A 144,179-nucleotide genomic window follows, 5' to 3' on the forward strand; every position below is an offset into this window, starting at 1 on the left:
TATAATGTAGTTTTACGTACTTGTGGAAAAAAATTCTAGATTAAAATGATTGTGTAGTTTATGTTTATGTTTTAATTATGGGACCTTATGCTCACTGGTAGACAAAGGAAGAACTTTTGAATATTTTTGAGCAGACCTTTACTGTCTTCCTGAGTTCAGACTAAGTGATGCCATCCTTCACAGAGATTTCTTGTAAAATTAGGTAAGAAACTATTTCTAGTTGAAGTTGGGTCAGCTGTTTATTTAAGACTGACCTACCCAAAATGAACAATGAATCTGATCTGCAAGACTTCACAAAGCATTTCACCTAGTGAAACCTTTTTAGTAAACACCTCGTGAAGTGAGCACTTACAGAAAAATGTTGGCTTGCTTAGCACTATGTGTAAGAAAAATGCCCCAACAAGCTTGCTTCAACAGAAAGTACAATCAAGCATCAAAGAATCACAGCTATGTTATTAAAATGGGTAGACTACTAGTCATATTTAAGATAGTGATTTATAAAAGTATATCTCCTGCTTACTAAATCAGGACAATTTCCATCACTAATTGGGTTACCTAACCACTAAAGCACATGCTTCACTTTGTGCTTTGTCCCTTGGTGGCTTCTCAGAAAGTTGCAGCTTTATGGCAATACTTTGAAATACTCCAGAATCATTGGTGTTCCTTTTGTAGTCAATCAACTTCTTTCTCTTCTGTTTTTTTTTTCCCCACTTTAGCCCAGCTTTTGTTTTCATATGCTACTATTTTTATGAAATTTTACATGTTTCATCTTGGGGTTTTTTCTTTTTTTTTTTTACAATCCCTTTTTCTGTAACTTTACAAAATTTTTTGTTTCTGTTGATTCTTGCTTATTTCTCTTCTATGTTTTATATAGCTTTTCTGAGAAAGCTATGCACACATGGCAATTTCTTCACTCATATCCTCAATTCTTTACAAGTTCAAATACTCCTTTTCCCCTCTTCTTTTATACATCAGGTTTGGGTTCCCACTGTCCTTTTCTGATTCATTTAACCCAATTCCACTTGCTTTCATCATTATGAGAAATTAGAGACTTTGAAACTAAAATACCATAAAATATTCAGTGTTGACAGCTCATTTATGAAATGCATTTGAGAAATATGGTGAGATGATGTCAGATGTTAAATGTCAAATTCCTGCTTTTATAGAAAATGGAATACAATGTTTAGGAGAGTCTTTTAAGGTTTAACAACCTACAGTACTGAATATTTCAGCCTTTACTGAACACGCTTCATTGCTTGGTGGCTGTTCGTGCTGAGCAGGCAGAACAAGTCTGCAGAACAATAGGACCCTTCAGTCTAGGAAGAAAAGTGGGCATTTCCTGTATTTACTTTACTACTCAACAATCAACACTACTATTGAGAGAGGGAAACTTCTCTCCTTGGCTGTCCGTGCCCATCCCACAGCTGGCAAGTGGACATCAGTAATCAATCTGCATGAGTGCACAGGGGACTACACCTGGGCCAGAGGGAAAGGAGTGGAGGAAAGGAGTACGTGGTGTGTCTCAAAGACGAGGTTGAGGGATGTGGCTATGCAGTAGGAGACCTGGGGCAGACTGGGCACGGAGCCTAAGACTTAGAAGTGAACTAACTCCTGTTAAGGTTAGATCAGGAGCAAGTGGTTCATACTCCAGTGAGCAGTTTGAAGGAATAACAGAAAACAGCGAAAGGGGGTAGGAAAGAGAACCTGATAAAGAGAAGAAATTTTTGAAAGACAGAGGTTGTCTAAACAGGGAGACAGGTATTAGCCACTTTTGTAGGAAGAAAGAAACAATGTAGGGAGAGTTTGACAGGGAGTGGGAGACGAGTAAATGTATTTAAGAACTAGAGAAGAGGAAGCTGGAAACAGGTGAGAATACAGAGAGGGTGTGTTGAAGGTGTTGTTTGAAGGAGGAGGTTACTGGAGAGACTGGGAATGATAGCCAGTGGGAAGGAGCTCATGGACTAGCTGTACTATGGGAGCCTCCAAAAACAGGGAGACTGAAGGCACCTACTTTGGAGGATGAGGGAATGAGATTATATATGGAAGTAGACAATGATCTGGGTTAGAAGTCAAAGAAAACAGAGACTATGACAAGAAACTCCATCTCACAAGACTGAGGAAGTATGCCAAAAGGTGGCAGATAAATTTCATGTAGATAAATGTAAGGTTATATAGAGAGAGATAAAAATAATCTAGCCCATGCTTACACAATTCTGAACATAGAACTGGCATTTATAACTCAAGGAAGAAATTGTGGACTAATGTGATGAATGCATTTTTTGCTCTTTATAGCTTCTGACAACACTGACAAAGAAAAGAAGGGCATACCGTGAATGTGCCAGTAAAACTTGGTTTACATATTTCAGGTATCTTAGCATAAGGAGAGCTATTATCAATTAAACAATAAAAATTATGAAAGGCCAAGCAAAGGTGAGATGCATGAAACGCAGGTAGTACAGGTTGCTTCGATCTCTTCAGAATGGGGGATGATTGAGAAATATGATTTTAGGAATGAAAAGGAGCATCTGCCCATGGGTCCCAGCTGCTAGTCCTCACACAGGTCACATTCATTTTGCATATGTGGACCCAGAGTTGAGCATAGATGTGAACTAACTTTTATCTATTGCACACAATCAGGGAATTAGCATCCTGTTTGACCCAGACTGACAAATACTTTCAAATATCTAAAAATGTGGGACTGAAAAAAAATTGATAAAATTAAATCACTTCTTTAATAGAAAACAAACTTGCAATATCTGCAAGTGCTGATGATACTTTTATTGTTTATGACCATAACAGTTCTTCCCTTATTGAGCGTTACAGGGAGAGGAAGGAAGCCTGGCCAAACACAGAGGTATAAGCACAGTGTGCTGGCACCTTTTGAGTAATGTTCCAGTTGCAGTCTAAACTGCTTTAGTGCTGCACTGATTGCTACTATGCCCTACATTTGATGTAGTAGACATGACTGCCTTTGTGTAACTCTACTTGTGGCTGAAAACCTCTTGAATGAGAAATTCAAAGAGTGTTCTAGTGATCTCCATGCAAAATTACTCTTACAGCGAGGAGCTGTTTTAGTCTGCTTTTTTCAAGGTTTCCAAAAAATATTTATAAACAATAAAATGGTGGGTTTAGTCTAGTTTTTCTAACAATGTTTTTCAAAGACTGTTTTTCAAGCAGCCACTGCAATGAAAACATATGGAAAAGCCCATCAATCTTTCATATGCAACTGATTTGTAAACAGTGTGTTTTGGCCAATTTTATTTTAATGTGTTATAACTGGCTGGCATTAGGCTTCAGAAGGGGAGTTACAATAACAAGAATAATTAATACATAGTACCATGAATGGGGTTGATAAAAACTCTGTAAGAGTCATCTCTTTTTAATATTGTTTAAATTATTCCTTTGGACAGATATTTTCTATGTTCCATAATCATCTAAGTTTATTTTTTAAAAAGGAAAGTTACCCGAATCCATTCAAAAATTTCTAAAATTATGCTAAAGAAGAAAAACACTGTGTCTTCATGCTTTAAAGCCTGGAACAGAAACACAGTCAGGGATGTGTAGCTTGCATTTCTCTGAAGTGGTGTGTGGATTTGGACAGCTTATAAATCATTGCATATTTCGTCTCACACGTGCTCATATTTTCTGAGTTCCCAGCTAAGCCTTTTGAATATTTTTTTTAAAGATATTTTGTCTGATTTCTGTCTATGCTCTGTGAGCTTGCTTTCTGTGCCAGGAGAGAGGAAAGAGTTATTGCAACATCCTCTCCATAAGTCATTGATGCCATCCCTTTCCAGAAAACCTAGAAAATTATGGATCTCAACTGCTGTAGATAACAGTGCAAGGAAGGTGAGGAGACAGCCTGCAATTGCTCTGCAGAAGGCCAGTTGGGGCCTTGGGCTAGTTTCTCCCCCATGTTTGGGTGCCTCTGAAAGCTGCCCTAAACAGTAGCTCCTTCGTAGCCGTCTATCAATGCCACCATACAACTGCTTCACTTACACTTTTTCTTTTCCCTTCTTTTCTGCTGTGGCTTTCCTGATGACCCCTAAGCCTAAGGGTCACAGGAGGTCCAGGGGAGGAACCTACTGGGCACAGAACTCCCTGGAGGGGCAGGAGACCTCCTGTGAGTGGGGCACAGCCTGCTAACCATGCTCCTTCCCCTCCTTGTTGCTTGCATTTGAACACCTCACCCAGTTGGTGTAAAAATATGTCAAATTTGTAATGTTTTCAGTAAACTGAAACACGGCCTTGAAAATCTGCTCTTGAACAAAGCAAAACAAGCTTTGATAAGCTTCTGCTAGGTAAAAAAACAAAGGAAAACAAAAGTTTTGCAACTTGTAAAATCTGTGCACTTTCTAAAAAAGGAGATAAGGTCTGTTCTATGATGAGATCTATGTTGGAGACAGTTTATCTAAAGTACATATTTGGCTTCTTTCCTTTATCTCTGTCCTTTCATTTGCAGTCATTTATATCTTTTGCCTTATTTGCTCCTCCTCCCAAGTATGCTGTCATTCTGCAACTGTTCCCTGCAATGCTGCTGAGCAACACAGCACAAATAACACACTAATGAAGGGTGGGGAAATAAAGAGAGCACTTGCGGTTGAATCACGTGAACAAAAACCACTGTTTCCAGTTTGCCTACATATAATATGAAATTCTACCCTTGGTGTGTCCTTGTTTAAGACAAGAAAAACAACAAAGTGCTGTAGTCTGACTCCTCTTCCCCCCCTTCAGGCTGAAGCTCAAGAAATTGAAATCAGGAGGACATGAAGGTTGCTCCTTCTCTGGTGGCATAAGGGAAGCTGGGAGCATTCAGAACTCAAGAACTGCTTCTTCCATTTGCTCCAAGGTGGAAGAGATGTTTCCTCACATGGTATCACCTTCCCAGTTCTGCAAAGAATGGCCACTCTTTGACCTGGAGAGGCCACTTTGTATGTGTGAGGGAGACTGGTCATTACAGTAAGATGAACTTTTTAATGCATCTTAAAAAAGCACTGAAAAAGCACAGCTGCTTTGTCAATTTTAATTCACTTTCTAACTCCATGTTAGCACTAATGAGAGGTTTATATTACCAGTTTAATAGCTTACATTGCGATCAGCTCAAACTACTGGTGTGATACCAGTTAAATGCTGGTCCCTGATCCAGATTTTTTGCCTCCTCTTGAATCAGGCATTCTGGTCATCCACTTTGTTTAAGCTAACACACTCTCAGACAGTGATTTAGTACCAGTTTCAGGGAATGTCCCAGTGGAGAAAGCTTTGATCTGACTGGCATGTTCTCTTAAACTGATGATATTGCTCAATCTCACAGGCATTGACCTTCGTCATCTCAGTGTGCTTGCTTTGAGCTGGGGAAACATCAAGGCTGTTCTGAGCAATGGTGACTGAGGTGGCTCTGAATTCATTACAGAATATTGCAAAAAGTGTAAAGTCAGCAAAAGTTGATTTCGTAAAAGCAGTAAAATATAGCAATTATTATGGAATGAAAGAAAGCAGCCAGTTGACTGGAGGTTATGAGGTTACTGTCACAAGATTTCTTTGCAACAAGAAAGGAAAAAACCTCCCAACAAATCCGCATAATTGATGATCTTTTAATTGTTTTGAACCCTGTAAATAAGGTCAGAACTCCTCAAACAATATTTGCTCCCACTTGGTCCTCCTGATTATTTAGCAGCTTTTTGATACTCCATGTAGACAAATAATATCATCCTACCCTCCAAATCCAGGGAGTTCTGTTGAAATGAACAAAAAATGGAAAGAGCAATTAAGCTCAGTGACACATTTCTCTCACTCCAGCTACACTCACTTGTAAAATAGTGATTAACCTCTGAGTCAAAGCTGTGGCTGCTGTTCATACTGCTCTGCCCCTCTGCCACAGAGGCATGATCATATTTGAATGACAGATTTGAATTAGGATTCCAGTTCAAACATTTGTCACAAACATGTTCTTAAAACTCTAGGTTGCTCTTTTGCAGGGGATCATGAAGAAACCTTTCTCTACTTGCAAGCACAGCCTTGCTATACCTTGTAATGATATTTCACTTCATTTTTCTTAATCTTTCTTTTAGATGTGGCCTCAGAAATCTGACCCATCTTCCTTCCTTCCTACTAATACAAACTCTCTTCTCACCATCCACTCAGCACCAAATACCACCATATTTTTCAGAAGGTTGTTTCTGACTGTCCATGTAGGTCCTGCTCAAATTTTCCCTTTCTTTATACAAGTTTGGCTGATCTGATAAGCTTTTAAGGTCTAAGACAAAGGTTGAGACAGTAATAATTCCTATAAAATTAAAATTATCTAAACATAAGCAGCTTTATCTCGGAACAGGGAGTTTGGAATAAACTGCATTGTCTCCCTTGGGAGACCATAGCAAGTGTTCTCATTTATTGGTATTACCATCTTTTTCTTCCTATATAAATTTCTTGGTAGTATCCTTTAATTTTACATGTATTCCATGCTCCTTTGGGCAAAAATGTACATCACAGCAGTTTAACCACTGCTTTGCATAATGGGACAAGACATGACTGAGGTGCAAGATTATAAAAACGATGATCCTAAATAATACGTATAAGGGTAAAGCTCTGTTAAAAAGGCAAGTGGCACTAGAATCAGAAAGGTGTATAATTGAGGGGACTCCAACACCTGAATCTCCAAACATTACTTTCTACAATGTTAACTTAAGCTCTACACTTTGCGGCAGAAAAGTCTGGGTGCTTCAGAGGAAGCTGTTTCTTTGGTAGTATGCTGGGATGCAGGAAGACTTCAACCCTCTTACACTATCACCTGCTATTGTGCCTGACATCTCAAGAAAAAAAGGCTTCAGCTGCACTGGAGACAAGTCAAATTATTTGAATGGTTTTCACCTGTTGTCACTATGAAATATCTGAATATAGGATACATATGGCAGGTATGTTTGCTTCTGTTTCTAAAGCTTGAACAATATAGGAAGCTGGTACTTGGGGTGTGAAGTGACTTGGTACACCATGAAGAGATGAAGAAAACAGGTAAGGATAAGATAAGTTCTTAAGTTCAACCTTAACCCTCTAAATTCACCAACATTAAACGTGATGCTGGTTAGTTGTTTTACTGTCTTGAAAACCAGGGCATAGGAATAAACCCATAGATTTTGTATTTAGCCTGATTTACTGTAAAGATGTAAGAAGCCTCTGCCTGTATCGTTGAAAGAAAAGCCTGGCATTAACAACATAGGCTTCTTCTGGCTCAGGATATTTCTTAGGGACTGTGCCTTTTTAAAATATATAACAACAAAATCAAAGCCAGAACTTCTTGGGAAACCACAGCCTAAGACAGCCCCAAATGGTTCCCACTTTCCTTAGCTCTTTGTTGAACTGAATCATCTTCAGCATTTTTTTAGCCAAAGACTATTTATCACATTAAGTTTCCTCCTAACAGCACTATCAGAAGATATCCATTATGCATAATTTACTCCCATCGTACAATGGCTTGTTTAAACTGGGTATAGGAGCTGCTGAAAATTGTAAAACTACTCTTCATCTGTGTGTACCATGCTAGTTTGGAACATATTTTGGGAGCAAGGTAGCATGGACACCCCCTTTCATTGTACCCAGCTCTCAGCTGCCACCACAGCCATCCAGAAGATTTTGGAAAGTCACTTATCATGGGAAATGACTGAGAAACATAATGGGACTGTATGCTGTTGTTGGTATTCACAATAGCACACCACCAGTTTAGGCTGAATTGTCTCTGACTAGTTATTAAATGCTCTTGAAAAAGAGTCTAATCATTGCTGGCTGGTTGCAAATGACACTTAGGAAGTGTACTAGCAAAGAGGGTATATTTAGAAAGTGCTGGAAGAGTGGTATTGAAAAAGGCCATGAGCACAGCACACTCTTTCAATTCATTTTTCCATCATTCTGTCATTCTGGACAGCCCCTAGATATTCCTCTGCGTTTACCTAGGTACAGTGTATGCTTGGTCTGGTGTGCTCTGGATGATGTCCTCCATCTGTGCAATACACCATGCTTGACATGGTTATGGTCTCCACAGACTGGTAAGCTGGTCTGAAGGATGGTTCTGGCAGGAGTCATAAGATGTACGTTAAATGTATTCAAAGAAATCTTCTAATCTTCTTGCTGGGGAGGCTTTATAAGTGGCTTCATCTCCCTAGTGCAGACTAAGTGCCACCTTGTCACAGGTGAATTGTTAAGAGAAGTCCTCATTGTGGGTTTAACTAAAATGGGCTTATTAATCATTAAACCATGATGAAATGATAATTAGTTGATGACGGAATGAAAATTAAATTTCAGTCAAATGGTGATTAAGCAACAATTGAATGGTAATTAAACAATGATGTAACAATGCTTTGATGATGACTTCACAATTATTTAAATTATGGTTAAAATGATAATTTAGACAGCTGTCAAACACTCTACTACTTACCACACTTCTAATAATTAAGCTATAGCTGGATATATAAATGCTGCTAGCATACAGTAAACTCTTAGGCCTAATGCAAAATATTGCTTATCTTGTTCTAGATATGAGATACTGAGTCAGGGATTTCTCAGACTTGAAAAGTTACCTTGAGAGGTGTCTCTCCCCAAGAAGAGGTCACTGCTGAGCAGCCTGTTGCTGTACAGGATTGCTCAGTAGGCTCAGGGAGGCTACAGGTATTTATAGCATCAAGTGGCTGACTTGTAATCAATCCCCCCATTTGGTGCATGTACTGGAGTGAAGCAGTCGCAATTTTACTTTTGTCCAGTCCCAGCTCAGGCTGGTACCATTAATTCCTGATAAGACATGGCCTAGACTCCTTAGTCCCTGAGAAAGCCTTGCAGAGTTCTCCTGGCTTGCAGAACAAGGCTGATTTCATTTCAAATTCTGACCACCGAGACACCTGACCACAGCCCCCACAAAGACAATCCAGTAAACATACCAGCAAAGAAGGTGTCTCAGTCAGAGTTCCAAGACATCCCTGATAAACTCAGACCCTGATAAACTCAGTCGAAACTTCCTTGATGGGGAGTAGTGAGCAGAACAAAGAAACCTTGATGGGTGCAGGACAAAGAAACTGTGACCTTCCAGGAAAACAGGAGTCAAACAACAAGTGTCCTAGGAACAGATGTCCTACACACAGATATTTATGCCATAAAGGTGTAAAAAGTAACTTGCTGCCTACCCAAAATGAGCTTCTCTGCAAGAGAGCTCCCGGACAGACTGGACACTTGCTGGGGATGCAGCATGGAGCCTGGACCTGACTCCAGACTTCACAATGTGGATAATCTTTATTTGATTAGACCCACTCTTGAGAGCAGTTTGGTCAGTGTCATACTGGTAACACCTTGCATAATATATTTATAGGTATGCACACAGGTAAAGGTTTGTAAGTATGTATTTGTTTCACTCACTGGAATACGGCAGTAGCTTCTAATATATCTATATTTGCTTTAGTCTTGTAATATATATACTTGTTTTCATATTAGTAATTTTGCAATGACTTGTAGCATATACTTATATGTTTTTACTAGTAGTAGCTTTTGTAGTAATTCATAATAAAGAAATTCACAGACCTCTGTGTCCTTGTGTACTCCAGAATTCTGAGAACCTCACAGTCACCATCTTTCACACCCATGAGTCAGGTAATCCCCACAGGTTGTGTCCATGACTGCTGCAGTACCATCTCTGTGGGTACTCACATGGAATCTAGAGAAAAGACAGAGGACAAAAAGAGCACATGGAAATCCAGAGAGGGAAAGCATTTGAATTAAAGAATTTCAAAATTAACTTCACTCATTTTGGAACATAGCAGCTTCCTATGCCATCTGCAGCTGTATTAACTGTGGGTGGAGAGCTGGCTTTGATTACCAAAATCCAGGCAAAATATTATCTGTGCCCAATAACTTGATAAATGCAGCACCAGTATTTTACCGTAACTTTCATACCACAGGTCAGGTGCTAACACAGTAAAGCAAGGACCATGGGAACAAAGGTGACTAGCTGGGTAAAAGAACACACATAACATTCCTTCCTCTTCTCCTATAGCAAGACAGTCCTTGAGTGACTGCCAACAGGAAAAATGAAGGAATTTTAATGAAATTCAGCAGAAAATCTCCGGTGGTTGTTGAAAATAACAATATTGGAGCTTTCTTTCCTGTTCTTTAATTTTTTCTGTTTCTTGATTTTTTTTCTCCCTATCTTCAAAATGCCAATTTATAGCTGTAGTCCATTTGTGTTTTATAGCAATAAAACCACACCTAATGAATATCTCCAGGATCTGGGATTGCTTAACACCACTGTCAGCATCTGCCAACTCATTTTTAAAGGTTCCACTCACAGAAAACCAGCTCATGAACTGCTTCTGTATTCCACATTACTGTTTGCTTTCCTTAGGCTGAGGAGAACCCAGCACTTCAGGCAATGGAAAGTTTCATAGGGGAATAAAAAAAGCACCTGAGGGTATTTCTGGAAGCAACATGAAATTACTATCTCAAAACATAATGCAACCTATGAGGGAAATTGTTTTCCTTCTCTTCTGTAACATATTCCAATAAAAGGAATTATCACAAAACAAATGATTAATTAAAACGCATAAAATGTATTAGAGATGCTGCAGGCTGTTCAGACAGGTCTGAAGACTGGGTTCATCTTCTCCAGTGTAGACATCCAGAGTACAGATAAATTTCTATGGCTGAGATAATTTTGAAGCAGACAGAAGGGAGCAGGTCAGAGGACTGCTCCCCACAACTCCTGCTGACCACAGATGGATTGTCTGCTGAGATGAACCCTGTCCTAAGTGCTTAAGTCAGGCTTTGGGAAAGCCTGACAGACCTGGGAGCTGAAAGTCCTGAAGAGCTTGCCATGAAAGGAAGGTTATAAGGAGGAATGTGACATGTACACACAGGGAATGGGAAGAAGGAAGATATAAGGAGAGGAGTGTGGCAGGGGGACACTGACATCTTGGCAGAAGGAAAGCTGAAAACTGTTCTAATTTCTGCTGGGGGCTGTAGGGTGAGAATAGGATTAAGGAGAAGCTGTTGTGCTGTAAGGAGTTGGTCTCCTTGGGGTAAGATGAGAGAATTGCAAATTACTCTTAAAAAAGTTTAAGCTAATGTTTGTGTTTGAGGTACATGTGGAAGGAAAAGGAAAGAAGCAAAACCATCTGGGTTTTGCTGAAAAAACAGTTGTTGGCCATCAGTGTGCTACAATGAATGACAGTAATGCCACAGGGAGGGGACTGTCACAGGTAAAATTTTTTTTGTTTATATGCAGGAATGGCAATGAAAGTCTGCCTCATAGGCTTTAAATATATCCATTTTTAAGGCTGATAAATCCTAATTAGAGCTAATATATTGGCACTGAGCAAAAGCTGTGTCATGACACAGCCATAGCAGTTTTCTATTTAAAGTGGTTTTGCTCATTTCCCTCCAGTTTCCCACCAGTTTCTACTTCTTATTTCAAATTGGACTCTTTCTATTGTCCTTCCTGTTTGCACATGGCTCCTCTTTTTGCAACCTAGGTTTATGGTAAGGTAGGTACACAGTGGCTGCAAAGAAAAATCATTGTGCCAAGAAATGTGTTTTAGACTTTACAACACATAATCATATAATTGTGGAATGGTTTGGATTGGAAGGGTCCTTAAATATCATGTACTAAAGAATAGTGGATAGGTGTTATTAATAGAGAAATAACAAACTAGTAATAAGCATTACTAATTTTTGAGTTACTGGTAGTAACTATGACACTACAGTTCCAGATGTGTTGACCACTCCAAATTACTTGGGCTTTTCCTAAGACTTCCTTGCAATTAGGTTAGCATCAGATCCCTATTTAGGTTGTGTGCAAAGCTTCTGATGACTAATCAATTAAAAACGATTAACAATGGCTGTACTGTTTATTTATTACAACATCTTAGCAAAAACAAGGCTTCTGCAAGAGCACAGTGACAATACCAGTACAAGACCCTGAAACATGCATCCAGCAGACAAAAAAATTGACTGCTTGGCAAAATATTAATTGAAGTATTCTGCCTAGTATCTGAAAGCATTTGAGGCAGCACTTAGCACAGTGATTTATGTTCAGCCTTGGAAAGTCAGTAAATTACCTTCCAAAGGCAAAGGGTACATGCTCCAGTCATGGGAAATCAATTGCCATAGATAATTAATTATTTTATCATGAGCATTATCTTCTAAACACCTGCTACTTCAATTTTCTTGCTTTTTAGGTGAAGGGGATGTCAAAGGTGAGGCAAAAATAGTTTTGAATTTTGAATTTCCTATGTCTTATGCTGTTCTGAGCTTTTACAATGGTTGAAGAAAGCAGCAGTACAATAATTTCTACGTGCTTCTAAGGCAACTAATCCTTCCTGCTAATCTAGGGTGAAATCACCAACATACCCTAGTTTCTCCTGAGATAGGAGTTCTATTTTTCAAAGCTTAATCCTCTACAAGTTACTGCTTCTAAAGATTCTTTCTTTTTCAATTACCATATTTCAGGGTCTTCTGCAATTGTGTGCATCCTTTTTGTATTCTTCTAGCAATTTGAAGAATAGTCTTATATGGGTTTCCTTGGGCCATTTTGTTACTCTGGTTTACTTGTTGCTTTTGTTCATGTAATGACAGGACAAGGGGGAATGGTTTCAAACTGAAAGATGGTAGGTTTAGATTAGATATTAGGGCAAAAATCTTCACTGTGAGGGTGGTGAGGCACTGGAACAGGTTACCCAGAGAGGTTGTGGATGCCCCATCCCTGAAGTGTTCAAGGCCAGGTTGGATGGGGCTCTGAGCAACCTGGTCTAGTGGAAGGTGTCTCTGCCTATGGCAGGGGGGTGGAACTAGATGATCTTTAAGGTCCCTTCCAATACAAACCATTCAATGATTCTATGAATTTAGAGGTATTCCAGCAAGACACTGGATTATCTGATTAGAGATGCAGCCATTGTACAGTTTGTCCAGATTTTATTGTGTGTGGTCCCTTTCTGGCTGAGTGAGAAGGCTAAATCTAGAAATCCTTTGCTCACAGTTCCAGGTTTTTTTGATGCATGTTGGCCCTTACTGTACAGTATTTAAGAATAATTTCTGAGCACACACTGTACAAATTAATGAGCAAATTGCAAAAGCATATGTTAGAGAGCTGGTCTATGATAACAGTGGACAGATCTTGGTTATAACAGATGAGGACGTTTTTAAACTCTATCTATCTATCTATCTATCATCTATTTATTTATTTATTTATATATGAGGGATAAACTACTGTATCCATCTTACAGACCTCCCTGCAAATTAATTACAGCCATTTCAGCTGCACTTCTGCTGACTCCAACAGCTCTAACCCACAGAACAGGATAAGATCTTGAGGTGGATGTGTGTCAGGCAGAGATCGAAGTTGTGAAACCTGATTTTCACTTCAATGACTCAACTACTTGCTAGTGAAGGTGTCACTTGCTTTGGCTCTGATGTGTATTGTTAGTGTTAACATACTGTCTCCACCTCAAGGAAGTTCTAAGGAAACAGATATCCCTGAAGCCATTCCAGGATCTGCCTTGAGAACTGTTTTGGTTCAAACCAGAACTACTCAGGTTATGTCAGTAATACAAGCATGGCTGATTTAGTGAAGCAGCAATGTGGTAAAGCTGAGAAAGTGGGGCTTTGAACCTGCTTAGTCACAGTGGAAATCAACAAAGCTATATAGCTTCTTTGTGCTGAAAGCAAAACGGATAAGTTAACTATTCTCAGGAGGCATGGAAAGGAGTCACAGAAAATACAGAAGAGAAGCATTCTGTAAAGAAATCCACAGTGATCTTGGGTGGGCCAGGAGGAGAAAGGTGCTCCGAGCATGCATTCCTGGTTGTGTTGCAGTGACAGTCTCCTAACTGCCAAGAACTCCTCTGCTTTAGCAGCAGCTGCATTTGGAAATGTGAAGAAGTGATTTTGATGTAGAACTTAAGAAATATTTTCTAGCCTTTTCAAAAATAAAAATTAAACATTGATTTTTATTTTAAACTAGATTCCAAATGCTGTCTGTTGAGTTAACTGGTATATTCATGTTTCTCACTTACTTAAAATGTCAATTTGAGATCAGTTGTTCTATCTAGTATAAATTTGCTTTAAGTGCAGATGGATACACTGATGAAACATGAACTATGAACTCCCTCTCTTTTCTGTGGAAATGCCAAGCAGTATAACTGAAAAAATCTCAGTACACAAGAACCTGTTCCAGGTTACTGTGACGTGTACTAAATGGGTCTGACATGCAGGAGTAACACTAAAAGCAGTGTTATGAGTACGATGTAACGTGTGTGTCCTTATGTTTCTGTTGCTACCCTGTTCTCCCTAAGAAGAGAGAGTTTTGTACAAGAGGGCATTAAGGCGTGGGATCTAGTAGGATATGTAGCTACTCATTGTTGATTTGGACTTTGGACTTGGGTGACCAGAAAATCAACCACCCCAAGATTTAGGATTTTCTGGAATAAGGATCTTGGTGGCCACAACCCCTGTTGGTGTGCTAAAATAGGTGTGTTCAGACTGTAGGATAGTTAGAACTGGTGCATGTTTTCAATGATTTGTAGCTTATGGTGCTGCAGTAAGCTGTAGCAAGATTTAACTAAGTATAAATAGTCTCTCTGACAAAAATTAGTGTTTCTTTCTTGCCTTCCACATTAACCCATATTAAACTATAAGTCAAAAGAGTCCTGTGCAGAACCTCAGTGCAATTACCAAACAGCCTTTGAATTAACTACTGTGACATAGTCACCACTTACAACATCGCTGATTGCCGTGTGGGGAGAGGAGCCATACCTTTCAGGGCCAACTGGAACAACGCACTCTGCTGTTCTGAAGTTCAGCCAGGCCAGTTACTCCTGGATATTAAAGGACACAGACCCCTGTCTGGCTTCTTGGTGCTGACTGATTCCTGAACAATGCAGTCTCACTAGCAGCCTAGGCACCGGTCCAGAGGTCTGAGGCCTGAAACATGCCTCAGAGGCCTGCAGTTGGGAGCAATGACAGGCTTTTCCCAATTATGTATTTACTCGGTGCTTAGGTACACTCAGACAGTTGACTGAGTAATTGACATAACAGGTTGGGTTGTAAAACTCACTCGGGAAAACAGCTCTACGGTGGAAAAACAGAAATTTGCAAAATTACTGCTTTCTAACTGGACTCTTACTAATGTTTCATGATCAATTCATTCACATCACTCTTAGTAAACTCTAGGAAACATCCTCTGCTCTGCGAAAAATGCATACTTTGCTCCTGAGTCACAATTTGGCAGCGCTGACAGTTGCGTGCATTCTTTTGGAAGTGTACTTTCAGTTCGTAGGGATTAGTTTCTCTAAAATGAGTGCCAGAGAGTACTTTAGGGGGGTTACTTTAAAAGTGTGGTCATGATAGATATAGGATATCAGAATTATGCACATAGTCATGTGCACCACATTCTACAAATGACCGTTTTTTCTTCAACATTTACCAAGCATTCTATACATCAAATATATAAGTCATTACACTTCCTTGAGACTACTGATTTCTGGCATGCTCCCTATTCTCTTACTACATGATGGAGAGCTTTCCTGATCATTGCTAGCTACTGGGAGACACTTCTTTCTCTCAACCCTCCTGGGTCACCAACTTTGTGCAGCTTCATTTGAAGCTATGCAAAGTATTGGGCAGATAAACTCTTAGAAAACTCTATTATCTTTGTTCTTAAGATTGCTATGGCCTATGAAATTTCCCCAATTTAGCCAGTCACCTTAATACCCCTTGACTCAAAAACAGTGAAGGCAAAAGCAGGTAAAAACCATTTTGCACAGCTAAAATCCAGTTTGCAATGGCTTATAATCACACACAAAAACAGGAATAGAAATTTCCCTGTCTGGCTTAAAAAGGGTTTTCTCCCCATTTATATTATCAGATAAGCTGGTAAACATTTCACAGTTTTCCTCTCTGAGAGGTCCATGGCTCAAGCCAGCTCTTCATCTTGATACTGACAACATGGAAGAAGTCAGTATGAGAATCCCTTATTTCCTTTAATTAGTGTTAATGAAACCAAGAAGGAAGAAAACTAACCCTTCCATCCCAAAAAATCCCAAGCTTCCCACTTGGAAAAGGGTTCTGTAAGTCTGGATTGGACATCTTGTCTACCATTTAATAAGTTAAAACATGCCTTCCCACATTTTTCCAAACCCTTAGCCAAGCTGACAATTTGGAAATTTTTCAAACCTCAAATGAAGCTTCTTTTTACATTTCATTTTTATAATTCCTATTAAAATGTATGTCTACTTCAACTGGAATACAAATAAAATTAATGAATGTGGATCTTGAATAAAAGCAGAGATGGGGATAAGCAATTACTGAGTAGCCTATAGTCATCTCTTTGAGAAGCGACTAAAAGTAAGCTTACGGGAACCAAAGTGAAAGAGGTGAAGACAAGCAAAGGGCAAAAAGGCTCTGAATTTAAAACTGTGGACAAGGAAACAATTCCAGGGAAACTTCTCCCTGGAAAATTTGCATTTCTATGTTTGAATAAGTTTAGTTTTACCATCAGACTGAACAGTGAGAACTGTATAGAGTTTCTACATAAACCTGAAGGAACTATTGTTTGAATCAAAAAAGTGGTACCCTGGCATAAGGGAAGGGATAGCTGATCAAACCAGGAAAAAAGTAAACACTTAGAATCATAGAACCATAGGATGGTTTAGCTCAGAAGGGGTCTTAAAGATCATTGCTACTTCCAACTGGAGCTTACATGATGGCGAGCAAACAGAGCTCTGCTCCAAAAAGAGGCTGAGCAACTTCAGGTGCTGGAATACGGGAATGGTGTCAGCAGGCACTGACATTGCCTGTTCTGGTAAATACCAGACAGAAGTGAGTCCCTGCACTCAACTCGTGTATGGGGTGACGGATTTGTCAAGGACTGGTTTCGCTTGTGCGACAATTTCCTGGAGCAGACAGAGTTAAGTCGGTCATGCCCTGGATGCACTGCGGTGGACGGGTAGATCTCTCTCTTTGAAGACATGAAATGTCTCTGTTCCCACCGGGTTGCCAAATGGGCATTAGCTCCACTCTGCAGCAAAGCGCACCGCTGAGCTGGCCAAAGGCCAGCTTTCCTACGTCAGCTCGGTCAAGGCTTGCCATGAGTCCCGAGGGCAGCCTAAAGGAAAACTGGTGTCCACATTGCGCTGAAGTCAGCTTGGCCGCCCCGGGGTCACAGCCTGAAGGGGAACTAAACCCAGGCTTGAGAGCTAAAGGATGTGGGTTGATGCCAAGGAAAACAGGGTTAGCCGAAACCTCGTGGAGATGCCTCGCAGGATGTCACAGGGGAGGCCACCATGAGGACCCAGCTCGCCCTGTGCCAGGTGCTTCACGTCCCCGAGGTTCAGCGGCGCTGCCCGGACTCCCACCGCCGCTCAGCCCACCGTGGCTCGGGCAGCGGGCGGTGCAGGCGGCGAAGCGGACCGGGGGCCGCCCCGGGGCGGGGCGAGGCGGTGGCCGCGGCTCCCCGGGCGAGGCGGGGTGTGCTTCCCGCCCGCCCGCCCGCTATGTGGAGCGGGCCGGGGCGACCGGCGGGGCGCGGGGAGCAGCCGGAGGTGAGGAGGGGCGGTGGGCGCCGTGGGGGCAGCGCCTCGCTCCCTGCCGAGGCTCGGCTTCGGAGTGACGGGGAGGGCAGCGGGGTGTGGGCTGCCCGGAGGCGGCTGGGCTTTCCTTTCCCCGCGTGTGTCCCGTCGCGCCGTGGCCCGTTTGCCGTCCTTTGGTACCGTGGGGAGCGGGCGGCGGCGGGAGGGTCCCCCCGGGCCGGCGCCCCCAGGGCGGTCGGGGGTCCGCGAGCAGCGGGGAGCGGCTCCTCGGCGGGTTTAGGCTGCAGTGGCTGATGGCTTCCAAAAAAACCAACCCCAGCCCCTGGGTTTGTGTTACTTTTAGCCGTGTTTTGAGGCCGTGCGTGTTGCTGCGAGGTGTGTTGGCACAGTCTCCCTACCTTTGTTTGTGGCTGCTGCTGTCCCATCTTTTACAGCACTAAAAAGCATCCTTAGAAGTAACTTTTTTATTTTACCTTTGTGTCTGCTTCCTCGTTGTGTGTCGCATTGTACAAGCCCAGGTACGAGTGCAGTGTATAAATAAAGGCTGTAGGAGTGCTAACGCTGCCACATTTTTTAAAGTACTTGTAACAGGAAGCGGGATAATGTTTGGCGTAAATCTTCTTGACCTAGTAGAACACTGCAGAAACTATTTCTGTATTTATTTATTGCATAAGGATGATCAAGCAAAGGCTCCTTTTTTTAACTGTTCTTATGACAAGAGCAAGGTTTTGGGTGATGCCTGCAGAAATACCTGTATCAAACCCAGCAAGGAGTTGCTGCTCTAACAGTCCCAGACCTGTTCTGGCCGCTTCCTAGATAGCTCTTGGCAGCAGCCTGTGGAGCCATAGCTTGGTAGGAGCGAGCTATCCATTAAAAACTACTATGCTGAATCAAGGTTCTGGTTTATTTCCAGCAGCAGCTCTTAAGTTTGGAGAGTTTCTTCAGGGACTCAAGCAAGCTGCTGGATGTGTTTTGTTTTTCTTCTTGAGAAATTCAGCACCATGCACTTATTTGACTTGGACGATTTGTATGTGCTTGGATCCTCAAAAAACAGGCTAAAAGGTCATGAACAAAAGTTATTTTAGAATGCAGAATCTTTAATTGAGATATTTTAATTCACGTTTTAAATTAATCCTTAAATGAGAAATACCTATTACTTTTTTTTTTTGTAAAAAATATTACTGATTTTCTCTCTCCCTCTGAGAGTAATACTTTTTTTTTTTTGTTAACACTTTGCATAACTATTTTTGATACATACAGTTTTATCTGCATGAGCCGTTTAGGTCCTTTTAAATGCTTCTTAACAGTACTTTGAAATGATAATGGAAAATGAATCACTTACTTTGGATTTAAATAAAAAATGGGTGACCTTAAAATTCTTATTACTTTATAATGACAGGTATCAGGAGTTGAAATGACATAGAAAAGTCCTCAAAGAACAGACTGCGAAATTAACTCCTTCCACTTGATACTGAAAGAAGGTACTGTTTTTAATTTATTTGAATATTGATAAGATCTACTCCTTTCAAGGTGGTTTGGATACTGTTGTTGCCTCCAGTTTGACGTAGAAGAAGATGGATAGGTAGCACTTCACTGTACTAGAGTCAACCAGTAGTGGCCAGTTATGTACAGCTACAGAGAGTATTTTTGTTTCCTTCCTCCTGTTCGTTGGTGAAAGTTGGGGCAGTACCTGAATTTGAAGAAATACACTTTCTTCAAATTCAGATTTAGAACAGTTAGTACTTTGTCTCAAGGCTGAACTGGAATTTAGCTTGCAAAGACTGAACTGTTGCAGGCTTCTTTGTGAACATTGTTTGACTGCATTTTGATGTAGCTTTAACATAATGCCCTGGATAATGGGTTTTCCTTAAAGGTACAACTTTTCTGTAGTTCTGCAACTTGCAGGATTGTTGGGAAGGAAGACATTTGAGGTCAGAAGTTACTGGTCATCACGTCAGTGTCAGAATACCCCAGTGGATAACCAACTTGACTGGTCTGATAACTGTGATATTTATAATTGATCACAGCCAGTTATAGATTCTGCGAGCTTCTTGAGAGTGCTTTGTGCATCATGTTGTGTGACACAGTGTTTGTGCATGCCTCTGTAAAATGATCAACTGTATTCTGTTTATATATTGAGTATGTTAGACAGGAAATTTGTAATCTCAGGAAAGTGGTAGACTTGAAACAAGTCTGTTAGAAATTTTAGCATGCTTTGCTGTCATGCTTTAACTGTTTTTGGTAACTTCAGCCACAAACGTTATAGGTGGTGTGGGATTTTGTTTATTGTTGGCTTTTTTCCCCTTTATTTCTTAAAAGATTTCATGTGCATTTTTCCTTCAAGGCCAGAAAGCTTTGAGCTGAAAACAGTTTTCCAGACTATGTAGACAGTGTCATCAGTGAAACTGGAATTCTCTATACATGGAATTTTTGAGCTTCTGTCGTTTTATCCTGGGGGCATTTCATAGTGCTGAGACTGGGATAGGAGGCACTACCAGGCTAAAGTTGTTGAGTATGTGATCAAACATCTGCTTTCTAAGCAAAGTTTGTTGTTTCACATTTGTGGTTTTTGGGTAGTGTTTCTCTTTGTATTCTGTTTAAGAAAAAATGTAGAAACTTTGTGTGGTCACTTGAAACCTTAGTGACCAGGATAAATATGCTCTGCATACTGTGAGGCATTGCAACTACAAAGTTAGAGGCTTCTTCCTATTTTTACTGCTGCAATAAAAGTTGCACTTTGGCATACAGTATTGGAAAGACATCTGCTCTTGGTACTGGAGGCAAATAATGAGTGCAAAATGTAAAGCTTAACTTGTTGGATTGCTTAGTTGTTATTATCTTGCCCAATGTTTAAGTATGCTTTGTTTCCTTTTAGTGGTTAAATCAGTCTTATGAAGTTGCTTGCCACCTGTGTAATATTATGTTGTTTTTGAGAGAAACTTCATTGTCCAAAGATCTTTGCTAGAATTCTTGGTCAATCTCTACTGCAAGTTTTGTTGTTGCTCTATTAAGTCATCTCTCTAGTGTAGGGAGAGGGATGTTCTTGCTTTTACATTTTGGATGTCTGTAGAAAATTTGGTTTTGTATAAGTATGCTGCTGTCCAAATGATGGGTTTTGTAAACTCCTTTTTCTCCCCTTCCCTGCTTTTTACAGATAAACTGAAACTTCAGGAATGATGATCTGCTCATTGGCAAGTTACAGGAAAAGCATGTATAAGGCAACTAAATAAAGTCTGTGGTATGAGGACTTTGTCAGATAAACTGTCCAAAAGAAGTACACACTCAGAGGCTGTTATGTTAAAGTGTTGAACTCTGCTTTGTGTGTCCCTCCCTACTACCCCAACACTTCTACATGTGAAATGTTTCAGAAGAAGGAACTGGTGTGGCTTATTTGTCACTGAACTACATTGCATATAAAAGTAAGTCAAGGCTTACTTTTTCAGGGAATATCTTTTCTTCCTGCCATTTCTAGTTAGGTAGAAAGCAATATTAACTAGGACCTTTGCAATGAATGTTTTGCAATGGACTGCTTCATTTGAAACCAGTTTGCTTTAGAGTGAGAGGCAGCAGCACACAGTCAGAAGCTGAGGAAAGACACGACAGCTAAATGCAGACCTTAACTTACAAGGAGCTGTCAGAAGAAAAAGGATTTCAGTGTTTTCCAGCTGGCTGACAGTAGAAGGCTTGGGGAGATCTCTGATGACACCTTGCCAAAAAAATGCAGGTGCATCTGAGAGGGGAGTAGGACTTGATTAAGGTTTAGAGGTTTCATGGAAGCCACTTGCAGGCCATGAGGGCAGTGTGTGTCTGTTTAGTCATGTCTTTGTTGGAGAAAACTGAAAACAAGACCTGAGGTGTGAAGTGAAACTACAATTATGGACACTTTTCTTTTGTGTCTGACCACAGCAATTCATATTAGCTGCGGTTTCTACACATTTGACTTTAGATGCCAATTTAAGTGCCAGGTCACACTAAAGTTAGTGTGCTTATAAAGAATTGCCTGTTATCTGCTCTTAGAAGCAGTGATGCTTCAGTCATACAAAAACAGTTCAAGAATGAAACCTCATACATCTCTCTGATTGTGTCACTTGTAAGCATGTGGAAAGACAATCAAGCTTAGTTTTTAATTATGTGGTATAGCTGAAATCACTATGCTAGCATAATTCTTCTGTGCTTCAGGGTTGTGTGGGTTTTTTTTAGTTAACTGTGCTGGTAAAAGATAATTATACTTTATGCAAGAATTATTCCAGTAGAATAGTTCTAGTTCAGGAAAAGTTCTAGTAGAAAGCTGAAGACTAAGCAGCTTACCAAATCCATTTTTTCCTCTGCAAGATGACTAATGCTTCTTCTGATTTTTTTTTTTAGAAGTAATGTAGGGTGCAGAGGACAGTGCAGCTTGAACAGTCTTACCCCAGCATTTGAAAAAGCTTCTGTTTTGCAGCAAAATATGACACCTGTAGTTTTGCTCATTGGTCATCTCATTCTACTGATACCTCTGTTCAGTGCTGGTAGGTTACATACTTCATTGAAATTACTATTTTAAAAAAGAAAATCTGCAAGAGATAAGTTGTGTATATTTAGTAGGAAAGAGATACCAAGAGAAAGTAGCGGATCTGGGGTTTGTTTCTGCTTCAGCATATTAAAAATAGCTGAGTGCCTCTTCTGGGATTGAAATTGCATGAGGGATGGCATGGACAAATGGACATATTAGTTTTTAAATCTAGCCACATAAACTTAGGGTACTGAGGCTTTCATTAGCATCTCCCTGTTTCTTAGGAAGAAAGTCCAAAGTGATTGGCTTCCTTGACTGTAAGTTAGCTGTTGAATGCCTTAAGAAACATGCTGTATCTCTAGTCTTGAAAGCAGTAGGGCTGAGTTTCCTTTGCAATTAATTAGTAATATTTTTAAGATAGGCCTAATTTTTCAGTAAAGTTCAGAACTACATAAATTAATGATGCTTGTCTTGCTACTCTTGGCATAAGCAGTCTAATATTAGTCTCTGAATTAGTTTAAGCTACATAAAGACCTGCTTGGAAATCTTTAAATTAGGTGATAGTAAGATACTGAAAGGATTACTGAAGACTTTTTTTTATTTTGAAATGGAATCTGTTGACTTTGTATTTATACAGTCATTCAGCAAGATTTTTAAAATCAGTTCAGCCAGATGTTTTGCAGTTTCATAGGAATTTTCCTGTTGCATACAGAATCACAGAATGGTTTGGGTTGGAAAGGTCCTTAAAGATCATCCAGTTCAAGCCCCCTGCCATGGGTAGAGACACCTTTCACTAGACCAGTTTGCTCAAAGCCCCATCCAACCTGGCCTTGAATACTTCCAGGGATGGGGCATCTGCTTCTCTGGGCAGATGTATGCAGAAGTTAGAAAGTTTTACAATCTACTTTATAGCCCAGTGGCTAGCTCTGTGTTAAAATGGTATTCTCCAGTAAGTTTTTGCTTGCAGATTTGGGTTCTTGATAACTTTTTGCAGTATCTGTCCTACTTTCTCTGATATTTTTGGCTGATGTTTAAAGAAATGCTTGCTAGGCTGCATGATTGTGTCATATCAACTTGTTACACAGACATAATTATAAAAATTCAGTTTATGCTGACCTTTTATATGATGTTCAGAATAATGGGCCTTCTGGATAAAGGTGCAAATATAGTAAGGAAACAATACATTATAGTCAAGACTTCTTAATCTAAATACTGTGCCTTTCCAGATTTTTCTTTTATTGTAACATGTTGGTTTACAGACTTCTTGGATATGTTGAGGTCTTGATATCATTCCATACTGTCTTTGGCTTCGGGTTAAGAAACACCTGGTTTTTTAACCCTTGATTTGTTTTTGGCCCCACAGTCATAATGGCCAGAGTAGTGTCAGGAGCTCTACACTGCTACTGTTTGCACTGTGCTTTACATAGGTAGTATTCACATTAAGAATCTGGAAATTCTGCAGAAGTACTAACATGCTCAAATAACAAGGACACGACAGGTGAGTTGGGAAGCTTGGAGTTGCCTGGTGAATCCCATGGATCTAATACTCTGGTTTGTGCTGAGGGTATTGGACTTGCATGTGCTTGTTACCGAATACCTTAATAGAGGGAAGTTGTGGCATAAGTTTGTAAAATGTGTGTTTATGTCTTCAACCAGAAGGTGCTAAACAAACAAAAAATAATAGCCTTGTGATGTTTTAATGGTAAATTGTTACAGAAGGTTTATTTTCTAATTCTGTGTCACTTGGGATGGATATTGATACTTCTAAAACATATAAGTGTACAGATTAAAAGCATTGATAATTTTTATCTTTTTTTAATAGAGGAATGTGTTCTTTGTGATTACTTTGTGCTTGTTGGAGAGCCTACAGCTATTACTTGCCCCATTATTACACTGCCAGTGCTTCAGTATAATTACAATCTGACGTGGTATAAAAGTGGTAGTGCTACACCAGTAACTACAGAGACAAATGCCAGGATCCACCAGCGAGAGAGCTTGCTTTGGTTTGTTCCTGCAATGCTGGAAGATTCTGGACTTTATGAATGCGGTGTAAGGTAAGGAAGGAAGGATGGAAACAATTGGGTTGCTAATGCTTGCAAGTTTGATAATGTATTTGTGGAACTTGAGCATACAAAACTTTTTTTGTTTTAGATAGAATGCTTCAACAGTTATAAAGCACTATTTTGACCATGCTTTATGTTTCTGCATGATGCCTTTCTCTTCCACCTATTTACCATTGCAAAAGTGGTTCATACAGAAGATTCTTTATCTTGAAGCATGATAACACTAACAATGTGGAGATTGCTTTTTTGTTCGTTTTGGATGAAGCATAAGGTCACAAGAAAACATCTTCACTGCTTCAGCTTTTCCTGTGTTCAAATTGCTGTTTGATACTGACAGATCAGAAGAATATTTTGTTTTCTTCATAGAACATGGCTAAATGGAGCTAAGAGTTTGCTAAAAGGAGCAAACTCTGCATTTTGTGCAGTATCACCACACACAGATTTTCTGGAGAGCTTAGCAACTTCTTGCAAATCTTATTAGAAATTTGCAAATTAAAAGGCAGAAAAGCTTTCTTATGATTTATTTTAAAATATTACCAGATGTTACTGGTCAAAAATGAGAATGCAAATCAAGAGCAAAGCAATGTGCTGGACAGCTTTAGAGACAGTGAAAATGATGTGTCAGTAATACTACTCAAACAATCTGAGTGCACAGAGAAGAAATAAAGGGAATAGATTCTTTGTAAAGAACCTTTATCTAGTTTTTTTTGGTACTTTAAAGCTCTTGCTATATCTACAGCTCAGATTAGTGCACTGGGCTTAGCTACTTCAGGTCGTCAAATCTTTTTATATAATGGTTGAAATTCACTGTGTGCTGAACAGGAAATTAATTTTGGGAAGACAGACAGAAACTGCTCCTTTCCTCGTGGTCTTGCCACAACACACTGAGAACAGCCAATACAGGCTTTTCAGGTGGCCCAGAATTTGTTTTAGTAGTGTGTAGTTATGTGTAGTGGTGTGCATACAGTACACCAGTTATCCTGGAGGGGTTTGGGTTGTGAATGTAGTAACAGTGATCAGCAGAAACTTCCAGTGTCATGGGCCTTTGCACGTTCCTTCTCCAGAGCTGACAAATGAAGCTGAAATTTGAAGTCAGAAGACATGTAATCCTCTCAAAGCTACCTAGTTATATAATTTTAATTTAGTCTTTCCTGCTGTGCTTCTAGTCGCTTGAGCTATGAGATGTGTTCCTGTGGGCACCTCACATCCCTGGCTTGCATAATGTCAGCAGGACACAAAACTTGCTAATGTTCAGTTGTGTTAACTGTAGGCAGCGTTTTGTGCATCAGTCACTTAAACCTTAACTGGAGTTCTGAGAAGTCCTGACATCCCCTCTGATGCTTCCAGAGCAGACCCCACTTCTGCTCACAACACAAAATCAGAGCTTATTCCCATCTCTTGATCTGGAATGGGGGTGAGGGGCTGAGGATGGTATTTATGAACTAGGAGGATACAGCAGGCGTGTTTGAGACAAGGCTGGTGAAGATGCTGAAGTCCCTCTCTGTAAACTCCTTGACTTGCTGGAAAGCAGGAACCTTTCTGTTAATGACCTGACTTGTCTGCTGTTCTAATTACAGGAGCCTTAACCACTCTAACAAAAAAACTATAAATTTAACAGTTTTTAAGAATGATAATGGCTTGTGTTTTAATGGAAAAATGAAGTTTGAACAAAAAGTGATGAGCACAAATACTGGAAAGATTATATGTCCTGATCTAGAACAATTTAAAGATGAAGACAATAATCAGCCTGAAGTACATTGGTATAAGGTATTTTGCATGTGTATTTCATATATACAAGATACAGTATGTATTATTTAAAACGTCTTGTGGAGTACCTGGGAAAAGCTGCTTTTGGAAGGGAAGGTTTATTTTCTCTACAGTTTGAGCAAGGCATGAGTGTGAATAAGATTTGTGAAAATCTGGTTCATTCGATTATTTCATGTAGATAATAAGTTTTAAAACTTGTATGTTTCTGTAAATACAAGGCTTTGGATAATTATTTCAGTTTCTCAGAATATTAGGCATGTCCTATCTGTTGACCATGCTGTGGTATTCTTATGCTGCTTGCTTTGGTTCTATGAAAATACTCTGTAGACTGTGCAAGCTTAGAAGCACGTATTTTGTCTATGTTAAGGTAAAATTATGAAGTAGTTCAACTCTTAATTCTGCTGCTGGTATTAAAGCAGCTACATGGGCCATATATGTAAAATAACCTTGGTGCTGCACCTATACATCTTTTGAGATGAAGGGTTTCTCCACTGCTTGTAGGTCAAGGAAGAGAAGGAAGTTTTTTGCTGTATTCACATTGCCACAGAAACCCAACCAGCACAAGGCACTGCATCACAGTGAAGCAGGGATGCAGGCATGTATTCTCATAAACTCTGCTACATGCATAATAACTTCTGTTAGACCTGAGATGGATAACTGCCATGCTATTAATGAAGGCAGTGAATTAAAGCACAGCATTTGAAAACTGAAAGGATTGGCTGCAGGGATTTTTTAAAAAAGTGCAAATGGAGCAAGATGTCATCAGGCTTCATATTAGATGGTAGTGGTGCTTGAATAAGAACCCACATAATGGCTTTCAAAAAAGTCAGTATTTGGCAAGTATTTTAATAATCAGTAGAGTTAAGTAACTTATTCAATTGTCAGGTTTTTAGTTCCCTTAAGTCACAAGTACTTTTGATGTATTTAGGAGTGTAAGTCTGGATTTCTTGAAGACAAGCGACTTCTTTTGGCAGAGGGTGAAAATGCTGTCTTGATTCGTAACGTGACTGTGCAAGATAGAGGAAACTACACGTGCCGTATGGTGTACACCTACATGGGAAAACAATATAATGTTTCAAGAACCATAAGTCTGGAAGTTAAAGGTGAGTGCATGAGGTTATTCTCTTTTTGGCTCTGCTGTAAATATTTGTATGCAGGCATAAGATACCTGGCATATTACCTTTCAGCTCTGTGAAATTAGAGTTGCAAATCTTCTTTAATTAATTTATTCCTGAATATAAAATTAAAATACAGTGAGGGATGTTGCTATCCTTAAGGATTGCTTTTGGGGAAGAATTGTCATGAGGAAATGAGTATTGCGGGCTTAGGAATGAGAATTAGAGGAAAGGGGTGGTTACTGAGGTGTGAGGACATTCTTTTTGCTGAAACAAATAATGGACCATTAAATTAAATACATTTTAAAATAGAGTATTTTTTCTGAGACTATCACAGCAAACCACCTTCTTGCATCCCTGCTGGTGAATTTGCTTACAGAGTTCACTAGAATCTCGGTTGGTGGGAAAGGAGATGTGACAAGCTGTATAAATACTATAAAGTTAAATCTTGCTGTAGAAAGGATTGGCTTACTGTTGCCACTTAGTTGTGCTTTTCTGCACACAGGATGTGGAACTGGCTGTCTCACTCTCCCAGTAGTGTCATTTATTGCTGTTATCATTGTGATTGTGTCTTTGTGGGCAGTACTGCTGGTGACCTGACTAGTAACATGGTAGTCGTCCTATCAGAATAGTTGGCTGGAAAGAGCATGTCCATCTTTTTAGATTAAATCAAAATTCTGACTCAGGTAGATGATATAAGAGCACTGGGTTGTTAGCAGCCAGTCTAAACATCATGCAGAATGATACAATTCCAGCCCAGTTTAAGCATGTGTTTATTTAAACTTGTACTTAAATAAATATTCACTTAAATAAATTATCCAGGAGGTCATTGATACAATCCCTCTTTTTCTTCCTTATCCATCTCTCTGAAAAAGTTAATTGCATTTTTTGGTTTTGTCTTTTTCTGGTTGTGTTACTGGGAGTTGATATAAAACTAAATTTGAGAATTTATTTTTTTAAGTATTTTTAAGGTAAGCTAAAGCCTTTTGTTAACTTGGGAGCTAAAAGAGAATAATTTGGAGAGAGTACAGCAAATGTCTTATGAGATATTTCTGTTGTAAATTTGAAACTGGTAGTAAGTATGACACTACAATAGTACCAAGCAATAAAACCAAAACCACTGTAAAAGTGTCAGTTGAAGTGAGTTGTGGAACTCTTCCTGCCTGAAGTTTTTGTTTTTTCTTTGTTTTGATTAGAAAAACCACCGCAGATAAAACCAGAGTTTATTTATCCGAAGAACAATACAATTGAAATAGAACTTGGTAAGTACTGACTATTTAAGAGGTTATTAAGTGAAACAAAGCTCCTGGTCTTTGTGAAATAACCTGTGAACAGTTCCATGGACTTCAGCAAGTCTGGGAGATTAACATGTGGATTGAGGATATCTGAAAGACAGATGAGAGATGATAGAACATGATTCCCACAAGTAGTTTGTAGGGGGAAATAACTGTGTGCCTAAGATTGGAGTCTCTTGACCAGCAGTGTTGTGCGGGATGAATTTATTTATCTATTTATTTATTTATTTATTGTTATTGTCATCTGTCCTTTTTACCGCTTCTCAGTGTCCCTGTCTTGATGTATCTTCAGTATCTGTGGAAATATTGCCCCCCTATTACATGGGGACTAGGTGAGACACTTTAAAGGAATTTAAGGAAATTGGTTTGTCCAGTACCTTTAATGGGATACTGGAAGAAAAAAAATAAATCTTTGCTCCTATTAGATGTCTGGCTGTAGTGCAGACTATTTAAACACCTGCATGAACGTGGAAACAACTGTATGATTTTTGAATGAGAAATGGCATGAGAAGGCTGTGCAGAAACTTAACAGTAAATTTATGAATGCATGGAAATGGAGAGCATGGAACATGCATTTGAGGGTTTTTTTTCCTTTTGAAGAACTGTGCAACACACTAAACCACATCTTTAGAAAAATTCATTATCATGATGGAAGGACAGGAGGGAAGAAATTGGGGAGCATCTCTGATTTCTATGCAAACTCTTGTTCAAGTAACTGCTTTGCATGTGAGCTAAAGGTTTATTCCATACTTTTGTTAGAGATTATTCCTTGGTAGAAGCATCTAGATCTGATGCGGTTCTAGGAAATGAAACACTAAGATCTTTACATAGGTGAACTGAGACAGCCCACCTTCTGCTATCAAATCATAACTTCCATGGGTAAAATACAGAAGGAAAGGAATCCAAGAAAGCTGCTTACCTTCCTGTATGTGGAACTCTCTGAGGTACATTGGAAACAAATGTTTTGCAACTTGATTTGCATAATACTGAGGCATTCTGTAAGATCTGGACTCTTGGTGGCAAAGGACCTGAGTGACAGGTGAGCTTGCTCTGGGAGTAGAATGTGTCAATATTCAGAAACCATCCCAGTGGACAGTGTTGGCCAAAAGACTCTGATGTGGAGTAAAGATACACACGGTCCCTAAGAATGGGGTTCAGCTCCAGGGTGTAGTTGTCTGCACGTGGGTATCTGCACATGATCTAGCATCCTTACCCCATGCTGTTATTAATGGGGGCTCAACTCAGTTACCTACACATGGAGTGCTGTTTTGAGCAGTCTGGCTACTCTAGCAGTGCAGATTTCTTGAAGATCTGGAGTCCTGTCTGACAATTCCATATAGATACCTTGGATGTTGCCATAGTGTGTACATGCAACTGATTTGAGCCCTGGAGATCTTTCAGTGGAGTCGGGAGAGCGATTCAGTTAAGGTATCTACTTCAGTGCGTGGACTTCAGCAGAGCTGAACTCTGTTTCTAGCTTAGACGTCTAGCTTACATGTAGATGTGAACATTTAGACACCTGCATTTAGGGTGGAATTTATATCCAGGCACCAAAACTTAGATTACAAATGGATGAGTTTTAGGACTCTGCTTTTCTTAAGGTATTTTTTTTTATATCCCTCCTTTCCCCAACTGTTCCTTAATCACTTGATCCTGCTTCTATTACAAGACCTTCAGTTGCTATGTTTAAATGTTTTTTCGTAGGCTCTCATGTCGTTATGGAGTGTAATATATCAAGTGGCATAAATGGCTTAATTCCATTCTGGCAAGTTAATGATGAGGATGTTGATATCTTTGATAAAACCTACAGGGAACAGTTTTATGAGTAAGTATCCTTATACATTGAATTATAAGTGCATTTGCAAAGCTGACCTCCAGTCAAATATCAGTAGTCATTGAAAGACTGATTAGAAGTCTGCATCAAACACAGTATATTCTTTTTGCTTGGTTTATAAAAAATGACATTGACATTTTATTATAAATACTGATGTATTTGATACAAATGTAATGAAGCAATCATATGTAGATTTTTATAATCCTGTTGTGAAATATAATTTTGTAATACTTGCTTATGCATTTGTTCTTAGGTGATTTTTTTTTTATAATAGATTAAAGCCCTCTATCCTTAATATGGAAAGGATAGATTGTTCCAAAACAAAAAAAATCACCAAACTTAGTTTTTTTTGTGAAGTTGGTCCTTTTCTGAGTACAGACACAGTTGCTAATCCTCAAGAACACAAAGCAGAAGCTCTTGTTGCAGGACATTTAAATTTGGATTTTCTATGTTCAGGAAAATAAAATTAAGCTGGTAAAACCAGCAATTCTTTAGGGAGAGCAGGACTTTTCACTCAGTAACTGGTCTATGCTGTAACAAAATGTGGATGTACTCTTTGCTTTCTCATTGTATCAATCATTGCTGTTAAACATAACCCTTAAAATCTAGTGCAAAGAAGAAAAAAAATCTCAGCTGATTAGTTCACATTCATGGAGAAGCATTGTCTTCTCCACCAAGTGCTGTCATCAGTGCAGATTATGGAGAGTTAGGCAGCAGACTGCTTTTAAAATTACCTACTTCATTCATCTGTATCTGGCCTCTACTTTGTCCTCAGGTTCTTTAAGGGGGAATTACTACTTTCGTTATAGATCTGTATACTTGTTGTTTGTCTATAAATGTCAGGGCCCCAGCTTATGGTCTATAAGGCACAACTAAGTCCATTATTCTTCAGGACATGAAATTTCTTACCTTTACCAGTGTAGCTGTGTGTAACTGTTTATAGGGGTAGTATCTTCAGCTTCTTCTGAAACCTTATTCTGCTCTTAAACACATCTTCCTGAAAAGCATTTAAGTTAAAGCACTTCTCTCTTAAGATTTGTGGCTTGCTTGGAAGTGATCTCCATTTCTAATCACTACCCTGCCAGATAATTTTCCCATGCCAGAGATGGAGATGTGCAAAATACATCCTATGCAAGTTCAAAGCAAGTTATCCAATATCAGAAAAATTAATTGCAATATTAATGTTTTATTTCATAAAATAGTAGCAGTTCCTGAGCGGTTAAATTTGTGAAGCATTCTCTGTAGCAAACTACACTGTAGCCATGGCCAACAAAATGGACTTGAGGCTTACACCTAGGAGGTAACTCCTGTGCTGGGAGGAAAGTTAGAACTGACTTGAACAAATCCAAACGTGTTGCAAAATGATGACGTTTGTATTGGCATCCTGTGACAGAATTTGCTGGCAATTATTTATGTAATAGAAACTGTTTCTTCACGGTGTCCTGCAAAATGAGTTCTCTTCCTTGAGTACATCAGGTAATAATATTACTTTGATATATAGAGTAGAATGCCAGTTTGTATGTACCTTCCCATTGTGGCCTCTCTCACCTTATTCTTGTAAATCTATCATAGAGCAGGATGGTTTTAGCAGGATATCATACTGTATCTTCAAGCTTTTTGTGGCAATAGCTATCAGACATAAAGGTATTATCACCATGTTTGTTGTCATTTCACACAAGGGTGAATTTTGTTCATCACCATTTTCCAAGGTGGTTGTCACCATTGACTGTGAGCAATGTGGGCTCTGGGAGTCTGTTAGAGTGCTTAAAAAGGTCTCTGCTTCATCATCTGTGTAAAAAATCCTGGAGGGAGATTTTTCTCTTGCCACTTTTATTACTAGGTATTACTGGTTTACACAGTCTTTCATTCACAGAATCATTCAGGTTGGAAGGGACCTGTTGAGATTGTCTAGTCCAACTCCCTTGCCTGAGCAGGGCCAGATAGAACAGGGTGCTCAGGGACGTGTCCAGTTGATTTTGAATATCTCCAGAGGTGGAGAGTTCACAATTCTGGGAAACCTGTTCCTGTGCTTGACTATCCTGATAGTAAAAAAGTGTTCAGATGGAATTTGAGATGGAAAAGTGTTTCAATTTGTGCTCATTGGCTCTTGTCCTGTCAGTGGGCACTACTGAAAGGAGCCTGGCTCCCTCTTATCCTCTCCTCCCTCCCATTGAGTATTTACACACATTCATGAGATCCACCCCCTGCCCGTGAGCCTTCTCTTTTCTAGGCTGAGCTCCCTGCTCTCTCATATGACAGATACTCCAATTTCTTAACATTTTCACTTCCTGCACAGGACTTGCTCAGCAAATCCATACATCTTGTATTGGGGAGCCCAGAACTGGCCTCACTGCTTCAGGTGTGACCTCACCAATGTGGAACAGAGGGGGAGGATCGTTTCCATTAACCTGCTGGGAGTGTTTTTCTTAGTGCAGTCCAGGATGCCTGGGGTCTGGTTATCCCTCCTCAGATGCATTTTACTTTGAACTTTATGAGGTGTTCTGTCAGCCCATTTCTTCAGCCTCAAGGTTCCTCAAGATGGCAGCTCTTGTATCAGCATCCCTTTGAGTTTTGTATCACCTGCAAAACTGCTAATGGTGCACTCTGTCCAACTTAGAAAAAACAAAACAAAACAAAAGCCCCAAAACCCCAAACCAATCAAGAACCCAAGATCTTCTCTGTTCATGAAGCTGTTTGTTAAAGGGGTCTATTTACTGTGCTTCACTGGCTTCTAAGGTTTATAAAGTTAAAAAACGAATGTTCTTTTATTAGTGGATAGATGAATCTATCTCATACTAAGTACAGATACTCGGTTTCCATACAGATGTTTCTTTTTTACCCCTTTTTGATGACAGAGAGGGGTTGCCTCATGGACTTGCAGTATCTGGAACAAAATTTAACATTTCAAAAGTGAAAGCAAAGGATTATGCTCACAAATTTTTCTGTCACTTCATATATGGTTCTCAGCAATTTACAGCCTACATCAAATTGGAACGCCCAGGTAAGAGATCTCTTCTTGATAAAATGATGACCAGTATACTTCTCAATTAGTTTGACAACACCCTACTTAAAACTAAAGCTGTGTGATAAAGGGGGCAGTGCAGCTCAGTACCTTTTGTGAATTTTTTGTCATATTCTTAGCAAAATGAAAGAAGATAGCACTTTGATTTGCTTTGTCCTCTCACATTCAGTACTTTAGAAAACAATAACGAAAGACTCCAATTTATTTGAAGCAAGTAGGAGACTTCGATGGAATACTTTGCTTCATTTGACATACTTGTACCTAAAGAAGCATGTGGATCAGAGGATATTGTTGTCTAGAAGAGCAGTGGATACGGTCACTTCTTTAAAAGAGCTGGGTAGAAGACATAGCTTAGTATGGAACAGACTGTCAAAAGAACATGAGTGTGTATGTGGACCTGGTTGTCCTATTCTGCAGTAACAAATAATGGGGTGAGATTGCTAGGAGAAAGAAAAAGAACCTGTATGGTAGGGAAAAAAATGTAACAATGGTAGTAATAAAGAAATTAAATAGATGGCTTGGAAAGGTTATGGACTTTTCATTACTGACTGATACATGTGCTGTGTTAACCACCTTCTAGATAGGCTTATGCATGTAGATTGAGAGCATCCTGCCACTTGGAGACCTCAGTTTGGTGCTCAGAGACCAGGATAAGTTTGACTTATTCCTAGCAAGCATAAATTTTTCTTTTTAGTAGCTGAACTGAAAGATAAAGTACACATTTTTTTTTTAAATCTAGCTGCAGAAGGGCCTCTGGTGAGCTTGTTTTGATTTGACTTTGTCAATTGTGAGCGAATCCCCTGACAAATGTTCCTCCCAAACTTACCTCTAAGGGGCCGCATTGTAAATAAATTATTGACTGAAAGTGGATCTGAGCTCTAACTTACTACATAACTATAATTTCTTCATGAAGATTATCAGGGTAGGATTTAAACTCAGAAATTCCTTAATATGCATTAACTAAAAAATGCATTTTGTGGAGGGTGTTTGTATGAGGACAGTAAATAAGAAGGGTTAATGACAGGTCATTGAAGAGGCTACAGACAACTAGTTGGTCTGGGGAGAATAGCATGGTCAGGAAAACACCTCCCCACCTCTGACTTCCTTGCTTTCTGACAGATAACATTTTGCACAAGAATTCTCACTCTACCGCTGTGCTGGGACATACATCAATATTTTATTTTGGTGTTTATTTTGGTGTTTGGTGAAAAATAGCCTCATTCGTCACATTGTTAAGGTATTTTTTTCTCTGAAAGATAAAAATAGGCTTGACAAATAACAGTATTTGAAGAAAGCACACGTGAAAAAGATTCACCTATTTATTCTTTCTTTTTTTAAAAAATATTTTAAAGACTAAACAGTTTTGCCCATTTCTTGTCTTTCCCTGATTCTAGTTTATAACTGTACTTCGTTTATTTGTTTTCTTTTATTCCACTCTACTGCAGCGCAAAACATTCAGGGTTACTTAATTGGAGGAGGAGTTTCCTTGGTATTTTTAGTATGTTTTACTCTCTTTATCTACAAGATCTTCAAAATTGATATTGTGCTTTGGTATCGGGACTCCTGCCATCCTTTCCTGGGGAAAAAAGGTATGTTTGTGTAACAATGCTGAGTGTTGTATTGAGCTTCCATCTTCCTTTGCAAAGCAGTGAGTTAACCTCATGGAATGTGATTGGTCTTCCTTGGAAGTTTTGAAAGGATAATATGTTTTTAAGATGTTTAGAATTAGTTCAGATAACAAAAGCATGATAAACAATGATTCAAGTGGGGCAAAAACCCCCAAAGTTTAGAGATTTTTGTTTGTTGGTTTGCTTGCTTGCTTTCGTACCTTTAGAATTCATTTTTATATGTCCTATTGCTCATTCCTTAGTTTCAGATGAGAAGATCTATGATGCTTATGTTCTGTATCCAAAGAATAGAGAGAGCTGCTTGTACTCATCAGATATTTTTGCTCTGAAAATACTGCCAGAGGTCTTAGAAAGACAGTGTGGATATAACCTCTTCATATTTGGGAGGGATGATTTACCAGGAGAAGGTAAGATATCTGAAGAGAAACTGGACTTGAGTTTTCTTTTTGACCTGCAAATACAATTGAGAAATAGGCAATAAGATGGGATTCTAAATATCTCTCACCATCAGATGAAATATGATTCTCTTACTCACTTTGATGGAGAATGAGAGATAGAGCACTAGGTGCTTCCACAACATCTCTTTATCTCAGCCTAGACATCTAGAGATGGAACAATGCTAAAGGGAAGAGAAGTTGAAATTTTGGTTGTGAATGATGACTAATGGCAGGAAACATGGAAAAGTAGGTCTTGTGAGCAGTGTGAAAAAAGCCTATTGCTTTGAGGTGCCATTTAAAAGGATGATGTCTCTATTGTTTCATTTTTATTTGCTCTGAGATTTGCTGTAAAACCAGCAGGATGCAATAAAGGATATAATGGATGCTTAGACAGTGCAGATAGAAAAAAACCAAAACTACACCAAGTTACCAGGAACAATCAGCTGTATCAAAGACTATTTGTCCCTTGTAAAAGTTCGTAGAAAGCCTTCCCTTCCTTACAAGACTTAAAAATCCTTGTGGATTAAAAATCCTCGGGGTGTATATGTGCATCAAATTTGGTATCCGGGACTGAAAATTACAAAGCCTATCCCACTGACTGCTTCCATGAGGTGAAATGATTAAAGGCTTCTGAATCCTTCGGGTCTTATGACTTTAAAAAGATAATACTGAGACTGAATAAATTTGAAGAGTAGGCCAAAACCAGAAGGTTTTGTTTAAAAAACAATTGTGTACAAACCTACTTACATGAGGTGGTCCGTGGATCCCTTCTTTTTTTTTATATTTGAAGGATTTTGGTAGTGGTTTGAGGAGGAAGGGTTGCCTGAGAAGTAGAATTTAAAGTGCTGCTTAATTTTTCCAGCTTGAAAAAATGGAATAATCTGTTTTCAGGGTTGAGCCATATGGCTTTTGTGTGGTATTTACCATATTTTACTGTGTGAGACTTAATTGACTGGCATGACACTGAAGGGAGGATTGTTTTCTTTCTCTTCTACTTACATCTAACAAAAGCAGATGAGCATATCAGAACAGGCTGTTTAAGGTAAAAGGTCCTGTGGTTCTGGAACTTGTTTTTTTGCATTTGTACCTATGATGGCAATAAAATGGCATTAGCAAGATAAGTAGTAGATAGTTGGCAGCTCTCCTTTGTTTATGCAAAACAAGAAAATAGACATGCAGTCTGATGGGGTCACATTGTTGCATTGGCCAGATCTCTAGGGTTGGCTAACCCAAGGTAACTGCTTGCATGCTCATATCCTGTCCCTATTTGTGATGTAAAGTGTGTTGGCTTAAATATCAAACAGTGAATGAGCCAGCTGCAAAATGTTGGTAACATAACGTAGAAAGGTACAATCTTATTTTTGCACAACCTTTTTTTTTTTTTTACAGCTGTGATCAGTGTTGCTGATGAAAAAATCCGTCAAAGTAGAAGAGTGATAATTGTTTTAGTACCAGAGCCCTCCTGTTACAGCATTCTAGAAGATGTGTCTGAAAAGCAGCTAGCCATGTATAATGCTCTTATCCAAGATGGCATTAAAGTAATTCTCATTGAACTTGAAAAAATACAGGATTATGCAATCATGCCAGAATCCATCAAATATATTAAGCAAAAGCATGGAGCTATCCTATGGAAAGGGGACTTCTCAGAAAGGTCTCACTCAGCAGGTACCAGATTCTGGAAGAAAGTGCGCTACCACATGCCATCCAGAAAAAGTGAATCTCCGTCAGGTTTGCATTTGTTACCAAAAGACTTGAATTCGCCTTAAATAACAAAAGGGAAATGACACTTACTGACCAATTCAGTTCACATAGTTGGTGATGGACTGACTGAAGGTCACACGTATCTGTTTTGTGCAATCTTATCCAGATTTTCTTAAGTGAAGGTACTACAGCTTTATCTACAGATGTGAATCTTTTTTTCTTCTGGCTGGATCAACAGAACAACTTGAAATATCATCAGCAGCACATGTAGGAAGCACACAAGTACTTTTCCAAGAATTGCACTGTGATTTGGTGGAATTCTCATAGTCTTGAAAATAGAACGGCAAAGAGACTATTAAAAAACCCCCAGAAAACTTGGTTTTTTACAAGTAAAGTCTGAATATGAAGAGAATTATATTAATTATAATCATGATATTATGGAATGGGCATGGTTGATGCCAGTAAATATTTGTTTCATCTTTTTTAATGACACAAAACTTTTCTTTGTTGCAAGTTTGTTATTTGCCTTGTTCAGTTTACTGAAAGATGAGTTCCCCTGTGGTACTGCCTCAGTGTGCTATCATCCAAGAGAAAAGGTAAGAGACAATCCCAGCCCCCCCCAAGTGCTGTTGAACCTGAAAAAGCATACTCTTTTCTGGTCTTTTTTACATTTTAAAGAACGGTGCCATTTTTAGTCACTTGTCGCATACAGACATTGGAAAAATACCTTTGTAATGCTTTATTGAGTCAAAAAATTAATCTCCACTGGACTTTTTTTTTTCCAATTTAGTGGCTTAATGTATTTTTTTACCCAAGTGGAACAATTGGCTAATGACACAAGAGTCTCTCATGAGGCTACGGGATGATTGACTTTGCCTTACCTTAAGGACCACATCAAGGGGCTTCAGGGCACCCATTTCTTGTGGGTTGCTGGTGCTGAAGAAGAGCAGATCTTTCCTCCTGTTCCTGGCCAGAGGGCGGGCTCTAGCATTTGTCAGCTCTGAAAGCTGAAGCTGGCTGAACAGACTAATTTGTCCTTTTCCTTGAGTTAATGTTCTCCCAGATTAGTGTTTTCCTGGCTCCCAAAGAGTTCAGAGTGCAGTCAGAGAAGACGTGTGATGAGACCATGCTTTTCAGCTCCAGGTATTCTTACAAAACAGAGCTAAAATAGCATTGCTGCTCAAGTACTCCTTGAAATGAGAGAGAGAGAGAAATGCCCTGTGTTACCCCCTGCAGCTGCTTGCTTTTGTCCTTTCTCTCTGCCCTGATGATGTAAAGAATCAGCAGTGACTGTGTACTGGAGGCTGCAGTCACAGTTTTCCAAACAGCTGTTTGGGAAATGAAGTTGTTAAAACTTAGTGTGTATGTTGAATCCTTTATCTTCCATTTTAAAGTTTTTTTTACAGTATTACGTATGCCACAGCTTTTAACTCTGAAGTTATGTTTGACTTGTGTGTAGGCAGTGACATAGTTTGCAACGTTCAGTTCTTTTTTCAGGGCAGGGAATTGACTTGATTGATTAAAAAAATTAATTATCAGACCTCTTTCATGCTATATTTATAGCTATGAATTTTATAGAAAGAGGAGATGAAAGCCAAATTGCCTGTGCTTTCAGTCTGTCCTTGAAAGTTACATTTTTAAGCAATGAAATTTTGTTATATGGAAGCTTCAGGATTTGACTGTTACTGCCTCTAACTGCTGCTTGCAACTCTGAATTCCTATCTGTGTCCCTTGCAGTACTTTTTGCTCTCCTCCCATTTAAACTCCAGCCTATCTTTTCCCATGCTGTTCCCTTATCTTGAAACAAGCAACTTATTGCTATATCGAACTCCATCACTTTCCAAACTCTCCTTGAAGGTTGTTGCTAATACAGTATTAGGCAGAAATTTTTCCTTTGGTATCTCCACTTGGTCATCTGAAAGAAATCAATGTTCTGCATCCTTCAGAAGTCATCTATTCATTTGGACACTGCAGTATTGGCTTTTTCTTCTTTCACAGCTCAAGCATTTTTCTTTTGCCTCCATCCTCAACCAAACAAAACTGATCCTTATGTTCTGCCTGATAAGTGACAAAACCAGTGAAAATGGATTCCTCTCCCACCTAAATTGCTTTGCTTGCTGGAAACTTGAAACTCTGACTCTACAGACAGTACCTTCTGAGCTTTGAGTTGTGTATGTGTTTGGCCAGAATAGAATAAAAATCTCTTCATTTCAGGATAGGAGGGGAAAAAAGTGCATTTGAAACATAGACTATTTCAAATTGTCATGGTACTGAAGTGCCATATCTGTATAGACCAATGCAAAGGCTTATAGTCTCTTCTCATTCTTGTTTTAGTCATGAGAGAAGTGTCAAGGGAGGATCAGTCCTAGTCATAAGTACCACATTCACTTAGCTGCTGCACACAGTCTGCTTTCAAATATGCTATGTGTTCATTGGCAGCCTGTTGTAGGGTAAAAGAGCCTTAAGGTCCATCTGAAGTTACTGAGAACCATCTGAGCAAGGCTGATTGTTATGGTTCACATCAATAGAAGAGTTATATAGGACTGAAGCCATATGGTTTGGTCACAGAACTCTTCTGTAAGAAGATCCCTGTATCAAATTTGAAGACCAGACACTGGCAGTATGGTATTCGTACTCTGAGGACTAGGGTGTAATACTGACATTGTGCTTCCACCTTGACAGCTCACGGTATGCAGTCCAGCCAATAGAGTTCCAGCAACCTCAAGCCTCCTGAATTACTTCTGCTGACTGGAATAGATTGAATGGAAAACTGCTACTTGTTATCCCTACCTTTAGGGACAGGAAAGTTATTTTACTGAGCCAAAACACTGTTTTTTGAAAAATATTTGTTCCTTTTGATATACTTACACAAATGATGCTAAAGTTTTCATGTGTGTTATGTAAAGGCACTTTGAAGAAAGGTGCATTTTTAAATTCAATAAAGGCACTACATAGTTTTTTCATACGGCACTGTTGTTTTTCCCCCCTCATTCCTCCACTGAAACATGCTGAGAAAAACAGCAAGCAGCAGTTGGGACTCAAAGTCTTAACAAGACTGCTGCAGTAATCTTCATTCAGGCTGCTGAACCATTGGCTTTATCTGGTCGTGGCATAACATTAGCACTAACCACCTTGCCCTGTCTGGGCAAACAGGAGCTGTGAGCTTGGCTCCGTTATGTCCCGTGCTCTCCTTGCAGCAAGGTGAAGGTAAAGCAGCTCCAAGGTGCCGCGTCGCTCTCTGGGACCAGCATGGTTCCCAGCAGTGTCCCAGTGAGCAGTCTTCTGCTGCAGCTCCTCCAGAGCTGGGGAGAAATGCAGGAGACCTCAAATGGAGGAAATGTGTGAGAGGCACCCTTCTCTGCTTGACTCCTGGGGCAAGTGCTGACTCTCATCTGCTGGGGGAAAGCCACAGCCTTTGCAGTGGGGCTGTAGGGACTGGTCTGGAATAAGACTGCATGTTGATTTCATAGGGGCTAATGTGCTTACCATAGGGTGTAAAGTATCATTTCCAGTCCTAATAGATAAAATGATCTATACTTTTTGTGCTCTGATTGTTTTGAACTCCTTGAAAGCTGTTACTTGATACCTTCTTCTAGTACAAGTAATGCCAGCTCTGTTTACTTGCTCATTTAATACTGGACTTGTTTTTTCATGCAAGATAGATAAAAAGATAAGAAAGCCATTAGAGAAGTTTTTCTGAAATGAATTTTTATATACCTGTATAACTCTCACAGTGGGGAGGTTGGGGTCTTTTTTGAGTCCAGGAACTTCCTTTAACTTCTGTCTAACCAGCAGCAGTAAGTCTAATTCTGTGTTTGCATTGTCATGTGAAGTTTCCCAAATGAAGTGTTTTCAAGACCTGTATTGATAATGATTTTGCTTCTTTTCAGGCCTAATCTGTATTATACATCTGTCTAACCCAGGCAAGGGATCAGGCTGTAAATTAATGTATGTTTGAAGGTTCCGTGCGTTTGTTGCTTCACCTTAGGAAGGGGATCACTGTAAGAATCACTTCCATGCTGGCAGCAGCATGGCATAAATTCTTTTTAAACAGGAGCTGGTAGATGACTTGCTGTTCATTCCCCACCTCTTCCAAGATGCAGCACCTTTGAACTAAGTCTGCCTACTTAGAGATTAAAAGATTGGGGTGGGAAGGATCAAGTCAAAGAAAATCACTGTTCCCTGGTAATTGCACTCAGCATGGTAATGCACTCAGCAAGAGCTGAAGCCAGCCTGACCAGCAAATTTCCTGCCTGGACTAGAGGAACACTAGGAAAGTGGCCAGTACTGTGACAAAGCCCTCCCATGTGAGCTTTTCAAGTCTTACACATTAGCTTAGTCCCATCCTCCTCAAAACCATTGCAAGCAAAACTTTCCATTCAGTAAGGAGAATAAAGATCTCCATGTGAGGTGAGTAAAGCTAATGTAATTCATGGATGTCTTCTGGGTAATGAACTTAAAGGGAAGCAAATCAACCAAACCCAAGTCCCTGAATGAAGCAAGAGACAGAAAGTGGGTTGGGGAAAAAAAAGCCAGTGACTTCAGGAGGACACTAAAACAGACGTCCAGAGAACCAGTCCAATTTCTGCATGTAAAATGAACTCAGGAATAAGATTTTAATGGAAGGTTATGATGCTTATGATGTAAAATTTGCAAGTTTTCTTTATTAAATTTTTGTGTTGTGTGTGTTCCGCGTTTGAATGTTTGTCTTGCAAGAGCTTTAAAGAGACTGTTCAGCACCTACACACTTTTTTCTGTAGTTTTGTGCTTGCTCTTTTTTGAAATTCTGGTTTCATTTTGTTCTAATAAAATGGAAACTTCCCCTTTCTAAAAATATAGAGATGATTTTAACAAGGCATTTTATAAGTCTTGTCTAGTATTTGCAGAGAATGGGTGGTCTCTTCTTACTGATGGTTTATAAATATCAGGGCCCCTAGGGCAGAAATAAACCTTAATTGCCCTCCTTAGGGCACAAGAGTCCCACTTATCCCTGTGTTGTATTTTTAAGCCTAGCTGGAACTAAAGCACTATGTAGTCACTTGCTCAACCCCCCTCTCTGTCCCCTCAACCCCACTGGAATTGGGAGGAGAATCGAAAGTAAGACTTGTAGTTTGATATAAGAACAATTTAATAGTTGAAAATAAAGTAAAATACATTAATAATGGTAAGTAATAATAATAATAAAAAAGGAAAGGGGAAGAAACCAAACATCCACCCCCGCCCCCTTCTAGGTAACTTCCACACTTTCTTTATATATTTGGCATGATGTTCTACGGTGTGGAATATCCCTTCGGCCAGTTGGGGTCATCTGTCCTGGCTCAGCTCCCTCCCAGTTTTCTTTTGTTAGCAAAACCCAAAACATCACTATGTTTTGTACTGACATACTCTCATTCTGAATCAGAACTACAACACTGTACCAACTACTGAGAAGAAATAGCTCTATCCCAGCAGAAACTAAGACACCTTGCTTCCTTCCTGGGGCCACTGGGATGGAGCTGCCAGCCCTTTTGGTGTCCTGACAGACAGTGAAGTGTCTATCAAACAAACTTTAGCTTGACTTGGTGCAGAAGTGATGAGAAATGCCTGTGATGAGAAGGAGCTATCCAGAGCACATCCCTGTGAGAAGGTGTTATGGTTTGTTCTTGCAGGTGAAGACTAGGGAACCTGAGCAAGTATCACACAGGAGGAGATGTCTCTTTCCCTCTCATTTTGTTCCCAGATGCAAGGAAACAAAACAAACAAACCAAATTAAAACCCAAACTCAAAAAAACCAACAAAAGCAATTCTTCACAAAACTGAAATGGATATTGTGGTAGAAATTCAAGAATACTTTTGTGTTTCTGTTCCCAATCACCGATGGGGCCTTCCGTTCTGATTTTGACAAGGTTGACTTTGCTGTGACTGGCATTTGTCAGGGATGAGCATCTCTTAAAACCTAAAGAATTATGCTAACTCCATAGTGAGAGGTGTTTGAGCTAAGTTATAGTTCCAGCAAAGCTTTTTAAATTAAAGGTGATTTTATTTATTTTTTTTCTTGGTAAGTTCTCTATTGTTCTCCTGCTTTTTGTAGAAAGCCAAGAAGAGATGGTGACTGTGCTATGAGCATACAGGAGGTTTGTGTCCCATTTTATGAGCATGCATCTTCCTGGAGATGCCTTGGGAGCTGGAACTCTCTTAACCCCCAGTCCGTCATTTGATAGATGTACATGGTAATCTTCAAACGAGTGCGATGGATGACTACCAGACTTATCCAAAACACCTTCCAATCATCATCAGCCCTGAGAGAATAACCCTGGTATGAAGAACATTGCTCTACTGATGCAGAGGACCCTAGGCTCTGACTGACAGACCAGCAGGGACAAGTAAACTGAGTGGCTTGCCCTTGCCCCCTCCCAGCTCAAATCTCACACCCGCTCACACAGTTTGCACACTGGCTCCAGTGCAGTGCAAAGGGGAGTGCTGTGCTGCTGCACCTGCCTGCTCTGCTCAGTGGTTTTACTGCAGGATTCAGTTTTTCAGTGGGTGTGAGTGGTTTGTCCCAAGTTATACCTGATTGTGTTTTTCTCCTTTTGTCTGAAGTTTCTTACATGATTAAAAAAAACAATAAATAGTGAAGCCAGACAAATGAGAGAAGGGAGGACAGCAGCAGCAGTAATTACTTTTTTTTTTATAAGATTGTTTGTTTTGCGTAGGTACATCAGACAGCAGAGAATTTGCTTTTGAATGCAATAATACTTCCCTAATGTGGTGTACTGGTTTCATTAGGAGTTAATGATGAAATAGTATTTAGGAAAAGGATGAAATAATATAAATGTGACATACCAAAATGTTTACTCAATGGCTTAGGTTTTTTTTCATTACATGACAAGCTGTAAAAAAATATGTTTAAATGTCTTAGTACTTAAAAATACTGCTGGCTTCTGTTATAATGGTTTTTGTAATGATCAAGTGATAACAACACTGACAAGACTGAATACTGTGTGTCCTAATCAGTAGTGTTTCAGAGAGGAGAAAGAATACTTTGTCCATTCACATTACTCTGACTGCCTCTACTGAATTTTTAATTATGAGATTTATTTTATGTTTAGACATAACGGAAAATGAATAGTCATATGATCTTTTTTTATAAACAGTGTAGCTGAAATATTTTAAATTATTTAAATGCATTGTGATTAGATGGAAACAATAACCATTTTCTTGAAAATGGTTTTCAGAAAAAAGTAAAGGTGTTGAAAGCTCTTTGGCTTTCCTCAGAAGAGAATCCAGTCTGCAGCCAGGAGGGAGTCCTGAACATGCTCTGCCTAGGTCTTCAGCAGAGCCCCAGGGTCCCAGCAGAGAAGAGCCCAGCAGAGCCCATCCAGGTGACAAATGGTCAGTGCTTTGATAGGCTGAAATGCTATGAGAAGTTCCAGTGCAAACACTCGATTAACATTGAGTTAAAGTTGCCAGCCCCCATTTCCCACTGACCCCAAAGGAATAAACAGCAAAGACCCATTCTGTCAGATGCTGGTGCTTCTTTTTTCAGTCCCTCTTTCCAGACTCAACTATTGCTTTATTTACCCAGGAGCCCTTGATGTTGTTCATTCCCTGAACAATCTCTGTTCTGCCTAGGCTACCAGTGTAAATATAAATATTGTTACAGTTCCAGTGTTATGGATTTTTTCCAACAAACTACTGCTATGACTACAAACTTTGAACAATTCATAACAGAAACCAGCTGTTTTCAAAAGTCTTCCTTAATGTTAGAGAAATGTTTTCAGTTGGATTATTTACATGGATCTGAAAAAAACAACAGGGAGTTACAGAAGCCTGGAAGCTGTATCAGTACCATGCTGGTCTTAAAACCAGATGATTAATCAAACAGTATAGGATGCTTGTAATGGTGCTTGCTTGTTTCTGGCTTAAAAAGAAAATAATGGAAAGGTAGTAGCTGGACTGAGATAACGAGCTGATGAGAGATGAGGTACTAACCAGCCAAAAGTGCACTTTTTATTTTTTTCCTTTTTTATTAACAGAATAATTTGAATATTTGTCTACTACATAGGGTAGGAATTTCACAAGAAAGCTTTATTTAATCTGAAAAAATATTATTCAGGTGTTTCTAGTCACAACAATGCTTCCTCCTCTTCTTTCCTCATCTGTAATAATTTTGTTAGATCTCTTAGGGATTTTTTTGGTCAATACTACATTCAAACAAAGCAGCTCAAACAAATAAAAAGATATTATAGGCACAAAGAACAATAATTCAGGTGCAGGCCTATTTTTTTACAGTCCATTTGCAAAACAGATTGTCACTCTATTATCTGCTAGTGAAATTTCTAGACTAATGCTATCCCACTTCTTTTGTAGATATTTTTAGGGTAGTGCCTTTTTTCAGATAGCATTTTGTATTTGGATCTTGAGGAAGAAAATGAGCTTATTTTTCCAAAAATTCATATGATTGAAATTAAATTTGGTAACTATTTAATGTATCTCTTCCATCTACAGGTTACAGTGTTACATTTTTCTATTTCATGATGCATTTATTGTGATTACTCAGACTTGTTCTTATTAGAAAACCTTTTCCATACTCTCCACAAATTCTTAGGTTTGCCTTTGTGTTCACAGATTAAAAAAAGGGTTCTTTGATTATATGTTTTATGATATACATGCAGAGATAGGGGTTTGTGTAGGTCTCCTGCACAGCAGAAGGACTTTCTAAGTTTTGCCTCTGTGGAATACTGAGAAACTTGCAGTAGAAGAGCATAAGGGAGAACACCAGAGAGGAGACATGTCTGATGGGGAACATACAAAAATATTTCTGTTAGAGGAAAATTAGTACAGGCTGGCATCTGGTAGAAACTTGCTTTAATGATCTACAGTGAAGTTTTTACAAAGATGCTGGAGTAATTTCTTGACTAGTTTTAAATAATAAAAAAACCACCATAAGTGGGAGATTTGGCTCTATGAATTGCCCAGAGAGCTCCTTTTAGGAAGTTAGAGATCTACATTTCTGTAGGTCCTACATTTGCTTGAAAGTTGCAGTGACTAATGCAATACTTTCATTATGTCTTTCTTTTCCTTTGCTGGTGTAGCTCAAAATTCTTGCAGTTTTTTGGTTGTAGGACTCCTTGCACCAGCATTTTTAACTGTTGCAAGATGCAAGTATTACTCTACACGTTTTAAGACCAGTGTTGTGCCTTGGCATTGAATCCTGTCATCTGCCTGCAGAAAGGGGCTATGCTTGTATAATCACACAGATTAAAATGCAGTATGCAATTCCTGGACTGCTAAGAACTTTTTAACAAAGTAATTGTGAAGACTTGCAGGAGATGATCTCATAAAGAATTTTGTTTGGTTATTTCCATGTAATCTAAACTGTAAGCCCCTGCTCTGCCCTCCAGTTTTTAGAGGACTTCATTTCTGATCCCCTAAGCACAATTTTCTGACAGTTTCATATGTATTTGATTATAAATGCTTTTTTTCCCTTGTCTGTGACCAAAACTTGGCTGTGGATACCTGTGCAATGTGTATATATGGCACCTAGAAAGCCTGAGCTTGGGAAACACAGGATAGGAAGGGGCTTTCTCTGCCCTTTGGCTAGTTCATTACCATCTCAGGTGTCAGTTATATTGTTCTCTCTGTGACTTATCATGCTTAATCCTAACAAAGTAGTTCATTGGTATCTACTGGATGTATTGTTTATAGGCAGTAATTGTAGTCTGTCTTCAATTTAACCTAGACAAGCCAAATTAACTTAAACCTTTCCTGAAAAGTAAGCTTCTCATTTTCCCTAGTATACCCCTAGTATATAGTAGTTATGTGGAATCTCTTTGAATTTGTTAATATATTGGCAGGACAGTACACAACATTCAGCTGAAGGTGGGCCAGTTCCCTGATCAGTGGTGTCAGAGTCCTAAACAGATGTGTGTCCATGCAGAAGATAGTGACTCACGTGAGAGCTGATGCAATTAGGTGCAGGCCTGAGCTGTGCTGCATGCACCACGTGGCTGCAGGTACACCTGGAGCCAGCTCACCTGAATGGAAAAGCCTTTAGGCAGCTCCCACTGCTCTAAACTCTTCAGTGCTTGCAAAACTTGCCACAGATGGTATTTGCATGGTGTGGCATGCCCTGACTAGAGATCTGGCTGATGCAGCTCTGTGTTCCCAGCATCTGAAGATACATAAGATTTATCTGTGCTATTTCTTTTTACTTTCTCAGGTTATCTCCAACAAACCAAATTTTAATCAATATCCCATGGAGTCTGAGTGCCTTTCTCACTGTATATATAATGAACACTTGAATCAGTGCACTACAGGTGCCTTTGGTACTTCTCTAACTCTTTTGAAAACAGTTAACCTGATTTAAGGCAGGATTTGCTATTTCTTTTTTTTATTTAAAAGAGATAATATACTGAAGAGTCATAGGAATCTTGACACACAACTCTTTTCCTTACTCTGTGACTGTGGATGGCAAGTGGTTATTTTTGTTTTTAAAATTAAAAACAGTAACACAGTGGTGTAAATTCTTAGTGCAGGAGGAGTTCATGGGTAAACATCATTATGAGCCATACTGCAGGGTCGCATACTTCTCTTCCATCTGTTGTGCCACTGGTAAATTATATAGGAAAACTCTCATTTTTTTTGTGCTGACAGGACTAATGAAAATATCAATATGAAGGCAGTGGCTAATCCCCATGGCAAGTTCCCTCCATGACAGTAACTACTGCCTCATCTTGGTCTTTCCCTTTTCAAGCGTCTGCTGTCATCATTTGTTAGCTGGCTTCCCAGTCAACCTTTCACTTCTGGTCTTGCCATGATAATTAGTTACCATGATGAAGGCAATAAGGATATTGAAATAAAACAACAGACTAATGTGATGCAACCAAACACTGCAACATTACTTTTGTATTTTCAATTTCCAATTTTCCACTCCTATTTTGATCTTTCTGAATCAAAAGGTTTTGCATACCCTGCTGATACTGTGTTTTTGAATATTTCTTCCTCAATAGATTTTCTGTTCTCAAATTGTATAATACGTAATTTTTATGCAGTTTTAACTGTGCTTAAGTAATTACCTGCAATTATATTTCTTGATAATTTTTTTTGTACCTTTAAAAATGTGTACATACAATGATAATCTCAATGATTTCATCAAAATTATCTTGTGCAACAAAGCTTAAGGTAAAAATGGTAGAAAAATATACATAAAGGACTTTAAAACTCTGTTAGGTTTTTATTTGCCCTGTTTAGTTTCAGATGAGAAAGATAAATGATAAAACATTCTGATAACCAAAAAATAAAATCGCGGCTTATTTCTGTTTACCCCAAATATACTTCCAGATGTCTTAGACACATGGTGTCTTAGTCTCTTTTCACATAGAAGGGATGATTTCCCAGGAGCAGGCAAAACCCAAGACTACTGAATTCTATAATTTCCTTAAAAAACCTAGCAATTACATTTGCTACTCATTGTCACTTGTCTTAAAAAAAATCAGGGCAAGCATTGCCCTGAGTTTTGCAGGTTATGTCAGTTGGTGTGGAGAACGTGGTGTCCACACAAGGCATGTTTCAAGAGACTTTATTTCAAACTAACTGCTGTCAGGCACTGTTGACAGATTGCCCAAGTAGCTGGAGCTCATCTTCAAGTTTTGCCTCATCTGAAAGGAATTTGTTTCATAGGCTCCGGGATTGTTTTGCGGTACAAACACTCTCTTGATTCAAACAAAAAAGCTTATGCAGCCACACGCCCAAACGAGATGAATATATGGTGAAAAGAGAAAGTTGTCAGTATTGTAAATTGGGGAAGTAATCTTGAACGCTGGAACAAAACTACTGGATGATGTATGAAAAAAAGAGGTTTGTGGTAATGAAAAGCAATGGTCTGAATTCATTTCAGGCAACTTCCATCCTATCCCTACCTAAGAGAATGCTATCACTCTGATTTTCTAAGCATGACTCAAAAGGATTGAATTATTTTTCACAGGTAATGTGCTCCCTTCATTGGCTGTATAGCATTTATCAAATAAATAAAGCAGATGCATGCCACAGTCCAATGGCAAAAGGACTTCACAGTGATACCTTATTTAGCAAATACATTTTGGAAAAATGCCATATACCAAATGCTACTCCCAAGTTCAGTCTCTTAATTTGCACAGAAGCAGTCTTCTTTGAACATCTCCTCAGTTGCAGAAAGATAAGGCACATCATGATCATTGCTCTGCTGCAAGCTGTGTTCAAAGATGGCACTGATGAACTGTAGAGACCTACCTGTGCTTACTACAGCAGCTCATTCTGTCTTAGAGCTTTATGAGACAAAATACTTCTGACTGTTTGTGTAGATGAAAAGCTTCTTGGTTTACTGTCACGTCTCCCTGGTGACCACATCTAATGTTCACGTAGACTAGTGTCAATGTCCATTTTCCTTGGACACTTCTCTGCTCTTCCCTGCAATTTTTGTCCTATAACTGCCATGTTCTCTGTATTTTTGCTGTCTCATGAAATCCAGCCATTTCAGTTGATATTCCTTCAGCTTTACTGTATGCATTTTTTTCTGAATTCTGATTCACATCAATCAGTGAATAGCTAAATGATTGAATAGTTCTCATTTTACCTATTCATTTTGGTAATGTTTAAAGTTTTTCATACCAGCAACATTTTTACTGGAAACATTTTTTCACTATTAGTAGTATTATAATGAAAATTGGAGAAAGAAACAAAAAAAGTCCAAATGACCACAACTGCATACAGCAGAATCTTTAGCATGTCTCAAAAAGAAGTCTTCAAAAGTTACTCTTTTATTTTGTAAATCAGTGCTTCTAAAACAATGTAGTAGAACACATTATGGAACATCTCACTTGTCTTTATGATAATCAGATTTAACTCATAGGTGTTTGATGGTGGTGCAAAATAACACAGAAACTAAAAATCTTGCATAAAATTGTTTGCCCTAATGCAAGGAGGTCACGAGAAACATTTCCAAAATGAAATATGGATGTAAGTGGTGACTGAAGAAAGACTAGCTGACTGCATAAATCCTGCTGACTTTTCTGAACCACCAATGAATTAATTCTCTGTGTACCAACAGCTTAGTGTCTGGAAGTGTTGCAATGTGCCTCCAGCCAAAACTACTTTGATGGAGGAGAGTAGATGCAGGCATAGCAGGGTGTAATCTCTCATCTTTGCTTATCTGTGGCCACCACAAAGTAGGCAGGATGTTTGAACATGTTTCCGTTTGGCAAATATAACAGCACCAGACTGTGGAATGAAAGAAGTACCAGGAGTAGAATGAAAAAAAACAGGTGGAAGGGGCAGGCCATGTCCGGATTATTCTCCACAGTTTTTGCAGAATACTTTTAATTTGCCTAGCAAATGTGTTTATTATGTGTTTTTAACAATAATTAGAACTTCTTCCTTGATAATTCTAAAATGTCTGATTCCTGCCTATTTTGGGAGGAACATAAGAATGAACTTTATCTTACCATCTATTTCAGTAATCAGTAAACAACTAAGTGTCAGTGCAGGCTTAGAAATGCCTATATCCTATTCTATGTTTAACAAACTACATTTGAGGAACTTGTGCTTTGAAAAGCTCTGGCTCTAGCTGTGGTGTGCAAGTAAAACAAGAGGAATAAGAAACACCAGAACCTGGCCAATATACTGTTCTGAGAACAGCCACAAGTTAAGTAACCTCTATAAAATGTAAGGACTACTTAGTAGCTCTCAAGTTTGTAGAGAATAATTCAGGGGCTAAATGAGACTAAACCTGTAAGTTCAAGCTTCAGAGCTAAATATCTCAGTGACAGGTGGCAGTCTGGGTAACTCAGACCAAGCTGCCAAAACAGCCTATTGAATAAGCAAATAAATCAGCTGATGTCCTTGAGATGCTCCCACCAACAGCCTCCATAGTCTCGAGGGGCCCTTTCTCTTCCAGGAATACGGTGTCTTCGACTAGGGAGGTTTGCAGCTGTCGGTCCTACCCCCCAAAAAACCCACAAAAAACCCAAAACCAACAAAAAACCAAACCAACGAAACAAACAGCCAGTCACCTCAAATCTCGCAATCTTTACTTGGAGGATTTCCTGGGGCGGAGGCTGAGCCCAGCCCGCGGCAGCGAAGGGCTGGGGAGGAGGGCTGAGGCTTGTCTCTGCCAGTCGTGTAACAGGGCGGATGGCGTCAGCCAGCCTGGGATAATCCGAGGAGGAGATTCGTGGAGCTGCGCCGGTGTTCCTACTTTGCTCTGACGACCCGCATTTGGCGTTGGGAAGTGGCTCAGACCCAGATGGTGCCATCTGGGGGAACTGAGGGCTGGGGACAGTTTAGGAGTGGGAGTGAAACCTGTTGTAAAAGGTCAGCGCTTTCCGTGGCTCGCTTCCAGACAGAAAGCGTGAAAGAGCCTCTTCTCCGCAGCTGGATCTCGGCCCCTGACTGCGAGCCCACCGGCGTCCCGCACCCTGCCGGGACCGGCGGCTCCCGCACCGTCCAGGAGCTACAGCCCCTTCCAACGTTTCCAGGAATACGTCAAAATTTAAACGAAGGGTATTGAAAAATGATTTCCTGCCGTACCTGCTGAGGGATGCCAGCGTTTCACTGAAAACCAGCTACCGCGACAATCGCAATGCTGTAACTACATCCCGGAGTGAGGTGGGGGGGAGGCTAACCCAGGTCTTCTGCACCGGCTAGGTATGTCCAACGAAATATTTGTAATCGTTTTCTCCAGATCAAAAGTGAGACATTTGATTAATATCTCTTGAAGAGGCATAGCATACCTTGCAGTTAATAGAAGCGTTTACGGTAATATGAATATATAGTGTTTTTTTATATAATTTAAAATGCTCATGGGCTTATGTAGCAGAAATAGTGTGATACTCTGACTTGCTGTTAGTTCTCTCAATTCTGAGGACAGGACTGTTGCATATTTTAATACGTCTATGCTTTTGAATAAGATATTCAAAGAAAAACTGCCACAAGTTTGCCAAAAACAGTGAAATCCATGGTACTTTGAAATTCTGAGAATACTTTTTTTTTTCTTAATTGAGTAGATCAACTTCGAAAGGACTAGAGAGCAGAGGAAAAGATGGCTATACCAATTTAATGACAGATTTTAATGAGAATTGTACCTTACTGTGTGCTCTCGTGGATGTTGTAATTATAATTCAGGTGCATATATCATTAAAAACATCTTTCAGACTTTTCTTTTGGTTGGTTGGTTATGGTATGTTTTGGTTTTTTTTCACTTAAATTGATAAAAATATTTTCTTTCAGGGTGAGATGTTATGGACATGGCTTCAGATACCTGGAATTTTTTTTTCCCTCCAGAAAATTTGGGCAAAGATAACTCTAGCTGAATTTTGTTGTGAGTGGGCAAACTCCACAAGCTGGTTGCAAGCTCAAGATGTGGACAAAATGACTGGAAAAAGGGAAAAATTTACCTGTTTATCATGGTGGAATGTGGTAGGAAAAACATTTACTCTTGACTCTGCAGTCATACATTTGTTATTTTCATCATTAATTATGTGAATGCATGGACAGACCAGAGCCTAATTTTGCTGTTGTGTCTACCTTCCACAGAAAGGGAAGTTTCTCACTGTGAAAAGTATGAGACAAGAAGGAGTCTCCTCAAAGCAGTTTGTTTGCATGGTTTTAAACAAGGCTATATATATTTGCAAGTCCTCCATGTTGACAAAAGGGCAAGTTATAAATTTAAATGGATAGAAAGGACATAGAGAAGCAGGATGCTGGAACTTTCTTTCTGAATGTGGCAAAATACTACTGCTGAATCTACTGCTAGGGCAAAAAGCTGCTTCAGAGAGCTCATGTGAGACAGAACAGTAGAGTAAGGTAATGTTGTAAGAGAACAGAATTTATGAAAAAACAGTGTTTCAGAGAAGTCATAAAGGAATTACCTGGTCATCTTTAAATTATTTCCATTATAATATTTTCATCTTTTGAAAAATAAAAACTGTAGATTTTTCAGAGTTACTGTCTGTCACAATTAGTGAAGAAAGTTGTAGGTTTTGTACAAATATACATAACCTGCCTTCAGTGATTTTAATGTTTCATGTATTTCTATGCTCAGCATTTTTATGGGACTCATTCCTTTTAACAGCTAGGCAAGAAAAGACATGCCTGGTAATCTGAATGGAAATTTGCAATGAGGGAGGAGGAAAGAGAAAGGAAAGACAGAAGAAAGCATGCAGGCACTGCAAGAAGCAGTGTGGATGACTCAATGTATGGCACGCTTCTGAGTCAGCTTGGTGAAGTAAGACACAACAGCTGGAAGTGTCATCTTTTAGTATTGGAGAAAATGGTGATCAGCTAAAGATGCTTCACAACAGGATGGGGTTCTCCTGCTCATCCTTTAGTTTGAACAGTTGCATTTGTCCTCTCACAGTGCTGTAAAACACTGCGGTAGGCTGAATAGAAAAAAAGCAGTAAGGCAGGTCAAGTTAAGGAACAGCTTGACACAGGCATGCAACTAACAGTTCCTTCTCCAATCGCAGTATGGATCAGAAGACTACTAAAGTCCTGATAATCATTCTCAAACGTATAAATAAGCAGGTAAAACATAAATGCTTAGATTTTCAGGTGAAGGAAGATCACCACTGGAGTCCCAAACACATCTTCTGCTCAGCATGTATTTTTAATGATCCAGACAGAGGGAAACTGTTGTAGTGGCAGAATTTGCCAACAATACAAAGCTATTCAGGCTAGAACATGGAGGTGTAAATTGCAAAGAGTGGCAGAAAGATGTCACGATAGTGAATGACTGGGTAATAATGGCATAAGAAATTTTTTTAGATAAATATAAAGAAAATTTAAAATGAAAACATATGGCCAAAATCCTAACATCACGTGCTCAGCAGCTGACTGGGTTTACCTGATTCTCAGCACTCAGTGACGAGGTCTTGGAATTTTACTTCATAGGCCCATGGAAATATCAGGTCAATAGTCAGTAGTCCTCAAAGAACAATGACGTGGTTAGAAATTATTAGGAAAAAATCCAAAAAAGCCCAATAATTGTTTTAGCTTATAAATCCATAGTGCACCTATGTTTTGAAGACTGTATGCAAGTTCTGTCCTCTCCTTCCCATTTCAGACAGGCTGTAGCATAACTGGAGGCAGTACAGTAGTGGGTGACAAAGATATTCAGAAATATGAAATCAGATTCTGTCTCAGGGACAGTTAGAGAATCTAACACTGTAGCTTGGGAAAGCAAGAAGTGGGAAGGAGTGTGCTAGAGATGTAAAAAACCCCGAGTGCTTAACAAGCTGAATAGGAAATATTTACTCACTTTTTTTCTTCTCGTGCAATAATTAGGAGATGTCAGGTAAAACAAGCAGGTAAGAGGCTCAAAACAAGTCAAAGACAATTCCTGTATTTCATGTGTCCTGAATTAACTATGTAATTCCTGTATTAACTGTATTAAATTTGATTTTAAATTGTGGAAGTTTATATTGGAAGCCACTAATTGAAAGTTTTCTTTCCATTTCTGTAGGGAAACATGACAGCAAAAACACTCTTTTCATGTAATATTGCCACAGCATTTCTGTCTTTAATTATTGCAAGTAAGTTTATTGGCTATGGAAGGTTTTGTTCTGAAACTTATTTTTTTTCACTCAAGTAATAAACTTTCTGTGAAAATGGCTGTATAAGTAAAATCTACATGCATGCCAGTGAGTTCTTTTTAACAGTCCTAAGAGTGGGGATCTCTAAAACATATGTGTTATTTCATGTAGTATCTTATCACAGAATCATTTAGGTTGGAAAGGAACTCTTGAGATCATGTAGTCCAACCTCACTGACATACCCCAAGGTCAGCTAGGGCAGGTTGCCCAGTACTGTGTCCAGCTAGATTTTGAATATCTCTGCAAATGGAGACTCCATGACCTCTTTGGGCAACTTGTTCCAGTGTTTGATCACCCTTACAATAAAAAAGTCTTTTCTTGTGTTCAGATTGAATGTTTTGTGTTTCAGTTTGTGCTCGTTGCCTCTTGTCCTCTCAGTGGGCAATGCTGGCAAAGTCTGTCTCTTTGTTCTTCCTTCCCTCCCATCAGGTATTTACACACATTGATAAGATCCATTCACACACTCTTCAAGCCTTCTCTTCTCTAGGCTGAAGAGTCCCTGCACTTTCATTCTCTCCTCAAGTGAGAGATACTCCTTTCCCTTAATCACTTTTGTGGCTATGTGCTGGACTCTCTCCAGTAAGTTCAAATCTAGCAGGTCCTAATGCACCCCAGGACACTGTTAGCCTTTTTTGCCATGAAGGAGCGTTGGTGGCTCATGGTCAGTTGTGGTCCACCAAGACCCAAATGTTCTCTGAAGATCTGCTTTCCAGCTGTATGGTCTCTAGCATGTGCTGGGGCCTATTACATTATTCCAGATTATTAGCATTTAGTGGCAGAAAAGTGTTATCAGTTCTTGTGGCCACGGCATTTCATAACCATCACAGTTATTGTGGGGCATTTAATACAGATATCTGAGTAATTCAAGGTTTGGATAAGTAATTTGGAAAAGATTTATGGTGAGGTGATGCGAACTGTGGATGACACAAAATTATCCTTTGATGGTTAAAACTGATGTTTGCTATGAAGAGGGTGTCTGGATATCAAATATTGTAGTGATAGAATGTCAGTAAGTAAAATCAAGTTGGATGTGAAGGGGCATGGAAGGGCCATGCACCTAGAGCAGAAGCATGTGTACTGTATGTGTGTGATGTGAGCATAAAGTTAATTGATAACCACCTGGGAAAATGCTGCTTTGATGTCTCTGGCTGCTCTTTGGAATCATTAACTCTGTCATCAGCAGTGAGCAGAAAAGCAGAATTTTTGGAAAGCAGCAGAGTAGAAAGCAGAAAGCTTCATTATGCTACTCTGTTACTCCATGGTAAATGTGTACCAGTTGAACTCAGTTCTGGTCATTCCATCTCCGAAAGATTATTTCAGAAAAGGTAGAGAGATGAGTGACAGTGTCATCTGATATGGGATGGCTTCCCTATGAGAAGTCACTAAGTGAAGGAGGTAAAGAAAAGAAACTCTGAGGTAAAGAAGCAACTGAGGCAAGATGGGATGAAGATCTATAAAATTGTAAATACCATAGACTGGGCAGATGAGAGAAAAATTACCATTCCTCATAACAAGAAATGCATGATACCCAAAGAAATTATAAAAGCGAGTGAATGGTTTTAATGCAGAACATAAGAGGAAAGAAAGGGGCTGAAAGCAAAGTATTACTGTATTTGTTCTCCACTCTTGCACATTTGGCTCTGCTTGTTATCAGTGCCAGGATTTTGGGCTAGACAGATGCCTGCATGACTCTGTGGCAGTTCTTATCTTCTAACAAAGAAAGGAAATTTAGGTAAATATACTGACTCAGGAATGGGACCATGGTGCCATTGGAGTTGGTGCCTTTTTTGTCATATTGCAAAAAGAAACTCCAAAAAACCCCAAGCCGAACTCATGGTATTGCTCTTTTCCTGTATAAGTCTGTTTGTGTCAGAAGAAAAGAAAATGAGCTCATTGGTGATTGCAATAATTCCTCTCTAAAATTCATAAAATGAAGGGTGAGTTGAAATTTCCGTTGTAAACCTAATGTTTGTGCAACACGATCTTTAACTTCAGTGTCCTCTTAGGACATTTGGGTATCAAAAGCATAGTCTGTTTTGAAGAATTACTTTGACTACAGTTAAGTGAAGTTAAAGACCTTAAATGTGAAATTTGTGTGCATGTGCATGTTTGTGTATATGCACATGAAACAGATTGGGGAAAAACATGTGCTTTATAGTAGTTTGCATCTGCAGTTCAACATGCAAGTCTGCTGCAAACAAAGACATTCTACTGAGTGTAAATTTTGCATTCAAAAAACAGTATTTCATTTCAGTGGCACAACTGTATCTGTATACCACTGGGTAGTACTCTCAGATGTAAAGATAAGGAATTAAAATTGTATTTTAGTAGTTGACTTGAGAATGGAGGTGAAAACTCCAATTAACTTTATAAATGTAATCAGAAAATAAGTTCAGTATATTCTTGTAGGATGTTTGAGTTTTTCTTTAATATTTATCTCTTTCTTTTAGAGAAATGTGAAACCTATGATGCAATGTTGGGGCAAATTCTTGTGCCTGACGGGCAGCCTCTTGCTATTAACTGTTCACCGGAAAAGAGCTTGAAAAGTGGAAGCTACAACTTAACGTGGTATAAAGTTGGTAACCAGACAGCTGTGCCTAGAGACAAACTGTCTAGAGTGCATCAGCAGAAGAATTTAATTTGGTTTCTTCCTGCAATGTTAGAAGATTCTGGAGATTATGAATGTGTCATAAGGTGAAAATTAAAAAAAATTACATTTTTACAGAAATGAGTTTCAAAGTGAATAACTTTTAGAAAGCAAGTCAAATTTTGAGAGTAAGAGAAATACTTAGTGCATTCACAAAAACTAACTTAGACTGGGGAAATTAAGTCTAGTTTTGGGTTCTCCTTCCTTATAGGCAAAGTAAATCTATTAAAGAAACTCTGAACTTCTTGTCTTCTCTTTCTTCTCCAAAAAGAATGCCATATATTTTTGAGTTGCAGAATGTGCCAAATAGGTTAATTTAATTATGGTCTATTCATTGCAGGAATTTGACAAGCTGGAAGAAAATGTGTACAAAAGTAACAGTTTTTGAGAAGATTGATGGTTTATGCTTAAATGAAAAATTTGCTGTAGAGGAGGTGATATTCACATCATCATCTGCAAAGGTTGTGTGTCCACACTTGGATTATTTCAGGAATGAGAAGGATATTCAGCCTGTTCATTGGTATAAGGTGAGAATGTGGTGATTTTTACTGCCTCATAGCTGTCCATTATTTAAAATAAAAATCACTGATCTTCGAAAATTGGAGCAGAAAAACTAAAGATTTATTGTAAAAGGGAGATAAAATTATTTAAAAAAAACTACAAGAGGATTAGACTTTTTATCTTTAAAGGTACATTGTGTTTTTTGATTAACGGGGTAGAAATTAAGCTTAGATGTAGGAGTGCTGTTAACCCACGTATCCCCCAGGGGGCATCTGTTTACCTGCCAGCGAAGCACACTCGTAAGTTTATTGGAAACAGATTTAGTGTGAGATATCCATTATGTGCTCAATATTGTTCTATTAAATTGTTCTATTTCATGTGGTTCACACTCATTTAAAGGCTCTTTCTGTTTCAAGAATGTAGTGCGTTCTGTGGAATTCCTGCCTCAGGCCCATGCAGTCCAAATGGTACCAGTAGTATTTAGATTCCTTAAAAAATTAAGTGTTATTATTGAGTGATTCTTAATGGATGAATACTTCTACAAATCCTAACTCTTGCATTTTATTTTCTCATTTCTCTAATATCAAAAGTTGTTTTCCAAAGGAAATGAACTGGGGTATCTTTGAATTAAAAAACTCAGCTGAAATGAAGCAGACAGTGCTTTTTATTCCACTGCCCTTGCCCTTCCTCAGCCTCTGCAAGGCATCCATCCCAATGCTGTGGTCCACTGAAACTTCAGATTGTATTAAAGAGAGACAAACCATGGAAATATACAGTAATATGAATTAACAGAGTTCTCTATACATTTTTAGGACTGCCAGCTGCTGGAAGGGAAAAGATTTGCCTTCTCAAACGGTGATCTTATAATTTTCAATGTGACTGTACATGATCAAGGAAACTATACATGTGAAACAACATGTAACTACAATGGAAAACAATATAACATTTCACGAGATGTCAGTCTGATTGTAGAAGGTAAGTAAATAATTTCACTGTGTTTGTGTTCATAGACTAAAGCAGAAAGACCTAATCTGTGGATAGACATGCTTAGGGCTACTGGTTTTCACCTAAATGTGAGGGAAATAAATGCTAACTGAGGGTATTTATACTTTGTCTATTGTCGACACCATGTTGAAGATTCATTCCCCTGTTCAAAGTTGCAGTATATCAAAGCTCTGCTGCCCAGACCAGCTGGCAAAGTCCCTAAACAGATGCCCTGTAAGGCTTGGTGGTGCAATATTTTCTACTGTAGCCTCTATCCTGCCCACCTTACTTCTTTGTCTTTTACATTATTCTCTTAATGCAAGAGCAATGAACTAAACCAGCCCAAATAATGGCAGAGTCTTTACTCTGTGTGTACTATCTGTTTCCTTCAAACCTTTGTCTCTTTTGCTTTTGGTTTTAAGCTGCTCAGCACAAGAACTTTTCATCTCTGATATTGTGTGTAGCTTAGTAAACCCCGATTTATGTTGGGGGGCACCAGCACAACAAAAAATATAAAAGATGGTGTAGGTGTAAAATACGAAATCCTTTGCTAGCACAGCATCGTGAGATTGGTAATGGATCACTGAAAAGACTGTGCTATACCAAGGTAAGCAATACAAATACTGTTTTTATATTTCAGCTGAAACACATTTTAAGGTTTACTAATATATTGTATTACTATTTAATGGTCTGTTTTTGTGCTTGCCTGTTTTGTCTGTGTGCATATATATGCATACGTATGTAAGTATATAAGTGTGTGTGTGAACATATGATGGGAGTATGTATCATATCTGTGTGATATGAATAAACAAAATCTGAAGAACATAAGGTTGGATCAAATGAAATGACCATTCTGGTCTTAAAAGCTGGTCCTAGAACTTCTCTCTTAGTGGAATTTCAGCTTCTGTGACTGAGTAGAAACAAAATCGTATCACTCCTTTGCCATATGTGACTGAAGGTAGCTCAGTAGTTTTTAAAGACTCCAGGTGAGCAAGTTTATACTAAAATGGTGGTTTGGGGTCCAAAGAGTAATGCAGACCCAGTTTTCAGAATGGGAAGGGAAGGATATATTTGGGACAATCCTGTGTACTTTGCTAGGGGACTCAGATGCTTTATGATATATGTTTGTTAATTTGTACACTTGGAGAGTGTCATATATGTAGTCTTAATTGTAAACATCTAAAAGGGGTCACTGGTATTGTACTTCCTTATAGATAAGGCTGTGGGAAGAAATTTAAGGCCTTTCACTGGAGTATAAAAATTAAATTTCCCCCTTAGAATAGTAGAAGTCTAAAATAGATGAACTGCAGTCTAAAAGTTCTTGGCTCCAGTTTGTATCTGTGGGGTGCTGGGTGACAGACTATCCAGACTGTAGAGCAGCAGATATTTGCCCATACTCCTCTCAGCACCTGTGCATGCAATACTACAGAATTTTTGTGCCATGGAATAGCCAGTCCACCATGAGTGTGTGGAGATTTGAGGCATTACATTTTGGAAGAGACAGAGTGAAGAACAGCTTAGCTTCAAGTCAGAAGTAATGACTATCTGAGATATGATACTTCAAGTACTGAGTGATGTTTGTTATAAAATTGCTGACAGCCTTGTCTGTAGAACAGACTGCAACTGCCCTAAAGGTTTTCTGAAAAGCACTTTTTTCTTTTGTTTAGTGAGCCAACCAAAAAAGCCTCCGGAAATATCTTACCCAAGAAACAACTCTATTGAAGTGGAACTTGGTAAGTAGTTTTCTCTATGAGAAAGTATGAATCTGTATCATAGTGAAAATTTATACTCGAGGAGTGCCCTATTATGTGTTTTCTTGCTTTTGTCTTTTTGAAAAAAAACCAAAAAACTAGTTCAGTAACCAGCTCAATTTCTCTTTGTTGATCTCCCAAAGGAGGAATGTTAAGGGGTGAGAGGGAAACAAATGAGGTGTGTTGCTTACAAAGTCCTAGGGAAATTTCTCAGATGCCAAGAAAATTGTAGGGAACCCAAGTGATTATCTGTCACATCTGTTGCTTTCCGTGACTCTGGAAGACATTCTAAGAACAGATCCATCTCAAATCCTCAGGCAAAGTGATGCCCCAGGGGCAGACATCTTCCTGGATTCAGCCTTTTCCATCCTACCATCCTCTTTCTGGATCTGCAAATCACTGAGTATATAGACCCTCTGTTAGAGTAACTTTTCTGAAAGGGTTTGGTACCATCCTTAGCTGGTCTGTGTGGGAATCAGTGAACAATTCCCACACTGATATACAATTAGAGAATTGTATAGACTTTAATTAGGCTATGGAAATTAACTCTTTATTTTGTAACACAATTTTATAGGCTCACAGGTTACAGTGGATTGCAATACAACAGGTGCTGATGGGTATGAAGTGTTTTGGACAGGCAACGGTGTGTATATTGATGTATTTTATATGAGCAGAATTTTTGCAAGTCCCTATGAGTAAGTATATTTTCAGACTAGAAAATACTGGGTTGGCAACCAAAGTGGAACTTTCTCCCTTTGGCATTAAAATATAAATCAACATTTTCCCCTTGCTTTAAATAGTATTCTTTTTAAAAACTCTAATGCTTGCCTTCCCCAATTCACTTCCTGCTTTGAAATAAAAACTTGAAACATAGGAGGCATATGGACTTCACATGAGATTGTGCTTTTTTTGGTCATTGTAAAAAATCTGTCTTAATTTCCAAACTTGGAAAAAGGTGTTTTGTTACAGTCTCATACTTGTAATACTGTAATGCAGGCTCTGACCTGGCAGAGACCTCTTTTGGTTGGATCAGGCATGTCCAGGTACATTATCTCCAGACTGTCTCTTTTCTCTGTGTTCTCCTTTCCCTTCATATCTGCCTCTGTGAAAGGTCACAAGAGGACAAACCTGTGCTTTACAGGAGAAGTTGAGATTTCCAGGTTTAAGAGCCTTGAGTTAGAGAAATATAACAGAAATCAGCTGAAGAGCTAATGGAAGACTTCATTGGGGGCATTTGTACTGAAGCTTAGATGGGTGAGAAAAGGAAGACAAATTTCCAGTGATGAGTTGGGTTTTGGGAGGACTTGGACTGAGCAAAGCGTGAGAAGGGCAAGAGAGAGACAAGGTGATGGTGAAAAGCAGGTTAAATGGAGTTAGTTAGGAGAGAAGAAATTGTACTTGACTGGAAAAGCAACTTAAATTGGAGCAAGAGGCAATCTGAAATTTTCTTAGATATTAGAGGTTGGGAACTAAAAATTGCAGTTTTTTTATCAGCCCTTGTCTCACGGTGGTTCCATGAATAAAAAAATGTGGTAATTTTTGTACATTCTCAAGCACTATCTGTGACCAAGAAACTGACGAAGAAATGAAAATGATATCTTCAAAGTAAGAATATAGTTGTGAGAAAAAAGCAGTCATCATAAAACAAACAGAGAAATAAAGGGCTGAATTATTTGGGTGCTCACAAAGAGAAAACACCAGATAAAAGTAATATATTATATTGTCATAAAGAATTGTAATGCCATAAAAAATTGGGTCATAATGCAGAGGCACATGGTTACTGAATTGATATTGTAAAAGCAATGTTATTTTTTTACTTCCTAGAGCTTAAATGGTCATCTTTGCAACCGTTAGTCTTTTGCATTAGTGATGTTGATTTATTCATTCCCTGTTTCAGTGTTCAAATTACTGTAACTTTTTGCTTAGAAAGTGATCCATGTGGTCCTTTATATGCCTTTTATGGTATGTTTTATTTTGCATTTTAAATGATAACTAGACTATGTTTTCAGGAAAGGAAGTGGACTAGTTAGTTAATTTTACATTTGAGGTCTACGATTAGCAAGGTAGTGGTATCCCACATTTTGCTGGTGGTTAGAATTTGTTTAGTTCACACATCAGTCACACGTCACAGTACACAACTAACTGAAAGTTAGCATGAGTGTTTTTATGCCCTTGTACAATGTATGGGGGATAATCTGGGTCTCTTAATGGTGCGACCTGACACAACCGGCTATTACAAGTCTTTTCTGATCCATGGGGTGAAGCACTGTTTAGACTCCAGTCCCTGTAGCTGGAATCACACTGTGAATTGATGGTGTCTGCTGCATGTCACCACCTTTGATGTCCTCCTTGTCCCATAGCTGCTGACCACTAGGTGATGCCTTGTTCCAGGGCCTCTTTCTGTGTCATATCCCATTGTGGAATCTCTCTGTCAATCTATTCTTACAGGGGTAGGGAAGTCTATAACAATGATTTGCTTAGGTTTCTAAGGTATATTTTTGTCCTTTAAACTATAGAAACACAGCTCCAGATAAGATAATGTCTTGGTGTCTTGATGTTTTCGAACGCATATGCTAAATGTCAGTATGAATGTCTGGCTGTTCAGGTTTCTTTCATGTAATGCAATTGCTCATCTTGTGTGAAGTGTGGTTGACATTTGCAGAAGGAAATAACCATTGTTGTGCTGCGGATCTTAGAGATGAAGCCATTCCAGAAAGGGCTGTGGTTTATGGTCCTATTTGTCACCTTTTTGACAGGGAAGAAACTTCTAACAATGGACGCCCTATGCATTCTGTGAAGCTAATAATTTCAGAAGTGACTAGTGAAGATTATGAACAACCATTTGTCTGTCAAGCTTCAAATGCCTTTGGGCAGGTTGCATCTTATATTATATTAAAGCACAGAGGTAAGAAATACTTGTTATCTTTGAGGCCTGTGATTGTCTTTACTTCCCCAGAAGGTGTTTTGATACCAAATTCTTGTGTGTCATTTCAATAGAAGACAGGTGCATTACAGTTTGCAGTACCTGTGAATGTGCCTGTGCATAGGAAAAGAGTCACTGTAGTAGTGTATTTATCTTTATTTTAAAAAGCAGGTAAATAGAAATGAAAAATAACGTGAATAATATTAATATCATAATATGAATATGAATAAAATAAATTAATAATATTTAAATTTGTATTGCATTTGTGTGAAAGATCAGGTTTGGACAAATCCAACATTTAAAAAGCAATCTTCTTATATTTTTGTGCAGTTCCTGATATACAAAGATGGCTGACTGGAGGGCTTGTCTCTTTGTTAATTTTAACATTTATTATTTTAATAATCTATAAGACTTTCAAGATTGATTTGGTGCTTTGGTACCGTAATTCTGTCTGTGCCTTTACAAGTAAGGAAGGTATGTGAATGTGACCAGGTATGTGAGTGTAATTATCCTATTGATTTTTTTCACTTGCCATTGCTTCTGAGCAAAAATGGGATTATTTTGTAGAATATATGTGGACCTTTCATGAGGAATTTTCAGATACACACAAAGACATTTTTGGGGGGCATTTTTTCAGTCATATGGGTAAAATATATAATGCTTGAGGTAATAAAAGGTGTAATATTGAAGACAGTCATAGTGAGATAGGGCAAAAAGAATTATACGCCATTCACAAATTAGCATGGTTTTTTTTGCTTTTCTGTAGTTTCTTTACATGTAGCTATGTGGTCACTCTGATGATGAACAATAGGTGTCAGCAGAGCTACATCCTGTAAACTAACTGTTTAAAGACGTGCATTAAATATTTACTTAGAAAATCAGACTAATTTCTCAGAGATTAATTTTGTTGGGTTTTTTTTGTTTTGTTTTGCAATTTCTCCCTTTTACCCACACTTTCCTTCTAAATCCTGTAAGTTATGATGTTTACATGCCAAAGAGAAAATTTGCTACTAGTTCTGTGTTCTTCTAGTTCTGTGATTCTTCTTATATGTTTTTGTTGGCTGTACTGTAGACAAATACACTAAGGTATGAAAAATTTGAAATGAGCACAATATCATAGGTATTTTTTGTATGAGTGCTCAGAATTAGTCTGTCCGGAGTTCCCCATAGCTTGAAAGTGAAAGGATTACATACATTTATGTAGTTAATGTTTGCTCATGACTGTCCTAAATGTTTTCACAGAAAAGTAATTTCAACTTCTGGTCAAAAGTTCAGTTTTTCTGGAACGCTTAAATGGAGTTCTAATTTTAAAAAAAAAAAAGTAACTTGATGAGTTAAATCTGACTTTGGTTTGTTTACTTCAGTCCTGCTTACTATGCAGTTTTAACTTTCAAGACTTCAGCTGCCTTCTCACCTTTTCTTCTATGTGACTTTTCCCCACAGAATTATTACAAGAAAGAACTGTCATTTTTCCATCCTCTCTTATGGTTAGTTAGAAGTGGAGATTACTGCTGTTGAAATTGCTTTAGGAGACGTGGTGAAGAAAGTCCTGTAAGAGGGCATTTTTTAATGTCCTGGCACCTCTGGGGTTGGGAGCTCTTTCCTGCAGGTCCCAGAACTGGCATACAGCTCACTTTCTGTCTCCTCCCTTCCCATGATGGGAAAGGAAGTCAGGTTCTGATCATCTTTCTTTTGATTTGTAGAGCATTTTAGTAATTTGAAGTTATTCTGTAAGATAGGTGAAATCAGCCCCCCATTATTATTTTTAAACACACCAAAATGGAACTTTGCAATAAAGGCATTTCAGTTTTAGTTTTTTAATAGAAATGTTTGTGTTTGTTTTAGATGGGAAAACTTATGATGCATATGTCCTGTATGCAAAAAGCAGTGAAGGCAAAAGTTTCTATTGTCTGGAGACCTTTGTTCATAGAATACTTCCAGATGTTTTAGAAAAACAATGTGGATATAATCTCTTCATATTTGGAAGAGATGATTTACCTGGAGAAGGTATGCTTTAATTAGTAGAGTTAAAGTTGTCTTTTGGGACATTGTTCTCAGGTTCGAAGTTTATCTGTGCAATTAAAACCTACATCTTTTGAAAAGAAAGCTGTATTTGTTTATTTTTTAATGGATAGTTAGACCAACGGGCATCTTCTTCCTATGCGGTCGCACAAAGAGCAAAAGACAAAGGCATGCACCTGCCTCCAAAGGTGTACCTAAATTAACTCTAGCATGTTGGAACATCAGAACCATGCTCGACTCTGCAAATAGCAGACGTCCTGAGCGACGTTCTGCTCCAACAGGTACGTAGCCCGTGTGCCCCTATGTGGTTGCGAGCTATGCTGGCGTTGGTACATGCCTTCGGTAGGGTTGCCCACGCCAGTCAGGTCAAAACCATAGGACCAGTTACACTACATTCTTGGGCAGGATGAGCTCATTAGCCTTCTGGCAGTCATCCTAGGAGAAGGACAACTCTAATTCCAAACCCGGGCAGATGGAGCTCGCTTAGCCCCGTAAGGCCATCCACCTAAGAGAAGGTCACTCTAATCAAACCTACGTCCTGAGGACCTCACTGCCACCATCCAAGCTTGCTCGGCCCTGGCAGATGAACCTTAGGATTAAAGGGTGGGTTCAGTTCCGCGCATACTGCATCTCACCTAAAAAATCCATTGCGCAGGCTTGAAGGCTTGTCCAATAGACAATTTATTTCTTTTTTTTTCCTTACTGAAAATTTTGTTCCAGTGTTATGAGGGTCTGCACTTTCTTTTTATTGATGAACAAATTAGGATTCAACAGCATGAATAATATTGTTGAGGTTTTTTGAATGATATCTCCTACTGGGGGCTGAAGAAAACTAATTTTTTGTCAGCTGTGTCATACAGTGGATCATGAATCATGAATGATAGCTTGAATATCTTAAACCTACCAGTTCTCTGAGCTTCACATATGTGTAATTTTAAAACTAAGAACTATTTTACATCAGTTGTAAAGTTTCTATGGAAACTTTGATCATTCCTTTATTACTTACAGCTGTAGTCAGTGTTGCTGATGAAACCCTTAAGCAAAGCAGAAGACTGATGATTATTTTGGGATCAGAAACATCTAGTTGCTGCCTGCTAGAAGACACCTCTGAACAACAGCTAGCTATGTATAATGCTCTCATCCGTGATGGGATTCAAGTGATTCTTATAGAAATGGATGAAATACAGGACTACACAAGCATGCCAGAATCAATCAGATACATTAAGCAAAAACATGGAGCTATCCAATGGAAAGGTGACTTCTCAGAAAAATCATGTTTAGCAAATACAAGATTCTGGAAAAAAGTGCGCTATCAAATGCCATTCAGGAAAAAAGTGTCTTATTCTGAAGTGTATTTATTGCCCTTAACTTCGAACAATTCTGCAGCAAAGGGAAGCGCCTATTAAAATAATAATGAGAAGGTAATTCTGAATTGTGATGTTTCTTGCACAAAGTCTTTATATTACAAACTAAATGTTTTCTTTGAAATATAAAAAATAGTCATCCCTTCCTTAAATTACACCTTAAAAGAAAAACTCAGTGCAACTTTATTTCTGTTCTGGATTTTTGACAGTGACACAATTTGTTGTGTTAGCCTTCATTAGATATGAGAAGTAAATGTTATGGTGATGGTGGTACACAATTAAATAGTCATGGTCCACATGAATGTTATATGAAGAAGCAGCTGTGAAGTCCATTTTTAAAAATTGAAACTGCAGTTGATAAATTAAAAATCTGTTTCTATCATCAGAATTTTCCTAGTCTTTCTGTTCCACTTCTTGTTACTTCTCCATGATTGTCTGATTTCCACATTGCTACAGGAAAGCCTGAACTGTGCAAGCCTTGAGGTCCCCTTCTGAGCAAAAGGCCTTATCCTTATTTCTTTAAGGAGTTGGGGAAATACATGACATAGCAGGTATATTTAAAACTCACAACACTTAATGTGTTTCAGCTGAACAGTTGGTACCATGTGTGTTCAACAAATGGCTTTTTAGACATTTGTTGAATAATTCTGTGATATCTGGTCTTTGTTTTTTTTTTTTTTTTAAAAAAAACTTAGTCTCTTGTAATGGTCAGGAAACTGAAAGTATTTCAGATTTTTTGAGAACTGGAAGTTCTAGAATGTGCTGCTACTCTGAAAACCAGAAGTTCTCATTCTGTGTCTCTAACTACACACACAGAAATTCACTGAGAATCTATCAAAGGACTGTGCTTGGGCTGGGTTTCCTGGAGAGAGTGGAAAATGGCCAGTTCTGAAACATGACCAGATGGTAATGGCAAGAAATGGTATCTTGTCTAATTGTGAAAGAAAAAGTTAGAGGCATGTGCCTATATCAAACTGCTTGGAAATAGCTTGGTATTTCTGGACCCCAATCCATTGTTCTGTGTGTGTCACCATGAGAAAATGGCATGCTGCTTCCTTTGCAAGGTTGTCTGAAGCAGCAGTTTTCATGGTCCAGCCTTGAAAAGCAGCATCTGAATGCAAACATGAATTCTTCTTGTTTTGTTGTTATTGTTGTTGTTGTTCTTTTCTGAAGTTAAGTAGGTTCTTACATCATGTTTATTGCTAGGATAGCATCTGTCAGTTGGTTCTCAGAAGTATGTATATTATAGAATATATTCTTCATTGGGCTGTATTCATGGGAGAGAGAAAGCAAGATCTGGGAGTGGAAATAGATATTCAGAGTGAAAGATTTGCAGTAGTGTTTCATGGTACCTTTTCCTTTGAGAATGTCTAGCAAATACTCCTTAGGAGCAGTTTCTCATTCTCCTTGATGTGGGGTTCACAACTGCATAATTTTCCATAGCCTTGACTGACTTGAGACTTGTTCTGAGTTGTCACCATGAGAATTGAGAACAGGATAGGTCCATCAGATGCTGTTGTTATAGTAGATGTCGAATCAGTTTTCTATTTAAAAAATAAATTTAGGAACTTGGATAGTTTAGATAATCATTATTGCCAAATTTTTACGTTGTGTTTAGACCTAGACTTGTTCAAGAAAGTTTTGAAAATTACATTTTCCTTCAAAGGTTTTTTTCATTTATGTTTAAAACCAGAACCCTCTTATTCTCCATGTCGAAGGGGAAAAGTAATAAAGAAAAGATGTTGAAACTGTGCTGGAGTTTTTTCAACTTTTAAATTCCATATGCTTTGAAATAGGATTTTCAGTACTACAGAAAAATACACTGATTTGCATGGAGTTTTGCTGGCATTTTTTATTTCTTCTGTGAATGTGCTGTTACGATTTCTGCCCGCTTTTTTCATAGTTCTTTTCAGAGGTTTGCTACAATATTCAAGATAAGCATTTTCCCACTAAATGAGACTCCTAAAGACTCTTAATTGAAGACAGATGAGAGTCAGAATTTATTTACCTGATACTTTCAAACAACCACATTTAGTATAATTATGTAGACATTTTAGTGTTCTTGTGTGAAAGTGAGCGTGGGTTAAGATAAGAACAATTTACTGGAGACAACGAGATAAGAAAACAAACAATATCAGCAACAGTATTTATAACAAAAGGTATAAGATTAATAAATGATTTACATATAAAGCCCAAGACAATACCGATTGGCTCTTCCCCACCATGTTTTCTCCCCACTGGAAGGAACAGCCTTCTCCTCAGAAGCCAGAGAGAGTCCCTTTCCCCTGCTCTGGCAATGATGTGAAGTGGTATCCAATAACATTAAGGTCCTGGCCACTTCCCCTCAGCCACGCCCCCTCCCAGCTGTTGCAAAAAATTAACCATGTCCAAAAGCAGCACAGTTGTTTATACTGACAGCAAACACAGTCTGAATGGTATGTGGTGTAAGATACATTGAAAGCATTCTCTGCACAATTTTTTAGTTTTCAACCATAACCACACATTTCTTCTATTGGCTTGCTCCTGTCCAAATTTATTTGGTGCTCCAGGTTGCCCCATCCCTTCCTTACCTTGTGATTAACTTGTCTCAAGTTTTCTAATTCCACTGTATCTTTCCATCCATACTGTGAGAGTAGTGTTTTCTGGGAGACTTTCCCTCCTTTCGTGATTTTCCTCCTGTATCCCACGTTCTTTCCTCTATGGTAACTGGTGCCAAAATATGGCCTGTTTCACTTTCTAATGTACACATCTGTCATGGTTTAACACCAGCCAGCAACCAAGCACCACACAGCCACTTGCTCACTCCCCAACCAGTGGGATTGGAAAGGTAAAAGCTAGAAAACTCATGGGTTGAGATAAAGACAGTTTAATAGGAAAAGCAAAATCAAAGGAAAACAAAGAATTAATTCCCATGGACAGGCAGGTGTTCAGCCATCTTCAGGAAAGCAGGACCGCATCATGCATAATGGTTACTTGGGAGGACAAACACCATCACTCCAAATGTCTCCTGCTTCTTCTTTCTTCCCCCCAGTTTATATACTGAGCATGATGTCATATAGTATGGAATATCACTTTTGTGACTTTGGGTCACCTGTACCTGTTTCTTATGCAACCCCCATCTCCTCACCGAAAAGTAGAATAGCCCTTGGCTCTGTGTAAGCACTGCTCAGCATTAACAAAAACATCTATGTATGATCAATCCTGTATTCAGGTCAAATCCAGAACATAGTCCCACACTAGCCACTGTGAAGAAAAAACAATCCAGCCAAAACCAGCACAACATCTGTGACTGTATTAGTTCATACATAGAGGCTTATGTGATTGGGAGAAACATGCTCTGAGCTCAAACCCAGAATGAGCTCTTAGGACCTGGTAGAGTCAATACAATAACTCAAGACAGGACAGCCCTGCCTGACTTTGGGGTTTTTTTTCCCCTTTTAATTTACATCTGTATTGCATCCTAGAAGGTAGAACGGTACAAAGGCAATTTTATATTTTCCCTTTTTCTTGGTGCCTTGAGCTTCTGCCCAAGGGGGAAGCCCCTTCTGCCTTTTGTTCAGAGGCTATGGTAGCTCAACTAATATACCTCTTTTCATAGCTGCAGTTAACTTTAAGATGAAGCAGGCAGAATATAGTTAATGTTTATTAAATCTGTGCTGAGGAGAGACTCTTTGTCCTAGAAGTACTAAGGAAGTATTACATTGTAGAGCTTAGGAATACACGTACGTAAAATCAGTGGCTAGCAGCTTTACTCTGGGGTACTTCCAAGTCTCTGGTTTATTCAGAGATGCTACAACACATGAACACAGGAGCAACAGGATTTCCTCCTCTCATCCCTACACATTATTCTCAAGAGTAAAGGCAAAGCACACCACTTGATATGTATGCTTATTCTAAGTTAGGATAATATTAACTGGTACGTGATACATTTGAGTTGAGTCAAACTGAACATTAGTCACTAAAAGTGAGCTAGAAAGTAGTGCATACCATTTGTTTCTTTGGTCCACTCTAAGATTGCTTCCCATGTTGAAATCAATTGAAAAAAAGGCGTCTGATGTCTACTGGGCATCAGGGTGCACAGTTAAAAAGTACAGCCTGTGTGACTTCCTCTGACAGAGCACCTAGGTCACTGTGGCATTACAGCTGGAGTTAGAGCTCTGCTTGACCAGGACAGTGTTTATCAGGAGTTGCTATTTCACCATGAAGAAAGGTAGAAAGCTCCTCAAGTCATTAAGGTGAATTTTGTGTTCCAAAAAGGTTGGTTTTGAATTGCTGCTACAGATCAGGTGACTTAGATGTGTAAATTTTTCTGGTTCATTTTTGCAGCCAGCCACCCATGTGATCTTGCCCTATTTTATTTTTTTGTACACAGCAGTGACTGTAATAGGAGGGGCATTTTGAATGCTCTCATTAGTTTTTTTCTTTCTTTTTCATTAAGCAGTTTCCCTGATTGGTTTTATTTCTGTTGGCAATTATTAAAATCCATGTTCTCTCTGTCCCTTATCTCACTTGCTATGTGTATCAGGGGAGTGCTTCCTTTTTCTACATTGTTTAGGGTAACGCACCCCAGTGCTGCCTCATCCCTCCTCTAATCTCTAATGCTGATTTGATTTTTCCCACTTTCCTGCTCAGTTTATCTACTGTCCCCTGAAAGATGTGAAGGGAACAAGTCCTTAAGAAGGTATTTTTTCTCTAATACACGTACTGTTTGTTTGTTTTCTGTTTGTTTGGGTTTTTTCCAAATATGCATAACAATTATTTCTTGTGTGCCATGGAATTAGATGACTTGGACAAGCAGTTGGATTTGGAAAGAAATTCAAGCTATCTACTCTTATCCTACCTCTCACTCCTAGGGAAGTACATTCAGACTGTATCAACTAGGTCTGTATTTTTAGGTAAGGTGTGACACAACTACATCATTTCAAATGGAGCATAGCAGAAATGGCAGGGCAAATGCGTCTTTAGGACCCTGGGATTAGCTCAGCTGGTTAGAGGATGGTCCTAATAAAGTCAAGGTTGCAGGTTCAGTCAAAGTATGGGCCTTTCACTTAAGAGTTGGACTTCATGATCGTTGTGGGTCCCTTCCAACTCAGCATATTTTGTGATTCTGTATAAAAACGTTACTGACATATAAAGGAGTTTATAAATTCACCCACTTCTGAAATGATGGATAAGCAGAGTATTTGAGAGTTACAAAAAAAATAAGATTCATCCGTGCCTTCAAAACAGAAAAAAATGTCTGGCAATTAACTCCCCTACATATTGCAGGAACAAAAAGGGAAAAAGCTAAAGAGGTGTCTGGACAGGGACACTCACAGTGGGAAAGAAATTTTGTGCCATATGTCCCCCTTCCATCTGTGTATGCTCTCTTCTGGGTCATGACATCTGGTTCTGCTTGATATCTGGCTCTGATTCCTGTATTTTTAAAGTAAACAGGACTTGGTTCTCCTCAGAGACTGAAGAAAATAGACCACATGCTGACTTTTAAAAGAAAAGCCAAGTTTTTCACAAAAACGTCTCCTCATCCTAGATCTGAAGGGCTTGGTACACGTATGCATTTAAATGAGCCAAGGATGTGCCAGCACCATCTGCTGTGACTTTTAAAAAAACTGCTAACTTTGGCATGTTTGACATTTTTGGAATGTTGGGCCATAAAGTTATTTGGGTACCTAAATTAGGAGATGAATTGGCTTATTATTAAGGAAAGGATCACATCCAAGAGAGCAGATAACTGAGGATGGGAAAAGATCAGTTGTCCCAGGATAAGGGTTCATGATCTGCCATAGGAAGTGGCTGTGGGTATCCTGAAACCCTGGAGCCATGAACCAGCCACACCAGCCTTGGTCTATGCAATGCCTCCACCTAGTGATGCCTGAGACTGAAGGTTTCCCCTTTTGAAAAACGTCACACTGTTTACATAAGATCATGTGAAGTTCTGCTGCTAATAATAACAAGCCACAACATTTAAAAGAAAAAAAAAGCACACCAAGAGGGAGTCAAAAAAAGAAGATATCTGATGACTGCAGTTCTGAATTATTCTGTAATTATTATTTTTAGTGCTTTTCCCATCCTTTGTAGGAACTAGCAGTGAATTTAGTGGAAAATGAGATTTTTGTCCTTTAAGTCTGTTTATCTGTTAATTCAGTGTCTCAGAGTTAACTGGGAAATTGGGAGAAGTTGTCTTCTGTAGACACAGCATATGTCCTCCAGCATATTTCAATTAGATGTGACTGAGCAACACCTCCCATTGGTTATTCCAGGAAAAAGACCATGAATGGAGACTGCTTCATCTGGGATCTGCATTCCAACAGATCCACTGTGCGTGATGGCTGCAGGATCATTAACAGCCATGTGCTCCCCAGGCAACTGAGAGTCCCATAGCTCACTTGACATGGTAAAATATGGAGAATTTGTGCCACAGCTTTCCTGGGAGCTGGAAGCACTGGCCAGTTCTCCTGGCTCTGACAATTTGGGTGTTCAATTTCACAGGCAGTGTCTCTGCTGTCTGAAATGATCAGTTCCCAATCCCCAGTCATCAATCCTTGCCTTGGGTGGTGTGGTCAGGCTCCAAGGGACCTTGCAAACCACCCTTCTCCATGGTATGTAGTGCGCTTTTTTCCCCCCTTTTTTTCAGTTAATCTGCAGCCATATGGTTTGTCAGTTGAAGAGAATTTGCAAAATGAAAGTGATTAGGAGGTTTTAAAGTCTATCTAGAACCTTTGTCAAAATCTCTGGGGAGCAAAATTTTGTACTTGGATTAATGCCTATTTGAATATTAATATTATTATTAAAAATAATAACATTATTATTAATGCTAACATTGTTAACATTGGTATTAATAATAAACGCAGCCAAAGCAGAAATCCTGTTATGGTTATGGCTCAGGCAAAGTGATTCTGAGCTCCAGAACTAATGGTGAAGATGAGACTGCAGAAAGTGATTAAAGCAACTAGCACAAGATGGTTGGGACAGAGCAGTTCATAATCAGTAGCTCTCAGTAGCAGTTGATTTTGTAGCGAGTGCTATGATACACTTAAAGTGTTATAGCAGTACATACATGAAAATACATGAAGGTCCTCTGGTGACTGAAGGGTCCCAGAGCAGCCCCAGGCATGCTTCATGTGTAGACCCTCAAATGCACAATGCTGCCAAAGCTGAAATTTTCCGCTCCAGCTGTGGGAGGCAATGAGCAGACAGTGGTATCCTGGGGGAGGCTGGGAGTTATAGAAGAGAAGGGCTTGTGGGTTTGGTGAGGCTTCAGAAATCTGTGAGTCAGGCCATGCAGTTGTTTCTCTTCTTCTTCAGTCTACCTCTCTTCCTTGAAACCCACCAAAAAAGGCTGCCTTTTGCTCACCTCATGCTCACACAGCTGCGTCTCGCAAAAAACAACCTCCTTACTCATATGCTTACACTTCTGAGTTACAACAGGTCCTAGCTGGAATTAATCTAGAACACTTGAGAAGTGAGTCACTACATATATTTCTGTTAAGGATGTGAATAATACAGGGTGGTGGCTATTGCCATTTATGGTGTACATGAATAGTCTGAGATGATCTTTTATAGGAAATAAAATGAGAATTCTTGCTTATATTGTAAAGGGAGTTGAATCAAAGCATGTACTTTGCAAAAGAAAACATGTCATTTTTAAAAGTAACCATATGACTTCTTCTTTGGTAGCTAAATACCATTTCAACTGTGTAAGAGGCTAATTGAAAAAACAATAAAATCCTTGTCATGCTTTAAAAGTGTTTGGCCAATTTGAGCTAGACCTGGCAGCATTATGAAGTCTTTGTGGCCTGGCCTGGCCTGGGGAAGAAAGGGGGAGGTGAGGAGGAATAAAGACAGCAGCACCACACATAATTACTGATTAATATCATGTGAAGTATTTTAAGCTACTTGTGGCACATGTGAAGCAGCAAAGTGCCATTTTATCTTTGTACATATCTCTCTCTAACCACAAATGTGCTTAATATGGACATATTCACTGCTCTTGGCTTTTCTCTTTGCAGATAACTCAAATCAGCTTGATGATCTTTTTTAGATTTCCTGAGCAAGGCCACCTCCTGGATCACCATGTTCCTTTCACAAGCCTCAGTGTTGCGGAAGCTCCCTTGCCTTAGATGTAGAGTGGATTTTTTCTTCCACTAAAAGCTCCTGGTTTGTTGTCAGCAAAGTATTCTCAAGCAGTGAGTACAGAGTCCTTTTGAGGGGAGCTGTGGAGGCAGTTATTTTTTACCTCAACTGAAAAACTGCACCTGTATTTCGTAAAGGAGGGCAGGTTATACCCCCCTGCAAGTGATCATAAATGCCTTGGGGAAGAAAACGAGGCTTTTGATGTGTGATGAAGTATGGTTACTGTGAGGGCCTATGTTTCTTTGGCTAGGGGCTTGTAAGGGCTGGAGGGAGACATGCTGGCTGCAATAGCTCCAGCTGACCAATTCCTTGGGCCAAGAACTGTCTCACAACCAAAGGACCCAGTTTACTTTCAAGGGCTGATGGGAAAAAATAGAGGAACAACAAACACTGTAGAAAAGCATGAGAACTGCTCTGCAGAGTCAGGCCAGCAGTTAACTGAGCCAGGCGTTCTGTCTTCAGCAGTGGTGAAAGGAGTTGCTGAAAATCTGACTGGTATTGCGACAGCTGCTCCAAGCTCTGGGCTGGCTCTCCAATTGCAGAGGCAACCAGATTGGTTGCTGCTACCTTCTCATCTCTGCACTGCCCAGATTCAGTGCACTTCAGCTTCTGGCAGGATGCTCTGTTGTTGCTGGAAAAGGGTGACATTTCTGAGTGCTGAAGTGGGCATTGAAAGTGAAGCATTCCTTGCTCTGGTGCTGCACCTGCATGGACAGCCTCCCAGGAGTGCCGGCTCCAGCTGCACCTCTCATAGCTGTCAGCTCAAGCCAGCTTGGCTCCCATGCCATAGTCACTTCTGTGCTTTGACCATCCTGTAGGCTGCTGATGCAGTGTTTGAGGTCTGATTCTGGATCTGTCATCCTTAGAGCTTCCTCACGCACTCCCTCAAGACAAAGGAGTGGAACCAACAGTAGGCAGGCCCTAAAAGGAGCCCAGCCTGTAGACTAGACATGCTCCCACATGAAACCTCTCTCCTGTTGCTTGATCCAGCCTTATCAAGCTCTGTCTTTGATTGTAGAGGCACCTTGTGCTGGCAGGTTAATGGATTTAGTCCTCGCTGTTAGCTAAGACTACCTGGGGTGTTTTAGTGTCACAAATTCCAGAATGCAGTGGTGGTTGAACAAAAGTGAGTGACATTGTCATATAAACACTCCTGAAGATCTTGGGATGCTCTGAGCTAATGGTGTGTTTTGGTCTCCCTTCTGCCTATTTGCCTGCATACACCATCAGGAGCTGTGCACCTTTGCTGCTGCTGGGCCATGGCTAATTCAGACTACATGGATTTTATCTCCAGCACTCAAGATGTGAAATCTGAGCTCCACTGAAACCCTGGGATCAGGGTAGCATTCTGGTGTCTTAACCCTGAAGTTTCTCTAGTATTTTGTTTCCTTTTCCTCTGTAGCAGCAAACAAATCCTGAAGTGAAAGCTGTTAGGATTTGTGTAGCTTGTTTGGCCTGTGTTGTTCCAGTATTTCATGGCCTTTTGCCACTGCCGGTAGCAATAGTGTCCAACAAAGTTGTGTATTTACAGTGAGATGCTTTTATCATGCTAAGTCAGCAAATATTTAGACTTGGGTGTGCTGTTGACTTCCTCTCTTGAGAGTGAAAAAGAAGTTTTTGTGCTTTCTGCAAAGTCCGTTGCTATTGGTGGGGAAGAAAGCCGCTTGGGTGAAGTATCAGAACCCAAACCCTGTTCTGTAATCCTTGAAAACCACAAAGAATAGTGTCTATTTCCATTAAGATATAACAATAATAAATTGGTCTATTTTTATTGCATAATACAATTAAACACATCCCCACTAGAGCTGTCTTTCCTTATTAAGGTGACTTGGAACCCTGGGAGTTGTTAAAACAATCAACCTTCTCTTGAAGAAAACATCACTATTCATTGGTTCTTGGTTAACAAACACTCAACAGGAAGTTATCAGACAAATGTCGTCAGGCATCCTGCTGGTGCAGCCATCCAATGCCGCTGGATATCAGGAGACTTGTGACACTTTTTTTGATATTCTTCTGTCATGGTCTGACAGGTGCCTAATCACTGTCCTCACTAGTTTGGACAGTCCTGCTCCTTCTGTCTGTTCACACCCACTCAAGTCTGTCCTTTCTGTTGTGCCAGCACAGCTGCCTGTCCAAGAAACCGGCCCAAGAACTAAAATAGCTGAAAAAGAACTGCTTTTGTTGTTCTTCTCGTCTAGTTAGTTCTTAGGTAGGTCTGTTTCCTGAACTCTCTGCCATCTAGGAAAACGAAATAATTCTTTTCTGGCACAGGGGAGTCAGGGAAGGAGAGAGTGGATGTTTAAAGTGGTGTTGGATGCACTGCTCCTAAAGCACAGACTTGGCAGGGCTAAGCAGTTGATGATCTGTATTCTTGTGGCTACACCATTTCCAACACTCAAGTATGGCCCTTTGGAGCTCCCTCTGTAGATTGCAGTACCATGTCAGGAATACACTGAGATAATGTTTCTCTTCTCTTGCCACCTGTTTGGGTTTAAGGATTCTTATCTACGCATTGCATCTGATGGACTTTCAGTTGCCCTGGTCAAGGGGTTGAGCAAAAAAAGTCATATCCCACACTAAGCAGCATAGTCTCACACACCAGCTTCAGATGGGGGGTATTTTCTTCAATCAACACAACTTTTCTCATGTTTTTTACCCGTTCCTTTCTCTTGCTTCAGCACAATCTCAGTTCTGGCCATTCCAGATGTTAGAGAGAAAAATATGATGGATCTTCAGGAAAGAGGCAGCAGCCCTGTGTAACTCCTTCACAGAGGACATTGCACAAGGAGGAAGTCCACATGGGTTCCTGCAGAGACCAACCCTGGAATAAACAGACAAAACATAACAACCTCAGGACATTCTTGGTGCTGAGAGCAATTGAAGGTTAGGATAGTATTGAGGTGGAGTTATGGTGTATGTTGGATACGATCTTACTCTTTGTTTTTCTTATTAGTCCTTACTACAGAAGAAGTACTGAGTTGGATGGTCTGAACCAGCGCAGCTATTGTCAGATTTCTATGACTTGAACCATAACAGAAATACAAGAATGGAGCTAATCTATCAAAGTTTGCTGCTGCTGCTGTTGGCAAGCATTCTTTCACACCTTTTTTTATGTCATTTATCGATAATTTAATTTAATAAATGGCAATTATTGGAAGGAATCATCTTGTTTGAATTGTAGACTAGTCAAAATTCAGCATTGTCTACTTTTGTCTATCACTACATGTTCCTTTGTATCAACAACATTTGTTGTCAGTGTCCATTTTGTTGCCTCAAAAAACTCCCCAGTTGCTTTTTAGCCTTCTGAAAATTTGACATTTTGCCATGATTTCAGTTATCCCAACTATATGTTTCTTGTTTCAAGATCTGGTATTTTTATTGTTTATCACAATAAACATTATTTATTTGTCTTTTCAAGCTTTAATGTACCATCTAAAAAGAAACTCGGTGAAAATCTCCTTGAAACATTTTGCTATAACAGGTTCTACTTTTATCATCACTATTTTATTGTCTCAGTCTTTGGAACATAAATATTTATTTTGTCTTGATGCAGATGATACTTTTACTGCTTCCCATTGGACATTTTGACTTAAACTTCTGTGTGCTTCTTCCTTCTCATTATTTTACCCAAAATTTAATTCATTAAAAGTTAGCTCCTTTTTTCCATATATTGTTTGACTCAAATGACCAAACCAGAAGAAATAGCAAGAATAGAATATTTCTAGTAAGAATAATGACTGAATGATTTTAGTATCTCCCAGCTATTTTTTCAAGATTATATAATGTAGCAATTGCTTTACAGATGTTTCCTTCATTGGCTTATCAGCCACAGGGTTGCTGTTCTACTTATGAGAACCTTTAAATTTTGTCTTTCCACCCTTTAGCATATGAATTCATAGAAAAAGAGCACTTTTGCTAGTAATTTAGAGAGAGATTAAATCTATTTTCTGGTTTTATTTTTTATGATATACTGCAATTTCTGCTGAGCTCTTAAAATTCAAACTTTGCAGCTATCCAAAGGTCAGATCTGACACCTGAGGTTTTGCTGGGGCAGGGAACCAGCTTGACAGAAACTTTGTGCTGATTAACAGTATTGATAAACTTTGTGATAGCATCAGGAAGAAAGTCTGTGGAAAGAACTCTCCACACAAGCACTCTCATTCAGAACCCTTCTGGATGTCTGAAAAAATTAGTATAAAGTAATTTTCATGATCATAGTACTGCTTCTGTGATATTCTGCAGAGCTGGAGAAGTCAGTACTTATGGACAAGAACTTAGACACACACAGCCCCCAAAGGGAAAGGGATGGTCCAGTCTGGTTAGTGGCAGAAGGCAAGGACCTCTAAGACATTCAGAGAGAGTTCTGCTTTCTAAATTGGCTACTCTTGATTGATCCTTACTGTTGAATTTAGAGAGAACTAATGGAAAATGCTTACTTCTACCCCCAGTCATGATGTAAGCTGGCCATCTGTCTTCTGAGAATAGATGTTAACAGAGGGAAAACAGCTCCGATGATACACTTTTTCATTTCCTCTATTTTCCTATTAATGTAAGAAAATAAGAACTATCATACCAGCTTGCACAACATCCCCCACCCCACAAGCAATTGTCTTAATCCCATTGCTAACCAAAAGCACAAGCCATTAATAATGGGCAAAGGAGAGTATAATAAACCCTGCCAGTGTCAATCATGTGGCATGGACATCCTCAGTTAAAACAGTTTTTTTAACAGCATCTTCAATGATGATCAAAGTAACTCTCATTCTTAAATTCGAGTCTTGCCTTTTGAAACCAACTGCACATCTACTTTACTAATAACTTCACATGCAATTAGGTTTGAGTTTTATTTATGTGAAAGAGTACTCTTTTCTGCTTTAACCATATGCCTGATCATTTCCCTATTTCTTTTCTCATGAGAGGTACTGAAAAATTGTTTCCTGTTTAATTTTTCCTAATGCTGAAAGTCCTCTCCTTTCTCAACTGCAGAGTGACAGACAGTTTGGTTTATTCTTGAAGCAAAAGCCCTCTTTACCTCTGATATCCTTACTGCTCATTTTAGTTACTTTTTTTCATGCTACTATTTCCTTTCTGTCACTGGATACCAGAATTACACCCAGTTCAAGATAAGGATGTGTTGTGTCATTCTAATAACATTTCCTGTTTTGTCCTCTGTTCTTTTGCTAATAGCTCTTCACAATCTGTTGGGCCTCTTGGCAGCTGCTGAACATCAGGTTGTTTTCAGAGAAAATCCAAAATGACCCTGAGATGTTCCTTCCATGTAGTGAAAGATGATCACTTTATATGTGTTGGTAGGGTTATTTCTCTAAAAATAGGGCTTTGTGTAGCTCAATGGCTAAAATAAACAAATAAAGCTAGAGGACATCTGATCTCATGGCATTTCCCATGAAAATTTATCCACTGTCCAAAAACAATCATTCTGCTACAGAACTAAATGACAGGGTGGTCTTTGCATTTCAATTGATTTCACAGGATCTAGGAAACTTCCAACATTTGCGCCTTGTCCTAGAGCCTCATTCCTGGACCTGTGGGTCTGGGAAACACAGAGGCTGTTGGGCTCTGGTGTATAGGCTGTGATGTGGTGAGAGGAGGACAGAGAGACACACCTGCTCATGTCATACAGTACAGAGCGTAGTCTTCACTGCTCATGCAGGAGGTCTCAGACAAGCTTGTTTCTGTAGGATATTGGCTGCAGAGGATAAGTCTAGGAACAGTTTGGCCTGTGGTCATGGACTCTGAGAGCAATATCAGACAGGAGTGCTTGAAACCTGCAGCTCTTTAAAAAATGTTTGCCTAATGTTAAGTAACTCCATCATACATTTCCTATGTAACTGTGGATTGCCGGTATTATACTGCCTGCATCCTATGGGGAAAGCAGATGGGGTAGAGTGTCTCCTGTGTCTTTCCAGCAACTGCTGCTTCTTATCAGCACCTTGCAGGCTTGTATACAAAGACTCATAGATCTGCGAAGTAGCCCTGGTGAACTGTGCCTGGGTTTGCAACAGGCCATAGTTACATGCAAGCTCTTTTTCATGTAGAATCCTGCAGAAATTAGGAGTTTGACCCGGGTGACAATGGAAAAGTGAGCAATTGATACACCAAGACTGTGTTATGCAGTGGGAGTAGGTATGGTGACCATCAATAAGAATAAATAACTCATTTTATATTGATGGGAAAAGAAGATTGGGTCCTGGAACAGCTCATCTCCCAAGATGACTTGCAGGAAATCATGTGGAAAGCTGCAAGAAGGCTTTTGATAAACAGAGGATTCCTAGTTAGTGAGGGAAGGCAAAATAGAGTGTGTTGAGTTTCTGTTTTCATGGTGGAAGAAACAAGCCTGATATCTGAGGTAATCAGTGCTAAAAGGCACTCTGCATACCATTTGGTATCTCTAAAGAGATAGGCAACTGTCTATATTCTCAAAATTTCTTGCAGCTGGCCAAACTGGGAACATACAGCACAATAAACACCCTGTTTCCTGACATACTCTATCCTAATTTCCATGTAACTAGCTGATGAGAGTCAGGCCCAGAGAAGGTTTTCATGCTGATAGTCCTCCCTGTTTTGACAGGTGCTCTAAGGTCTAAGGATTAGGTGTTCTAAGGTTTTCTGAACTCCAGCAGGGGAATCCTTAGGGTTTGGACACCTGACTGCTTCAAGTATAGAAAAACTAAAAAAAAGGTTGAATTTTTTTATTCTAGAAAAAGTAACTTGGGTGAAATTTCGTTTTTATGAAAAGCCTTCTTTTTTTTCCCGAATATTTTAAACTTTTAGGGAATGCAAACTTCAAGATGCAGACAGATCTGATAGTAAATACAATTAGATTATAAAGGAAAAAAAGTTCTTCTAAAAATCCAGTCCATAACCCAGAGAAAAAAGATAAGACATTTTCCCAAATAGTGGTATCATCAAAAACATAAAAATTTTTATAACAAAAACTCTGCCTCTGCATGCTTTCAGTATGTCATGACCCTCTTTTGTCAGTAAGACATTAACTTCCAGTAACTTATGTACATTTGGGAACAAACAAAATATTTAGTAAGAAGTCATTATAAATGATATAATTTGTCAACAGATTATCTTCAATGACTTTCCAGAGAGTCCCCAATCAGTTGTGTAAATTAATAAGAATTGTGTCTTATGCATCTGAGTTATGATTTCCAGAATGCCATGTATTTGTAGACATTTCTTCCTAAGAAATTGTGTAGAAAAAACCTCTTTATTCTCAAGATAGAGGTCAGATAAGAGCAACAGTGATGTGCTGAAGAATTGTTTCCACAGTGATGAAACACAGAGTGGGCACTGCATGGGAGGAAATTAGCTTCCCGTGCACTCCGAGGGGAAGATTGGCTATAAGGACCTGAGACTTCTGGAATTAATCTACGCTACTACATCAAGCAATGTCTTCCTGTGCATCTCATGGCCTTTAACTTAAAATTTGGAAGATTTCACTTACATACATCTTGTCTGTGCTGTGAAGTTATTTGGGCACAGGAGGGCTGGTTTGTTTGGTGTTTCTTTTGTGGAAAAACTTTGGACAGGTTTCTTGCCAAAGATAATTGCCTGCTCAGACTCACTCTCACCTCTGTATTTTAAAGTATTCTGGCATCCAAGGACAGGACCATCTGTGGGAATGGAAGATCCTGAAGACTCAGTGAAGTATTTTAATTTCCATAAGAGCAACAGATGTACTGCACTGATTCTCTCCCTGGTGGGCTTTGTGGTCTTCCCCTCGGGGATCCTGCTGGTGGCCTGGTGACATTCAGACATTCAGAACAGCTGCTATTATTTTCATTCTGGCTGGCTGTATCTGACTCTGTGGGATGGTGATGCAGCTACTTTCCTTTTGGGGCAAGGCATGGAGCAGAGAAATTGAAAACTTCTTTATCAAGGGAAATTGGTTTTAAGACACATGGGCTTTGTTAACGATGTTATGTTTTTCGTTTTAATATTGTCCTTGGCCTGACAAGCATAATTATCACTGTTAAGATCTTTTCTAAACTGCTAGTGATCAAATAACATACCAAGTAATGTATGAATGTGCAACCCAAAGGAAATACATGCCATCTACATAAAAAAGGACAGATATAATTCTTGTTATTTTAGCCAATTGCTTCCTTCAAGATGGTGTCACCTCCATTTTGCATCCTCTGAACTTTAATACACTATCTGGCAACTACAGTGGATTTGAAAACCTTATAAGAGATTTGATATCTCTGGTTTGGTGGAATGAAGGAGAGTGATGAGTATGGTAAAAATACTGATGGTTTTCTAATACTTTAAAATTTATTAATCCTTTCCCATCCACATGCATGTCCTCACTGTTGTGTGAGAGCTTGCCACGCCAGTTGACCTTGACTGGCTACCAAGGCCCCACCAAGCTGCTCTATTAACCCTCTCCCTCAACAGGACAGGAGGAGGAAATACTATTAAAGTCCATGGGTTGAGATAAGGACAGAGAGATCACTTACTAATTAGTGTCAAGAGCAAAGCAGACTCAACTTGGGGAAATTAATTTATTGCCAGTTAATAACAGAGTAGGATAATAAGAAATAAAGCAAAACTAATCCCACCTTCTCCCTACCCCTCCCTTCTTCCCAGGCTCATTGCCAACTCTTCTACCTCCTTCTCCCAAGTGGCACAGGGAGATGGGGAACGGAGGTTTCAGTCAGTTCATAACATTTTGTTTCTGTTGCTTCTTCTTCCTCATACTCTTCACCTGCTGCAATGGGGGGTCCCTCTCTCAGGAGACAGTTCTTCACAAACTTCTCCAATATGGGCTCTTCCCATGGGCTACAGTTCTACACAAACAGCTCCAGTGTGGGTACTTTCATGGGCTGCAGCCTTCAGGAACACACTGATCCAGTGTGGGTCCACCATGGGCCACAGGACCTTCCAGAACACCTGCTCCTGCATGGGCTCCTTTCAGTGGCCTCAGTTCCAGCCAGGAGCCTGCTCCAGCATGAACTCTCCATAGACTACAGCTTCCTTCAGAGCACATCCACCTGCTCCAGTGTGGCATCCTCCATGGATGTGGATTTCTGCTCCACTGTTGTCCTCCATGGGCTGCAGGAGGGCAAACTGTGTCATCACGATTTTCTTCATGGTCTGCAGGGGGATCTCTGCTCCAGTGCCTGAAGCACCTTCTCCTGCTTCTTCACTGACCTTGGTCTCTGCAGGGTCATCTCAGTCTTCTCTCACAGTTGCTGTGCAGCACTTTTTACCCTTTCTTAAATATGTTACCACAGAGGTGCTACCAGTGTTGTTGATGGGCTCAGCTTTGGCCAGCCGTGAGTCTGTTTTGGAACTGGCTGGGACTGGCTCTATTCAACATGGGAGCAGCTCCTGGTGTCTTCTCACAGAAGTCACCTCTGTACCCTCCCAAGTTTTGCCACATAAACCCAATACACTCTGGTTAGGCATGTATCCCTCCAACAGTGTCTTCTTGGGATAACTGTCTCAAACTTCTCAACGAAAGGAACCAGCAGAGCTATTTGGGGACCAGCCCATTCTTCTTATCACAATATGAGTGGTAATAGGACTGCATGATCAACAATAAAGACCAGGGGCAACTCTTACCTTGGGAGAAGTCCATCCCCATTACAATATTATAAACCTTGAAAAATCTTTCTGATTTCTCTTTTACACAAAACACAAGATGCCTTTGTTTAGCCTCGAGAAAGGCACCATGACACAGAGGAACAGGAAGGACAATGCAACCTCATTAGGGTGGATCCCCATCAGCTAAAAAAACATTAGATGTAACACAGGTGGGGACACACCCAACATCCAACACCCCTGCTGTCCCACCATTTGCTGCCAATGTTCCCTGGGTTGGCCTCAATAAAAGTAGAGAGCAAAACCTTTCCTGACAGGGCCAACTGTATCCAGATGTTCCCTACTGTGTGTACTGACGGTCTGCAAGCAGGGAGCAAAAATTTTACACAGCAAGTATTTCCTGCCTAGTAGAGTTAAGTATTAGACAAGTAGGACTACCGTGCTGTTAGACAAAACACTACATCTAGAGGCAGAGTGAACCCTGAAGTTGCTGAATTGCTGTTTCACTATCTCTGCTTTTTATCTGAGGACTTTATCTTTTTCTATGTTACTATTTTTCCTATGTCATGCTTGAATGCCTAAGTATTAAGATGTCAGTAACTTCTTTTGATTTGAATTTTCAATTTTGGTATCTTGCATGCTTTAGTGTGCATGCTTTTCACAGCCTAGAAGTAATTTTGCCAACACAATTGAGTTAAATTCATATAGTCATGCTGCACCAAAACCAGTCATTGAATCATGGACAGTTGAATCTCTGGGCCATTGACTCCTAGTGCTGGTAAGGACTTGAGGGGTCAGCTACAGCATCGTGATACCAATACTAAATTTTTCTCTAATACCAAGTGGCAGCTCCACTAGGTTCCCAGGAAACTCTTCCAGTGCTTCACTACCTTTCCTGTCAAAAGACTTTTCCTGCTGTCTTGCCTAACTATTCCCCGCTTCAGTTTAAACCCATTACTTCTTTACCTCTTTGCTTTGAGAACAGATGATTCCCTTGCTTGCTGAAGTGCTACACATACTGGCTGCCAATGGAGCATGATGCATCTCACTCGTCAAAGAAATCACTTGAGGTATTTCTGTAAGCACACTTTTCCATATACTTATCAGTAGAATTTTTTTTAAAGATGGGCCAAAAGTCACAAAGCATTCAACACTGATTGTAGTTTCTTATGAAAGCTACAGAATGGCTTTTGCTCATCTGGCAACTATCCTCTCTAGCCAGGAGCTAGATTCCCTCCTGCACCATGATCTGGGAACAACCTGGGCATGGGTAGCAAACTACAGGATGAAGGGCTCTTCTGAGGTGTGCAGAATAAGAATCTCTGATCTAAGTTTCAGTGGACTTTACGATAGAATAACCTATTCTGTGTCCAGGCAACAGAAGTTAGCTTTACCTGTTTATATTCAACCTTTCCCCAGAGTAACCTGACATGTTGTGTTTAGAGGATGTTGAACCTACCACTGAATGCAGATGGTTACGCCAGACTTTTTTCCAAGTCTCTCACATCAGGAAATGAGGAAGACCTTGATGTTGATGAAACTTCACAAACCTGAGCAAGGAGTAGTTTGTGAACTTTTTAAGATAGGGGTCTGATCTGACCCTGACTGGTTGACCAAAGCATTGTGAGATTTCATTGTTGTAGGTGGGGTTTTTTTTAGCTCTTTTGCATCTTCTGGGTCATATGAGAAACACAACCCCCAGACCACTTCAAAGGAAGTGCTGTACCAAGAACTGGGGAGAGCAAGGGCGTGACATCAATAAAATTTTTGCATACTGGAGTAGGATTGGTACATCTTTGTGTATTGATGTGGAGTTGCTGCATGCTGACAGTAGAGTCCCAGGAACACTGGAAGGGAAAAATGGTATTCATAACTCTGCCAGGGGAAAAAAAATAAAAATCTGAATAACCACAGAATAAAATCTTTCCCTCAGAGGCTTAATTTAGCTGATGATGCAGAAAACTGGTTTCTCAGCACCTTCTTTGTTCAGTTTAGCTTCAGTGAAGCAGTTTCCTACACTAAAAATTATTCCTGATTCACCAGGGACTTTTAGAGCTGTTCTCAAGAAGCTTTCACCTGACTAGACCAGGCAAAGCTGTTACTTGTTTTCAAGCAGAATGTTTCAAAGCAGTCTCTGCCATCTGTGTCCCTTCTTTGTCCTCCCCAGCCCAGCACATTTATTGCAATATAATGGTACTGAAATGGAATAATTTGCAATTAATGGAAAAACTATGCTAGTGGTAAAAGATATCTGATTGATTTGAACTATGAGATGCCACCTCTGATAGACATTTAAGGGAAAATTACTACAGTAATTTGCATGTTCTGCTCTCTTCAGTGGGAGGTGTCTCAGGATTAAGCAGTGTATTTTGCTATGCAGATATGAACTGCACAAGACAGATAAAGAGTTCCAAGTAATGTCTGGTACAAGCTAAGCAAAGAAATCAGTGCAAAAGATCCAGCCACAGAGAACAAGCCACTTCTCTGCTTTCTGAATTTTCCAGATGGTAGGTCAAATTTTTATACTATCATTTAACCAAAAATAATTGTAGGATTTGACAAGAAAGTTTTTATTCAGTTCACTTATGTGCTTCTTTATCTCAAAAAATAATACTAGGTTAGAATAGTGGATATACTTCCATGATAGACAATGTTGGGACCAAAATAAAGATTTATCTTATAGTGAAATGTATTTAGAAGTGGATTTGGCCTCAGTTTTCTGGCATACAGCTTTACTAACAAGTGAGAGACACAGAAAATCTTTACTGAGCAATTGACTTATTGGAGTTTAATATATTTATGTACTTTCTTTCTTCAAAATAGTTTTAAGAATACTGTGTATATTAATTCTAACATTTCCATATTTTGATATTGAAATTCCTAAATTTTACACTGTAACTAGTGTAGTTCTTAACTCTTGTGAATGTTAGTTCTGGAATAAGTACAGTTTTACTGTTGCTATTTTAACAGCCCATTTTCAGTCAGAATGGATTTTCTGGTTTGTTAAAAGAATGAAAATCGCTTTCAAAAGGTATGTGGGTTTTATGTCTTAGTAAACAAATCTCACACAACTCCTCTTTCATGGTATGTTTACCTTGTAAAATCTGTTAAGCTTTTTAAAGTAGAAATTGCAGTAATGTTTCCAAGTTTTGTTAGCATGCAAAGTATGGTGCCTTTATAACGTTTGTCACTTTTATAAACAGTACTAGAAACATTTTGATGCCAAATACAATTTTGGAAAGAAAATCAGAAATATATTACAAGATATATTGGAGAAACAACGGGTTAAGCCCTATAGAGTACTGCTTCTGCAACATACATAGCGGGTTCCCAGTTCTTTCACCTTCCTTTGATGTTGAATCATTAGAAGCTAGGTTTTGACATACTCAGGTAGTTATCCCAAGTTTTGGATCTAGTGCTTTTTCAGCATCACACTGAAATTTTTATTCTGAGCTATAGGAAGAAAGAGATTTATGGAAAATGTTTCTGTATCTTTTTTCCCTCTTAATATAACCAATCTAAATTTATGGTGTACTGAGGACTCAAAAATATGTTATCTGGGTTTCACATTAGACAAATGTAATAAAACAGACATTCTAAATGAAACTACAAAAGCAGAAAGTGCATAATTATTTCCAGAAATTATGGCCTTTGTTTCTCAGTGCTTCAAGCTATGAAAACTTCTTTTGACTGTGGGACATGAGGTGTCTTACTGCCTTTGTTTTGTGCCTCAGAATACTCTTTTAATTTGACCTAAGGATCATGGACATATGAATGCCTTAATTTTGCTTTGTGCACAGTAATGCCACAAGCTGTAAGGCACTATAGAACCAGTTCTTCTCTTGATATTTTCTGTCTAAAACTGTAACCTCTGCTTCAGTTCATATTGAGGTAATTTGATGTTTGCTGCTGACTTTGGAAAATGCAAGCAGAATCACATTGTTCTGTAATTGCCTGATGTCTTTGTATTTTCAGGGAACATTCCTCTTTAATTAGAGCCTCATATATTGTCTGTATTCATACACACAAACCCTAAACTCTATTTAAACTGCTGCCAGTACAAGGCAGCTTAAAAATAGAGGGAAAATCAATAAAGAAATCATCAAATTGGGGAGAATCCCAGCTCAAATATTTTGCACTCTTTTGGTGCAGGCTGGTAGCAAGTATGGAGAAAAGAAATTATAAGTTTCTTACTCCTGAATCATTCTGGCACTTGTTAGAAAAGTTTTTGAGAGCAAGTAATTGTCTCCCTTCCTGGACAAAGCTGTATCTCAAAAACAGAGAAAGCACGCCTCCTCACCAGCCTTCCAGTTCTAGGGCTGCAATAGCACTGGCAATAAGGGACTCTCCAATATCTCTGCTAATGGTATTACTTGTGGCCAAATGCATAATAGACACATACAAATAAAATATCAAATGAGAAAGGACCTCATTTCAGATAGTCTATGAAACTGATTTTCCTTTAAAAATCAATTGTTTTACTTTTTGTCATCTTGCTGAGGTATCAGTTGCTTAAACAAAATAGCTCTAAAAAATAGTAGGGCAGTTAGTATAACTGCTGGTAAACCTTGTTGGGGGCAAATAAGTTCCTGGAACAGAACCAAACGCTTGCTGGGAAAAGGCTCTCAGCAGAGAAGGAATAGTCAGGGTATTTTTGGTCCATGATAGTGTTAGAAATAATGCTGTGAGTTTTGTTGTGTGCTGTTTTGTGACATATCTTTCTCTCCTGAGGGTTTGTCCTGAGCCAGGTCACTGATGAACCCTGTTTTGGGCCAGCTTGTTAATTTATTCCAGGGCAAAAGTCCTGATGTTTGTTATGTTCAAAAGTATCCTCTAAAAATCTATTCACCTGGCCTAAAGTTTCCTTAGAATTAAAGAAGTCAATAGACTTACACTTGCATGTGGTGCTTTTGTCCTGTTCTAATGAAAGCAAATAGCACTCCTCACACACATTGGCTGTTCACTCGCTTTCTGTAAAAGACATGGCATCAGCCCTGCTGTGACATTAATGCTGAGACTCTGCTTTTTTTGGTCTAAACCTCATCTTTCCTGTGATTTGTGAATATCCCTGCACAATACCTACATTGAAATTCTCACACTTTTCTCTTCCAATACTGTTTTGTTATTATTTTTCACGGTTTTAGAATAGCCCTCTGGATGTTATTAAACCTGCTAAAAGAAGAAACTTTCCAAATCAATAAAAAGTTGGTGATATTTGTGAAAGCTCAAAATTGAATCTGTTGTGAATTTCAAACTTGGCAAAAATGTAGGCCTTGATAAGGTCTGTCAATGTTCATTTAGTTTGGAAATCTTTGGCATTGAAATAAAATTTCCTTGCCATAAGTGTGATGATGGTACTTACATTTCTTGCCTGTTTTTCACTACTTCTGCTCACTGTCTGCAAGATTAATTATAATTAATTTCTAACTTGATTTCTCCTGAAAGCTTGTCAATTATCTGTAGTACCGTGGGAGTGCTTCTTACTCACACATGATAATACAACCCACCACTCTGTGATCTGCAGTGAAGGACAGCATTCAAGGGAAGGGTTTATTAATGGTAAGTATAATGCTTGCAGCTACGTAGTATAGCTGGATTGCATGCCTACTGTCTCCTGAGATATTCCTGGATTAGATCAACCTAGTGTCCATGATCAAATGATCAGTTTTTCTAATAAAGTGGTTTGCTGTGGAGTTCTTTGTGGGTGAACGGCAGGATTACGAAACCTGGAAAGAACAGCTTTAGAAACAGGCTCATTACAGCGGCAGCTCCCCAGGACCGAGCGAAGCAGAAAAACAACAGCTTGCGTTTTTATTGTACGGGTTTTCCCTGAGTTACGTACTTCCCCTGGTCCATGCGGCCCCCCCCCCCCCCACTTGGAACCATGCGGTCTCCCCTCCCCGACTGTGGATTCTTGTTGTGCCCGCCTCTCCTCAAATCCCTGTCTCGGTTACTGGAATGCGGTCCTCCTGTAGCTCCCATTGGTTGGTGGGCTCTCAAGCCACTCCCCTCCCCCCGTACCTCGACCCAATCATAGCCCTCCTTCTTCCCCTCCCCCCGAACCCATATAAACCGCGGGAGTTTTAGATTAAAGGTCTTTCTGGCACAGAACGCCTGGGGAAGCTTGGTCTCTTTCTCTGCCTGCCAGAGGGGGACAGCGCGGCCGAGCTCCTCTCCGGGAAAACCAACAGAGAGTTCGCACCCAGATCCGTTAGTTCTTGAGCCATATCATGAGATGGGGATTACAAGAAGGTCCATATCAGTTAGACACAAATGAAAACATCAGTGAAGGATGGGATTTGCCCTACTGCTGTTACATAAGTATAATATGTGTTCCTTTACCTACCTTTCCAGTCCATGTTTTCAGTTCCCTTTCAGGTTGGCATTTTTGATGTCACTCACCTGGTTTTGTTCTTACTGCTAAACACTTACCTAGAGGAGCTGTCACTGAAAACACCTCCATTTCCTTAGAAAGCCAAAAAGGTGTTGTGCACCTAAGTAGTTGATTGGATGTAACCTTCCTTCAAAGCTAGGTATATATTTTCTAACCCAGGATATGTTCTTTTCTAAGTTGAGGTATAATTTTTCTGCACTTGACTATGAAGAGAATGCCAATGTACATTTAGCTTCCTTAAAAAGAAAGAAGCAACCAAGTGAAAAGAGGCTTCTGCCTGAGGCCCACCATAGCAGAGTAATGCCCCGACCCCTAAAGTAAGTCATAACAATAGTTCCAATGGAACATCAGCTATTGCACTGATAATAGAACAAAGAACATCTCAAAGTTTCAAAACCACTGCTACACAAACACACACAGATACACTGTACAGAGCAGCTCACATGATGCAGTTTATCACTGCATGATACCATTTTCTGTTAGTCGATGTACATCAGTACAGTATTTTTGATGCAGTCAGAGTATATTCTAAGATACCAATGTTTTTCTTTCTGGTTTAGAAATATGACAGGGTACGCAGATTTGATCTTCCTATCTACCTTCCTCTTGGTTTCCATGACAACTGAACCATGTAAGTCACATTTTAAAAATACTTTCTGATGAGGTTTGTTCTGTAGAAATGTGTAGGCTGTTTACAAATAGGTGGTTTTATTTTTAAACCTAAAATTACTGAGTTTATCTCAAGCTGCAAATCACGACTTAAAAACTTGGTGTGTTTTCTCTGTATATTAAAACACAGCAAGTACTGTCCATTTCTACAACATCAAGTCTAGGTTCTACTCTGCCACTTGACATCTCTGAAAGCAGAAAGAAAAGGGTCTTTTTGAAAGAACTTGAGCGTAGCTGTTGCTCAAGGTCTCAGCCAGGCAATGTCTCCAAGAGCATGCTTAGATTGCACTGAACAGGGCCTCTGCATATGCACCCTGCTGAACCAGGGGTGTAACTGGGTGCTCTGCTCAATAAAAATGCTCTTTAATGTCCCAGATTTAGGGGTGTTAACTGAAAAGTGCAATTTAACAACAACATTTGTCTGCACATGAGGAATATTCCGAACAGTAAGCTCTTTCTGATGGGTCAGCTCTTCTGACTCAGCTCTATATTGCTGCCCAGTGACATAGTGTTACCCAGCACTCTAGCTGAGATGCTTATTTGTCTGAAAAATTTTGTATGATATGATCTCTATATATTTCCTGATATTGTCAATTTTACAATATGAATGCTAAGATTCAAACAAATTAGATTTATTAAGATGCCAAATCTTGCTGAAGAATTTATCAAAATAATTTTCACTAAAGTAATTGAGTTTAGATGAGGCCTCTCTTTTTCCATGTCTTCCCTCTCTCTACTTATTTTCCCCAGAGAAAGCTGTATTTAAAATGTGTTTCACCTTTGGTGGGACAATGTTGCCTTTTCTGACACTCCTGATATGTCCCACTGTCTTTGCAAGGCTGATGGGTGGGAATGCTGTTAAAATGATGAGGTTGTGGGTATTCATACCTGATGTGGCTAATTTAGGTGCCTGAATTAGTAAGCAAGATGACACCTAATATCAGTGGAGATGGACGGCTTCTTTAGAAAGAACCAAAGCAGAAGAATTCACCATGTAGAGAGGCTTACCATCTGATTTGCGCGCCTACGTGTCTAAAGCCAGGTGGCGGCAATACTCTCACGAAGTGTCATTTTTGATAGATACTCTCTATTTTGGTTACCTATTTGGTTGTTTACTCTCATTTTCATGCTCCCTTATCTACTGCAGTTCCTCTGCCAATCTCCATCCTTATCCCATCACCATCCATGCTCATTTCCTCATCTTTCTCTTCTCAAAATGCCATATAACTTTCAGATTAGTATTTCTTTTTTCAGTAGGCGTTTCACTGTTCAGGTGCCTGAGCACTCAAATGTTTGTCAAAATTGCTTGATTCAAGTTTCTCTGGACCAGTTTCAGTACTCAAAAGTAGAAGTATATGCAGTTAAAAAAATTATTAAAGAATGTAGTGTCTTACTCCCAACTTGTTCCTCTTTTTTCTTATGTGCGAGCATGTGTGGTTTATTGTCCTAAACTTCTTATTTGTCTCTTATTTATTTCTAGCATCTTTTCACCTTCCCACCTTCTCATCAAATTCTTCCTTTCAGTCTGTTATATTTTTTTCATTTCCCCCCCCCAAATTTTCACGAACTTCAAAGAGAAGCTCTTCTTTTGTGTTTTTTGTTTGGTTGAGTTTTTTCCCCTAAGGATCTAATCTATAGACTTCCTCCATCTATGATTCTTTTCTTCCATGAAAAAAAATCAATTTCCTTTTTCTGCCTTACAAAGCCAGAACAAAAACACTTATCTATTGTATAAATAATTATTCATTATATTGAAGTAAGGAAAGCTAATTTCATAGTGCAGCATTAAAGCCAGTATTTTTCTTTGTGTTTTAATTCCTCTTTTGAATAAAAACAGTATTTCAGGCAAAGATTTACATAAGAAGTTCATTGTAAGAAATCACTATTTTTTCAACTAAATCCTCATATTTGGTAGCATGTGTCTGCTTAGAATCTAGGGTTTTGTTTCTTTGTTTCAGTCTCACAGATGAATTACTATTTTTGGAAAAAAATGGCTTCATAACTCAAGATAAACAAAATTGAAAGAAAAAAATCTGGTGAGAATAAGCTTGCTATGTGTCATCTTTGAAAGCCCAAGGAAGGCAGAGGGACATGACTGGCCTGCTGATTCAGGAATGCCAAGTTCTCCTCTGTCTCAGTGGGGCAAAGGTTTAATTCATCTAAAATTTTAATGTTTTGTTCATTTACAGTTGATCCAATGGAAGGTGAGGCTTTAGTTATAAAATGTCCCAAACGGAGTTCATCTGTGAAAGTTACCTGGTATCACATGGATACTAACAAAATAATTCCTGCAGAAGAGGAGGGATCACGAATATTTTCCTTAGAACGATTTCTTTGGTTTCTGCCAACTTCTAGAGAGGATTCTGGAAACTACACTTGTGTAACACATCTGTAAGTTCCACATTGAAAAATGAAAGGTGTAAGACTAGCAAGAAACATACACATTTTATTAACATCTTCTAATTATTATTTGGGGAAATGATGCCTTTTTTTCCATAACTTTTCATAAGTTTTCATCCTGCAATTGCTATTTTTATAACAGATCATTAAAATCAATCTGTGACTGAAGTAAAATAATCATCCAAAGGTTTATAGAACAAGATTCACATTTTTAAAAAATATTTAATAAATTCTCTATATAAATACTATAATTGACATACTTTTGTTCCATTTTTAAAGTTCAAAAAATCGCACAAAGTCATTCAACGTGAGTGTGCAAGTGCATTCCTACAAGCAAGGAGTATGTTTCCCAAGTCAGATTCGTTACCCAAATGACACTGGAAGAGGAAAAATTGTTTGTCCTACCATTGATAACTATAAGAATGCTACTATCGTCCAGTGGTATAAGGTAAATAAACCCCCAAGAGTGCCAGTGTAGATCAGAATACTGTGAAAAGCTACTTGCAACCAAATAAATTTTTCTTTTCCAGGACTGCAAACCTCTTCAGGGACAGAGATACTTCAAGGAAGAAAAATACATTTATATTGAGAACCCAACAAGGGAGGATGATGGTTATTATACTTGTCAGTTTATTTATACTCATAAAGGAAATGTGTTTAATGCATCAGCAACAAGAATTTTCATAAGTGAGGGTAAGGCAGTCATTTTGTAGCTTGCTAAGATAAAAAAGACTAATGTCAACTTAGAGCAAAGGAAACTTCTTTTTTGCATTAAAGAGAAAAGGACTTTCAGTTGGTTTATTTATCTTAATTAAGCTTTAGATCAGCCTTTTAAGGTGAATTTTGTGGATGAAAATCCAAATGGACCAAGATGGGGTAAAGTCTGGCCTGGTCACATTCAGCTTTTTACTGGGGACTCTTGATTATGTTCTGTGGTTCATAGAGCTGTCTGGTAGCGCTTATTTCTGAAGTGAAGGATTTCCTCAGAGGGATGCCACAATGCTCTGCTTTCTATTTGTTTGAGGGGAGTAGAATTTGTAGCTAGTGAGGATCATCTGGTGATCATTAGATCACTGATGTGTTGATAACCTATAACTCAATGTCTTTTGGTCCATCTTGATTATCTAACATTTATTTGATAGTAGGTTTGAAAAAATCTTTAGATTTGCCTTGAATGAGACAAAATGAACAAGACATATATAGAGACAGAAAACGAGTGGAGCTCATCGATTACTGTGTCTTTGTGATTTTGAACATGGCCAACATGACTGAGGTGTGTGGACTTCGGGGTGCCTCTAGGATGCAGTCTCCTCAGGGAGAATTTGTATTTGGATGTGGTCAGGGAATAGCACACAAACATCAGCACTTTCATGTTGCATCAACTTGCAAAACTTCAAAATGCGTTTTCAGTTCTGCAACCAGATCAGTAGCAAAACAGTCAGAAAGACCTTTTATTGAGGGGTGGTGGAGGGTTTGAGCTTGGCTTGTGTAGGTTTTTTTTTTTGTTGTTTTGTTTAGTTTTGTTGTTGTTTTTTTTTTTCAAAAACAAGTAATGTTCAGTTGCTGTGGGGAGGCAACCAGCTTGTGGGCAGAATGCAGATTTGGAGTGTAGGAGCCTTGCTTGTAGGTTTTGCTGCTGTGCTCACATCTCAGTAGCAGAGTTTGTTCTAATTATTCTGAGCTGGACAAAAGGCAGATTTGAGCTGAGACTTAGTACAGTAACTTAGACGGTCTGGTGCCTTTCCTCCTATTCTGTGTAATACTATGTTGATCTTCATGACACTTCTCTGCCTAATAATTTTTGTTTGAATGTACTTCCATCAAAACTTCTCTAACTGGCCAGGAATATTGCTCTGCCTGGGTTATAATAAAAATTTCTGGGTTTTATTTGGCATAAAAGCATTCGAATTTACAAAAGCCCGTGTTACATTCAGGCAGATTTTGAAGTCAATCTGATTTTCTTTTGAAATCCTTGCAGAAAGAAGAGATTGCAACATAACACGTGAAATCTGAGCTGGGTCTGTCATGTCTGCTCCAGTTTTTGCTAAATTCAAAGTACTTAATGAAAGCTTCTTTGAGGTTTTATCAGACCTTAAAATTAGTATGCTGATGAGTGGAGCTGTTAAGTTTTGTTAATAATACTGAATTATTATGTACATTCCTGTTGCCTTGCAAATCCATACTGATCCAGAGGACCTTCTGCCTCTGAATGCTGGCAGCTAAGAACTTAGCATATTCAGCTAGCTAGAGCTCCTGGCTCTGTCCACACTTCTATTTTATCAGATCCAGTTGATGAAAATTAGAAACAGTTAGGATGGGTAAAGAGAACTGCTTTTCTGGTAGTCTGGGAACCAGAGGCATAAATGAGTCCTGCAGATTTTTTTAGGGTATATAGGTTATATGGGTTTCACAGATGTGCCTTGAGTTGGAAAAGTTTAATGAGGAAAACAATAGAAAGCAATGCAATTGCAGTGGGAAATATGAGATAGTTAAAAGGGCAAGAAAAGAAGAAAAATACATATAGAGAAAAAAATTCTGAAATATCCGAATGCCTAATTCAAATGGCTGGATGTAATTTGGACATGTCCATAGCAATTATTAGTGGGAATAAAAACCAAATATGTCAAAGAAAAAATAATATTCCTTCTGGAATATAATTAGAGGAAATGGCATAAAGTTGTACTAAGGGAGGTTTAGATTGGATATAAGAAAAATTTTTCACTGAAAGGGTAGTCAGGCATTGGAATAGGCTGCCCAGGGAAGTGATGGAATCACCATCCCTGGAACTATTCAAAAGACAGGTAGATGTGGCACTTAGAGTTCACTTGGTGAACACAGCGGTGCTGGGTTAATGGTTGGACTTGATCTAAGAGGTCTTTTCATAACTTTAAGATTTTATGACTGCACCATTCTGTGATGAGGAATGCTCAATGTCATGTAGACTGAGGTAAAGGGAAGCAGTTGTGTGCAGGAACAAGAGATGCACAGACAGCACAGAGTCTTCAGAAGCAGACATGCTCGGCTGTCGAGCTGTAGAGATGGGGGAAACAGAAGAACATGGGCAGGCAGCTGTGGGCTAGAGGGTTACCAGTTCATATACTGCAAAAAAGTACATATTAGCTATTTCATATAGTGGATATGATTCATTTCTCCAGTGTTAGAAGGAATCTCTGTATCTCTTGAAAAAAAAAAAGCTGAGAAAACAAAGCCTATAACTACATTTGATTTTTTTTCCCCACTCAGCAGCTAAAACAGTACTTCAGAAACTAAATTTTTTCCTTGCTCTTTATGTACAAACTTAAAAATTAAATAAATGGGTAGAAAATACTGAAACTATTAACATCTACGTACTCCCCAGAAATATTTGGTTATAGGATTAAAACCAGATTATTCCAACAGGCATGTGAAACACTGTTAGTTTGCAATTCTGTTTTGTGATCATAAAATATTAACTGTACAGATTACAGATGTTATCTTACAAAATGCATTTTCACAACTTTCTAAGATGTGCTTTCTTTTCCTCTTTTATTTCTAAAGCAAAACACTCACCTCTACCTCCTCAAATCTTATTTCCAAAGAATAAAGAAGTAATAGAAGTGGAGCTTGGTGAGTACAAATTTCAAATTGTTTTTAAATTAACATTTTGTTATGGCCTAGCAAATATGGGGATCTTCCAGAAGATTTTTGTTTTTCATTACAATTTTGCATCACAATGTTTACGAGATTTAATTCACTGCTAGCACAGCTGTATGAGGTTAGAGATAACTGATGGGTTTTTTAGGTATGAAGTGTAGTTTAAGGGGATTTAAATAACCTCTTCTACTCTCACTAGGATAGACTAGGATTAGTCACACAGTGAATCATTACGTCTCAGCTGAAGGGGTGACAGCTTCCATCCACTTCAAAGAGGACTTTAGCTAAATCCCTTGAAACTGCTTGATGGTACCCCTTAAAAGGGAAAGATGGACTGTTCTTGCAGTTAGACCTACTCCATGTTACTTTCAGTCCCCATGCAGAGATAGTGTCTCTGTCTCTGTTGAGGAGTGAAGGAGAGGAAGGGGCTGGTCACTGGCCCTGAGGCTGAGGAACACTGCCTCTCTTGTGTCTGTGTTGGCTAGCATGGATCAGACCAGTCTGATCTATCAGGAAGATACTGGGAGGGCCGAAAGACAGGACCAAGGAGTGAACTTAGAAATAGCTGGTTGGAGAGCCCACGATGTAGAGCTTGCTCCCTCCCTCCATTTTGTTTAGGCCTGTAGACGTTCTTGGTGATTCAGATTCATCTTGGGTAACTTGAACCATCAGAGCAAGGTGTTTCTGGTAGGAGTGAGTTGTCTGGGATTTTTGTATAGTCAGTGGAGAAAAGTGAACCTCTCCAGCAAGTGACCGAACCCATCTGAAACCTAAATAGGTAATCCAGGATGCCTGTCTCCCACGGCAAGGGGGGTGAAGCTGGGCCAGTGGGAGAAGGGATCACAATTACCACTCCACTGTTTCTGTCCTACAGCAAGACCGCTCTGGTAAGCAAGTACTGCAGGGGCCCACAGCCCACTTTGAGGTGCCACATGCTGTGGCTCATAGACTTACCATGTTGACTTGCATTACCATTATTTTTTTCTCTTTCCCCCAGTTGTCTCTTCACGTTATTAGATGTGAATTAGATCTGTTCTCCAGGAAAAGCTTTCTCTAGTAAGATGGTCAGGGTATAGTGCACTGTGGGCTCTGTCTACCCGTCTGGGACAATAAGTAATCTGGCACTGCTTACATGAAACAAATTCACTTTACATATAAAACCCACTTGTTGTACTGGTACTATTGTCCCTTGTTTGCAAAAATGAAGGTATTTCTCCATGCTCTCAAATACCAATTCATGATTTAGTCATAAGATTTGATAATTTTATCTAAGTCCTGCTTAGATGCACATTTACATGGAAACAATTTAACATGTTTTATTTATACCTTCTTTTAGTGAAATGGTGATGCTTTGGAATAAATATTTCCTAATGACAAATATATAATAAATATTTTCCTGTTTTAATTTTACTTGGACAGGTTTACTTTACTTTTGTCCAGCTTGTATAAAATCCAAGATAACACTCTGCACACAAGACTTACGCAAAAGAATAAATACTAAAATTTAAATGTGTTAATGTCTATGTACATTTGTGTGTAAAACAGCATATACTTTCCATGTCTCTCAATAGCCGATTACGTGTTACACATCACAAGTAAAATGTACATTGCCTTCATCCTAATAAATATAAACAATTCCTTTTGTAATCCTTGGTGTCTTATTAGATCTTTTGTTAAATTTCATTTTATTATTTCTTTTTGAGTCTTTTCTATGCATCATTTTGTCAGCAGTAGTTCAGAAAAATATGTCAAAATCATTAAGACGAAACTCACAAGTCATATGAAGATTTGTAAAAAAAGATGTTATGAGGAAAATAAAATTACATTTTTCATCAAGGAATGTTTACATCTCTCTGTGTCTTGATTAGGTGCTGCTTTGTCTCTGAAATGTCAGGCCCTCCTGGGGATTAAGAAACAGCCAATGTCTGCTGTCAGATGGGATGTGAATAACATCCCAGCAAAACACTACGATTTTACAAGATTTCATGAAGAAACACATTTGTAAGTGCATATAACACAGAATAATCTTTCCTCTATGCAAACTGTGCCTAGCCACTAAAACCAATGGTACCAACTCTTTCTCTCTCTGTTAGTTTTGAAGGACATGAGCAAGAATACTACGAAGAGACCACTTTGAATATAACTGAAGTAAAAAACAAGGATCTGCAGTCAAATTTTACATGTATAGCATTGAACAGAATGCACAACACAAGAGTCACAGTGACATTACAACTCAAAACACAATTTGAGGGTAAGATATTTCATTTTGATTTTTACACTTCGAACTCAGTTTGAAATACCTTGGTGAGTTTTTTGTTTTGGTTGGTAAGAAAGTTTCTGCTAGTGAGAAAAACAGCCTGCTTCTTCCCCACATATTGAAGCCAGTGGCAAAATTCTCATGGCTGAAAGTCCTTGGGGTAAATTCTGTTGTGTTTGTGGGGCATTATTCAAACAGTATCAGCAAGAGATGAAATATACAGAACAGAGCGTGACTGTATCAGCCCTGTGATAAGAATATCCTGGTTTTAGGTTATTTCTCCACTGTGACAAACTGTTGCTTCTAGTGTGAAACCACAGCAGAAAACAGGCAAACTTTAAAAATAAGAGCTTCAGCTGCTGGTTTGCCAGTTGATTTGCCTTCCTTCCCATACTGCATCCACTGTAGTGCCTTTTTTTTGACTGAATGTTAAGTGGTGTGACTAACTTCTTTGGAGTCTCTTTTATCTTCTCTCTCTGAGTGCCACTGTGTTCACTCTGTGCCACACAGAGGCATCAGTAGCACTTCCAAGGCTTTCCCTTGGTTTTGTTTCAGGAGTACCTGAAACAGAAGAAAAATCCAAGGCAGTAAATGGGATTTTTTTTTTTTTTTAACAGGGATAGGCAGATCCCTAAGCACTGTTACCAGCACTCAAAGGTTAGATTCCTATGGCAGAAAATGCTATTTTGTCTGTGAAGGCACAAGGAGAAGCTGCAGTCAATGGTTTCCTTTCTTATCCCTTCAGATATGCTGAACCACCAAGAATCATAGAATGGTTTGGGTTGGAAAGGACTTTAAAGATCATCTAGTTCCAACCTGCCTGCTACAGGCAGGGACATCTTTCACTAGACCAGGTTGCTCAAAGCTCCACCACGGATGGGACATCCACAGCTTCTTTGGGCAACCTGTTCCAGTGCCTCACCACACTGAGTAAAGAAATTCTTCCTAATATCTAATCTAAACCTGCTCTCTTTTGTTGAGGGCCTTGAGAATAAATGTCAAGGCCTTAAACAGGAATTATTTTTCTATAAGTGAATAGTGGAAAGAGTAAAATCAAGCGCATTGTGATCACAGGGTGTGCACAGATCCATGTTCTGCAGTATTCTTGACTGCCCATACAGGATCATGGCTTCCAGGACTAGACATTTTTTCTTGCCATAGCCAAGGCTAGAAGGCATGTAGGTGAATTATAACAGCATGTAGGTGAATCCTTCCAGAGGAAGGTGGCAGATGTTTTGGTTGGATAAGTGAGTGTGAGCGTAGCATCACTCAAGGAAGCTGGAAGCACACCAGCTCTGCATTGAAGTATTTGAGCGTGGGAATGTACTTGCAATGAGAGGGAAGGAAACTGAGTAACAGTTTCTGCTCACTCTAGTTCAGCAATACAACTCCTTTATTGCTCCTGTATTACAAACTAGATGAAGGAAAGAGTGTAACATTCTGTATTCATCCAGTGAATCATTTAATCTGACTTCTGTTGTAGACAAATCTTACTTTGTTTTTTATCCATAAGTCTTCAGTAAATGTTCATGAAAGCTCTTGACTGTGATCCCCCTTTTGCTGCTGCCCTTTTTGTGTGCATACCTGTTCCTTTCTCCTTGTTGCTGCTATTGACAAGCCATCTGCTTCTGTTCCTCAGCACTGTGGGTGTAAGCAATGATGCGTCCAGAAGTAGCTGTGCTCTGCTTTAGTTTTCTTCACTCACTCCTCACACAGCTGAGCAATATTTATGCTAGAACAATGACAGCTTCCCTCTGAAGATAATAAAAATGCTGACATTTGATAGTCTCTGCAGCTGTGTTCTTGACTCCATTAGGAGGTGCTAATGTCCCTGCATCTTTCAGCTGCTGTTGCTGCTGCTACATTTAGAGGTTGCTTCTCCTTCTGCTGTGGAAGATTTCTCAATTTTTTTCTTATTCAACCCCTGCCTAGAATTTGATCACCCGTAGTCAATATGGAACCCATCTTCCACACTATTTCCCATCCTTTCTGTCCCTTCTTTGGCCGAAGCTGTTTGGTATCTTCTAACTCCCTCACCAACACTTCATGAGTCATAATACCTCTTCACATCCCATTTCCTACAGATCTTTCAGTACTGTATCTCCCTTTTTAATGCCACAGATGGTGATCATCCCAGATTTTACATTCTCTCTCTGCCATGAGACATGTCTTCTCATATGCTCTGAAATTGTCTGTATCACTGGAATAGTGTGCCTCTGGTCACTAAGGCTAATAAATTTGTGACAACTTTTAATTCCCTTTTCTTCCACATTTCGTGGCAAAGACAAAGCTAGTCTTGCTGCACACCTGGCAAGAGGCAGCAACTCTACCTGCCAGACTACTCTCAGTTGCCCTCTGCAGCTGCTTGGTATCTCTTATGCTGAAAGATGCCACCTCTCAAGAACGAGGAAATTAATCATCTACACTGTTCATGTCAGTTCAGCTCATTGATAACTGCAATGGATGAATGCTCACAAAAGTATCTCTGGTGGTGGAGGGAGGGAAGCTGTTAGCTCCTGAGACAGAGGCAATGACAAGTAATTGCAGAAACAGTGAACGTGTTATCTCCTTCTACCAGCAAGGACAGGAACATCCCTTCACCATCCCTTTTAACCTGTCTGCTAGGGAACATATGGACTTTCTGAATACCTTTCAACTCCTTCCCTCTTTATTAATATACAAGCTGTCACTGCTTTTTAGTTCATTATCTTGATTCAGGGCTTGTTGAATAACTGGAGGTGGCTTTTCATGTGTCTGACCCACAAGCATCATCTTATTTATCCCTGAGCATTCCTCAGTTTCTTATTCATGAGGAAGTATAAAATGCCCAGAGGACCACAAATCATTCTGGCATGAACCCTCTTCTCTGGAAAACACCAGAAATTCCAGTCATTCAAAGCAGAGATAAAGGTCAGCCCAAAGCATCAGCTCTGTTCTTCCTCAAAGATACTTAATGCTGAACCTAACCTTTTGACTCATATTTGGTGGACTAATGTGGACAGGAATTCCAGACCCAGATCTCTGCCTTTACTGTCTGGAAATGCATCCATCTTAGAAGTCAGAGAAGTTAGAAAAAACTGTTCTGGAGTTTGTCAGGAAATCCTTCAAAAGTTGCTTTCAGGTTTTCTCTGGCCTCTCCAATATTGTTTCTTGTGAGCTGATAGTTCTGTATTCCCATTGCTCTTGAATATAAATAAATAGAAGACAGCCTACTCATGAACTGTCTGCCACTAAATGATGCAGCAAAGTCAAGTGGAACAACAGGATCTATTCAACTTTGTTCAGGGACTTGTGGCACTTGCTCCCTTTGTCCTGAAGAGAGCTGATTTATTCCAGAGAAATGAGAGGCTAAGCCAGTCTTGCTGGGAATTGATCTTCCTCTTCCAGGAAGACCTCTGTGGAATTCTTTTCTGATGCTTTACAAGTTGCATAAGCACAGGAAATTCATCACTTCTTTTCCAGCCTTGGTCTAATCAGTACAAAACCAAACATAAACAGTTTTTTAGGTTCATAATTGCAGACGTTGTTGTTGGAACCTGTTTCTTCTATAGATGCTTATAGAGACAATGCATTACAACAGTAATAGTAATGCTGTGATAGGCACTGTCAACAAATGAATCAATAAGAAACAGTGTCAAGTTCTGATGCTTGGGTTGTCCTCACCAGGCAGTGACAGGAGTTTCCTCATTTTGTGTGTGTGTAATGTAATGTAATGGCCCATCTTCGCGAACGAAGATTTTGGGGAAAGGTCTTTTACCTTTCCAGCCTGCGCAATGGATTTTTTAGGTGAGACACAGCCTGCGCTGAACTGAGCCCACCCTTTAATCCTAAGGTTCATCTGCCGGGGCCAAGCAAGCTTGGACAATGGCAGTGAGGTCCTCAGGACGTAGGTTTGTTTAGAGTGTCCTTCTCATAGATGGATGGCCACACAGGGCTAACGACCTCCATCAGGCCAGGAGACCGGGATTTGAACCCGTGGTCGCAGCAGTGAAAGTCCTGCACGCTAACCACTAGGCCACCAGGGGTCTCGAGACCCCTGTGTGTGTAATTGACCAGGAAAATGGATCAAATAATAAAATCTGAAGGGGTCGACAAAGACGAGATTCCTTCATAGGTATCACGTGGCACTGTGAAAAATACAAAATCGTCAAACTTCACCATAAATGGAACTGGTTGTTTTCTTACTCACTTCAATCTTATCAGAAGGTGTTTTCCTCAGATCTAGTTCTGGTGAGGTAAGCTTCATCACAAGCCTGATGTTTCCTTCTCCCTTTGAATGGTAAAGAAAAAAATGTAAAGAGTGTGAAAATCGTGGTAGATTTACCTCACATCCTACCAGAGAAAAGGGAAAATGTACTTCTAAATTCTTCATTTCTATACCTTTTCAGCAGAATTTCTCTGGCACTAATATTTTTAGGTTTCCTCTATAAGTACTACTCAATACACTGCCTTAATCCATACCTCCCAGAGAAGCCCAGGAAACCTGTAAATTTCAATGAGACTTTTCACTGCTAAATATTTTATCTTACTTCATTCATGTAGTGCCAAGTCCAAGCAAAAGCTCTCAAATTGCTCCTTGGTGGTGGTCAGTGGGTTCACTTGGTAGCATACTTACTGACTGCATACAATTTGCAGCGTTTTCCAATCTGCTTTGCTGCCTCTTCTGCAGAGGAAATTAAGGCTGGCTCTTCAGCCTGCTGTAAGATGCACCTCCTCAAGTGCTGGTGAATATTCTGTTGCTGCAGTCACATGTCTGTTGTGCATTTTGGAGGCAGAGGATGAAAAGCCCGGAAAGGCTGTGCCCTGCTCTGAATGCATAAGGCTTAGCTGGGTGGAGCTGCTAGCAGTACATATAATCACCCACCATGGGTTGAGATGCTGTGAAAGGTCTTTACAGTGAGGATGCCAAAGCTGATCTCCATGTTTGTGTTGCTAGAATGTTTGTATTTAAATTTATGTGGTCAATTTTCAACAGAGAGTGTCTCTCCTCAGCTAAAATAATTCTGAAATTGCAACAAACTTCAAATCTCATCATGATATTGAAGGGATATATGCTTCTAGTGATATTCCAGTTCAGGGCATGGTAAAATAAAAATACAGATTGACCCTTTTATGCAGATGAGATGTACAGTCTGGATGTTTTCATGCATGGTTTTTTTGGGGTAAAAGTTCATCACCTAATCCAATGCCCCTGGAGTATATTTTTTATTCCAAGTAATTTCAGTGATCTGAACCACAGAAAAGTCCCCAGAACAGTTATATCATTACAACTATAGGATGGTGAGTTGTCCTGTTAGGTACAAATAATTATGTAAAGACAGTGGACTTTGAATGGAAATCTCTTAATGGATTTACTTGTGAGAGAAAAAATGTATGCAGGACTGCTCTGAGTCTACATGTTACAACCAAGTGGAGAAGACCTTGGTATCTTTTTCATTGGCTTAGGAACAGATTTCTACTATGAAACAATTGCCATTAATCTTCCCTGCAACGGAATGATGAATCCTTTTTGTGTAATTGCTGTAGAAAGCCTTTGATATTTGAGTTTCAGTCTTGGCCATCTGGAATTCATAGTTTTTTCAATACTGAATCCTAGTGAATTCAGTACATCCAGGACATAGGTCAAGAGAATCTTCTTCAGCTTTATGACTGTAACAGTCTGTAGATTAAGATTCTATCTTTCTAGTTTGAAGTGAGTATAAAATGACCTTGCTTCTACCTCACCTTGTCTCCTGCTATAGCAGAACTAGATGTTATCTAGAAGATGCACATATCTGGATTGACTTCTGCTCCATGAATCACAGAACATGAGGAAAAATGGACTGTTGCAAAAATGTGTCTATCTGGATTGTGATAGAAATGCAGATCTCTTCTAGAAGAGTGTTAATCACAATCATGTCCTAGACTAGCACAGAGTTGGTGATTGCCTTCCTTATAGAATCATAAATTCATAGAATGATTTGGGTTGGAATGGACTTTTAAAGGTTATCTAGTCCCAACATCTCAGCCATTGGCAGGACACCTTCCACAGTTTCTCTGGGGAATGTGTTCCAGTGTTTTACCACCTTAAATGTAAAAAATTTCTTCCTTATCTAGTCTGAATCTATCCTTGATAAGTCTTCATCTCTGAGATGAAGGTGGTGAGATTCAAGAGCTCTTCCATGAGGGAAGCTGGAACTAAAGTGGGTGGCTACTTTCTTTCCCATTTTTTCTTACTCATCATTGCTATTTTATGCTCCTTGACCCTCTTTAAAGGAAAAGGTAGGAGAGAACATCATCTGACTTTAGCATAGTTTATTTTATTTTTATGACCAGGATGTGTTCTGTTTTCCTGCTTGTTTGGTGTACTTAGTTCTTACATTGCAGATTTCATTACAGGCACATCATGCTTCCTTGTACCCTCTCTGTGCAATATGCCAGAAGCCTTGTCCTCTTGTGGACACTTAACGGTTTTCATGTATAGGCTTAGATGTCTTAAAAAATGTTTGAACATTGCTCCTGGTTGTGTTATGAACACTTTTACAAAGTTACAAAATACTTAAACGTCATTGTCATCTATGGTATTTAGTATAAGTAGGTCTGGATTCAACATAGTAAATGCTAATTATCTACTGCTTAATATGCTTCTAGTTTAGGAGTCTCTGTGTTGGCTACATGAACTGGGGAAGGAAAAAGCTTTGTCATCTCTGTTTTGAGCTCCTTAAAGCTATAACAGAAGGCTAAATCTTCAGCACACAGGTTAACTTCTCTATGGCTAACAATATATCCCTCTACTTTGCAGTGGTTCTTTGTAATGTCCTCTTGATCGCAGGATCTCTAGTTCTGCTAGTTGCAATAGCAGTCTCGGTTATACTTTATCAGTCCTTCCGAGCTGATATCGTCCTATTGTATCGGGAGATATTTCGGCCCTACTCCGTCAAGGACGGTGAGTAAGATTTGAGAAACAAAGTTTAAAAAAAGGAAATGAGAAATCATATGGAAATTAATTTATTTGATATTTGATTGCTAACTCATATGACACCTTAGCCTGATCCTTTGCTTTCTAAGCCTTTAGTTAAAAGAAGTCATACATAACTCTGGAAATGCTTTACATTCCCTTGTTTCCTGAGTTCTGTAGTGGTGTATTACATAAAAGAGCAATTCAATCCTGGTTTCATAGTTTTTTAAAATGAAAATATTTGCCAAAAAACATTGAATGACTTTGAAAATCATTAACTGCTATTAACTGTACTTGTTATGTGTTCTCTAAAGCAGAGGAACAAACCTGCTGGCTAATGTGTTAAAGGCATGTGTTAGAGCAACACAATTTTTATAAGCCAAAAAGAAAGATAACAATATTGTGTAAGACATTTTTGGGAGGAATACATCCCATCTAGTATTATGGGTGGACTTCAACTCAAGATCAAGACATCTAAATTTAGTTGCATGCAACTAAAGGTTTAGAAGGTGCACACATGCAAGTTTTCATCATGGACAAAAACCCTGGAGACCTGTGCTGTGTTCAGCTGTCTAGCTGTAAGCAGACAGTCTGTTGGAGCTACATTAGGACTTAAACGAGACTTGAACCCCTCTGCAGTGGCAGCTGAAGGGCAGGCAGTGCCTAATGACATGATGTGGTACATGTTTTTAAGAGACCAAATCCAGTTCCTTACCAATAAAATCAACAGAGCTAACCAGGCACTGGGATCTTTCACCTGTGCTCTAAACACTTCCAGGGAGAGTGACTCCACCAACTCCCTGGGCAGTCCATTCCAGTATCTAATCACCTTTTCTGTGAAGAAATTCTTCCTAATATGCAACCTAAACCTCCCATGGTATAGCTTAAGACTATGTCCTCTTGTCCTATTGCCGGTTGCCTGGGAGAAGAGACTGACCCCCACCTGGCTAAAACCTCCTTTCAGGTAGTTGGAGAGAGCGATATAAGGTCACCCCTGAGCCTCCTCCTCTCCAGGCTAAACAAACCCAACTCCCTCAGTTGCTCCTCATAGGATCTATTGTTAGGATGGTTTGTGCAAGAACCTCAGACAGGAACAAAAGAAAGGATCTCCACTGGAAAGAAAGAAATTAAACATTTGGGGTTAGAATAAAAATGCTGTAATGGAAAACATATTTGAGAGAAATGAAGCAAAGAGCTAAATAAATATTTAACTTTGTACTTGATTCTGACTATAAGACTTCTTAATGGAGCTTTTCACTCAGAAGTATGATATCTTGTGGTAATGATGAGTAATTTCTTCAAGATGGAAGAATTTAAGTCCTGAGAGACAAAGTCTATTAACAGCCCATTGTATCACTGAAATAACAAATGCTGAGCTTCATCTCTATTTCGTGCTAATATGCATTGATAATTGAAATCTTACTCTATATACCCTGGGATTCATCCTTCACAATACAAAGTTCAGGTTCTCCAAAGGTACAAACACACAGGACATAACAACTGAGCATGGAAAACAACAAATGTGCACAGTCTCTAATTTCCAAACATGCACCCGATGATATACATTATTCAGATAGGCAGGAGCTTCCTCTTAGATCTATTTCAAAGACTGATATTTTTATTTCTCTCCTAGTTTTTGCAATAGACAGCTCTAATTCATGCCAACACAATACAGTTTCCTCTTGTTTTGCCTTACAGATGGGAAGATATATGATGCATATGTTATCTACCCCAAAAACCACACCAATGAAGCTAATTTTGTGGAATACTTTGTTTATCAAATCATGCCAGATATTCTAGAAAATAAATGTGGATATAAATTGTGTATTTATGGGAGAGATATATATCCTGGAGAAGGTAAGTTTCAAATCTGATAATGCCCTAAATGACTTGTCAAGCATGAGCAAACTGTGGTTCTAGTCTCTTTTAGGTGTCTGGAAGGTCACTTTAAATTCCTGAGCTTGATGTTCATCTCTTCAGCAGCTGTGTGTTTGCTCTTTCAGGCAGGGTGACACAAGGGCACCCTGTGCTTACCAGTGTGCTAAGAAAAGCAAGCTACAGGGAAGGGGCACAAATTGTTTATCATGTTGAAATATGCAGGGAATGTGACCCCAACTGTGACTCTTTCAAACATACACCTGCTCTTTGGATAGTGTAACTGCACAGCCATTGTCTGGGCAAAGCTACAACGAAATCATTTGAGAGTAGGATTGGCTGTCTCAACACAAGGAAAAGGAGAAAACCACAAACTGAGTTGAGGAAATACCTTTGCTGTTATCACTCAGGGGTTTTCAACCTGTTATGAAGGCGTTAGAGTCACAGGAAGTTCAGCTTCTGTTCACTGACATGACCTACTTTCCGTTCACACAATTCCCAGCATTGATTCAGAAGAGAGTTGGTATGCTTTATTTCCACTTCCTTGTCTTACAGGATGAAATAATGTTAATTAATCTGTGCTAATTTCCATATGGACACCTTTACACTATCTTGTATGACTGCTGTCACTTAGTTGCTATCTGCTCTCCTCCAGAGCTGATTTGTCTGTTTATCTTGTGCTCTGGTTATTCTGTGGAGCAGATCTTCTCTCCTCGTCAGTAAGCAGGCATGAAGCCTAAGCTGGCATATTTTCTGTTACACATTTCTGAAGTCATCTGCAGTGGGCCAGGTGTCATTCATCTGTCTTGAGCTGAGACTGGGATCTTTGATGTTCTTCTCTGCTGGAGAGTTGTGAAAGGCCTGGCCTTGAGAAAAAACACTGCAACACAAATGTAAAAAAAGCTGCAAAAGTTGCTGAGCCAGACCGTTCCCAGATCCAGCACAAGGAGCTAAGAGTAGCTCACAAAACTGTCAATGACAAAAACTTACACCACCTCTTCAGGAGACTGGGGACAGTTTAATATTTTCTTCTGAGACACTACGCTAGAACTGTGGTTTATGGATGGAAATCATGAAGAAAACTGAGCATGGCATACAACTGAAGTTAAGACTGTGTAACTTACAAGGGCTCTAAGAAGTTGGATGAAAACAAACACATTTTCACTTAGTGAAGGCATGAATGGAAGCCTATAACCCAGGAGTGACAGACAGAAGACTCACCAAGCCAGCCTGGGACAGTGTTTGACTTGTTTGGTCTGATTTAATCAAAAAATCTAAAAATGCCACAAGTGTTGACCATTGTTCTTCTTTTTCTCTTCTTGCCTACTTTTCCAGCCTTTACCTTTTCTCTTTCTTATCCACTTTGATGCCTAAAAAATGTTTTCACTTGAGTGGAAAAGCTGTTTCTAATCTACCTGCCACTGAGAGCACTTAAGAGTTCTCTGCTTCCAGGAAGATGGACTTTACACATACGCTCCCTACTCTTGTTTATCTTTTGATCTTGAGTCTTTCATTATCAGGTTTCCAAATCCAAAACCTTACAATTAAAATATTCTAAGCAACGATAAACAGGAAATGCCTCTTTGAGTTATTGTGATCCTTCCTGAACACGCATCATAGTTTTTCATATTTTTCATTGTAAAACTCCATGTATTTCTAGGGAAAAAAAAATTGCAGTGAGTATATAAAATGGAATTATTTTTTCAAGAAATGCTTATGATTCTTGGTTTCAGAGCAAAGCTTTGTTACTTGAATCTTGTGTTCTTCCAGTAAAAGGGAAAGTTATACAGAATGATTCAAGTGATAAACAGCACTGCATAGCTGTTGGACTCCTATTATACTTCCTTAAACTAGCATTCTTTTGGTTTCCTGGTCTTACCAATTAATGGCATTTTCTACAACCTAGCAGTGACCTGAAGAGTTGCAAATGCAAGTACTAGCCAACAAACCAGGAGTTTTCACCATTACCCCTACTCCATTATTCTCATGGTCTCATTTTCCTGCCAATTGCATTCTTTGCTGCAGAATCTAGCAAAGCACTGCTGGAGCCACTGTATCTGTAATACAAGAAACCATGATCAAATATCAGAGGAATGACTATACTTCACTGGAGCAATGTTCTGTGTAGCCAAGTGTTCTATCTTCAGCTGTGACCATGGGCAAAGGACTGGAAAAGGCTTTGAGAACCAGACAAGCTTACATTATACTTATGCTAACGTACTCTCCTAGCTGGACTTCAGATGCTTGATTTTTTTTTCATAATAGTTGTGATGCATTTTTCTCTCACAATATTTTCTGTCAGTTTCTGAACTCACATAAACTTCTAAAATTCATAGAACAGGCTGCAATGAGCCCTTCAGTTAAAGTATTTGCAGCATGCAGCCCCATCTTTCCTCTTGCCACAAGTATAACAACAGAAATCCAAATGGAGAAATGAATATCTCCTCAGGTCCATGGTCTTTCAGTCCTGAGCACAATGGACTGCACCTCAAAACTGAGAAAGGTTTTGGTTTTTTTTAATTGTTGTTATTATCGGAACTAAACCTATGGCAGTAACTCCTTAGCTTCATTTTTCTCACCTTCCAAGGTATCTATTCTCCTAACATCAGGAAAACTTAATGAAAAAGAAGAAAATGAAAAGAGTTTGAATTGGTGAACATCATAGAAAGGCAAATTGTTTTCACAGAATGGTCCCAGAGCCAAGAAAGAGAATGGAGAAGTCATTGAAAGAGTTTTCTTCCTGAAAAAGTAAGGAGCTGAAAAAGCTGGGCCTCTCTGAGACTGAGAAGACCCTTGCAGTGGGCCGGCAGCCCCCAGCAAAGGAAAAGAGGATGCGTATGGAGCTGGCTGGTGATGTCTGCTTATCAGTTGGCTTGTTAAATAATTGTTACATTGAATTTCTTCATCTGAGCTCCCACTTCCTTTCTTTTGGCCCAGCATCATATGCTCCCACCAAATCAACTCCTGCTTTCATTCTACAGACCACAGGAATCTCTTATCACTGAGTTGAGAGTTTCACTGGACAAGCATTTATTTGCAGTCTTCCTCCCATAGACATCCCAGCAGGTCATTTAGAAAAGCAGCTCCTGGAGGCTTGATGTGGAGCATTCCAAGCTGGTCCAGAATTTTCTCCCATATCATGGTGGCTCTTGAGTTTCCTAGGTTCAACATGTCCAACATCATAGTCACAGTTCCATTGATCAGGTCTGTCTAACATGGTAGTGGGAAATCTAAACACCCTCAGTTGTGCTGTCATACAAATGCCCTGCAAGTCTGGATCCACCCCTGCAAGGTGAACACCAACCCGATGCAGAGATTAGTGTATAACTTAGCATGCTATAACTCAGGAGAATTAACACTCTCCCTGCCTGTAAATAAGCCTCTTAGAAGGAAGTCACCCCAAAGTCTCCAAATTACTAGTTTTCATGGGTAAGTATTGCAAGATCAGTCTCTAAAGCACGGAACTTGATAGAACATGGTTCCTTACATGGATACTGTTTACCATGCACAAATTTGATGTAATCCAAATCTACAGAACTTGACTCTCGGTCATTAGACTAAAAATTCCTAAAAATTCTTAAGAGCAGTGAAAATATTAATGTTACAACCAAAGAAAAGTTTTGAAAGGAAAGTTTTATGTTTTGGGGTTTTTTGTTTGTTTTGCTTTTCTCTTCCCCCCACTTCCCCCTTTGGTTGGTTGTTGTTTTTTTGGGGGGGGAGGGGGCAAGGCCTTCTTCTAATAAATAAATTGTACCAGACTGAAGTGAGATGGAAGTTATTTTTGGTTAAAAAGCAATGAAAATGAAGTGCCCAAACACAAAAGGGTTCTAAAAGAAATATCAGGGTCTTATAATTTTCTTGTACATTGCTAGATACAGTCAGTGCAATTGAGAAGAGGATGCAGAGGAGCAGACGGCTGATCATCCTTCTAACACACCAGCTGATTAATTGTAAAGAACCTACTTATGATCAACACATTGCTTTATACAATGCCCTCATTCAAAATGACACAAAGGTGATCCTTCTGGAAATGGAGAGAATTGGGACTTATGGGAAGCTTCAGGAATCTCTTAGGTTTCTTATTAAGCAGCAAGGTACCATCAAATGGAAAGAGCAGCACACTGTGCACCCACAGTCACCCAATTCTAAGTTCTGGAAACAGGTGAGGTACCATATGCCACTGACACTCAAGTCCTCACACTCAGCTAACACTGGGTGAACAGTCTATGGAAATACTGGTGGACTCTCAGGATGGGCTATATGCCTGCAACTCTTTTTCCTTTCAGAACGTACATGATTTTACAATCTGGAAGTCTGGTTGTGTTTTTTGAACTTTTTTTGAGCTTTTTTCAGTCCTTCAATTGAATAATGATAAGGTAAATCAATAGAAGAGGTCTAGGGAACTGAGAGAAGTTTTTATAGGTATGAGAGTTCTGTGAAGAACTAATTCTAGATCGTGTGGAGTATTTTGCATGAAGCTAAATGTACCTATATTCTTTCTATATATAGTTGTACATATAACAGAAAGTTATTATTGTGAATAGGTGAATGCCTTCCAGGTTTACTTCACCTTTCTAATGCAGTTGATCAAACCTAAATGCTTTATGTATTATTTGACTAGAAAGTATAATGTGTATTATGCCAATAGAAAGTATAATGTTATGCTTTTGTTACCTTTTTTTTGCCACATTTCTTTTTGATTCAATAGTGATACTCAAACCATGAAATTTTAGTTTTCCTTAGTATGGATGCCTCACTAAAGGCTCTTTTGAGACTGATGTGAATACAGCATTAAAAAAATGCAGTGTTAAGCGAAATAAATACACTGATATATATTTATATGCAATTTTTTATATTTTATATATATACTAAAATCAATTTCATGCAAAGGGGAAATTTTAAATCTTTCAAATACAGTAGGCGATGCTGTTACTGCTACTATTACTCTTGGGAACATGATGTGACTCTTGGGGATGGTCCTGTGCAGGGTCAGGATTTGAATTCGATCATGCTTGTGGGTCCCTTCCAATTCAACATATTCTGTGACTCTGTGATTCTATGATCTCCATATGGAAATAACATTTTAAAATTTAGGGTGGTGTTTTGGACATTGATAGCATTCCTTTAAGGTACTGAGAAAATAGACTGTATTTTTAATAACAAGAAATATCCACTTTTTTTCCCCCCTGAACTCATGCCTAGTTATAATTTCTTCTGATAGGGAATACCCTCAGATTCAAAGATAGAGCAAATCTCCTCCTAGTTCATGGGAATATGAATAAAATGTGTTCCAGTAAAGATATCCCTGCAAACTTTAATCTTTTTAGCTTTTTAAAACCAGGAAATTTCTTACTGTCAAAGAAAGCTTTGTTTTCAGCTTCAGACTTGCTACAGAACAAACTTAAAAAGTGAAAATTTGATGCAGAACACCTATTGTTACCAAGTCCAGGATTACAGAACAGGCAAGTTCTTTCCTTTTACTGTAAGTTTTTACTGAATGTAGATCTTCAGACTTATGGATAGCTATTTGGAGTAGAAAAAATGTGCATACAATAAATCTACAGATATTTTTCAACATTATAATAAAAGATCTATGGCAAATTAACAGTTTTTCACTGATGAGTTATATTTTCAACTGTTCTGTCATTGCTCACTTCACCACAGCTATAAAGCATCTAATGTTGCATTTTGTTATTGCCTCGTTAGATTGTGTGCAGTGTGGGGTCCTGTTCCTAAAGATCCCCTCTGGACAAACCTTACTGTCTCTGCGGAAGCTCCACAAAAAGGATTCGTGATGGTGTAGGAGACTTGGTTTATTCCTACAGTACCATTTCTTCCCACAGAAAGAATACTAAGGCATGTGTAAAAGCAGGAAAGCCTGTTGCTATACATTATGAAGATTTTTCACATAAGCTTCTGAGTAAGACTGAACATTCACTTCCAAGATTATTACAGGATCAGTTTTTAATACAGTCTGAGTCCTGGGTATCTGATGAACAAGAAAAGATGATAAGCGAGTATCTTGGAAACAAGAAGTCTAGGATCAATTTTGAAGTTGGAAAGGGATCAGGAGAAGGTACAATGAGGAAGTGCATGGTATCAGAAATGAATCAAATTACTCTGAAACATACTGCTGTCTCATTGACTTCTGTTAGCCAGACACAGTTATGGTGGTGAAAAACAAACTCACTAAATGGCTCTTGTACTGACACTACTTTTGTATCAAGTTTCAAGGTCAACCAAGAAAAAAAACCAGGAAAGTAATCAAGCCAACCCTGACAACTCTTAATGTGGTATGCCAGCAGTGAACAGCATGGCCTTGACAGAAAGAAAAGGGGCAAATACAGGGAGTGGCAAAGAACATGTACAGAACCAGGGGGTGAGTATGTGACCATAATAGTGACTAAAAAATGCTGCAGTTGTCACAGATTTTTTGGTATGCCTTGATGGTTAGTAAAGAAACCTGAGCTATGCATTAAAATGGACGTCTTTCTACAGATGTTATCACATTTGTAGTGTCAAAGAGAAAGCATGAAAAGAACTGTGGAATATTTTTACAGCATCATTACAATTTCAGCAGTGCTGAGGCCACATCTGTAGTCCTGTGTTCTGTTCTTAGCTCCTCAGTAGAAGAGAGACATGGACATACTGGAGAGAGTACAACAAAGGACCATGAAGTTGGTGAAGGGATTGGAGCATTTCTCCTATGAAGAAAAGTGGAGAGAGCTGGGACTCTTCAGCCTGGTGAAGAGAAGTCTTTCATCTGAAGGGAGGCTATGAAGAAGAGGGAGTCAGGCTCTTCTCAGTGATGTCCAGTGACAGGACCAGGGGCAATGGGCACAAATTTGAAAACAGGAGGTTCCCGCTGAACATCAGAAAACAGGTTTTTTTATGATGAGGGTGGTGAGGGTGACCCAGCACTGGCAAAGGTTGCCCAGGGAAGTTGTGGAGTCTCCAGCCTTGGAGAAACTCAAAAATTGCCTGGACGCAGCGCAATTTTGAGCAAGGGAGGTAGGCTAGATAACCTCCAGAGGCCCCTTCCATCCTCATTCTGTGATTTTGTGAAATGCAACTTACAAAGAATCTAAATTTAAAAAACCATGTTTTTAATTAAAATTGGCTATTTTACACTAAGCAGTCTGCCCTTGTGGAATAACAGAATGACAGTCTGCCCTGTGCAAAAAAAATCTCTGCTTTCAACATAAAATAAATAACCATAAAAATAATAACATAGGGATAAACATTCAAAGCTTAAAGATGATTCAGTTTGGATGTTTTAAGCTTAAATAAAGAGAACCGAGGCAATTTTGTTGCTGAACTATACTGTCCACATAGAGATGTAATGCCCTTTAATTTCTGACCTGTGCTTCCCTGGTTTTGGCACCTCAAGGGACTCCAGAGTGCAGATTTGCTCTAACTTCTTAATAGAACAGTCATCCTGCCATCTCGTGGGTGAACAGGCACTCACAGATTCTGACCAGCTAGAAATTAGTCAATCAACTTTAGAATTAAACACAGGGAATTTTTTCAGGGTGTGCATACTGCTGTAATCTCCTGAAACCCATGCAGCATAACTTGTAAACCACAGCTCAGAATCTGGCATTAAGAATACAATGCTGACTTTCTTAAAATAACATATTTTAAAGGAACTAGAAGTGTCTCTTTGCCATATAACCACAGTCATACAGAGTTGTATGTCCTCAGTTGTAAAACCTTGTCTGTGGATACTTCATATATGAAAAAGTATACACTGAATTGCTGGCAATAAAGAAATAAAGAAGGGACAGGAATAAGCAGTAACTTATCTCACACTGATGTTAGTGGCAAAGCCTCTGGTGATTTCCAAAGTATGAAAACCAACTTTTGCTACTATGAAACAGAATAACTTCAGACAGCATGTGGAATGTACTGCTCTCACCACATATGCATTTAACATACACCAGCCCTTTGCATAAACATATTAAATGGTTTGGTCTTGGGGTTTCCTATAGTGTTGAGATTTGATGTTCCTACACAGCTTCACAACCAGTTCACACGGTTGTGAAGTGCAAAAGACTGACCACTCAAAGGAATTCTTAGAAGTTTTTGGAAGTTTTTGTAGCAAGCTATTATTTGTAGTGTATGCAACATTAATTTCTTACAGCATTGGACAAAGTACGTTTGGAAGATGATATGTAAAATTGATAGTATATACTATTGAATATACAACTTTATGTTCCTGACTCCTTAAAGGGTTGAAAAACTACAGCTATTGTTTTAGAAACATATCACGCATATCCAGCTGTGCTGTGGACAGTGGGAGAACACAGGATGCTGCATACCTTGTTTTGAGCAAGGTCCTTTGTACAATCTCTGTTAATGACATACGGATAAGTCTACAAATGTGAGTGGAAAAACAGTGGGAGCAAAGTCCATGGGGGACCAACATACAAACCTCAGCTCACAGCACATCACCAGTGGCATCCCTCAGGGACTGATATCAGCACCAATACTGTTCAGCATCGTTATTGATGACCTTGACAATGGGACAGACTGCACAAGCAATGGATTTTCAGACAGAAAATCAAGCTGGGGAGGGATAGTTGACCCATTGGAGCAGAGGACTGCTGTTTTAGACAGCAAGAGGCTGAAGAAATGGTCTGATGGGAAACTTACAAGGTTCAATCCAAGGCATGTGCAAAGAGCTGCATCTGGGATGGAATAAACCCAGTACAAGTGAGGCAATGACATAGTGGAGTCCAGGGAAAGACCACCAAGAGCACAGGTCATACAGGGAGAGGATAAGAGGCCCTATTTCTATCTACAAGAATCCAATAAAGACAAAGAGAACGTATAGAGCCAGACTCTTCTTAAAGAAGCACAGAGATGGGACAAAAAAGTAACTGGCACTAATAAGAACATGGGAAATTTATATTACATATTAGGAAAAAAAAGTCACCATATGCATGGTCAAATGCCGGAACATGTGCCCAGAAAGGCTGTGAAATCTCCGTCCTTCTAAGTGTTTGGATCTCAGTTGTAAGTGCTTTGACGAGTGGCTGGATCCAAGGACCTCCAGAGGCCCCTTCCAACCTGAATTATTCTGTGATGCTGTAATGCAGAAGAAAGTTTGAAAATTTCAATTTGTGTACTTTAAAATTTCTAAGAAACATTTGAGGCTCTAACAGACACATTATCAGTCTGTAACCTGCTTTTTGACATCAAGGACAGATAATGATGGAAAAAACTATTGAATATAACTTAGCCTCTATTAAGAATTAATATAACTGGTATATAGCGATAAAAGAATTAGATTTAAATGGACTATTGCCAGCTAAAAGCAAACAGGTTTAGACTGTGTTTGCAAGAGTTGGATGTGTTGCAATATATGATGAAAATAGTTTCACAATTTAGGTTTTTCAGTTAGTACCTCAGCATAGTGTATGTTGGATGAAAAGGAAGATGTGAAAAACTGTGAGAAGTAACTTGTCTTCCCTAGCTGGTTGGTCAGGTGGTCAGATCTTCATACAAAAATCTGTTTTCCAATATTAGTGCAAACTTTCATTTTTGTTGTGGCATTTTCAAACTGAAAATTTGAGCTGTAGCTAGTTTTAGTCAAGTTACTTCTCTATTATGAGACTATGACTTCATTAAAACTGTATAAGTCTCAGGACTAAAAAGTGTAAAGTTTATTTTCCTTTCATATACATTTACATACCACAAAGCTAGCTATGACATTAGTTGAAAGGACCAATTGAACACAGCACTTTCTGGTGCTGATGAAAGTTCAGAAATTTGAGAGTATTTCAAAGGGATATGAAAGCAAAAGAATGTGAGAACAGCTCATGGAAAATACTGCTACAAAAGAGTGAGTTAAAAAAAAAGTTTCCAAACAGTCACTAACAAGACTTAGTTTGTGAAGTAAAAAGCTGATGACATTTTACTTCATCATTTTGTTTGTTGGGTGCTAAATAGCTTTGGGACCGTAATGTAATTTTTATGGTATGCTTTAGGTTTTAAAATCAAGTACTAAGTCCTAAAACCAAAAATACCACAAAGTATCTTGTACAAAATTTTAAAGTAGTTATAGTGAGTTAGATTCTTAGCTGACTTTCCTAGAGCTGTGCTAATTTACATTATCTAAAGGTCTGGTTGTTATATACGTATTTTTTCAATCTGTGATGAGGAAAAGAAATGAGGTGAGACAGTCAAACTCCCCAGGGTTTCTTTGCTTCACCTCAGCAGTGAAAATATGCAAGAAAGCCAGCTGTGTGTAATCTCTTCCTTCTTTTTAGTGTAACCTGCTTCTTTTACCTTTATAGTGACATCTCCTGTTGCAATTGGGAACTTCTGCATTCACAGTTGTCCTGGGTAACTCCTGAGGAAATTATTTTTTCCTGCTGTTATCAAAGTAACTTTATTTAGAAGTATAGTGAATCATTGAAAAGTACTTACCACATAAACTCTGTAATTAACAGTGGCAAGCATTCATCTACTCAGGAACACCAGAAACTCAGAAACTCCTCATGGAACTATCATTCCAATATATCAACATTTGGCTAAAAAGCCAGCTCAACTACTGGCATGAGAGCTTCTTTAGAAGTGAATACATACACTCCCTTTGCAGTAATGGAGCTATAAAATGTTTCATGTCTTGAAACTTTACTCTCCCTCTGAAGGGGATGGTAACGCAGAAAAAAATAGCACTAACATGGGGACATTTGTTATAAAAATATCGTAGGATCATGTCTTTTGTCTTGTCTTTTTTCCTGTAGACCCTATTTTGTAATTTTTTTGGGGGTGAGGGTGTGGTTCTTTTGTTGTTGTTGTTTGTTTTTGGGGTTTTTTGTGTGTGTGGGTGTGGGTGTCGTTTGTGGTCCTTGCAGAATATCACCCTTTCAGTTTTAGCTCTTTCCACGTCCTCATTTCTCAAACCAGCCAGAGCGGTGGGGAGGAAGTTGTAGCAGAGATAAAAGGTGGTATACTTAACCTAATATACTCGTTCCTAAGCTTCCATCCTATCTCCACCACATTTCTTGGAAAAGAGTCCTACAACGGGCGTTCAGCACAAAAGCGGAGGAAGAGGCGTTTCTGCTGAAGACAACGGAAGGTATCACCTCCTTACGCCTTTTCTATCCCTGGGAGGTTGTGAGAGCGAAGGCCCCCTCCCTCCCCCCACCGTCCCCTAAAAAAATTGATCATCTCTCCCTCTGCTCGCGGGGCGCACCGCTGGGTTTCGCCCAGGCCGGGTGACAGCCCAGTGCCCTCTGTAATCCTGGCACTGCTTCGCGCTGCTGCCTGGCCCCTGCGCCGGGTCCCGCTCCCGCCAGCGAAACGGGGAAGCGGCCCCGCGGCGCCCTCCTGGACCAGGGACCGCGGACCCCGCACCCCGCGCAGGAACGGGCGGCGCCCGCCGGACACCTCGTCCGGCAGGAAGGGCCCGGGCAGCGGGGCGGCCGGGGAGGGGCAGGGGAGAACGGGGGAGGGCAGGCGGGCTGGGCAAGGCGAGGGTTGGGCGTGGGCGGCTCCTTCTCTCCTCTTTCGGAGAAGCCGAGAGCCTGCCCCGAAGCGCATCTCTGCGGGAGTGCGGGGGCCGGCACCCGCTGTTCGGGGACTTCTCCGGGGCCCTTTGCCTGTCCCCTACCCTGCCTGTCCCCGACCCTGCAGCCCTTCCCTTGTCTGCGACACTGCGCCGCGCATCCCCAAGCCACTCGGCTGGGACACTTCTCTTCGGGGCCATGATACACTTTTTCGTTATTACAGAGCTGTCGTAATTTAGCCCTGAAAGTGGCTTATTTCAACACACGGTCCATCACTGGCACTGCCGTGTCTGGGCTGTCTGCAACCCTGTCCCTCGCACCTGGGTGGCTTTGGAGGAGGATGGCTCTGTCAGTGGTGGTGTAGGCGGTGAGAGCAAAAGATTGTGCCTAAAACATTTGTGTATCGGCCCTCAAATGCCTCATTTAGAATAAATATTAATATTAGGGACTTGTTGTTACTATTCCATTAATGCTAGTAAAAATGAGTTTCTCACATCTACCTTTTCCGTTTTCCTTCCTGCAGTCAAGTGTTCACAAAGTGAACACTTCTTTTTCAGGAGGTTTTTCAGATTGAGCTGTCTGTATATTGACTCGCTGAGAGAGCCTACAATCTGTTTCAGTGATGAATGAGGTTCAGAAGAGAGAGTTACAAGCTGCAACTCTGTGGAGTTTGGAAGACTACCTCTGCATCCACTTTCCACCTGGCAAGACTTGCATTGTAAGTAAAGAACTTCACTTATGTTCTTTGAAATTAAGATGGATTTTCATTTTTACCAAGAAATTGCAATCCTGGCAGAACGGTGCCTGGACCTAGTGTGGTTAAGACAACTGTTTGTTAAATACTTTTGTTTTCTTCATGAATGCTATGCAAATTATGGCACTATCGGGTGATATTTTTAAAAATACTTAGATTCCACAAGGAGCCATTCTGACAGAGGGCATATTAGTGCTTTTCTCCCTTGACCACAAAATGATTGTTCCAACAGTCTGCTGTTCAGAAGAATCTGTTGTTGTTTATTTAGACAAATGAAGTCACAACCCTTTGGGACCAAACCGAGTTTTCCAAAAGTGTTGACCAAAATGAGTTACTTGACCAAAATTGAGGATCAGCCACTTCAATGTATCATTGCCCTTTCATTCCAAAATTTTCTGGTGATTCTATAAAAATGAGGAATAATTGTGATGACGCTTAAAGACGCAGAATTGTCTACTTAATGAGATATCATTAATGTACTTTACAGAACTTAAACCTTCATTTTGTTTAAAGTTTTTGTTGGCTTCACAATGGCAAAAATATTTTTAAGAACCATTTTTATTATTAAAACTCCATCAGTGTTTTTAAACATGTATAAAACTCAAAAAGCAAGCTTAAAGCTATTGTCACTTTGAGCCTTATAGATAATTGGTGATTGAATAAATTTACATTGAAACTGTAATTCCCTACTATTGCCTTAGCATTTTGCCCATTGAGTATTTTCTTTACTCCTTTATTAGGCATAGAATCTTTGTTTTACTTTAAAATAACTCTCCATTTTTTTCTGAAAATTAAAAAAATCTTATTCCGTTCCTCAAAGATTCTCTTTATATTAGCTGACTTTCACCAAAAACATTTATTTTTTTTTCGTCTCTTTCCCCTTCCCTCCCTGAGCTTTTTATTGAAGAGTACTGCAAACTGTATGGCTCAAATGTAAATACTTTTAGCCTACAGTAGAACAATTTCAGACAAATTGAACAGGTTCAACAGCAATGGGAGAGTAAGATTAATGTCCTGTGTTTTGCTTTTAAGAGTAGTCAGGAATATCAAACCTGGTTATTACTAAGTAGCTTGCATTATACTGTGTGCATTCAGCAAAACTTCCACTGTGAGCTGATGTGATATACCAAAAAAGAATTGGATTTAAAAATAAAAATCTGGTGATAAATGATTTTATCTTTATGTAGTGGATCATAGTTTTATGATCTCTACCAGCTGTGTTTCTTCTGGATAGGGTGGAAAAAGAAGGTAAATTCAAGAAATTAAAATAAAGAGAGAGTCCCTTCTTTCCTTGCGAAGTGTAGGAGCTTGATAATCTGTGTGGTAGGGAACTGAAACCAGGCCTGGCAAGTTTACAGTATGACCCTTTAAAGTTGCTTGTTATAGTACTCAGAATCCACTTCTTCTATCTTTCTAAATCTGTTTCTGCCTACCAGTCTGTCTGAAAAAAGAGATGTGAAACACTTCCTTCATCTCCTTACAGTGCTTTATGGGATGGTGGCACACTTGTAAAAAACTGAGGAGAAAGACTCAGAGGGAGAGCAGCTACACAGTTCAATGTCATTCTGGAATACTGCTGGAAATGCAGTAGCCTCTTGCCTCCAGATTCTTTAGGTCACAGGAAGTTTCTGACTGTAAATCGCAGGGCAGTGTCTTACAACAGTGCGTGCTTTCTCAAATTGCTACAGGTTTCCTTATTAAAACCAAAGAAATGGATTGCTAATGAGATTTCTTTTGGCAGATCTTTGAAATACATCTCGGCTATGTCTGTGTGTCTCTTGTTCAGGCATGTTTGGGTGAGACTAAGCACGGTTATCTGTCTTGGCTTCAGGGGTTGAACTGAGCTGATCATGCATCTAATCTTTCTGTTTTATAAGCAAAACTGAGGCACAGTTTTAGGACTGTCTTTGGTTGTCAGTTAACCTGATGTTCTGAGGAACCTCAGAGAAGATGCTCTATACTGGTCTTATTTATTAATATTTTCCATTTGCCTTTGAAGTCACAGTTGGCTACACATGAAGCAATTGAATACGAGTTGCTTCATGTCCTCCCACTCAGTGGAAATGTTAGTGCTGTCAGCTGGTGCTTATTCCTTCCACAGACAAAATTGTAAGAAAAAATTATATGTCTCATTGTTTTCCAACAGGCTCAAAATTAGCCATCAGCATACCCCATCTAAAACATTGTGCTGTTCTCATTGAAGGCAAGTGAAGTTTCTACTAGCTGTTTCTACAAGGTCCAACCTTGCAAAGTTTATAATCTTTTTGGAGCTAAAAAAGCACTGTCCTATCCTGTGGTAGGTATCTACTGTTTTGGAATTTGAGTGCTTCTGTAAGATTGTAAAATGCATCTATTGAACAAGAAAATGGAAGAAGAAAACCCTGCAATGCTTTATGAATTTAAAATAAACTTGCTAAGAAAAATCTAGATACATTACCTGATGTATGAAAATAGGCATTATGATAAAAATATGTAACTTCCCATTTGGAAAGCCCTCTTCAGCACCAAGCAAGAGTTACACTGCTCACATGCTCAAAGGAATCTGTTTCACTGCACTTGTGATGAATTGTGAATCTGTTTTTCTTAGGCTTTCTGAGCAAGCAAGAACAATTCAGTTTCATTTTTCTGAAGAAGAAGTGAGAAGTAACTCAAGAAAATGACTCCGGTGATTTTTTTTTTAATGTTTATCATGGGATCTGCTTCTGGTAAGTAAAAGTCTGTAATTCAGTAATAGAACCTTCAAAATATGTGCCATCTTCTTGACAGTTGCTTGGAGTAGGGCAAGTTTTGATTTGGCAATTTCAACCCAGCTCCAGACTTAGAAAATTATGAAATAAAAAGATCAAGGATGCTACTGGAGACACTTGATGATGTTGTGTATGACCATAACTGTATGAAGAGCCACAGCAAGCAAGAGAATGAGTCTGTTTCTTTTTGTGCCATTCAGAAGTGCGATCACAATAGTTGCTAAACAACAATAATCTCTGAGAACCTCAGGAGAAAGAGAATTTTTTTACTGTTAACTCTAGACCATGGTTCCTTTTCTGTATTTTTATGACTTCTGTATGAAAAAGTAAATTTGGGAAATTTTTTTGGAAAGGCAGACTTCAAGACTAGATTTTACATACATAATCTCATTTGAAGGAAATTTTCCCAAAGTTATCTGAAGTTTTTTCAGAAATCTACATAATGTAGATAGTCTACATAGTTTTAATTAAGCAGATAAGAAAATGCAAATGTTAATTCATAGGATCTGTGCTTTTATCTCAACCATATTTGTCAAGTCAAACCATAGATGAAGAATTTCTCCTTTCCCCTTCCATTTGTGGCAGCTGCTTTACTGTATAGTGAGGCCAGATTCTGCCCTTTGTACCAGTTTGATTCTGACACTGTGGAACTCACATGAAAGAATTATAGGGATAGGGACACGTCCTTTTTTATTTCACCCCCCTCTTCTTTCTGGTTTTGCTTGTGTAAGGTAGAATAAAGGCTTGGAAAACTGAGTTTTTCAGTAAGTATTTCTGGAATAAACAAATGCTGCCAAACCACTTTGCTGAAATCAAGTCACTTTACAAAAGACCAGCAGCACAGCAAATCATTTTAAAGTCAGACTAACATAATTTTCTGAAAGAAGTATTTGGCTTCCTAATGTATCTTTTTTACCCTTTCTCTGAAGAGAAGCTGTGTCCCCTTCGTGCCTCCATTGATGTGCTAGAAGGGGAATTTTTTTTCCTTTGTTATCCTGAGTCAAGGCAAGAACATTTTCAGGAAGAAGCATACACAATAAACTGGTACAGAGAAAATGCTGGAAAGCAGCAACTGATAAAGGAAACACGCAGAATTGTTTCACAAATGAATTTTCTGGAGTTTTGGCCGGTTGAACTCAGTGACTCTGGGAATTACTCTGTCACTCACAGGTAGGTACACAACCCAATGGGTGAACATCTTGCCTTTGCATGTGTCTATGATGAAGATAATTTCTTTGTCTTCCTTTGTATAACTAGTGGCATCCATACAAACGAGGTGCAGGGAACTGCATTAACTGTTGTGTCATTTTCTACTTCATTTCACAATAACCATCAAGGTGAACCTATTATACTTACAAATATCTAATTGCAGCCTTTTAAAGGTTCTGTAAACCTTTTGATAAGGCGGGTAGCATTTCTGCTGGCTTGTGATTAATTACCTAAACAGTTTAATGAGTGATAGGCAACCCTTCTGTCCACTGCCAAGTAAAAGGAAACATTTGCTCGTCTTCTTCCCCAGACTCGTTCTTGTTTGCAGTGTTGGATGGATCTCACACTATGACACCTGCCAAGTCGTCTATCTGTATAGTAAAGCAATAAACAAAGAGTGGCATAGCTGAACTTTGGTTTCTGTGCAAACCTTTACACGCTTGGAGCCATTCAAAGAACAAATGAAACAACTGGATTTGATTTCTTACCACTGTATAATATCATGACTCAAAAAGAGAAATAGGGGAAGCTCCACTATTTGGTGGTAATCTTCACTGGAACATCTTGAAAGACTAGGCAACTAAATCAAAGGTTTGCTGCATGGAGTTCTTATGACTAACTTACAATAAAACCGTAATTCAGCATTTACAACTGAAGCAATGATTAATTTGAAGCAGACTACTTTGCATGTAATGATTTGTCCTATCCTTCAAGAAATATTTCTAAGATTCTTGCCTGGTTCATAAAGGGTATGAGACTGCAGATACTGAAAAATGCTATTCACATTTTTCCAGTAACATTGCAGACTCAAGTTTGATAATTTACTGTTCTAAGCTAGACTTCAATTGTTAACTTCCAAGTTAACTTGGAAGTTGAAAATTTTATGTTTTATTTTACCAGGTATCATAATTATTATCATCTTAGTGATGTTATTTTTAAAAGTACAAAGTCATGGTATATGAAACGTTAAATATTGTTAATTGTACGCTAAAGCTTGAGAAAAATGTTATTCATATATGCCAAAATCAATCTTAAGAGAATTATCTTTAGGGGTGATGAGTATGGTAGTTTGTCTACTTTGTTGTGCAATTTTGTGTAAAGGTGTTGTATTATTCAGTACAGACATTCACCTGAAGCAGCACAACTGAAGTGTGCTGCTCAGTTGTGCTCTGTAGGCGTTAATAGTCGATGATACCTGACACAGGCTTGTCTGTTGTCATGGAACTGTACTTGACATAACAAGGCCGAATTGGGGTTTAAGTTGTGGCTTTATTTATGGCCTTTATCATTTGTCTATATGTTCATTTCACAAAAAAGCTATCAAATCTAAAAATTTGCTGTTGCTAAAGATTTTTCTGTTAGCATCAGAATGAAGTCACATGCCAGAATCTTGCAGTCCTCCTGTGGGAACTCTTCACAGGTCTCACTGCTGGAACAGTAGGCATAAGGGGATTTTTTTCATAGGATTGCAATGGGTTATTGGGCTTAGTTTATTTGATGGTTCTCACTAATGGCAGGCATATTAAATGAATTAAATTTCAGCAAATACAAAAGATTATTGCAGAAACTGTTTTCTGCAGAGACAGAGGACTTTTAGTGGTCTCTATTTATAGGGAAAAATTGTGGGCTGTTGTGAACTACTGAAGTGATTTAAGCTTTAATAAGAATGACAATTATAGTGGAGTTAAAGTTTTGCTTTTGAAAGCAGGTATTCAAATTATATTTTTATTTATCTTCTTTTTTTTCAACAACTTAATTTAGAGATAGATATTTGTAAGCTATATGGGAGTACTTATAACTGTTTAGGCAGTTTCAGTGAAAAATGTGACAATTACATATACTGCAGATTTTCAAGAAAAGAAGACACATTGACACATTTTGAAAACTAATTAAATGTAGGGATTTTTTTCCCTGATATGTTACAACTGACAATATGCAAGAAGCAAGAGGTGAAAGTGATGTAACAATGTTTTATGGTGTATTAACCACTTTTTTTTTACTTAAAGAAGATCGAGAAGTTTTACAGGTAAACCTGAAGTGTGCATATGTGTGTGTTGATGTGTTCACATGTGTTTGTTGGTATACTAGACTTAGAATATAAATTCAGGAATTAATGGACATCACCTGTAAGTCTGAATGTGTCCATATTTAGCAACATTTCTTGAAAATAAAAATTTCGTATGTACTTGTAGTGAGAGTGGTAAGCAGAAAAACTGTGTCACAGATCTTTGGGAGGCTTTCTAATTTGTGTGGGTTTTTGTAGCCTGTATCCTGTGGTTATCAAAGAGAAAAACAGAATACAAAAAAGCAGGTCAGCAGGTTGCTTTGTGTTGGTGACCTTGAAACTGAGAAAACTTACACGTTCCCGAAAAAACCCCAAAAGTACAGAGATCCGTGATGCACACGATAAATTTTAAAATCCTAATATTGCTCATTTTTTAAATAAGTTTGGAACAGTTAAAAGCAGTGGGAGCATACAATATTGCAGTTTGGAAGGTACAGTGACAGTTTCTGCAGTAGACTGAAATACTGAGATAACACTGGCTTGTTGCAGTGAAACAGTTGAAGAATTACCTAGAATTGTCTGTGTATCCAGTAAACTTGGTTCATATTCTCTAAGGGGTTTCACTTCCCTGTATCATCTCCTGAGTCAAGATGATAGATTTTGTTGTTCCTTCTTGGTGGGTTTGGTGGGAGGGAATTGAAAAGCCAGAAATTGTTTTGTTCCCCACAAAGAATCACCAAAGGATCTCAGCAAGTAAAAACCAGGAGAGAATATAACAATTCTGACGCTAGCAGTTTAAACAATACAAGTAAATGCATCTTTTTCTTGACTGAAAACCAGATTTTGTAAGACAAATTCATCTTTATTTGCATAGGTATGGTTTTGACACCTTCTAAGGAGCTGCTCCTAGCCAGATTTTGGCTCATCAGGTAGAATATCTTGATTCAGTTCGAGTGAAATCCTCATGAAATGATTGAAATGATTTCACCAAATTGGATCACAGAAGAAAGCCTCTGTGGAGTGACAGTGCTGAGGAGAACATGTGGCTTTATTGACCCTTTTCTTCCATCTACTGAATCTAGATAGTAAAATTATGTATATTTCATGGCTACATCTGTACTTGCCTCTCCAGCAGTATTCAGATTAGTAATGTGATACCTAAAGAAACACGCAGACTAAGTGGAATTAATAAAAATTAATGTTTATGTCTACACCTAAATTTATCTTAGATACCTTTACTGTCAGGGAGAGAGAGGCCTTTCTGGTGCACAGATTATTTTGTCCTAAACAGAATATATAAAATAGATCATATAAACTGCACTGTAAAAGCGTGACTACTGACTGTGGTCCCATTGCTGACTGTGATCAGTAGCTCTGATTTAAATGTGTAAATATGATGTTGAAGAATAGGTGAGGACCCCACCCACCGTGAATACCCATGCGAGCACATCCCTGATGGAAAAGTTTTGGTAAGGCTTTTCCTGTTTATGATGGCATAGTCAACTAATCATAGTTGATTGGGAAACCAAACCACTGTTCTGGTTTAGAGAGTCAATTGCAATTATGAGTGATGAATATCTCAAGTGAGTAAAGAGGACACAGAGAACCTGTGTAGGCTGAGAAGGAGCTATAAAGGGAAGAGGGTGAGCAGAATACATAAATACATTTGTTTGGCAAGATCAAGAAGTGGAAAAGAAACAACCCAAGACTTGGTCTAAATTCATCATATAAATTATGTCCTAATAGTTCTTCTGAATCTTGTACAGTCAAAAGGCATGTCAGTCAAGAATGGTGTTTAAGATGGTATACTCGCTGGGGATGCTTCTCCTTTCCAACTGCTTTATCTTCTTGGCCCTTCTCGTTGAAATGATTCTTGACTAGTTGTAGCTCTGGGAGCGATTTATTTTTCTTGGAGGCAGAAGGATTCAAACATATTTATGAAGATATGACTGACATTGGAGGGAAGTGCTCTGTGATTGCTGCTTTTGCTTTGTCAGGCCCTGTTTGTTCAGTAAACAAATAAAAGCTCTATGCACTAATTGCGAAATCTCACCTGCTAACTGACAGAATCTCACCCACTAACTGACAGCAACATATGGCTTTCTCGTAAGCTCTAACTTTGCCAGATTTAAGTCAAAAGTCCTCCAGGTTCCTTTCCCTTGGTAGTCATGTATTTGGACATATCCAACAGTGAAATAACTCATGGCTATAATATGATTCTTTCAAGGAATATGTAAATAGAACTTAGTAGATATCTGAATGACAATGATCAGCTCCTAGATATTCAAAATAGGTGTTTTTGGAGCATATTCATGTGATCTTTTATAGATAATGCATGGGATGTGACGACTCTGCTGTAGAAGTGGTAGTTCCTGACTCTTCCAGTCAACCTGGGGTGGTGAGCTACAGTAGATCTTTTATCAGCGCAGGACTCAAAGACAAAGGGATGCATGCTTTCCAAAATATCTTGTTCTGCAGACATGCTTGAATCCATAAATGATGCTGCAATTCAGGAGACTTGCGGAGTTCAGGAGTATTTCCAAAATACCAGTGACTATCTGCAGAGTATCAAACAATGAATAATGTTGCTTTGTGAACAACAGTAGAGTTGCCTATCTCATTTTTGATATGTTTTACAAGTATATTTTTCAGTTACTGCTTTAAACCTTAGGAACACATAGGAGATTATACCCGCAAAATATTTAGCTGATTCAAGGTCCTGAAATTCTTTTATGCTCTTCTGTAACTATACATGATGCCACAGATTGGTGCATTCTTGTTCGGGTTGATGTAGCACATATTGCCATATTCCATAGGTATAATTGTATTGTCAAATGTTTTGTGATAGTTGATTTAGTTTAGGTAACCTGTTTGTTAAAGGAAGTAACACTTACTTGGGGGTGGAAAAGTAATAAAGGTGAATATAAATAATTAGGTCACTGTAGATGTACTTTTTACCTAACACATGTATTAGAGACTTTATTTTGTACTTTGTGTGTAACTCACTAGGCTGCATTCTTTTAAAAAGCTCCTAAAACTGATTTTGCTAATTTTTTTTCATAGCAATGGAAAACAAAATTTTATAATTCAAGAGTGGACCTTGAATGTACTTGAAAGAAATGAAAGCAGCTGTTTCAACAAGAATCATTTAACTACAGAAATAAAAAATGCTGGAACTGGTCATTCACTGAAATGCAGTGATTTGTCTGTCAATGAAAATGACAGCATAACATGGTACAAGGTAATTACTGAAACAGTTTCACTCAAATAATTGGCTATAGAAACAAAATATCTGATTGCAGAAAAAATTAATTGCAAGCAATTTTTTTGAAGCATCTACAAACACTGTAAGGCTTTACTTTCTCAGGTGATTAGGGAAAAAAACTTCAGACAGATATACAAAATGAAGTTTTTCTCTGCTCTCAGATTTATTAGAAAAGTGTACTTTTTTCAGAAGTTATTAAACTGGTAGTTTGTAATGGTAAAAGATCTGATGTGTATGTCTGTTTGCTGATTTAGACAGCAGCTGGTTTAGCCAGCTGCTACTTTACTGATATAGATATTATACTGATGCTTAATGAGGTATCAAGATATTAGTTTTACAGTTGGCATGTACTTGTAGAGTTACTGCAAACTTTTTACTTTTGCTGCTTCTGAACACTTTTTATAAGTGTGTAACAGATCCAGTTCTGTTCATTTTAGGCAAATCATCCGTATTCTCTCTACCAGCTTTTGCCAGAGCATAGCTGATAATAGTGTAAGCATCTGTAACTGTTGGGTGTTGTGCTCAACCACTGGATGAGGCACTCTGAACAGGCTTCTTCCACCCTGTTGCGTCACCTTGAGCAGTGCTCCTTATTCCTCTCAGGTCTCCTGGCTAGAGTAACAGACCCTGTTCACTGCACGCTGAATCAGTTTCAGGAAGGGATTTTGACTGCTTAAGTATGGGCATCTGGAGTAGCCTGGCAAGAAAGAGCTATGGCCCTATTTTCATGTTCTTTGGGGCCTGGGAGGATGGGACCATTGATGGATAGGGCCACAGGTTGTAATGCTTTCCTCAATAAAGGACCATACCCTAGACTGGCCTCTCTCATGGCTAAACTGAGTATACCAGTGCTTAATATTTTAATGCCTAATACTGTGTGAGACAGGTGAAGCAGCCATCCTTGCACCTAAATATCCTTTAGCACTTGATTGGGTGAAAATTTTCAAAGTCTTCCTATTGCTCCCTAAGCTGAGATAAAACCAGGGTGGTCACACATGCCTTTTGAGCAAGAGCCTGCTAGTAAATGTGCATCCAGAAAAACCCATTCCTTGGACAGTTTCTATCAGTGCTCATTTCCCTTTTGATCTAAGGTAATTCTAACCAGAACCAGATATTCCTGCCTTTTCACAGGACGTTTCACTTAGCATGTGCTGTGAATTAAAAAAATCCACAAATTAGAGTTTTTTTCAGGAATAGGGAGAGTAAACACATGTGAGTCCAATTCTTGTCACCCTCTGAGACGGTTACTTTCCCTGTTGTTGAGGTGTTTTGTTTTAACCTGAAACCTCCTCATAACCTAGACAGCTTTGAGCCACAAGCAGATGACACCTACAGACCCAACCCATCATTTTGAATAAAAAAAAAAAAAAGAAAAAAAGAGTGCTTTTGAGTTCCCAATACAGTATTTTTATACTCAGACGCTTACTTGACATTGCAGTGCTCTCAGCTTCTAATGGGTTAAATGGTCAAAAGTTTCATTTAAGTGACCATGAGTGAAAATTTGGCCTCCACCTCTTTTGGGTCAGACACATGTCATTGAGATAATGAAAAGAGTGATGGTGACACTTTCAAAAACAGTTTTTAATTTCTTCAAGGCTTTGAATGCATGTGTGCTACAGAATAGTGTTTTCTGATTTTATTGATGCAGGACTGTAAGAATTATGAACATGAAACAGAGAGGGAACTGCATTTTAGAACCTTAACAGCACAGCACTCTGGGATATATACCTGTAAAATTATAATCAGTCATGAAGGAAAGATATACCACAGCACAAACACAATTAAACTGGTAGTAGAAGAAGGTAAGAAAGCTTTCTAAAATTTGGAAGCATGCTTTCTGGTTCACTTTACAATGAAGATTTTTAATTGCAGTTCTCATTTGATAAATATATACAAGGGGGAACAAATCTGGTAATCTGAACTATTTCACAATAATTTGAAAAGTAAAAAAGCAGAAGTTAAGATGACATATTACCTATTTTGGAAGATGTATTTGGTATGTTTTTCCTGCAGTTTTTTTTTTTTTCAAAATAGCTGCTGTAAGTCATACAAACTTACTAAGAGTTTTGCAGAAGAGCCTTTCCAACCATTTTAAATTGTGCACTGTATATATATGTATGTGAAAAAATTCAACAAGTCATACTGTGTTTTAATCTACTTAGTAACACCAGAGTCCAGATATTGTTCTTTGAATTAAATGGAATGTATGCTATTAGTTTTAGAAATAGAGCAAGTATGTAATTTATACTGTGGAACTTTGTGAGCTATTACTTCAATAGCAATGTTTCTATTTTAGATGCACCAGAGGCTGTAACTTTGGAGATAATTGGACACCATGAAGAAATTGAAACAGAAATAGGTATGAAATTAGTACAAAAGTCTTTGCGGTAGCTACTGCACGTATATGCTTTTGTTCTGATCTCTTTATGGTTGATGGTCTGGTTAAGTGTAATCAACTAAGAATTGTCTGTGCACCCTCCTGTATCTCATCTAACTTCACACCGGGTTATGTTTTGTCTAGTGTATTCCATGATTGATATACCAGTACACTAAATGTACCTTCTACAGAGGCAGAAACTGAGGTTGCTGCTATGACCAGCAAGAGAAAGTGGTGGTGGTGATAAACCATCTCTCCGTGGCTTTCTTTTGTAGATAGCAAACCCTGTGAAGCAATGTGTAAAAGATGTATAGTTTTTTCAGTGAACAGCAATAATGAGAAATCTCCTTGCTACCTGACGCAGTTGAGGATGTTATTCTTCAGGGAATTGAGAAGTATGAGGAGGTGACAGTCCTGGTAATGTGGGCATGAAGATCTGTCACTACTTCAAAGAATTTGTCAAGAGACCTTACCTGTTCTTCTAGGTGGGAGTAGGTTAGATAACATGATCTGCAGGCTTCACACAATCTTGGACAGGATACAGGATTTTGTGTTTGAGGTTGTAATTAATTTTAGAAAACAGAAATTTACCTGTCTTTTTCCTCTCCTGTGCCTGAGGGCTTCTCCCATCTGGTTACCTAATCCTTCCTTTCCACGTGTTACCTCCTCTGTGGCTCATACCTGTATCTCATTTGCTCATCTAGGACCTCTGATGCTAATTTTCCTTCCTTCTTACAAATGTTGCTTGATAGGTCCTTTTTCCAATGGCAGTACCCCAATCCTATGATGCCTCATGACTTCCAACCTCCCAGTACACACTTCCTGCACATTTCTTCCTTGTTACTGTGCTTGTCCCAACACTTAGAAGTTAGCAGGGTTCAGCATCTATTGATTATGAACTACCATCCCTTATCTGCCTTGATAAGATCATTTCATAAGGTCATTGAACTACCTGCTGAGTCATGAGACAGATGACATGGTGGAGAGTGGAGGGAATTCTCAATGAGCTAGGTCCATGATGTTTAAAACCTGTCATTGTCTAGATGGTGTTCTATAATCTCCCCCAAAATAGCTGCAAAAGCTAGGGTTGCAAGGTAGAGGATACTAGAAGGTTAGGTCTGTGTTTCAGTCTGTGCAAATGTGATTTGGATTTCTAAGGTCTGAATCTAAGATGGCCAGATTTTCATCTGGATCCTGCTTTGAAGATTCTGTAACTGTCAACTCTGATAAATCTTGAGAGGTCAGCTTATAAGTGCCCTTAGAGAATTGCTGGGCAGGCCTCTCTTACTGGAAAGCATTTGTGTATATGGCCTGAACAAGGACTAACATGCGCTTTAGGCTTAATGAAGGGCATTCTGGATGTGTTCTCTGGAAATGATGCTGGCATGGCCTAGAAATGGTGGTGCAAAGTTGCAGCTAACGTCAGGTTAGGCTTCCCATGGCAGTGTTTAAAAAATCTCACACTCCAGAGCTGCAGTCTTCTGCCTTTATTTTTCCAAGTGTACAGTTGTCCTTTTGGTTTCGAACTTTCTTAAAAATAACTGAACTTCATGGAGTGGTTCCTGTCGCTTCCAGTTAGTGCTTTGAAATGGGGCAAGTAACTGACTGAGTAAATGACTTGTTCACATATTCAGGAATTCCAGGTGTGGGATGGGAACTTGTTCTGCGAGAGTTCAGCAGGGGCTTTGGCTTTATTGAGTAGTCATAGGTAGTTTATTTATCGCAATCAATTGGTTGTAATTCTTCTTACTAGTTAGTTACTTTTACCTGGCCCTGGAGCACTGGTGATATGTTGTCCTCTCCTGTTCTCTGCTTGCAAAACACAATCTAGTTCATAGAATCTTAGAATATCTTGAGTTGGGAGGGACCCGCAAGGATCATCAAGTCCAACTCCCTTTAGTTCTCTGAAGCCTGAAATACTCTGGGATATTTAAACTCAGCTGGCTATGATGATTTATCTGAGAGAAAGCAATTGATGCCTGTCACTCTGCAATAGGGTGCAACAGTACACTTATAAAACATTGAGCAGGGGCCATGAAATCCAGAAGAGAGCACAGCTCATGGGATATGTTGACTGGAAAGCTGACATTTTACTGCACTGTGAACATGAATACTAATTCTGACTAGATCTTCTCATTATATACTTTTTTTTTTTAGGTAAAGAAGAGATACTCAATTGCACAGGTTTCTTGGGTTATTATATGCAAGAAGATGCCAGCCTATACTGGTTAATTAATCAAACATTTCCAGAACAATGCACAGGTATCCCTGAGAATGAACCTTCAATATGTGAAGAAGAGTTCAAAAAATTACAGTAGGTTTCCTGAAAATGCTGTACTTTATATGGGATAATGTCCTGCACTTTGTGCAACTGCAAATTCAGTAAAACTTCAGCCTGAGGGTTTCTTTTAGAACCCTTTCCTCTAAATCTACCTCTCTGGTGGTTGTAGATTTCTGTACAGATAGTGTTGCTAACAGCATTCCTCCTTGCAGGTTGGGAAACAAGTTTTATGTCACAAGGCTACTACGGATTAAAAAAGTAACAGATGAGGACATGCATCATAATTTCACCTGCATGTTGCAAGCTGATGAAAGCACACAAATAAAAATAGTAAAACTGAAGAAAGGTATGGCATGATCTATACTTCTCATACTTAATTATTAATCATGGCAGCCTTCTCAATCCTGAGGGCAGGGTACTCATTTCAGAACATCTCTCCAAATATGTCTGTCTGCTTGTAAAGTCCCCGGTCCATCTTGTACTGGACCTAACAACACCCTGGGTGATTCCTCCTGCTCTGAAATGGGCAGAAGGAGTTGCTAGAGCAACTGTGTCTGGGCTCCATAGTCTAACTGCTGCTGCTGTGGACACAACTGGGGACAGATCCCTGGGCAGCATGTTGTTCAGATCCCATGAAAAAGCATTCCCCTGTCCTCTACTACTCATCAGATTGGTGAGATCACAGGAATTAAATACCCAAACTTGGTGCAGCCCTCAGTCTTCTGTTTGGAACACTTTGTTTATTAAGCATCTCTTCTTAAAATTAAAATCCGAGGTTTTCGTTGGGTTTTTGCGTGTGTTGGTTTTTGTTGGGTTTTTTGGTGTTCCCCCTTTCCCCCACCCCCGACCCTCCCGCACCCGGAAAGGTCAATCTTTTATATTGCTGATAATGCCTGAAACATTCTGGTCAATGGTTTCTCTCTTGTCAGGAATTCTATACTTCTAGCTATGGAAAGCTAACCTCTACCGTGTAGTAGGACTTCACATTTATAGTCCAGATAACCTGGAGATTCATCACAAGTGGGCATTCTCTTCTTGTTTTCTATCTCTATCAGGCCTTTCCAAGTTTTACTGGAAGGAAAATATGTGAAAATAGACTTGTCAAAAAATGATGCATATAATAAAGCAGAAGTAATACAGACTACAATGAGCATGACTTAACAGTGCCTTCATCAAAACTTCACAAAGTCAAGTGTTAAAATTCTATGTTTGAAACTAAAAAAAACCCCAAAGATAACATAATAACAATAATTAAGAAAAAGAAAAGCCTGAAAGAGATTAGAGACAAGAAAAAAAAATTGGCCAAAGAGATTAAAGGGGGCATAAAGGACTATTATGCATGGACTGAGAGGGGGTAAAAGGTAGATAATAACAGGACATAATAAAGAACCTGGAGAAAACTCATCACAAAAGTGGGTGACCACCAGTTTGGGATACTGTACATCTATGAGGATTTGTAGTGTCAGTCTTGATCTCACATACACTTCATTTATGTGTGTGAATGCGTGCAAGACTGTTTCTCCAGTTTTTAGAGTAATTCTGTAGTTTTTCTCCATCTCAGGACAAGTGGCATGCGTATGTGCTTGAATTATTAGCAGGAAAGGATTCTCATCAACATTGTAATTTTTTGAGGTGATTTTAAGGTGCCGTCAGTATTGGATACAGTAATTTTGTCATATAATACTCTTTGATAAGGCTATAATTTCATGGGTTTCTGTTTTACAGGGAACACCCAAGATCTGCCTGTGCACGTATTTACAACTGGAATGGTCCTCGCTGTACTATTTCCATTTGTTGCTATAGCTGCAGTGTTTGTTTGTGTGATGTTTAGGGTTGACTTAGTTCTATTTTACAGGAATATATGCAGAAGAGATGACACTGCTGGAGGTATGACCTTGTTAATGTTGACATTGAAATAAGTGTATTGATTAAAAAATAGTTTCTGGTAGGCTTTATAAAACAATCATCTTTGAGGAAGACAAAAAATTAATCTTAAATCCAGGAGTTTTGTGAGTAGAAACAGCAAAGAATATGTAAAAGAGAACTTGATGGTCAGATGCTAAAGTGTGTTTGTTATACAGCTGTGGCAATAACAGTGAAAAAGCTGCCTCTGGAGCAGGTAGTGGAAGGGACATGGTTAGATGCTGTTCAGATGAGCTCTGTTCTGCCATATTCTTCATCACAAAAGTATACAAAGGTGGAGAAGTTTGCAGTTATCTATCTGTGAAGAGGATGAGCACTCTGGAGTTGTCAGCCAGGCAGACTGACAGAAATTTGTTTTCTCCTCACTGTTGCCCTTCAGTGAGGTGAAGGTTAAAATGGTTCCTTGACTGCAGAGGCCATTGTGATGTTTATAGGTTTGTCATTACATACAGTTAAGGAGAGCAGGATCTTACCAGGCAGCATCACTGTGGTCTTCACAGCAAGCAAGCCTGACAGTTACCCAATTTGGGGAATAATTTTTCTGAAAATTGTGGTGAAAAAACTTGCTGTATGTATGGACTTGATTTTCCTAATCTTCCTTGGTCTCTAATGCTTGAGATTTGTCAGTTATGGGTGGATATAATTTATGCCTACTGGTGTTATTTATCTGTTTGTTGATGTTAGCTGTCACTGCGTACTCCGGCTTACAGGGAGGATCTCTGAGAACCTGGACCAGGCTGTCCTGGAGGAGCTGCCTGTTGGATAATAGGCAATGGATTTCCTATTCCTAGAGCTCTTGCAGTTGTAGGGTTTCACTGGCTTTACTTTGTGCTCTCTCTGATGAACTGCATGCAGTAAGGCATTCAGAAAGGGAAGCAAAGAAATACAATTTAAGATGCAAAGCCATGTGTGCTGCTGTATTGATCCAGATAGTTGTTCTGCGGAAAGGTTCGTGATTGCTCAGTGTGGTAGACCTGGCCTCTGAACTGGTCTTTGATTTTGTGTTTGTAAATTACTGCCCAAAGCATGACCTGACATGGTATACTCATATAACTTTTAGTTATACTTTTAGTTATAAGAGTAACTGATTTATTTTATTTTGCTAGTACCCATTCTACAGAATTACTTGATACTCTCAGACAAAAAGTAAAATAAATGTGGAAATCCACAATATCTCTTAAATAACAATTTTATCAGGTTACAGATACATTTTTTGCTTCCCTTCATTTCTTCATCATCACAAATGTGGCTTTAACTGGTTAAATTAATCGAATTTTATTTCAAAACACTTTACTGTGGAAGGGAAATGTTATTTTCAAGTATTTGCCAAATGCAATCAGAATCTTTTGTATCAAATTTAAATTGATTCAGGACTTCTTTTGAATCTGATGAAGAGTGTTTGAAGACTGTTCAGGGTATCAAAAGCAAGAGCAGGAGTTTCTAGATGCTTTGTTACTGAGACAATAATTTGGAAAACCAGAATGATGGATCAGACACTGGATTTCTGGTGGTTGCTAACAAGACAACAATTGTTGATTTGTTTTCAGATGGAAAAGAATATGATGCATTTGTGTCTTACCTGAAAGACTGTGTTTCTCCAATTGAAGAGGAGAGAGAATTTGCCTTGAAGATATTACCCATGATATTAGAAAAAAACTTTGGGTACAAGTTATGTATATTTGAGAGGGATGTATTCCCTGGAGGAGGTAAGTGTATTGAATATTCTTGTCATTAAATAGACTCATCATTTTGACACAAGGGTAGAAGTCTGTAATTAGAAGGAATTGTGTCAAATGTGTTGTGCATTGAAAGGATACATTTTCCATTTAATTTAGACTGTAGGCATGCAAAGTTTGCTTGCACACATTTTACATATTTTATAGATATATTTATTAATTCATATACACTTACACACATAGAGACACAGACATATGTATCTTTAATTACAAGGAGCCAAGATGAAAAGATGAAAAAGATAGCATGGAGGAAGTTGAGAACACAGAAGATGTCAGGTATTTCACGATAATAGTGCTTTTGCACTGGTTTTGCTGAGGGCCATTGAATGTACTCACATTACTGCACAGCGCAGCTGGTATCTCTGGTACTAGTTACTCTTAGGTAACTTGTATGTTTACTGTATCTTCAGTGTAGTGGTTGAAACCATTTTCTGAATGTAGTGGGTGCCATAAAATAGAAATGAGAACATGGAATTTTGTTTCTCTACATGCCCTATGGATAGATCTGACATCGGCCTTTTGCAGATGCTTGGAAAAAAGATACTAGGAGTTTCTATTTAGTCCAAAGATCTAGTTGAGGATTAGGATTTCATTATTAAAACCATGGAACAATAAGTTCAGTCAGCCTCCTTCACTAGGCAGGATCTTGTCTCCTTGTATCCATTCCTGACATATTTTTCTAACCTGAGAAGTGCCACAGCTCTCCCAAGCCTTTTTTTTTTGTTTTTACTTATTATTTCTCTTTAAGTGTTAAAAAAAGGTTTACTGAAGTGTGCATTCTGATTCCTTCAATAGTTTTAGCTTATATCCTTTTTTCTGGTCTGATCCATTGTTAACATGGAAAATGGAATGTTTCCTTCTATTTACAGGAGCCTTTGGTGTTTCAATACCCTTGTCAGTCTCCTTTTCCCCACAGTTTTCTCTTCTTCAGGGTACTTCTGCAGTTTGCTTTGCCTTTCCCTACAAGGCATGTTTTCTAGATCTTTGGTCCTTGTAGACTTTGTTCCATGGTGTTGAAACAAGCACTGGAAACTGTGCATGAAAATTGCATCTGGTGTTTAAAGGGTATCGCCATTTGCTTTCATTCATCACTTTTCATGCCAAAAGTTGTCAATATAAAACACAGTTGGAATTCATTCTGCCATTACATGCCAGTCTTACCAACCTTGGATTACTGGCAATAGATTTGGGTGTTTGGTGTCATAAAGAAAGGTGTAACCTGAAGAGTATTGGATATTTGGAGAGAGGTTGCTGTTGGTGGCTTTCTGTGAAATCACTCCAGTGATATCTATGATGAAAGAGCAGAGATGTCTGGATGGGAGAAAGTTAAATTTTGCTGTCACCTTCTGTCCATGTGACTCCTGCCAAACAGCTGTCTAGAGTAGATGGCGATTATAAAAAGGTTTTGTCTGGTCTAAAGAAAGTTTTGGCCACACCTGCGTTCATTTTCACAGACTCTTAATCTGTAATATATATTAATCACTTCATAAGAACAGGATGCTTACATGCTATCACTTTATAAAAGGAACATTTTTGGTACATATGTGAATATTAAAAAAAAGTCGTTTCAGTGTCTATTCTTTCAATTTAATTTAACAACATATTTATCTTTAATTTGCAGCAGTTGTTGATGATATCCATTCATTCATTGATAAAAGCCGAAGATTAATCATTATACTGAGCCAGAACTATGTTTCTGACAGAGCCATATACGAACTTGAGAGTGGACTGCATAAAGCCCTAGTTGAAAGAAAAACTAAAATCATATTAATTGAATATATGCCTGTAAGTGACTACAGTTTCTTGCCAGAATCACTGTCTCTTTTACCATCAAAGAGGGTTGTGAAGTGGAAAAAGGATAAATCTCTTCCTGTGAATTCCAGATTTTGGAAGAACCTTCGGTACCTGATGCCAGCAAAACCTACCAAGATAAATACCAAAAGGCATTATAATAATCTTGACATAGGCTCAAAAGCTGCTCAACCATGGACTGAGGACTGTGACTTTAATGCAGTATTATAACAATTCTGGTGAAAGAAGATGTTGCAGAAAACAGGAAATTTTGCTAACTAATAAAACTAAATAATATTTTGGAAAATATTGTTCATAAGAGGCCAGCTCTGACATTTGAGAAGAATGTAGAAGTTTTTACAGTGATTAGGATGCTGTTAATCCCAATGCTAAATACTGTCCTAGAGAGTTTCCTCAGCAACCTGCACAGGGAGCAGAAGTTTCATTCTGCTTAGGGCTTACCACATGGCACAAAGCACAATGAAAAACATTTTTATTTCACAATTTTCAGTAATGTAGAATGATAATAGTTTTACTTACATACTTCTTGAGGCCCTTCAATAAATATATTAGTATTTGCAATCTCTTATTTTTATTTAGATGCTCTTTGTTTTGTATTTTGATATTTTCTAAGGATCCTGATTGGAAATAGACCGAAACAGCTCCTGCCCTACAGAGTTTGGCATGCAGGCTTTGGGCAATGTCAAGCAGAAAAAAACAAATAAAAACAGAGAAAAGGGAGATTAGAAATAGTAGGGCAGATTTGGACAGGTTAACAATATTTACTACTGAGTTGTACGTGGTATAGACAAGTGGGAATGATTTGGAGAAATGGTAAAGACTTTACATCCTATTTCACTGAGAATAATGTAAACACTCATTTTGGCAGAGAGAGGAGGGGATGAGATATAATTAAAGGTCTAATGTGTTATACTACGTATGTGAATATGCGTAGTGCACATGGTTTGTTAAAAGTGCTGGACTGAGTCTACCTTCTATGAGAATCAGCTACTAGAAACCGAGCTTGAATATCTCTTTCACCTCAGCTTGGAGAGATGATGTGACTGCATATACCTGCTACACCTCATGAACCTGTATCCTGAACCTGTTACACCATACAGAATTTATACTGAGCTTTGTATACAGTAATGGAGAAATATACATAAGGAAGGTTGAAAGCTAAATGGCATTAACTCCAAAGTTGTTTGAATGCCAGCAAAGCAGATGTATATTGAACTACTCAACATCTCTAAAAGGGAAAGCATTTTTGCACAGAAAGGTATCGTGACACGGTCATTTAATCTCTATAGCTGATCCTCACTGCCCGTGCAGTGGTAAAGGGAGACAAGGGAAATTAAGGAGGTGCATACTCCTACTAACACCAGATGTTGTTCTTATTGCTTCAATATCCTGAATTACTGACATTAATCAGGGCTTGGAAATGCCCGCTTTCTGTTTACCAGTCCATAGAGAAAAGGAATTAACTGCTAATGCTACTTTTATAGACTATAGTTGTGATGATTTGCCTGATCATGTATATGTCGATGTAGAAGTGAATTCACATGATAGTCGATTTGAGGTAATGGGTCATGTCCGTGATTTATATTGGGGGGTTTTTATAGTTTTTTTATCATTTTTCACTTAATAAAACTTTATTTCTCCCTCTGCACTCCGTGGCTTCCATTTTTGCTTCAGTTAGACAGAAGTAATGTTGCGAATGAGTGTTTTAAGGTTGCTTAAAGAATCACTGGCCAATATATTAGCAAAAACAGGTTTAATATAAAAGTGGAAGTGTCACAAAGTTGTTGGCAAGATTCGCTCTACTGTTTGCTAGATGGCTAAAGCAGACAGAGAAAAATCAGACTAAAACCTAAAATAAATCAGTCTAAACCCAAAATCAACCCAAAAATTTATATGTGGAGGCTGTGGGGGTGGGAGGTAGGGCAAGAAAAAGGTAAGGGTAAGAAAGGGTAAGGATAAAAATGAATAAGGAAAACCATCCCATTGATTTACAAGGTTCAGAGTAGACCTCTTTGCTAAACTGGGCCCCAGACTTGACAAACAATTTAGGCCTAAAGGTTTAACAGCACTTAACAGCACTTAATCGATAACTTAACTTAAACAATTTAACAAAAGATTTGTGTAAAATTTACTATAGCACAATGATATCTCACAGGCCTAAATTACAAATCTGAAGTGCTTAAGAATCTGGGATAGCAACATTCGTAGTACATTTGCTATAGAATATTCACACTCGCATTTGCACAGACCTAGAGAAGTATTTATGTGAAAAATTCCCCAGGATTCAGTGAAGTACTCATGTCAGATGATTTTGCATCTTCTAAACAAAGGGTTGAGCCTCGAGCAGTAGGGGTATCAGCCCAGGATCTGTTGTTGTTTGGTGATGGTCCTTCAAGTGTGGTGAAGGTGAGAGCTGGCTGTCTCTGAGAGGCACCACTCAGAGGGAGATTGCTGGTGACAGCCCACTGCGGTCCAGGAGAGCTCAAATGGTCTCATTTTGGACTGCTGTTTATAGGAGTCATAGTAATTTTCCATCCTGGCCACAATTTGGGTCAGAAACTGACTTTGAAAGTTTGATAATGAAAATGTTATTTCACTAGTATTATTCAAGCAAGGAGTTTTCAAGGCTGTTCTTTAAAAAACAGGAGCACTAGTTCCTGGGAACAGACAGGATTTCTAATAAGCTCAGGAGGGGCTTAGTCCAGGTGCTTCATCAAGGCTGAGTCCTAATGAGCATTTGTCAGATCATAGTGTGGCCTGAGGGGTGAGGTGGAGGGAGGGGAGGGAAGGATGCACCGCCACAAGTAAGTGTCAAGCTTTGAGTATGAAGAAAAAAAGCAGGAAAAAGCAAGACTGTGGTTAGACCAGCTCTCCACAAGCAATGAATGTCTCATTTGTAGTGAAGAACAATTTAAACAAAGCCAAATCCAAACAACCTATTGAAATACGTAATTTCCCCTAGGAGGACACAGATGGGATCAGGGAGAAGACAGCTGTTGTAAGTCACCAGTTGTGAAGATTCTTGTCTCTCTTGCACATACCACAACAGAGTGACTGACTGTGAGAACATATGCTGTGTCTGCAGTTTTTTAGTGTTTCTGGGTGACCAGTTTCTATTACACACAATACAGGGTGGAAGAAAAATAGTATCAAAGAAGTCTTGTCTATTGATGGTTTTAAGATAAATGTAGGGAAGAGTTGGGACTACTGTATATAGTGTTGGTATTATAGGGTAGTACAGTATAAGGGCCTATAAATGCATGGGGTTTGTGAATTATGGTTGTTCATACACGTCCTGTAACAGCAGAACCAACACCACCAACTTGGTGTAGAAGATAATCGGAGAGGAAAATTTCTTACCCACTAGGTGTTAACCGTACTGGGCAGAGAAGGAGGTGACGTGTAAATGTGTCAAACCAGAATAGTGCCAGAATAGTACCAGAATGCTATAGAGATGTAATCCTCCCAGTGCCATAAGACTACACTGCATACGCACTGAGACGGTACATTTTTCCCACTTGACCAGAAGTGAGATGGATAAGGTAAGATAAGGACCCCCACCTTGACTTTCCACAGGGGTGGAGGCACAATGTTCTGGAGCTGTAGTGTAAAATATATGAAGTTGTAGCAGAGTGGGAGGGTAAGTGAGGGAGGGGGAGGAGAGGGAGGGGAAAGAGAGGAAGCAAGGTGAATATCCTAGGTTCATCCTTTACCCTCTCCTTTTTACACTTTGTCCAGTAGCCAAGGGTAAATATGAAACTGGGAAGTACAAGTGTGTGAGGCTGCTTTTTTTAGCGTCTGTATTAGTTTTAGAAAGGAGTGAATTGGAGCAGAGGCTTAGCCAAATATTTGGTACTATTTACAAGATTTGCATCCGGTATGGTAACCAGTATGACACATCACTCAGCCTTCTGGTAGTATGGCTTTCAAAACTGGTGCTTCTGTTGTATTTCTAAGATGTATTTTTAAGATA

At 39.0% G+C, this 144,179-nt stretch overlaps 4 protein-coding genes across 12 annotated transcripts; all 4 read left to right on the top strand.

The window, feature by feature from the left end:
* Positions 1–17,453: 17,453 nt before the first annotated feature.
* Positions 17,454–39,884, top strand: IL1R1 (interleukin 1 receptor type 1). Of its 7 annotated transcripts, XR_003532876.1 has the most exons (14): positions 17,454–17,564; positions 18,952–19,033; positions 20,707–20,971; positions 21,918–22,060; positions 23,864–24,098; positions 25,685–25,874; positions 26,803–26,977; positions 28,186–28,251; positions 29,989–30,109; positions 32,974–33,119; positions 34,586–34,729; positions 35,011–35,175; positions 36,595–37,502; positions 39,589–39,884. XR_003532876.1 is itself a non-coding variant. In XM_027674948.1 (13 exons), the coding sequence occupies exons 4-13, from the start codon at positions 22,000–22,002 to the stop codon at positions 36,969–36,971; spliced, it is 1,680 nt and encodes a 559-aa protein (XP_027530749.1). In that variant the 5' UTR covers positions 17,454–17,564; positions 18,952–19,033; positions 20,707–20,971; positions 21,918–21,999; the 3' UTR covers positions 36,972–38,806. The 7 variants fall into 7 exon arrangements, 6 of the variants coding, with proteins under 6 accessions (XP_027530749.1, XP_027530754.1, XP_027530750.1 ...); XM_027674948.1 differs by lacking the exon at positions 39,589–39,884 and having other exon boundaries at positions 36,595–38,806; XM_027674953.1 differs by lacking the exon at positions 39,589–39,884 and having other exon boundaries at positions 23,867–24,098; positions 36,595–38,806.
* An 11,149-nt stretch (positions 39,885–51,033) lies between these two features.
* On the top strand, positions 51,034–67,224 carry LOC113963623 (interleukin-1 receptor-like 2). Its single transcript, XM_027674957.1, has 11 exons — positions 51,034–51,567; positions 52,150–52,338; positions 56,963–57,206; positions 57,500–57,686; positions 58,473–58,635; positions 60,312–60,377; positions 60,970–61,090; positions 63,152–63,300; positions 63,649–63,792; positions 65,164–65,325; positions 66,349–67,224. Exons 2-11 carry the CDS (start codon positions 52,326–52,328, stop codon positions 66,744–66,746), a joined length of 1,647 nt encoding a protein of 548 aa, XP_027530758.1. The 5' UTR covers positions 51,034–51,567; positions 52,150–52,325; the 3' UTR covers positions 66,747–67,224.
* A 19,603-nt stretch (positions 67,225–86,827) lies between these two features.
* Positions 86,828–113,462, top strand: IL1RL1 (interleukin 1 receptor like 1). Its single transcript, XM_027675227.1, has 13 exons — positions 86,828–86,920; positions 87,384–87,444; positions 89,859–89,972; positions 91,368–91,438; positions 93,666–93,867; positions 94,156–94,324; positions 94,407–94,569; positions 97,414–97,482; positions 99,378–99,510; positions 99,603–99,760; positions 106,548–106,691; positions 108,402–108,560; positions 112,451–113,462. The coding sequence occupies exons 4-13, from the start codon at positions 91,372–91,374 to the stop codon at positions 112,795–112,797; spliced, it is 1,611 nt and encodes a 536-aa protein (XP_027531028.1). The 5' UTR covers positions 86,828–86,920; positions 87,384–87,444; positions 89,859–89,972; positions 91,368–91,371; the 3' UTR covers positions 112,798–113,462.
* Positions 113,463–120,055: 6,593 nt separating this feature from the next.
* Positions 120,056–141,148, top strand: IL18R1 (interleukin 18 receptor 1). Of its 3 annotated transcripts, XM_027674958.1 has the most exons (13): positions 120,058–120,464; positions 120,621–120,815; positions 122,998–123,147; positions 123,439–123,556; positions 124,528–124,768; positions 129,876–130,053; positions 131,726–131,879; positions 132,374–132,436; positions 134,612–134,768; positions 134,948–135,081; positions 136,461–136,622; positions 138,206–138,364; positions 140,016–141,148. In XM_027674958.1, exons 4-13 carry the CDS (start codon positions 123,508–123,510, stop codon positions 140,414–140,416), a joined length of 1,698 nt encoding a protein of 565 aa, XP_027530759.1. In that variant the 5' UTR covers positions 120,058–120,464; positions 120,621–120,815; positions 122,998–123,147; positions 123,439–123,507; the 3' UTR covers positions 140,417–141,148. The 3 variants fall into 3 exon arrangements, with proteins under 3 accessions (XP_027530762.1, XP_027530760.1, XP_027530759.1); XM_027674961.1 differs by having other exon boundaries at positions 120,056–120,815; positions 140,019–141,148; XM_027674959.1 differs by having other exon boundaries at positions 120,057–120,815; positions 122,998–123,054.
* Positions 141,149–144,179: the final 3,031 nt, after the last annotated feature.

Source organism: Neopelma chrysocephalum, unplaced genomic scaffold (genome assembly GCF_003984885.1).
Source record: "Neopelma chrysocephalum unplaced genomic scaffold, ASM398488v2 Primary Assembly neopelma1_25, whole genome shotgun sequence".
In the NCBI taxonomy this organism is placed as follows: domain Eukaryota; kingdom Metazoa; phylum Chordata; class Aves; order Passeriformes; family Pipridae; genus Neopelma; species Neopelma chrysocephalum.

What these genes read in the sequence shown, in the direction of transcription:
- IL18R1 (XM_027674959.1), top strand. Translation starts at nt 123,508, where the DNA reads ATGACTCCGGTGATTTTTTTTTTAATGTTTATCATGGGATCTGCTTCT. An exon ending in GAAGAGTTCAAAAAATTACA is followed by an intron (nt 134,769 to 134,947) that starts GTAGGTTTCCTG and finishes TCCTCCTTGCAG; the next exon opens with GTTGGGAAACAAGTTTTATG. An exon ending in AAGAGATGACACTGCTGGAG is followed by an intron (nt 136,623 to 138,205) that starts GTATGACCTTGT and finishes ATTTGTTTTCAG; the next exon opens with ATGGAAAAGAATATGATGCA.
- LOC113963623 (XM_027674957.1), top strand. An exon ending in ATTTTTGCAAGTCCCTATGA is followed by an intron (nt 61,091 to 63,151) that starts GTAAGTATATTT and finishes CCTTTTTGACAG; the next exon opens with GGAAGAAACTTCTAACAATG. An exon ending in TATTATATTAAAGCACAGAG is followed by an intron (nt 63,301 to 63,648) that starts GTAAGAAATACT and finishes ATTTTTGTGCAG; the next exon opens with TTCCTGATATACAAAGATGG.
- IL1R1 (XM_027674948.1), top strand. Translation starts at nt 22,000, where the DNA reads ATGACACCTGTAGTTTTGCTCATTGGTCATCTCATTCTACTGATACCT. An exon ending in TACAGGGAACAGTTTTATGA is followed by an intron (nt 30,110 to 32,973) that starts GTAAGTATCCTT and finishes TTTTGATGACAG; the next exon opens with AGAGGGGTTGCCTCATGGAC. An exon ending in GGATGATTTACCAGGAGAAG is followed by an intron (nt 35,176 to 36,594) that starts GTAAGATATCTG and finishes TTTTTTTTACAG; the next exon opens with CTGTGATCAGTGTTGCTGAT.
- IL1RL1 (XM_027675227.1), top strand. Translation starts at nt 91,372, where the DNA reads ATGACAGGGTACGCAGATTTGATCTTCCTATCTACCTTCCTCTTGGTT. An exon ending in GCCCTACTCCGTCAAGGACG is followed by an intron (nt 106,692 to 108,401) that starts GTGAGTAAGATT and finishes TTTGCCTTACAG; the next exon opens with ATGGGAAGATATATGATGCA. An exon ending in AGATATATATCCTGGAGAAG is followed by an intron (nt 108,561 to 112,450) that starts GTAAGTTTCAAA and finishes GTACATTGCTAG; the next exon opens with ATACAGTCAGTGCAATTGAG.